Raw genomic sequence first — 144179 nt, forward strand, 5'->3', positions numbered from 1 at the left:
GGAGTTTCCATTTGCACCCCTTTGATTTGGTTCAAAATCTTATTCTCAAGAAGATCTCTGTTGGACTCTTTGGTTCTCTTTAGTCTTCACAGAAAAATGAACTAAAAAAATGTTACAGCTTTTAAGATGTAGCTGGTTGCTGAGCTGCTCTTTCACTCAAAAATAACTGAAAGCAATAGTCAGAAGAACTGACAAGTCCAAAGTTGTTAACAATGTACAGATTAAACACAGAAGACGAGTAAGATGACTTTAAAAAGGCTTGAGATAAAATTATCCGCTTACACGCTTCCGACATCTGACATCGGGGGATTGAGGTGTGGGGTGGGCTTTTAAGAGGCTGGACATGATGTAATGAGGAAGCAGGCGTTGGTCTGTATGGATATTTGTATGGTCTGTATGTCTACACCATATCCAAGATGGTGGACAAAGCCACAAGGTCTGACACTACGATGACATTTCTGTCCTTTACATCTATGCTTTGTGTAAGAAAAGAGTAGAAGCAGCTTCATTGTGTGCATTAGGATCTCATATTGGTCACACAGCTGTTACAGGATAAAAAGGTCGTTAACCCTTCCCACTAACCTGTGGTGCATTTTCCAGAATATTACAGGAATCACAGGAGTTGGCAGGAAAAAAGTCCAAATAAAGTCAGTGTGACAAATTCGGTAGTGAAACCAAAGGTCAACCTCAGCTGTTGAAAAATGAAGCCAATGCAGAAGCGTAAAAAAAACTGCAGTTCCTCAAGTGTCCACTTGAGGCTGGCTGCAAAGGCCCTGGAAGTCACATACACACCCATTTAAAAGTTACCATTTTTACAGCCTGGTTCAAAAAATGAAATTGGTTTGAACAGCTAATGTCTTTTTTGGCACATATTGTACGGGGGCGGAATTATTTTTATAAATCATCTGTTTTGATTTTATGAAGAACAAGACTTGTTCACAATGAGACGCGTGGTTGACCTTACTGATGGGCCTGTGTGGTGCATGAGGCTTCAAAAGTCCTGTCCAGCAACCAATGGGTATCATTACTGAGACTTTGTGAATGTGTGAAAAGGCTATTGGTTAGCTTTTAAGCTGAAAAAATAATTGCCTCATGCTACAGTGAAAAAGGATTAATGAGAATTATGACACTGAAGCAAACAATCATTTTATTGTGACCAAAAATGTATCAATACTGTGAAAGTCTTTTCATTAACCATAGTCATTTGGTTTCTTTCTCTCATTATAGCTTGAGCTTTAAGTAGGAAAAATCATCCCCAAAGACTGTTCAGGCTTTTCTCAGCATAGTTGCAGAACGTTATACTGTGTAACATCTGGTTTAGCGTGCTCTAACATGTGAACATGTGTATGTGTGTGACCGAAAGTGTAGGTTAGCATGTTAATGACGCACAGACCTGTGTTACCAGGCAGAATACAAGCTGATTCCATTATCATTGATTAGGTGACTGTGTGTGTGTCTGTGCCAAATGTATACGAGTGTGACACAGACTGTAAAAGGATTAGAAATATGGGAGCCAAGAAGTGTGTGTGTGTGTGTGTGTGTGTGTGTGTGTGTGTGTCTGACAGAACATTAGTCAGAGTGCTTGTCGTATCAGACCGTATTACTGTACTCAGTATGGAGGTCAATGGAACGATGAGTGTGTCTGTGTGTGAGACAGAATAAGTACCTGACTGTCATCTTTGACACTCATGTGATCATCTGCTTGCATTAAAGAGGCCTTGAAATGTGGCTCTTAAGTCACGTCTAGAGGCAGCCGTAAGTGAGCTACAACACTGACACACATTTCTCTCTGCCACGGGATACGACAAATGTTAGGGTCACCAATCAATGGGGACCAAATTCATTAATCACCTGTTTTCTTTTAAATCATATAATGGTTTTACAGCTACCCAAAAAAAAAAGCAAACACAACAAGTGATGGGAGTTACTTCCAGTTACGAGTTTTCTTTTAAGGAACTAAGTTTACCTGTGGATTAATCACAGTACAATGACGGGTTACCATTTGGGTCAAGGTGCATCCAAATAGGGCGCCAATAGCCTAGCGGGTTTTGAGGCACACCCCATGTACAGTACAGATGCAATAGTCCTCAGTGCACAGGCCATGGGTTAAAATCAGATCTCTATTCCCAACATTTCCTGTCTCACTTCAGCTGTCCCATCCAATCAAGGCAAAAAGACTAAAAAATAAGTAAAACTGCATCCAAAAGCTTCATCTTTCAGCTGGGTCTCCCCTTAGCTTGAAAAAAGATATTTCAATTTTCTTGTGTTGTTTGTTTGTCAAAACGTTGTAGAGGTGCACATTTTTCCTCGAGGCATGAGTTGAACCTTGGGAGTAGATAGGGGTTGGGAAATTTTAGCAGCTCTCAAGGCCATCCGGGGCTACCTTAGTTTGAACTTTTAAGAAGTACGCGATGGTTCACACGCATTACCAGCTTTACTCAGATGTTTTTTTTTTGTCACACATACACAAGGGCTGCGTGTGTGAACGCCAACAGCTGAATTTTTCACCCAACTTTCCTCTGACTTTTTCCCAGTAGCGCGTGAACGCAGCAGGTTACCGCGTGCAAGCAGGCCGGAGTCATGACTTTTCTATCACACGACTGCTGTGATCTTTGTCACGTATGAGATTCTTAATGAGCGTGAAGCTGCTTCACACTCTTTCTGCTAACCAGTATGTTTTTTTTCACTCGTTTGTTGATTATGGAATATGTCCAATAATACGCAGCAACACCATAAATGCTGCTGTTAATTCAATTCAATTCAATTCAATTCCAAAAACTTTATTTGTCCCCGGGGGGCAATTTAAAGGGTATGTGAGTAAGTAACTCAGGAAGATTTAAGAGGTAGGCTGTGCATGTGTGAACACAGTACAGTATATTTCCCTCATGTTTATTGTATTTTATATGTTGACTCCATTAACCTGCAATAACAGATTTTAAGGCCACGCAGCAAAGGGCCGAGGTCGGATTCGATTCCACAGCCACTGCCGTGAGGTCTATGGCCTCCATACACGGGGGGCGCATCATAACCGCTGGGCTATCGGCGCCCCACTTACGATGCTACTTTTTTCCAGAATTTTCTGGGTGAGCTGCATGTGTTAAACAGCCAAATTTTCACCCCAACTTTGTCCAGAATTTTCTCCCTGCCAGCATCCTAAAATGTAGTCAGGGCTAAGTGATGTGTGAATGCAGCAAATAATATTGAGGTAATTCATCGCAAGCAAGTAAGGTTGTTTTCATCCTGCATCCAGTACGATCTTCACACATGCAATAAAACTGCTTCATTATTTTTTTTCTGTCCACCAGGATGTTCCTCCTTTGAATGTTCTACTTTTTTTTTTGCGGCAAAGGCAATAACTGTCACCACAGTGTTGCTCGTTCGCCCTCCTTGCTCATCCTTTTTTTACGTCATGTCTTGCCTGCTGAGAGGATCTCTCCACCGACAGGGAAAACATCACGCTGGGAGGAACATGTGTGAACCATCATCTCTGGAAGATTTCAGGGGAAGCCTGGCTGAAAATACCAGACATTTTTAAGAGTGCATGTCTGAAAACATATTTTGATTTAAGTCTGAGTATTTTACAGCCTGTCAGTCATTCTTGCACTCTGGCTAACGGCCATCCTTTATGTTTTATGATTTTATAATGAGGTGATGTATAAATGCTTTTTAGAATGGATGGTTTGACAGTATTTTATTGACACACTTTATCCTGAATAGTATTATGAAACAATAAAAACTCACCACTGAGCCATACACAGACTCACACACGCACACATGCACACACACACAAACACACATCCAGTCCTCACACTAAGATTCACTGCTGATGGGCTCTGCAGTGGTCAGCTCAGCTGCTAACCAGCAACCAGCTCATGCTGAGAGGATTCAGACACACACACACACACACACACACACACACACACACACACACACACACACACACACACAGACGTGCACACACACTCTCACACACACATCACACCAGTGGGATACAGATAGATAGATACAGCAGCCGGTCCACTCTGAACATTAAGCTGAAGCCACATTGCCCCCTGCTGGTTGAGGGAAGAATACATTCTCGAGTGTCAGAGGTAATTGGATCCTTAACAAAACTAAAAGCAGCAAATTCCACTTAGAGCTCCACTCCAGTTACAGTAAACAACCATCCGCACTAAAATGTTGTCAAGTGTCAAAGTAATTCTGCCCATAATGAAGAACGGTTGCTTTTAGAGTTACATCATATGAGAACCCAGAAGTGGTGAGATGTTGTAGCTGATGCAGGTGGAGCTGACTCTAACTGTTTCTACCAACTGTTTTAAATTTTAAAAGTGTAGCATTATGAGCTGATTATTCACCTTTTTACTTGTTTTATGTGTGAAGTAAAGATAGGAAATAAATATGTTATTCTATTCTAAAAATAACTTGAAGTTGATTGAATATTAGATGCCATGATTTGTGCTACAGCATTTAGCTTGCCGTCTCTTAGAAAATAATAATAATATATATATATATATATAGACTGGACTGGTCAGCAGTAGATCTCAGTCTGTGCTTCTGGTGAAGCTTTACATCCTGCTGAGTGGGATGAATCATTAAAAAATACAGAACAAGCACACTGAGTGAAGCATTTTACATTGAACAATTCTGTGTTCATAATAACATTTAAGTGAAATGTGTGTAACACAAATAAGCTGAATCTAAACAGTCAAGAGATGTGTTTCCACATTTTGTAAAAAGTTGGTCACAAAAAAAGGCTTCTCTCCAAATAATGGTGGCAACCAGAGTACAGTGCGACACATCATGGCAAAAAAAGTATGCACATATTTTAACATTGCTTCCTGGCTTTCAGGCTTCCCACCTCTTTTCTGAACCTGGCTGCAGGATTTTGCTCCCTTTCATCCAAAAGAGCAGTGGAAATGTCTATCTCTGACTTTTTGCTTGAGCTCGAAATCCCTGGTCCAGTTCATCCTTAATATGTTGGATGATATAAGATCAGGCCTAACAGAATTTGTTGCTGCAAAGCTGGAAGCAAAAAAATATTGAGTATACCACTCGAGATGCTGCAGCATTAAGGTCTCCTTCATTTTCTTCCTCTGTGAGGCCCCAAGAGAAGAAATGAATCGATACAGAGAGTGAGGAGACAGATATACAGACGGAACGAAGAGGCCACATCCAGTCAGGATGGCTGAGTCATACCGGCTCCACAGGCTCCATCTGGACTGGTATTGATTATTCATTTCTCATTGACTGTGCACATGTGGGAGAGTGAAACTGCAGAACTTAGAGAGGAAGTAAGCCAGCGGTCCATTTGTGTCCAAAAACATCTGAACTTCATGTCATGAAAGCACAGATTGAACACAAATGTGAGTAAGGTATCCATACTGTACATAAAAAGATGAACAGTACGTTTTACCAATGTTACTTAGTTAGTTGTGTCCAATTGAAATCAAGGTACCCGAAGAATTAAACACGAGACAAAGGCATAAAATAAAAAGCTCCAGAGGGATTTAGCTGTTTTCCAAACAGGATTAAATGTATTCTGATGCTTCTATATGACCTACTAAAACAAACAAAACCATCAGCGACAAGATGAGTCTTTCTATATAGTAATAATTAACAAATGACATTCCTGTCAGGCGGTAAGCTAAACAACTCACTGCAGAGATGGATGTTTTTTGACATTTTCTAAGATTCTCGAGGAGTGATATGTTGTTAAAAAAAACACTACTTACACATGTACAGGACGATATGAGCAAAGAGAGGGTACCACTTTGTCTAAAGGAGGCGCTAAAATCTAAACAAACCTAGGACCCTTTTCGACCGCAGGAATTTTCCCCCCGGAACCAGGGACCTTTTGAGGAACTAGTTCTGGTGTAAAAGTTTTTGAGTTCCTCCCAGGAGCTTTAGGGGGTCAAGGAAGGTATAATGCATCCATGGGACATGAAGGTCTGTGACAAATCACGAGGATAAATACGATAGCTGTCGAAATGTTTCACTCATAAATTGTACATTTCAACTTCCTGATGGCTTATAAGGAAAAGTCAAGAGACTACCAAGATTCAAATATTTAATATTCTAGACATAATGATTATATGTAATGATTCTTATCACAATCCAAACAATCAATATTGAAATATTTATATCAGGACCAAAATGATGGACACCATCCAGCTCAACTACTGGTGTCACAGACCTGAATCTCTCCTCTCAGACACAGAGACTTCAGATTGTGAGCCTCGTTTTCACAGTGTTGGTGAAGCTCATTGTGTCCCCAGGCCTCAGCCCTGACGTTAAAGCTTGAATATAATTTCAGTTATCTTAAAGTTATCTGAGTGAAGATTCATCTGGGAGAAGGAGAGAGAGCGTGAGTTTAGTTTTAGAGACAGGAAGAAAAACGCCTCTGTGAGTCTGACTGGTGGAGATAGAGTGTGTATCGAGGGCCCCAGAGGGTGAAGTGGAAATGACTTTGTCTTTGACAGCAAAGTACTGTTGAGCAGCTCGAGGCTGCTTCCTCTTCCTGTCTGTCTCCGCTTTCTCTCTTTCATTCATCTTCTGTTTCTGCTCAGTTAAGTTACACATCAGAGGAGAAGGAGAAAACAATGTGATTAGGAAAATTGGCAGAACAATAAACAGGAAGATGAAAAAAATAAGAACCCTAAGAGAAATAGTTCAATGCTTTCAGATCAGAAATGTTGTTTAGTAATCATGTGTTTGAAATGAAGCAACATTAAGAGAACTAGTGCTTCATGATTTCAGTTAATCAAACTAATAGCAGAGTTCAACATGTGTTTCATCTATGCACATTGTCGGCATGCAAGTTTATCCCAAAGGTTTTGGCCACATCAATGACAATTAAAACTGTTAACTTTTGTATTCTTCTGTCAAACGTAACTCTCTATCTGCAGATAGCTTCATAATAATGTGTTTACAACGGACAAGTTTTGTGTGGTCTAAATTTGAGGGGGATTTGGTCAATTAAGAAAAATAGACCAAAAATAGGCAGAATATATCCATTGGAATGTAATTTCTAAGTGAGTGGACTGTTCAGTCCCAGTCTCCATCCTGAAGTCTATAAGCACCGAACCCTCTCAGACTTGGCGTCAGCTCTGCAGTAGGGGAGTGCATGATTAATGATTATGCCAGGGCTTAAGATGGTTTAAAAAAATCCTAAAACACCCGATACGAAAGTTCATCAGAAAACACTTAGACGTACAGGCAAAAATGGTAAGGTAAGGGGTACTGCTTTGTCCAAGAGGGGGCGAAAAACAGAAACGGGATATTCCTCACAGGAGCTTCGAGATTTGATTTAGCATTTAAAAAATATATTTCTCTGTTCACATGCAGGTATCTGTGTGTGGAGATTACCAGTAGGCCTATACGTTGGCATAAACATGACCACCATTAGGAAAAAGTTGCAAATAATTTCTTTTATGACTTCTCCAGATATTTAATGCCTACATAAGAAACCTTAAAATTCTGGCTTTTGCCCCAAGAGGTGAACTTTCCTGACGTGTTCTGGTTTAAAATATGAATGTATCCATTGGTGGCCCATTTTGCAAAACACAATTAATTGAGCTATTGTCCAAACACAAAAGAAAACATGATTGTTTAACTTCAAGAGAGTATCAGGAAACCAAAAATTTGTGTTCTAAGTTTAATCGATGAAATTAGTTTGAAATTTTTCTCCCATCAGCTTTAATATTTCCATTTGGTTTAGTGATAGTGTTGCAGCAGTTTTAATAAATAATCCTGTTTGAATTGGATTATAATATTTCTTAAAAGAAGCAGAGTAATATTATACAGTAATGACAAGATGTACAAGGTTTATTTTTTGTAGAGAGATGTTTCAAGGGTGTCTACTAACAGTCATGATCAATATCATTATCACAACCTTGGATTCAAAGACAGAGAGCCTCAGATTCTTTAAAAAAAAAAAAAAAAAGGATAAAAAAAACGTGTTTTTCAACGTAACATTACAAAAACTCATCCAAGAAAACGTTCTGCTACCACTACGACCAAACTCTGATCAGTGGGTCTCTTCTTCACACCCCAAACTCTCTCTCTCTCTCTCTCTCTGTCTGTCTCTCTCACTAACGACTACAGCCTGTCAGTCTCTATCAGTTGCTGTGGCGACCAAGCCGTCGTCATGGCAACCCCAGTGGTCTGTGTGTGTGGTGGTGGTGAGGGTGTTATCAGGCAGGAAGGTGAGATAAGAGAGTTAATTTCTTCTTTTGTAGATAAAAAGAGTTGCTGCTCTGTGTCAGTGAGACATTTAAACCTCGGGGAAAGAGACGTGACACGTGAAGGCGGACACTCTTCACGTCATACGGTATTAATGTGTGCCAAAGTCAATATTTCTATCCATAGGATGGTTGGCTTTTTGATATTTACTCAAACCTATACATCTTTTCAAAGCACTGAATATTAAATTGCAAAACTTAAAAAAGAAAAAACCCTCAATGGCAATTGCGCTGAGGATACTAAAGAATTACATTAAATTATTTAATTTACATAATACTCCTTATGATAACAGAAATGACCATCATGTATGAAATGTGATATTCAAGCATTCTTCTGTATTAGACTTTTCTCTGCGAGGCCGTAAGACCTCAAACTTTTGAGTCATTTTCTTAAAAATCTTAAAAGGAGATGTTTCTTTATCCTCTCTAGACTTCTACTTCACTTTCACTCACTTAAGCAGCATTTCTATGCTAAACGGGAAGAGCAGTTTCCTTCAGTAGGTACGAGGGACCACTAGAAAATACTGAAGTCTTTTTCCATCAAAAGTTTGAGGGGTCCTAAAGGGGAAGACAGCCTGTCCAGTGGCCCCTCAGGTCATTTAATTATCCGACCACCTGAATGAGCGACTCAGGAAAACTTGACTTTCAAATTCTGTCTCCTCCAAGTGTAGCTTTATTTTATTAACATCAGCTGTCAGATTAAAAAGACATAGTTTCATTTATTTGAGAAAAAAAAACATTTAAAATGATTTAAAATCTTTGATGTCCTTGTTAGCCTAATTACAGAATTATCTAACAGAATTCAAGGAAAATGTAAATGGGAAGAAATACTTTTTTTTAATGATCAAGGGCCAATGTCATCGACAGCCGCACTCGTCCACCACCATGTCCTGGTAATGTCTCAGCACCACGTTGTCGTTGTTGTCGTAGTAGAGCATGGAGATGGGGGATAGGCGGATGGGCACGCAGCAGGGCTGTGGCGTGCCATGTGGGTCTAGGGAGTGCACCAGGGTCTGCAGGATGGCGTGGTTGGTGCCGTTCAGACTCTCGCTTAGCGGGAACGGACACTCGCCGTTGCAGTAGTTGGCCATGTATCCCTGCGGAGCGATGATCCAGTCCTGCCAGCCGACGTCTTTGAAGTCGATGAAGAGGCGGCGGGCTTTGCACACATTGCTGGGCGTGACGGGGAGGTGGACTGCACTTCGTCTCTGTCGGGAGCGACACTGGTGGGGGTTGAGGGACACAGCGACCAATGACGCCTGGACCAGCGGGAGGTTGAAGGCTGCGTCCAGTGGCAGAGAGTTCCCAGGGTGAAAAGAGAGCAGTTGGTCTGGGTGCGCGCTGAGAGGAAGCAGCTCTAGCAACAAACCGTAGTTGCGTCCCGCTTTTCTCCAGCTCTCAGCCAGCGGGGTGAGGTCCAGAGTGATGGAGGCCGGGTGGGGCTGCAGCTGCACCGACTGGGACAGCAGGAGTCTGCGGTTGGCCTGAGGGTTGGCCCCCCTCAGCGTGGCTCGGATCACTTTGTACAGAGACACGCTGAGGGCCCGGGGCCCCTGCAGCAGCTCAGCAGGGCTGAAGGCTTTCCAGTGGAACTTGATCTCCAGCTGAGCCAGGGACAGCAGCTCCACAGGCTGCAGCACCGACATGTTGAAGAAGAGCTGCTTCTCCACACAGAGCTGACAGCTGCTCCAACCAGACACCAGCCTGCCTGCAACACACCAAGGGGGAGAGGAGCAATTTAACACAAACATGTAAGAGCTTTTTATTTAAGCAGACATGGGATGCATAATAACCCAAATCATGAAGAAGAATTATTTGTCCAATTATTTTTCCCAAGCACACACTGAGGTTGTACTCTGCATTTTAACATACAGCGGAGTTTTACTAAAGCATGTCTGCAGCTTACTTTGAGAGGGGTGTTTCTATAAAACAGAGGTTGTACATAAAACCTTTCATTTCAAGTATTCTGGACTTTTGGTTTGGCACAAAGTCATGGATAAATACATTGTTCCTATCCGTCTTTTTTTTGTTTTAGAAGTCGAAAAAAAATGTTCAGATAAGTAGAATAAAGACATCAGTTTTGTGTATGATGAGGCTGGTAACCATCTTCTTTTTAAATGATTAATTGAGTACATTTTGAGACCTGTATCTCAACAATCTGGGCCTCTACAATCCAATCAACATTCAATTCAATTAAAAAATTAAGTATTTTTCCCTGGGGTGCTGTTCAAAAGCACACAGAGCAGTAAAGTAACAACAGTGCAGGTAGACGAAACATTTTAACCTAAATATAAAGTGTCAATTTAAATACAACTTAAAGCTTAAACTTAACTTAAAATATAAAAAGAATAGATAGAAAGAGCAGATATAAGTGGAAAGACACTCAATTCAACGACCCTCTCTGTCTACCTTGGTCCTGCACGTATCGGATGATGTTGCCGCGGACTCCGTACTCAGACACCGTGCAGGGGTCGCTCTCCTGGGCCTGAGTGTTCTCTGACCTCCGGAACATCTTCCACAGCGCGGAGGGGACGTGACGCCGGGGCTGCAGGCCTCCCGCGGGCCGGGGTCGACCGGAGAGGCCGAGGGAGCTGAGGAAGAGCCGCTCCTGGCTCTTCAACTCCTCCACATGTGAGAGAGCACACACAGCGGGGAAACACACCGCTAACAGCAGCAGCAGCAGCAGCAGAGGAGCCAGGCTAGGCCTCATGTTTGGTTGTAGTACTCAGGTCTGTTGGTTTCTCACCTGAGACGTTTGTTTTTAACGTGAGAGACCTCCCGCTGAGCAGCTGCGTCATTAGTCTATGTTAATGAGAGATAAGGTGAGGGGGGGCGGGGATAGAAACTGATTCTAGACCATAGACTAAAAAGTTCTAGATCAGGTCCTCAACTCCAGCCATAAAAACATATTACATTATTTAATACTAAAAAAGCCTAGGCTACAGATGTAGGCCTATGTGAAGGCCTATTCTAAAGTTTAGACAGTAAGGTTTTCATCAAACCAGAGAGTTTTAGGCAAAATGCATTTGAAAAAATATAAAGGCTTTTACATATGTCCACTTTGTCATCCACGGGTTTGAGAATGACAATATACATTGACAATATATTTCAATCACTTTTTTTTTTTTTGCCACTCAAGACCATTACAAATAGCCTACATTTAAAATCACAAGAGGTCAAACGCAGCATCAGTAGCCTATCACTCCACTTTCACGTTGGCACCCCCCTGTGGTGATATCAGAAATGACACTGATGCTCATAAAATGCATTCAAGTATATCATAAGTAAGGGCCTCGTGTCCTTCCACAACAACAAATTATACGACACAAGTTTGTGGCTGAAGATACAAAAAAAAAAAAAAAACACAGAATGAAAATAATTATCTGGAAGTTTTGAGAGCAATATTTCAACCCAAAGCTGTTTACACACCAATACTTTTATCTGCTACAGCAGTGTGTTCATTACGCCATCTGGTGTCTATTTGAGATATACTTCTTCTTTCTTTGTCTTGTTTTGACCCTAAGTGGACTTTTCCTCTTACACTGTGTAGTTTAAGGGATTTTAAGAACAAAAAAATAACTATTACACACAAAAAAAGCATAAATTATGAAACAGAAGGCTTCCCTATCCTCTTGCATCCCTCGGATTATCCTGAGACCCCTCTGAGGACCCAGACCCCCTTCAGAAGATTGAAGGACCAACTTGACGAGACTCTTTCTCTCTGTAGATGTATAAAAAAAAAAACAGTCATTCTAAGACTACAAAAAAACATTACACACATACACAATCATGAACTATATATGGACATGCATTAAAGGAGAGATGTCAGAGTGTGGCTGCTTCACACTGATACATGAAGGAGCATGACAGAGCTTTTGGGGGTCAGGTGCCTCGATCACGGGTATCTCTGCAGTACTTGGACTTCTCCAGACAAACTTCCATACTTTAATCCAAAACAGGATTGAACCAGAAACCCTCCGGTTCCCAACTGTATTATTTTTACAGTCTATGTTCCCAACCCAAGTCCCTACAGACTGAGCTTCTGCCGCCCATTATGTTGGGTTTAGGGAAACGTTCATTGAAGTTTGAACCTATTTCTGACATGAAATAGTCCCAAACATGAATCTATTCTTTAAGACATTTACCCAAAAACAAAGAAAATTGTTGTCAGCTGCATTTCTACTCTTTATAAAGCATGTTAAGTCGAGCCTCACAACAGAAGAAATTAATCATACATGTCATGCTTTTGTGTTCAAGAGATTCACGCTCGTGGTTTTTGCAGATATATTTTTTCCCGTCAATTCTTCAACTATAAAAACAAAAAAACACACAGTGAACCAGTTCCAATGATTTTTTAATATAGTTGGCAATCAAAGATGATTTTGATTTGAATCATTATTTACAGATCAATATGTACAGTGGTCAAAGAGGAGCAGGGGAGGGGCTGTAGTGAGGGGGAGGGGCATAAGAAGCTGACAATCATCCCTCAAATAAATGAATGAATAAATCCAGTAATGACTTATTTCATTCATTTATTCAACTCTTAACTAACAGTGTGTGCATAGCTCAGACACAGATTTGGCAACGCACACACACACACCCCCACACACAAAAAGAATAAATACACACACACACACTGTATATGAACAATCCACTGAAGGGTCAGACAATAGATAGACAATAATGTGCATCGGTTGATCCTTGTTTAAAAGTCACACACACTCGTACAGACGCATACACACACTCATACACACCTGGACCCTCACACATTCACAGAACTACAGCAGAAGAGATACACACACGACACACACAGCTACACTCTGAGCCTCAGGACGTCACTGGGTTGCATTTGAGAAATTTGTGCTTTTTTTTTTTTTTTTTTTTGCATTTAAGTCAAAATAAGTCACTGCTTTTGTTAAAAATAAAAAGTCGATCACTGCTTCTTTTTTTTTTACCCCTCCAAGATATATCTACCATCAGGAGACTTCTCCATCCTGCAAGTACAAAAACGAGCCTTTCTGTTGGACTGATACGAGTGCTTTATGTTCATCAGTTTAGCTTAATAAGTTACATAAAAAGCTGTTCTGTGCAAAGATGGTAACATTGTTATCTTAATTTAACCTGATTAGCTGTGACAGTTGATAAACTTTGAACAGTTCCTTTGAATGATCCTTAAAACAGTAACTGGTGATCGTCCTTTTCAAGACACAAACTGCAGTTTTCGCAACAGATTTCTACTAGGTTTCTCAAGAAGTTCAAATAGTTGCCAGAGGTAACTGAACCTCACATTGCAACTTTAAAATGCTCTGCATGCACAATTTGTTATGACAATAGGACCAGTGAATGAGATGAATGTCCATGGGCGAACACAAAAGACCAAATATAAGTAGCAAACATATTTCCTCTAGTCTGGAGTAAAGAAAAGTCAAATTTCTTCCCAAATGACTCAAAACAAAGAAAGCAACCCCAACAAAAGGCTCTTCAACTGACTGGCAAAATGTCTGGGATGAGACTACACTATGTTTTTAACTTACAGACGCTGGAGCCCCAACAATCACAGCTCAACGTGTCATTTCTACACGACTGATCAACGAGCCAATCATCAGGCAGCAGTGTGCTAGTTATCAAACTTAGCAGGAGAAGTCAACAAATGTCATCTCCAGTTTGTGAAAAGTCCTAACCTTAATTTTTGAACACCAAGAAGTCTCTCAGCTCATTTTCCCGCTCTAACACATGAAGTCCAAAATGTCTCTGTGCATCAGAACTATCACAGCGATCTTAACATGATACAAAAGTGATGGGCTGCGAGGTGAGGTGGCTCCTTTCAGCATCCAAATCTTGTAGCTTCTATTTCAACATAATACACATGTGCCTGGCGTGACATGGTTTGGTAACAACGCTCAGCATTTACCGTATTCCTTACACGTATGACCATCTATCCAGCAGACTCAGCATATTAAACATAAGCAGCAGCTATTTTTATTACAAGCCACATATTGTTTAAAAGCTGGCCCGACCTGTTTCGGTTTCGACGGAAACTTGTCTGAGCAGGACGAGCGAAAGAAAACATGAGCTTGCAGATTTGTTTACTTTTTCATGCCAGAGGTGCGCAGGTGTTATCTACATCACCAGTGTTGGTTCTCACCACAACCACATCAGGCTTAAACTTGAACTGAATGGACAGAAGAGTCTCTAAGGATTATGGATACGTCTACAACTGTGTATTGACATTTTTTTAACCTGCATGGACTTATATTTTTTTTCTTTTATGAAAGCAGCATCTTATTTTGGGTACTAAAATGTAAGCACTGAAGCAAAAGTCTCAAATCTAGAAGTGCTGAGGACACGAGAGGCTCAGGGACAGCACACACAGCAGGACTCACTCAGTCATCATGGTTACAGTACTTGAGTATCTGATCGAGGCGCACACACACACACACACACACACACACACACACACACACACACACACACACACACACACACACACACACACACACACACACACACACACACACACACACACACACACACACACACACACACACACACACACACACACACACACACACACACACACACACACACACACACACACACACACACACACACACACACACACACACACACACACACACACACACACACACACACACACACACACACACACACACACACACACACACACACACACAGGGCTTTGGTGCATCATGGGACAATCAGGACTGTGATTCTTCAGCTCAGAGGAGCACGACTGATTCAACAGTCCATATTTATATATATTTATTTATGTATTTATAACTATAAATCCATCCAATGAGCTATGTACAACATATGGCAAATAAAACTCTTTATGTCAATCTTATCTGCGGATGTCATTGGCTCTTCACTGTGCTAGTCCGTAATGTCTCCAGTGATGTGAACGTTTCATGCTTAGGGAGGAGTCCGGTCCTCAACATGGACTCATGGACCCGATTCGCCCCCGGAGTAAAAGCTCAGCAGAGTCCGTCCAGGGCCTGGTTTCAGTTCTATAAGAAGGGGGCGTTTGGTTTCCCCACCAGGGTCATGTAGCGTTGACCTCCATGATGTGGTCGTCGGTGGCGGGCAGCACGAGGACCTGCTGCGTGTTGCTGTGGTTGAACACCTGCCCGGGGCTGAAGGGCTCCAGGCGCGGCATGGCCACGCCCCTCTGCTGCTGGTCGCCGCTGCCCACTGAATGCACGCTGCCCCGGCTGCGGATGCTCGCCGTGTCTGCCTGGTCGTCCAGCGTCTTGTCCAGCAGGGACAGACTGTCGTTTTCTACACAGCTGTCTGAGGACGGCAGGTGAGAAAGAGATTACAGAGAGCACAAGTTTCTTTGCATAATGTGGTTGAAGTCTTCACATTCATGTCTCTATACATTCTTTACTGTTTTAAAATAAATAAACAAATATATGAACTTACCAGGGTCTTGTTGGGTGGGCACAGCTGCAGTGTGAGGCAGATACTTCAACACTTTGATCTTGGGGAAGGGCAGGTGTCCTGCAAACAGAGGCATCACCTCGATCTGCACCTTGTGGGTGGCGCTCGCTGTCATGGGCATCGACACCATCCCTGAACTCTTCCCACACACGGCCCAGTTACTGCTGCTGTCAGCCACTGTGGACACACAAACACACACACACACTTACACACCTATACTTTCAATTTTGTAATAGCCAAATGATTGTTTACATTAATAATTAGCCGAATAATCCTTCATATTATATAACTATAAAACTTTTTTTTTTTTTTTAATTGTTAGATATGATCAAAGACTGAAATAAAGAAAACAAGACTAAAAGAGGTGAAGCTTGAAAATAAATATTTACACTTCTCTTTGAAATGTTGTTTCATCAGGAAAGTGAAAATTTAAGTATTTGCTAATTCATTTTATGATGATTAACTAAGAAATGAAGGAGAAAAAAAACATTCAACGCCGACGTCTTCTTTGTTTTGACTCATGTTAGTGAAGCTTATAGCGTATGTGGTTCTACAGAATGTGGCATTTTATTTCTCCTACATGAAAGTTGTAGATTTTGCATTGTCTATTCTGTTAGTGTTTAATACACAGTATGTTTTTTTATTTTTTTTATTGTGTATATAGAATAAAAGATAATAATGAAAACATTCTCCAGACTTACCTTCATACATGAGTTTGGTGGTTTTGAGGCCGTCAGTGTCGGTCTTGCTGTCCTCGGCGATCTCTCCCTCTCCGGGTTCAGTCAGTCGTGTTATGCACACCTCCAGCCCACAGAGGAGACCGGAGCGACACTGCTGCTCCCCAGGAGGAGGAAAGATCTCCGCTTTCACACTGTACAGAGTCTGACCGAATCAAAGAGGCAGTTATTCATGGTGGGGGGGGAAACTCTTATTGTTGTAGGTTTGCTAAGACAGACAACAATGACGATAATAGTGAGCTGTCTCCTGCTGAAGACCAGTTCAATATTCCTGTCAGGATGTTTCAGAGAGTTTTAAGTCTGAGCGGCTAGACACACATCTACACCCTAACTCCTCACACTTTAAGGGCAAAGGAATGTTGAAACAATTATAAAAACAATCATCGTTGAATGAGACTTACGGTGACTCTCTCGAGCTGGAACTGGTAGTGGAAAGGTTTGAAGGTGGAGACGTCTTGGTTGAGCGGAGAGAAGTTCGCAGAGAAAACACACTGAAGGCATGAGGGCAGGTCGTCCTTCCACCTCACCTCCCACAAGCAGAACACACTGTGCTTACTGCACAAGAGCTACACACACACAAACACACACACATATATAGACACCAGATTAATTAAAGGTTATGTTTTGCTTTGAAACAAGACCAACATATTTGAGATTTACCCTCACAGCGAGCATACAGATTGATTTGTCGATACTGCTGTGACAGTCCTCATGACCTTTAACCCTGTTAAGTTTACTCAAAGCAATAAGTCAGATGATGAACTTCATTTCTGAGTATGTCCAGGAAACTCACATAACTTATTTCTAATTATGAAACAATTACCCATCAAAATCAGAACATTTTCATACTAAGATACCGTTTTCCGCACACTTGAAGCTGTTGATTGATTCCTATGGTATTCTCTAACTTTTATAAGTGTTAATGTTTGAGGGTTGACATGTTTCTGCTCACCTGTTGTGTTTTAGTGTTGAGAGACTGCAGCTCCAGGGACTCCTGCTGCTTCTCTGTCAGTTTCACTTCAGCCAGCGAGAAGCTCACATCAGACACATTCTGCACACACACCTGGATGTACTTCCTGTGGAGTCAGGTCAGAGGTTTTATGGCATCATGTCTTCAGTTCCTCTTTAATGATTCCAGTTTTTAAATTGAGTAACTTTCAAACTTCAGGTGAAGGACAAGATAAGAAAAATTGACCTTGTGAGTTGTTATTCTTTACTTTTGTGATATCAAGATGTGGTAATGGTATTTTTCTAAGAATGGAAGCTTACCTGTTCCCAGCAGAAAGCAGCGAGTGTTTGGTCTTGAAGGGGATGTAGAAGGTGAGGGCGAGCAGCGTGGAGTAGATCGACCATGGACAGTCGATTGACATCTGCAAAGAGACACCAGAAAAAAAAACTATTTCAGGATGGGCTGCATGTGTGAACACGAACGACAGAACTTTAAACGTTTCAGTAGGAAGTCGGGGTGAGCTTGGGTGCTGGACTGCCTAGCGGTTTTGTAGTGCGCCCCATTGTACAGAGGCTGTACTCCTCCTTGCAGCGGCCGTGGGTTCAAATCAGACCTCGGCCCTTTGCTACATGTCATCCCCTGCTCTCTCCTCCAAACATTTCCTGTCTCTCTACGGTTGTCCGATCAATGAAGGCAAAAAAAAATATCCCAAAAACTATCTTAAAAAAAAAGAAGTTGGATGTGTGAACACAGAAAGAAATATTCAGGACAACATCAACAAACTGCACCAACAGATATGTACTCTTTCTCCATCACGTTTCCCCCAAGTCAATAACTCTTAAAAAAGGTGTATTTCCATGAGAATCTCACCCTCTGGTCGATGGCGGTCATGGGAGTATCAGGATGACTGTAGCTGCGAGGTCGGTGGCGGACCTCCCCATTTGTCAGCCTCTCATTGGGCGGCCGGTCTGACCCGGACGGGATGACACACAAAACCTCTAGCTGGAACTCCAGAGTGTGGTACGGCTGACAGGCGGGGAGACTGATGCTGGTCACTTTTTCAGAGGACTGAATGGACAGGACGCTTTCGCCCACCAACTCTGAACACAACAAAAGGGACGGAGCGAGAAATCAATGAGAACCGAACACTTCAATCCTCCGCATTACATTGAATTGGTGGATTGAGATAAAGGTTTTAAAGAAGTGTGCTGACCAGCGGCGGGGTTGCTGATGCGGGCGGTGCAGCTGGTTGAGGGCAGGATGGGCATGGTATCTGTGTTGCTGAGCTGCAGAGCGTCTCCTTTCTTCACAGCGTAGTGACCCGTCAGCAGGGTGAACTTCACCATCTGAGGCAGACCGGCCAACAGCGGCTCTGAAAACACAAACACAACTACATTGAAAACAGCAGCTCACTAATGCTGTACAGGGGTTTCTACATATACATTTTATCACTAAAAATGTATTGTACGTAATTTAGACAATGTGAAGGCCTTTCCCTGAAGTTTTCTGAAATTTAAAACAATAAATTACCCAATTTTGAGTGCAGTTGAACTTGTGCATTTGTTGCCGTGGTATCAAAATCAGGTTTCAAACTTTTTGATTTTTACTTGAATTGGATCAAAGTTTAGAATTCTGGTCCCGTGACAATCCTGCTATGTAATACAGTTTTGATTTGAGATCAACTTAAAAAAAGCAATATGTAACTCTGACACCTGGTGTTTAAAATGGGTACTGCAGTCAACATTTAAAACAAAGTGCTGTCTCCCCCTGCCCTGTCTTCCCTAGAGCTGATGTGCATGCAGGTTGCTACGTTGAGGACATTGAAGCTTCAGTGTTTAGCCAGCTCTGCATCGGTCTTGAAACCTTTCTGCGTTTTAACCTCTTTCCATTTTTCCAAAGAATCTCCATGTATCATAGTTTGAGCACGTTTCTGCTCGTGGAGCTTAATAGAAAAATGCAGAGGCTTTTTAGGTCGGGTAGAATCAGTTGCTTTCATCACTGCAACACCTGTTAGTTTTTCTGGCAAAACGTCTGTGTTTGGGGGCCGCCTACTACTCTGGTCAAAACAAACCTTTCTGCACCGAAATGGAAACTTAGAATGAGGACATACTGGCTGCTGCATTGTTGACAGAGAAGCTAGCACTTCAACAAAGCATGATTCTGATGATAAAGTAAGTTCATTTTATGATTTAAATCAGTAGATATCATTCAAATTGGACCTTTAAAAAGGATTTTTTTTTTTTTTCAAAGGGAAAAAGAAATGAACTTCATGATGTTGGCGCAATCAAACTTAGAAAAACTACAACGAATCCTACAACCTCAGATTTTCAGCATTCATGTCATTAACCATGTAAAACATTCTGACCTGAGAGAGGCTCCACAGTGAGTTGGGGCTCCTGAGAATAAACTTCATACTGGACTGATGGGTAGATATGAGGCAGCACAAACTGCAAATGACCCACTGTGGCAAACAGCTGACGTAGTGTGTAAGTGCCCGGCTGTCCACTCTGCAGAGGGAGGCAGAAAAAGAGAGAATGTGAGAAACTAAAACTCAAACACAAAAAGCCAGCTAGCTTCTTTTTTTAATTTTTTTTTTTTACTTAAGGCAGCAGCAGAGTGTCTCTTACTGGTGCTGTGAAAACGATGCTGTTGTTTCCAGGCTCTAATGTCACATCCTGCACTTTCAACATCTGTGCTCCTTCTTTCACGGACACAGCTGGAGGGCTGACACAGTTGGGCGTGTCCGGCGGCGAGTTGCTGTCATGAATACGCATGAGCAGATGAGTGTTTTTACAAACCACTCCTGTGGAGTTTAGGCAATTGTCCGAGGGACTCCTGTCTTGAATCTCATCCATCTCTAAAGAGGGACAAGCTGAAGAGGAGGGGGGACCTGCTGATGGGTTAGCCTCGATAAACTCCACAGTGCCTGGGTTTGTTTGCCTCTGAGCTGACTTCGACCTCCCATTCGTTCCTCCGCGCTCCAGGTCAAAGTGAATGCTGGCGGCTAGCTGCTGTATGCTCACTGACACGGGCATCAAACACCGCAGAGTGAGCTCCACCTGCAGCACGGCTCCTGAGTGCACTGAAGCGGTGGCCGGACGGAACTGGAGCCGTGTAAGTTGAGCAAAAACGCCCAGACTGAGAGTCACTTTGTGGGCTGTGGAACAGGAAAACAAAATACGTTTATGAATTTAACAACATGATAATAAAATAAAAAAGAAGAAATGAACCTGCTATGAAATAAATTAGGTCTGATACGATGTTTGAAATAATAATTTAGCCATGTGCCCATTCAGATATCAATGTTTATTTCATTACAGCTTCGTAATTCTTTCTGTCTGTTTTTCAAATGAACTTTGAGATTTGATTTGTAAGAATTCTTGTTCGCAGTCCGTCCTCTTTAAATTGCTTACAAACTGCATGATCTTTCCCAGAGACATTTTCTTTCACATTTGATCATGAAAACAAATCAGAGTTTGTCCAACAGGGGACTTCTTCTTCTTCTTTTGTCCAAAAAAAAAAAAAAAATCTTCTCTGAAACAGCAGTTAAGCATACTAGCTTACCAGCATTAAACAAATACATATTAGCTACAGACACTGATGTCTGTCAGAACGGCTGATACTGATGTTCAACAAATGCATTGGTGTATTAATAGTAGACTGTAGCACAATAACCCCTGGAAAAGTCTGTCATGTGACGTCACAGATATAAAATATGTTTATGAACTCTCAATTGTATGTAGTAGAGCTCCGAAGCTTTAACTCGTAATAAACAGAACGACTTACCCTGATCTCCAGATTTGCCAGCAAAGCTCAGGATCTCTTGACAAAAGTGCTTCCTCTCCTCTGTAGTCAGATTCACATCACCAGCTAACAAGGCACTGGTCTGCAGGTAGCTGTGAGGAATCGTTAAGGAAAACAAACACTACGGCGCATTGATGCAAAACTTCATCAGAGGAACCCATTAACAGCGTTCAGATTTACAAATATTATGGACAAAAGATCGAGTGCCAGCATACTTTAACCAGCATAGCTTAACAAGCCCCAAAAATCAAATTGAAAAAAAGGATTCAACTCTTCTGGATCTTAATCTGAGTCCTTGTGTTTAATTCACTCACTATAAAGGCTCCCAGGCTCATTTTGCACTGTAAGAGTTGACTTTGCTGTAAGGCTGACTCGTGTTTATGACTTGAAGGATACTCTTCAGTTCTGCCCAGCAGTTTCTGACACTCAGCGATCTGTTTCCTGGTGTGAGTGACGGGGAGGCTCCATCCCTCCGACACGTACGACTTCAGAGCTTCCTGTAAGAAGGTCTCTGCTCGCTCAGGGTCCCCCTTCCTCCTAACAAACACAGAGGATCAAATCATATTCTTTTTGGAACATATCTTAAGCAGAAGAGAAGGAGATTACTGGCAGTGCGTGAGGAGTAGTTCCTCTAAATCACAGTCTGAATTTTGACTGTCAGCAGCCCTTGAATGGCTTCTCATTCATTTTAGAATCCCCTCCCGCCCACTGAACTGTTTTCATGTATTTCGCCTGATTAAACCTCTCCCTCTCCTCAGGAATGTGTGGGTGTTTACAAGCAGTATGTCACTGACAGTTCAGCAGAAGAGTCATGTTCAACCACATTAGCTGAAAATAGCAGCGTGTTTGTGCATTCTGCCGGTGCTTCAGTGGAACTAGAGGAGCTTCCTTACATATAGAACTCGGCCAGACTCTTCCCCACCAGTCTGGCAGACCTCAGCCGGCCGATGGCTCTGTACATCTCCATCGCCGCGTGAGATAGCTCCTGATGCAAGAAGTTGCCAATGAGGTGGTGTTGGTGGTGGAGGAGGAGGAAAAAGAGGGGAAGGTCAGAGGGGAGGCAGGGAGAAGATAATCAACTTCACAGTTCTCACAGAGCTTGCCAAGGGGTTACATCAGAAAAAAAAATAGATTCAAAAAAAAATCAGGACAGGAATTCAGAGAATGTTTTAGCTTCCCGTTTTGTCGACTTCTGAAGAAGACAACAAACTGCTGCAAGAAATCGACTTACAAGATAGTGCCTCTCGAAAGCTTCCACCGACGACAGGGCTTCTTTGAGCTTTTTGTAAGGGCTCTGCAAGCTGTTGACTGTTGGGGAAAAACACAGGACAGTTCAAAACAAGGAACAGTTTCTTTTATCAGCCTTCAACAGAGCTCTGCTGTCACCACGCCTTTGAACTTCTATACTGAGTACACAACGGCGTAACATCAGTGTCAAAGTGTGCTTAATATTTACATCGTGTCAAGTCTTTGCAGAAGCCTGAGACACAAAACATGTAACCACACAGCGGGAGCTTCTCTTGCCATCTCTGCTGTCTCCCAGTGATCCCGCCTTGTGCCTGTAACGCCTGTAACGCCTGTGTTATTAAACTACAGCATATCAGAGGGGGTGACTTGGTCCCACATTTACACCTCTGTAATGTCTCACTTTCTTTGTAAATGTAACAGAGGTGTAAATATACTTTTGCTCTTTTGATTCTTATGCTTGTACGTCAAAGCACTATGTAAACACTTGTTTTTAAAGGTGCTATATATATAAAAGTTATGAATATAAAAATCACTACTGCTCAACAGGGGACTGATAATGAGTGAGGTCAGCAGCTGAGGACAAACTGCTATGGACATAAAACAAGACAGAGCCTAGAGATAGCTGACTGTGAGCTTGCTGTGTCAGGGCCTTAAAACACCCTCCATATGTTGATGTTGGTGATGTTATCAGTGGGTTGGGATCTTAGGTATGTTTAGACTTGCAATGTGGGTCCCAAATGCAACCGTGCAAGGCTCCCTAGTTTCAGTTCCCAGCTGAATGTGAAAACTCACCGGTTTCAGGCCTCTCATCCCCGAGTCCGGCCAGCAGATCCACAGTCCTGTTCAGGTCGTCTGACGTGGGCTCTTTCTCTGACACCAGGCCACAGAGTTCACCCAGAGACTTCAGCTGGGGAATAAATTAAAATGTGAGTATTGGGAGAAAGGAAAATGAATGAGTAGTATGTATTATCTGTCAACATTGTAGTCTGGATGAACTGGTTCTCCATGTAAGAGCGTTTGAGTTAGATAAGTGAATAGAGCTAAAGATTCACGAGGAAGTATTTCTGTTACCTTGTCAGTGGCGTACGCCCACAACCCAACCGTATGAGAGCAGTTAGCAGCCAACTGGGCCGGATCACAGCAGCCCTCGATCCTGTGCAGAACCTCTAAACAGCTCAGAAACACCCAGCAGTCGAGCGCCCCCTCCAGTACTGACACCTGAACAATACATGAAATACATTATCATCATGAGTGACACTTTAGGGCGGTCAGTTTAAGGATTCATCGCACATTTGTTCTTTATCCTTCACAGTTGAATTGCCCCCCGGGGACAAATAACGTTTTTTTGAATTTGAATTTTGAATTTGAACAGTATGGAGGATGATGATTCTTAATTATTAGGTAAATCCCTGAGCTTATGTCTTATGAGGTCAAGACTTTACTTTCTTCATGTTATCAAAGAGATTCACCTGTCTAGTCAAAAGTACCATTCTATGTATCTTCTAAATTATGCAGCAGAGGAAAGATCGTTCGGGGGAAAAAAACAGCAATGTCGGTGTCATTTTACCTCCAGGAGGCGCAATTCCTGGACACAGTTGTGCAGCAGCTCCAGGGCTCTCTGAGTGACCTCCCAGGGCCTCTGGAGGAAGATGAGTAGTGTGCACTGTCGGGAGAACAGGTAGCTCCTCAGGTCCAACAGACTGGCCTCCCCACGCTGGATTCCGTCCCTCTTCTCCATGTCGATGGGCCGCCGAAGCAGCAAGCCGCTCCAGCTCTTCACCGGGGCGCAGAATGACCCGAGCCAGTTAGCCGTATCTGTGGATAAAAAAACATAAACTCAATTAGTTCGGAAGATTTGTGCAGAAACGTTCATGCTCAACTTATTTAAGAAGACGGCAGTTATTTAACCAACTGTATTATTTTATGTTTTTTCACTTACCTCCAGCCCCAAAGTTCAGGACATATTGGGTAAAAAGAGCATCTAGTTCATCATACTGGACCAGGGCATCTTCAAACTGCTGCAGCATCTCAAACACAAAGGCCAGCTCCTCCTGCACATCACATGCACACAAAGTATGTAATCAAAAACTGGAAGCTAGGCAGAGTAATCTAAATTTAAGTGACGGGTTTTTATTAACAGAGGCACCACAGAGTACTCTGAGGTTGTTAAAAGTAATTATCTTAATAAAGAAAGCTTCCTGTGCTCTCTCAGTCGAGTCAGAATCAGTCACAACAACCTAATCTTCTCTTCCTGCACTCACGATCCAAAATCCACGTGCCTCTTCTCTTCCCTGTTTCTAATTAAATATACCTGGACCATGAAGTATTCGCAGAAGCTCCAGCCCGGCTGGGTGCGCTTCTCTCGGAGCGTCCGCATGTCGTCTTCGAAGCGGCCCAGGTTCTTCGTGAAGGACATGAGGAGGAGCGTCCGCAGCTTCAGCAGCAAGGAGTTCCAGGATTCCTGAGACCGAGACGAGTCCTTGAGAGGATCTGACAGCACCACACACCTGCAACCGAGGGAAAATTCATGAGAATGTCAAAATAGTCGCATAAATGTCTTCAAACTAGTTTCTTCTAAGACACTAAAGTTTTATTTATTTGAGGAAAGTTCTCGTTTTGTCGGACCAAAATCCAAATTATATCATTCTGTTGGACATTGGTAGCTCACACTTCAGAAACAGATATCAGGGATTTTTTCCTTTCCTTGTTTAATAAAGAAATTATTATGAGGCAATGTATATTTTCAATCTCTTCAAGGCTTCAAATGATCAAAATCTCATCATTCTTTAAAGAAACTAAATAATCCCAGAATGATGACGTAAGGAAGAAAGACGTTCTAATCGTCTTTTGATAATTTGATCCAGATTTCATATAGAGCGTCCTCACCTGTCGTTCTGCTTGTTGCAGAAGTCGCTGCGGATCTTGTCCACGATCGACGCCCTGGGCAGGATGTTGGTCTTGTTCTTCTTTTTCGTGTCGTTGGTCTCCACGACGATGATGACCCAGTCTGCCGAGCCGTGCGTCCGCAAACTGTTCTGCCAGCGCGTCATGTCCTCTTTCACCGAGGTCTTATACATCTCTGTGTCCTACAAAGAGAGTAACAGGGATTTATTAATTTATAAAAAAAAAAGTTACATTCAGTCCTGACGGAGAGTGCAGAAAATTAAACTCACTGAACGCTACGGGGTGGGACAAAATATCGATAAGGCAATATACTGTTGTCCTGACTCGTGTGATACAATTATTGAAATGCTCATAACTTAAATTATATCTTCTTTTTTTCAAACAACACACAGTGTCTTTTTTTTTGTTAAGCATTTTGTGCCTTTAATGGAGAAATAGGACAGCAGATAGAGTCAGAAATCAGAGAGAGAGAGTGGGGAATGACATGACTGTGGAAAGGAGCCACAGGTGTGACCCGCACCTGGGCCGCCCGCCTGGAGGACCACAGCCCCCACACATGGCACCAACCACTGCGCCACCAGCGCCCCAACAAACAATGCTCTTAACAGATTATACCCTTCTACATTTGTCACTGCGTCACCACTTCATGATCCTCATGACTGAGGGTAACATGAACAGAAGTTACCTGGACAAAGAAGTAAGGTGACAGCGGGATAAAAGACGGAGCAGGATAATGTCTGACAGCGGTGAAAAGAAGTTAAAAGATGAAGCGTGATAAGAGGAGAAACTGACAGCAGATTGCACCAAAAAAATTCATTAACCCTGCACTTCATCTTCTGAGGGTCATTTTGTATTCTTTAGTTGATCAGAGATCATGATGCATCATTATAGAATTTACCTAAAACATATGAATTATTGCAGAAATATTGTAATATTACTGTTATAGTGGGTGATGTATCACACATTGTATTGTATTGTAAGTTACCTTATGATTTCCTCTCTAATAAGTGACTTGCATTAAAAACGAATATTGACCTTGACCTTAATCAGGAAATGAATGAATATCAATGCAGATAGAAGTCATATAAAGACTTTAAAAATCATAATTAAGCGGCGCCGGATAGCCTAGTGGTTATGTCGCCCGCCCCATGTACGGAGGCTGAAGCCCTCGGCACAGCTGTCTGATAAAAGAATAGTGAAGAAAATGAATTATTTTAAAATGATCTACATGCTGAGGAGCATTTCCACATCAGAAGATATCAGACGATGGAAACTATTGAAGAATGCTGAGCAGCAGGTTTCTTCATTCTCTGATAACAGAACGAATGAAGTGAACCTTTTCTGCTACAGTAGATGTAGTGGTGACATATGGATGCAGTGACCGTATATAACAGAGTGAATGACAGCTTCTAGAGAGTACAGATTGTTTCAAAGTGTTTGGATCTGAAGGGGTGGTTATGTTATATAACAGAGTCCACTGGCTGGAAGAGGAACTGAAGCATTTGTGTTGTGCAATGTTTTGGAAGTTGATGACACTGCACGTGCAACCCTTGTCCATGGAAAGTATTGAAGTGAATTCTGTAGAGCTGAACGTTTGTTGAAGGCTGTACACATTTACAGGTTGTTCAAATCTCTCAAACTTTCCGAACAGACAGCCAAAAACCCAACAAGACAAAGGTGCCAGTGCCTCCCACAGTCAGCTGACTTGTGTGTGGATCCTTCGTCTTTACTGCTCACAATCTTGATGGTGCAGTTTGCTTTCACAAGTTTTACTGGAGCAGTCACAGTACTGGCTCCACTTTACAATATCTCTTAACAATTACACATGTGACTACTAGGGGTTTGAACTTTGTTTAGCAGCCTGTTCAAGTCACGGCTTTAGTGTTTCAGCCCGGTAATCAACCTGTCCTCTCCATCTGTTATGCCGTGTCTACAGGATCTGCTCCTTGAAGTAAACAACAGGGAAAGCTGCAGCCACATTCAGTCCACTTATATAATCAAGACAGTGTGGGCATGTTCACACCAGGGTTGTCACTGTATCAGGATTTTAAACTTAGAAACACTACTGGTCAAAATCTAAGAATTATGATTCCAGGTTTGATACCACAGCAACAAAAATAGAAGTTATCGTCTACAAATATTGGGTAATTTCATGTTTGTTTTTTTATTACCAGACAATGCAAGCAAACTCCTGCACACTGTACAGTACATAATGTTGCCAATGTATTTGTTGGCAGGTTGACCGGTTCTCCTGTCAGACTACGAGTATTTTTTCCACAGAAAGTCCAAGTGAGCTGATGTGAGAACACTGCAGGATATTCTCTGGAGAATTCAGCTCGAGCCAATCGGAGGGGGAGTGACGTTTATATCCTGTGACTGCTGCACTGTGCATAGAGTGTATAGACGTGACCACTACAATCTCTGTGTTAAATGGCAGCATTATGAATTATCTAGATATTTTCAGACAATGCATATGGGAAAGCTGCTCGTGTTTAGCTGACATCTTCTTAAATCTCCATTTAGTTACTAACTAACGTCCCCTCTTTCAGCAGGGCAACATGATTATCCTTTTTTTAACCAAAAAATTGAGCAATTCACAAAAGTAGTCTCTTTATTGCTGGAAATCTTACTTTCTACTGTTAACACTGCTGTATCCATACTGCATGCACATACAGGCTCTGTGCTCCGACACCAGAGGCAGAGTCTGTAGGAAATGTCATGACTCACAAGCTGATGACAGCACTTCCTCAAACTAAACAGCTGCTCAGTCAGCAGCAGCAGGTTCCTGCTACCCCTTCATGTTTTTCTCCAGCCTGCCCACCCTAAGCAGCCTCGCAAAGTAGATGTCGAGTTCACTTTAGGCTGCTGGCCATCGCAGTTTACTTGAAGAGCAGCAAGTACAGCTATGTGCTAATGCAGAGCCGTTGAAAACTTTTCTCCTTTCTTGCACACCGAGTTGATCTTTTATCCTCCTCAAAACTTTGTTGTATTTTCAAAAAATATATACATCTCGGTGTTGTGTGTACAGGGTAAACAGAGCTTTTCAAACACACTGCCTGTAAACATTCACAGACATGGAGTTACTCCAAAACATCTTAACTCAGTGAACTCTCAGATCGGATGTATCTGATCGTATGAGTTTGCATTTCTTGCATACAGAGCTGTCTGTGACCTAGTTTTCTCCAGATGGGATGCTCATACGTCCTCATCTATTCTTAGAGGACAGACAAGCAGACATCGCCTCTTCTCCAGAACACAAGCAGCATATAAACTTTATCAAGAGTCTGCCGTTGTCACTCCCTGGACCGAAAAAGTTGGTAAGCAGCAACTGGCAGATTGTGCAATAAAATACGTCTTTGTTATTGGTGAGTCTTTGTATTTATGATGCGGCACAACTTGGTGACAGAGGCCATAGAACACTTCTTTAATCCAAGGCCTCACAGCAGCAGCACATCCTCATCGGCCTCAACTCTCTGACACAAACACAGAAAATATCAGAGTAATATCATCCATATAACACAAGCTTTCATCTCTCTCAAACAAAACGTTAATGTTGAGTCTTTGCACTTAACTCTCCCAGCAGGAAAGAGCAGAATGAAAGAGACTTCAACAGAACAGTCCTTTATTGTCCCGCTGCTGGAACAGGGAGTTTTTTTTTCCCACAATGTCATAATTAATGTTTCCTAGTACTGTTAATTAAATTACCCAGTGATTGAAAGAATGGGGTTGTTGTGTAACGAGTGTGTGTTAGTGTGTTGGTGCTACTCACACAGCAGTCAGTCCAGTAGATGTGGAGGAAGGGGAAGGTGAGGAGAGCCTTGTTGCCCTCCTTTGGGAGCAGCTCCTCTTTAAACTGGACAAAATTAGCTTCAAGGTGGATCATTTTCGGTGCACGGCCGTACGTCCTGCACAGAGGAGAAAGCAGAGTTTGATAGGATCCAGTATAAGCTCTTAACGATGACTACATATGGTTATATTAGATCTATGAAATGTCAAAGAACAGAAAAGGCAAGGAAAACTGTGCTCATTGTCAGCAGAGCAGGTCTTACCTCCTCCACTCCATTGGCTCTCTGGGAAGTTGTTGGGCCAACGAGGTATAGAGAGAAGTAAACAAGCTCTGGTCTCCACCACCTGCCGTGAGAAAGCAGGACAACAAGCATTTAGAGAAGAGGTCAATATGAAGATTCCACACAGCTCGATGTGCGCTTATAAAATACCTGTAGAGGAAGAGGGACACATTCTCTGACTTTTGTAACCAATCGAGTGTTTATTGTAAAGAAACATGGAGGACATTCTGGGGCACAGATGCCCTAGCCGTTATGCTGCGCCCCGTTTGGGAGGCTGTAGTCCTCCAAGCCGGGAGCCCATGTTCAATATGATATTAATATATACAAAAATGCTATAATTTGAAAAGTCCCGACAATCCGACAAAATCAAAAGCAGATATGACGCAAACGTCACATGTCTCATTTTTTTTTTGCTCTCCTCGCTCTCAAATTTTTTTACTGATGTTTTCGAGCACAGCCTACTTCAAAACAGTGTACCCGGGGTGCATTTCATCCCCCACTCTCTTCCTCCACATTATCTGTCTATCTTCAGCTATCCTATCAAACAAAGGCTGAATAAATAGTGTGTCTGAGAGAAATTATGAAATTTTGTTGAAATACTGGAGACAGACTGAGTTGAGAAGAGAATCCCAAGCAAGCTTCCCAAGATCAAACTAAAGTAAGAATCTACACTCAAATGAAATCACGCAAACATGATCGTTCAGCTAATTTATCTTTTTTAAATCTGAGGTAAGGCGTGACGTAAAAAAAATTAGACGCAGAAGTAGTGGACGCAGCAACGGTGTCTGGAGAAAACTCTGGGTTAAGTCGGGGTGAAAAATGTGGCTGTTTGAGTTCACACATACAGTTTTTCAGGAGTTTTCTGCAAGTGTGGAAGCCCTAATTGTAATTTAATAATGTTAAGACAAACAAACACTGTAGTAAGTGCTTTTAGTTTCAGAGTTGTAACAGCTCATCTAATGTTGCTATATTTACATGCCAGAATCTTGAGTGTCACCATTATCTTACAGCATGTACACCAAAGAGCACAGAATCTGAGATATTGTGAGACACACAAAACAAAAGATATAAAAGACTGAATTAAAAAGTGTACAGTCTCTACCAGAGGGATTTAACAGAGATATACCCAAAAGGTCAGGACTTTCAAGAAGATATTGTCTCTCCTCATTGGGTGAACAACTCTAAATTGTTATTTAGAATGTGATTAAAAAAACATTAAGGGAGAAAAGCACTGCAAAGAAACTGCAGACCAGTATCTGCTATCACAGTGGAGTTTTCAATACTAAAAAAAAGTCCTGAAACCACATTAACTGTAGCATCGATTCGTGTTGGAAAGATAAAGATGTGGTCTTTTTACCAAAGCTGCTTAAAATCAAAGATCCCTTATGTTGACGTATACTGCTTGATTTAGAGTACTAAGACACACAGCATTTAAAAATGGACATTTTACAACTTTTTTTTAATCATGACCTGCCTGTAAAGCTGGCTTCACACTGACACCTATGACTGGAAGAACCCCTGGTGCTGCTCAATGGTAAAAAGACTCAGCTTTCTCAGCCGATGCCCCGTTTTAGAAACACTTAAACTGTCATTCATCGTGGCTCACTGTGTGCATTTTGAGTTACTTGTAAAACTGAATTTCTTGCTCAGGCTACACTGTAACTGGGCCATATCAAAAGACGTGCAAAAAAGTATTTTTTATGAAAAGAGGACTAATAGATCCTGCACTGTTCAGTCAGTGTTAATGTCTACAACAACAAACATCCTGCAAGACAAACGTCAGCACTTTAACCTCATAGTGAGTTCTGTTTGAATCTGTTTGAGTGCTGGAGACCGGCCAAATCACTTGTGCCGACAGATTGCCTCCTTTAAAATCTGTTAGTCTTTCTGTCACCTCTTTAACACCTGGACAGGCACAAGACATTTCTGGTTATGGAGGTGGTGTGCAGTATATGATAACACTATTGCAAAAAAATATGCTACAAGTCAAAAGATCTCCATGTACATCCAACAAGAAAGCAAAATGTAGTAAGATTGATATGACTCTGAAAGCCAATTTCCATAGTTAAAATGCAGCAGTATAAATATTAAGTTATTATTCCAATTCTGGTACCTATGTTTTTTTCTTTACTTCTTTGTAATTCTTCATGTCTATCTGTCATATGTATCTAACGTTTTTGAATTGTTTCTAGTAATTCCTCCTCCTGATATACTGGAACATGACTTACAAACTGCATGTCACTGATCTTTCCCTGATACCGACCATTGCAAGACCCCAACACTGCAAAACATTCTCTTTCACATTTGACCATGAAAACCAATCACCGTTTGTCCAACAAACAATCAATCAATCTATGTTTGTTTAGCGCCAATTGAAAACAGGTAAAAGTCCTTACTCTATGATTTACAACAACAGGCAACTTCCTCAGACTCACCAATAAAAGAATAATTTATCTGAATCTAATTTATCTTACCGTTCCAATTGATGTGAGAAAACAGATACACATCAGCTACTGACATGAGTGCAAGGCACAATTTTTGCTACTGGGATGATGTCTGTCAAGTGTCAACAGGGCATCCCTAAATAAAACCGTGCAAAACAACCAACAGTACGTATGTTCGAGATATCAGAGACCGTATAGTTGTTCTTGCAACTCCACAAAGCACCTGTAAACGCAGAAAGAGCCTGCACACTTCCACCTCCATATTTTACTAAATCAATATTTTAAGACGTGCTAACTTTCTCATAAAATCTAAACTTCATCCGGTCTAAAAACAATGAGCACACAGCACAGTCGTTATAAACAAAGACAGAAAGTAAAGAGATGTTGTTAGCTAAGAAAGGCCCACAACATGTATGACATCACAAGTTTTTAATACATATTTGACTCTCTTAATATTTAAGCCAGTGTTGGAAAATCCTGGCATTCCTCCCACCCAACAACTATACATTTCCCTCCATAATATTACAAATCATAATTCAGCCTAGTACTTACCTAGAATATACAAAACTGGCAATCACTGTACACCAAGTTTACAGAAATGGGTCTGTAACCTCATGGGTTATCATGTTTGATATAATAATAATAACAATAATATTGTTTTTTTTATAGCGCTTTTCTAGGAACCCAAAATATATTGACAAAATATAAAACCATAAAACAAAACAAAAAAACGACGAGGACAGTACAATGAAGAAGTAATGTAAGGGGAGGAGGGGGGGAGTTAGTGGTTGTAGGCAGTGTTGAAGAGGTGAGTTTTGAGGGATTTCTTGAAGGAGGTGAGTGTGTGTGGGAGTCTCTGATGTTTTCTGGGAGTGAGTTCCCAACCTATATCTTTTTATTTATTTATTTCAGCTCTTTTAGTTTCTTACATTTTTTTCAAAATCTTTGGTCCTCTTGGTCTCAGCTCTTGTTGTTGGGTTCTTGTGTTTCCTGGGTTCTTATAATGGTTCTTGTGATGGTCGGGTTATATATATGTCTGGTTGTGTATCGTGCACTTTGGGTCCTTTTCTGTTGAATTGTATTTAATTATTTTTAGTATTTTGCATCTGTTATATTCTTACTGTTGTTAATGTTCTTCTGTGTTTGGTTTAGTTTGCTTTGTTCTTGTTTTTGCTGTTTGTCAAAGCACTTTGTAAACCTGTGTTTTTAAAAGGTGTTATATAAATAAAGTTATTATTATTATTATTAATATATGATCTCAGGGGATGACAGAAAGCGAGGACACCTGACACCTTCCTGGATCACACTGTTGGAATTCATTAGACCACCAATAAAAAAGGTCACCACGTCACCTATTAATGTCTATGAATTGGAGTCATATTCACAGTAGGTCACCTGTGTACTGGGGTACCTTTGCACCACCCAGTCCTAAGAGAAATGGAGCAGCCGGCGGTGTGAGGTGAAGCTGTCACTACAGCCGGCTCCTAAAATAACTCCTCCAAGAAGATTTAGTAAGACTCCGAGGGATTTATGAATGGCAAACTGACTCTGTAACCCTACTGCCATATGGTGACTATAGTGTAAGGACACAGAGGCTGCACAGCAGGGAACAAAGTGATATCCTGAACCAAACTGCAGCAACTAGCCGTGACGTTTTATCGCCACCTAGGCCTGTTAATCAATGTAGCTGCCGGCTAGCTCAGTGACACACGGCTCTTTCTGTGGACATTCAGCACGTACACTGTTGCAGAAGAGGTGCACAGAAAGGTGTAAGCATTGACACGTACAAGTTAGGCCACCGGTCGTCACACACACACACACGTCCCCAACCTGGCTAATATGAGGGTGCCAGTTAGCTTAGCGAGCTAATGAGTTCGGCTAGCTGGCTAACTGTCAAACCAGAAAAAAATAAAAGAAGTACGTCTCCTTTTATTGAACACTCACATGTCACAATCGGCTTGTTTTCCATTGTGTAGATGATCGGCTTTTCCTCTTGACACTCCATATGTGTTAGCGATAGTACTCCATGAAAATGACATACAAACAGGGGCTTTATTATTAGTAAATGCTTATGTGTGCAGTTGTGTTGAATCGATGGGGCCTGTGTCCCCGCTGCACTTCCGGGAAGTACGTATCCCGTGCGTCATTAAAGGGCCAACCTGTACTTTTTCTTCTTTTTTTTTAAACACAAATTTACAATAAAATAACTGGCTTTATAGTCGTGTTTCTACGGAAGAGGATTAGGGCCACACATACAAAAAAAATAGAGTTCTGACTTTATTCTCATAATTCTGACTTTAAACTCAGAATTCTGAGTTTAAAGTCGGAATTATGAGAATAAACTCAGAATTCTGAGAATAAACTCAGAATTCTGAGAATAAAGTCAACATTATGAGAATAAAGTCAGAATTATGAGTTTAAAGTCAGAATTGTGAGAATAAAGTCAAAATTCTGAGAATAAAGTCAGAATTCTGAGAATAAAGTCAGAATTGTGAGAATAAACTCAGAATTATGAGAATAAACTCAGAATTCTGAGAATAAACCTCAGAATTCTGAGAATAAAGTCATAATTCTGAGTTTAAAGTCAGAATTATGAGTTTAAAGTCAGAATTGTGAGAATAAAGTCAAAAGTATGAGAATAAAGTCAGAATTCTGAGTTTAAAGTCAAAAGTATGAGAATAAAGTCAGAATTCTGAGTTTAAAGTCAGAATTGTGAGAATAAAGTCAGAATTCTGAGAATAAAGTCAGAATTTTGAGTTTAAAGTCAGAATTATGAGAATAAAGTCAGAATTATGAGAATAAACCTCAGAATTCTGAGAATAAAGTCAGAATTCTGAGTTTAAAGTCAGAATTGTGAGAATAAAGTCAGAATTGTGAGAATAAACTCAGAATTCTGAGAATAAACTCAGAATTATGAGAATAAAGTCAGAATTATGAGTTTAAAGTCAGAATTCTGAGAATAAACTCAGAATTATGAGAATAAAATCAGAATTATGAGTTTAAAGTCAGAATTCTGACTTTAAACTCAGAATTATGAGAATAAAGTCAGAATTATGAGAATAAACTCAGAACTCTATTTTTTTTTAAATGTGTGGCCCTAATCCTCTTCCGTATGTTTCACGTGGATTGGAAAGTAAATATAATCCCATTAATGGAAGACGTGTGTAGTTAGGCTACTTTGAAGAAGTAAGAACATACAACCCGAAAAGTGCTCAGGTGATCCAGCATTCAAAACTGTACCACTTAAAGCTACTATCAGAGGTTAAAGCATGGCTCCTGGCAGTGTTGTATCATAAGATATTAAAATATTTAATTATTATCATGACTATACGTTCTTTAAATTTGTTTATTTACAATATAGATGGTCCTTGTACCTTTGTGAAATTCTTTTGTTTTTAAACTAAATGTCATTTTAAAAAGTTTTTTGAAATGTTCTTTTATGAAGACAAAGGTCTCACAATGAAAGAACCAGTGGTGCATAAAGATTACAACAGTATATCATGAAAATCTCCCTTTTTTGTATATGTGCATTGTTCTACATGCTAGCCAATCTTACCACCATGGATTAGTGAAACAACTGGGGGGGAGCAGCACTATTTACCACATAGCAAAAATGAACACGAGTTAGACTATATTAATATATGACATTTTATTAGATGCCTTCAAAAAAGTATTTCCGTCTGCTAGGAGCCTACTGTACTAACTACTGAATATTTCTTCATATTTTTTAATCCCAAAAGAGAAAAAGTTTTAAAATGAAAACACAAATGACAAAACCAGATACAGGTTGGAAGTTTTGATAATTTAATTCATATAAAAAGAGATAAATAAACATTTATCTGCCTCCAAAACCTATTTTATATATTATCAAAATGAAAAGACAACCTTTAGAATATGAAATAACAATTTAAGACACCATCTATTATATATAAAGCATATTGTTCTTCTTTGGATTGAACTTTTATTTGAAGTTGGTGCAAAATGCCACCACCTAGTGGTACTGTATAGTATTGCAGAAGCATAGCAAAAGATATTTCTCAATATTTAAATTGATGTAAAACAGACAGACAGCCTTCCTGCTGTGTTTTCCCTTTTTCCATTCATTTTTTCTGTTCATCAGGTTTCGACTCTTTCTGTCTGTTGTCTGAATGTTCTTTGGTATTTTCTCCCCCCTCTTCAGATTCTCTTCCCCCACTTTTCTCTTCTTTCTCATCTTCAGGCTCAATCTCAGCACCATCTCCTTTCCCTGGTCTGTCATCTCCTTTCTCTCTGCTCTTTGCTCCATCATCTTCTATTTTCTGATTGCCTGGGTCCTTCACATCTGATTTATCTCCCTCCATCGTCCTTTCTACGTCCTCTTTTGTACTTTTTGTGCTTTCTCCATCTCCCTCTTTGGTCACATCCTTACCGTCTTCTCCCCGTCCCTGTTTTTTTACTTTTGCATCTGAACTCTCCTCTTCTTCTCCCTCTGCTTCTTCTCGCACTAAATTTACCTCCCCACCCACCCCTTCTTCTCTTCCCCCCGCTATTTCTCCTTCGTCTCCATCTTCTGACACCTTAGTCCCCAGTGCAGCCACCTCCCACTCAAGCTGCACCACCCTGGCCTGCATCTTGCGGTTGCTTGACTCGAGCTCCATCATCAGTCGAGCTAGTTTGGTTTGCAGGATTTCCAAGTTTTTCTCCAGTCTTTGTATCTTGATTTCCACATTCTCCACCTCCACCTCCACTCCATCCCCACTTTCCTCCAACATGCCCATCTTGACGAGGATCTGTCTGCCTTTCTCCTCAAGATGACATTTAGCAGCAGGGAACTCAGACAGCACGTCTGTCAGGTCTTCTTTTGACAGGCTGAACAGGTCGGCGTAGCCAATGCTGCGGATGTTGGCAGTGCGACGATTGCCTGACTTGTTGCCTACAAGAATACATGTTGTGAGTTATTGACATTTTTTTAAAGTGTTGAAAAAGCAAAATATATTATGCTGTCCCAATTCAGAGTTTAAAGGCACCATAAATACCTATATTTCATGTCTTAAGGTCAATAATTTTAATATGCAACTATTTCTATTTTAAAGTTGAGGTGTGTTCACTCTGTGCTGCGTAATTTCTAAGTTCAGAATTTGATGTTATTTTTTCACAATCTATTAAATAATTTCTATCAACATGTTATGAAGAAAAAACTGAATTAATGCTGGAATACTGTATGTTTATTTTTATTTTTTTTACCAAACCTACATGTGTATCAGTAATGTGGTCAAAATCTAATATTGCTTGTTTTTTTCTGTTAAGTCTTTCACTCTTGGCTTACCTTTGATGTTGAGGATACTTATTTCCCCAAAGAAGTTCCCTTCACTCAGCACAGCAAACTCTGTGACCCCGTCATCAGCTACAACTGCAAGTTTTCCCTCTTTGATGATGTACATTTCATGGCCTACATCTCCTTTCCTGCAGACATACTCTCCTGGACTGAACACCTACCAAACAAAAAGCATGAAATTAAGCAACTCTTTTCTCAAAGCGTTGCTGATTTATTGGATTGTAGACTAGGCACAGCAACAAGGATTAATTCAAATCTACACAATTAAGGCATAACTTTGGACATATCCATCCCCTGTTGTTCTAGTGACTAGTGACCACCACATTGTATTTTCACCTGAGGGTTTAGCTTTAGCACCAGCTCCTCCAGCAGACTCTTCTCACAGCTCTGGAAGATGGTGACTTTGGATAGTGTTGGAAGATGAACACTGACAGCGATCTCTGTCCTCAGATGTACGGGCAGCTGCTGCAGGATTTCATTCTCTCTCATGATCTTCTTGTTTATGTAAAGATGCTGGTACCAGTTATCGATACGTTGTCGCAGCTCCTTGCTAATGTGATGGCTACGCAGGTATGCCTTCACCTGAAGGAGGAGAAGAAGAACAGTGTTTCCTTTATATGAAATTAAATTAACACCAAGCCAAAAAATTACAAAGTATGTATGTATAAAGTAATCTCACAGGCCTTTCTTTCAGTTATGTTTTATAGCATGTTTTTCAGAGAAAATTACATAAACTGTCAGGAATAAGACTAATTTCTAAAAAGTGTTTAAAAATTTAGTTTTTTTGTTCCTGCAAACACTGTGTCCACAGATAGTCAGAACTGTTTGTAGTCCATTTTTAAGGGGTCACAAATTAAAAGGAAGTGGTAACAAACTGTGTTTTATACTTATCAAGCAATCAGTGTTCATATAACTTTTATACAACTTTACTGCTGTTGATTTGCTGAATAGAGGAAGACAGAGTTGGTGAGACTTTTGACCTTCAAGAGGCGTTTAAGTTGAAATTTCCAACGGGGAACTCTGCAAAACTGTTGAATGGAACTACAGTAAAAGTCGTCAAAGTCTACATTAACTGTCTTCCAACTTACCAGCTCATGGTTTGGGAAGAAGACATTATCACGATCTCTTAGACTGGTGATAACATTCCCAACATTGCCAACAATCGATGCAAACACCAGCACTGCAATGAGCAGATCTGCAATCATAAACAAGAACTCCTCCTCCCTTTCTGGCAGCAGGTTGTCTCCTACTGTGGTGAAAATCTGGGCAGAGAACCAGAAGCAGTAAAAGTACTGACGACGCATGGAGGCAAACTCTGGGTTGGTGGTGTTGGGGTAGACCCAACGATCACTCCCAAAGCCAATGTAGCTGGAGAGTGCAAAGTAGAGACAGGCATTCCAGTGGATCAACACAAAGATGTAGATCATAAGTTTGGAGATGCGGAAAGTGTTTGGGTAGGAGGTTCTGGTCTCCATGCGGTCCAGGGCCTCGTTGAGTCGTGGAATTCGCAGAAGGCGATTGATCCGAACCATTGGAGTTTGGATGCCAAAGACAAAGTAGAGGAGGTCGGTGGGCAGCAGTGAAGCCACGTCCCTTAAGAACCGTTTAGAGTGGAGGTAATGCTTCTTCAGCTGGTTTACGTCCCTGATCATGATGCCCTGATCCAGGTAACCTGGAGACAGGAGAACAAGGTTTAAAAATCTAAAAGCACACCTCATACACTGATGCAAAAATCAAGTCAAGGTACATTCACATTAACTATTTAAGGGTTAACAAATCCATCTTCCTTCAACAAAGTTAAAACTGATTTCATATCATGCAAGAATCTAAGGCAGAAAGATGTCTATGATCATTTGTCAACATCCAAGAACTCAACATTATTGCTCCTGTGTGGGAGTTAAAATTACAACTAGCCCTATACAACTAGCATTACTGTGGTCTCTCTTCCCCCACTGTGGTAGTAGGGCTGACAGTTGGACAGGTCGTGGTTCACACAGGGACATAAAACATGTATGAAACATTTTTGAGCCTCTGAATGAAACATAAACAAACTGATGAAAGCACTGTCCCAACAGTTTGAACAAAGAGCTAAGAACAACAAATACAGAGGGAGTTTGACTTCACAACTTTTCTTAAAAGTCATTACTCAACGATATATATACTATATATATGTATATATATAGTATATAGAGACTCACTATATATATATATATATATATATATATATATATATATATATATATATATATATATATATATATATATAGCGAGGATGTATTTGATATCTGCTATATTAATATTTAAAATGTGACATATTATACCTCTGATGTCAGGCAGTCAATATGGATTTGACTTGAGGACTCGGTTTGGTTTTTTTTTTTTACAAAACATCATCATGCCATGTTTGTATCCCCAGAGAGTAATTATTTCTTAATCTATGTATGACAGAAAATGGTCCTTTCATGTCAAATAGTTATTTTAAGAAAAATTGATATGGTATGAGGCTTTAATTAGTATATCTGAAGAAGGTCTAGTCTCCAAACATAATTGTCCAGAGAGGTGTATAACAAAAATTTCAGTCAGATTTGGAGAGTTTTGTTCTGTTCTAAATCCCTGTAAAAACAACAACAAAAATAAAGAGCATTTACCTGTGTGGACAGTGATGATCATGTCTATGGTGTACATGAGGTCTGACAGATAATCCAGAGTGAGCCACACGGGCAGGTAGCTCAGTGCGATGGTAGTGAAGCATGTTCTGAGGAAACATAACCAATAAGACTTCACAGGTCATGTTTTTAGATATATACTAATTATACTTTACATTCATCATAGCTGATGTTTGTACCTCAGAATGATGATCACAGAGTTGTAGACGATGGGAAAGATCATGACCTGTAGCCACACATAATAAAAGTGTTCTGCTGGATCAACCAGCCAGTCATTCCAGCTGAGGGGGAAAGATGAAGAAGAGATTAGCCACGATGGTTGTGGTGTGACATGATGACAACTGTCACAAAGATAATGTGGTTCATGGTAGTATTTCTGAAGTTATGGGGACTTTTCTTGTAAAATAAGTAGACTTTGAAACCTTTACATATCAGTTAGATTACTCTATGGTAATCTAAACATGTAAGTTTTTTCAACAGTGGCTTCGCTTTCTGGTTTGTAAGGACTTTATCGTCCGCCTGTCATGTTTAGATCTGGCTTGGTCTACTGGTAATGTTAAAATCTTCCAAGAAATTAAAATGCAAAACATGAACACAGAACAGCATACACTCATTTAAACGTCCTTATATTAACTTCATGATCAAAAAATATCAGACAGCATTATATATTTTTTTGTAAAAACGCCTAGATCAGCCGTTAATGACTCACTTGACATTTAGCTTCAGATCCAGAAAGTTGTTACGTTTCCCTTCTTCCTTGACTCCATCTTCTCCCTCCTCGTTTATTTTCTGCCCTCGATGCCACCTGAGCAGCCTCTGCCATTTGTCCCCTCCGATACTGCCATCATCTGTTTTATCCATCCTCCAAAGGTAACCCTTTAACTAACACATTTTTCAGTGAGACTCTCTAGAAGTCCATCTTTCAGGGACGAGTAATCAGACACCCCCTTTAGACACCTTGGCATATAGTCCACCTAACAACCGAGTAGGTCCACCTGAGCTCTGCTTGGCGATGCTGGTCTCTATGGAAGGGAACCACAACAGATGTCATGAGTCCTCTGAGAATTCTTCCATCGCCTAGAAAACCAAAGAGGTCTCCTTCCACTGTGGTTCACAGAGTGACTGATGGCGACAACATACAATAACTGGAGTAAAGAGCCCACTGTGACACAGAGCCTCACTGTCAATAAACATACAGAGTGCAGGGTTAATGTAGAAATCATAAACTGTATAGGCTACTACTTTAGTGTGTTTTTTTAATAGTTATTTTCAGGGTAAATCTAGTCCAAATGGAAAAAAGAAGATTCCACTGAAAATGAGTCTAATGGGTATATTATAATCCTAAGAATATACTTATATTTATAGCATTTATTTATATTTATAGCATCCCATTAATCCAGCCATATATACCCAATAATTCACTCTTTTTTTTTTAGTCTACATCTGTAAATTTTGTTATTACTGTACATAGCACAGATTCTTGCACTTTCTGCTTATTGCACTTCTGGTGTGGGGGGGGGATCAGCAAAAAGATTGGGGTTTGGGAACCTCTGATTAGGGCGTCCATTTCCATGACAGGCCTACTAACCAGTCCATCTCGCTATGTAGGCTAAGTGCATGAAAAGCTGTTTTGACTTGGATTTGAGAATTTTGTCAAATTGGTACATTCAAGGTCAAATGTGATGCTCAGACTGAGCTTGATTAAGATTTATTGGCCTATTAATGTATTACTTTATTGCAGGTTTTTATACTTGACCTACTACATGTTGCCAAATTTATTCACTTATTTTGTTAGTCTTGGCACATTCTACATTTTTTTTGACAAACATCTAAGGATACATCCATAAAAGAAATAAAGGACAGAGAAAGGGGAGGAAAGGAAAGAAGAGAAAAGATAAAACATGTTAAGGCTACTATCGGCCCGAACACATTAAGCAGAAATTTAACATATGACATTTCATTTCATATTTCATATTTGATTTATTTGCTCAATTCAGTGTATGGTTTCAACACCATAATACACAACAAAAAATATTTTCTCATAATGCTGAAACACTGTTCATGAGCAAACAGGAGCAGGAAGAAGACAGCTTATAATACCTGACCCCTTTCCTAATAACACAAGATACTGTTTAACAGAATAAGATGGTTATAACCTGTTCTTTTCTCTTTCTTTCACAAAACAAAAAATAGATCAAAAATATAGAAACAATCAAATACAATCAGTTAGATTAACTCAATACATTCATCATTTCCCACAACCTTTTCTTTACACATTCTTTTAAATTGAATGATACTTGAGCAGCATTTTAAATGATTATCGAGAGAATTCCCTAATTTAACTCCATTTACTGAGATACACATTTGTTTTAATGTAGTGCGTGCAAATGGACTTTTAAAATTAAATCTCCGTCTATGATCCTCCTCATTAGATGTAAATACAAAAAACTTCTGTACATTTTCGGATAATGATGTATTTCTTAGTATTACAGCTATTCACTGTTCCTAAACTAAGTGAAAGTCTATATTCTTATTTTTTGGGATATTTTGGGGATACATTTGAATATTAGATTATGTTCGGGGTATTTTGATGATTATTGTTTACATTTATATGAGTTATTTCCATTTGTTTATTTTTGCTACTTGGGGCATAAGGGTGGAGTCTGTACATGGGTGTGTCTTTATAGCCAGGTAGCCAGGTGAGACTCAGGTAGGCACCTAATGGGTTAATGGGTTTTTTTTTTACCAGGAAGCCAGAATGTAATGGCAGGATGACAGGGCAAGAGAGACAGCAGCGTTTTTTTGTTGTTTGTTGCCTGCTTGATGTCTCTAGATAAAATAAACCACCCTAAAACCTTCAAGCATCATCTGGACCAGTGGTTCCCAAAGTGGGGGTCGGGACCCCAAGGTGGGTCGCCAGCCACCAAGAGGGTGGTCGTGAGATGCCTTCCATTAAAAAAATGTAAAGTGCATAAGTATATCTTTTTACCATTTTTGTAAATATACAAAAAGTAGTCCAATGTCATAAAAGACGGTATCATTAAGTGACATTTTTTAAATTCTTTTAGGCTGTTGTATTATTTTGTGTTACTAGTTTTTGGATAGGTTTATTAGTGTGTGTGCGTGGCTGTCGCTACGTCTTATACCTAACTAACCACCTTAAAGATCAGTGGGGGGTCCACAGTTTCTGTCACCCTTGAAACATGAAAAGTTTGGGAACCCCTGATCTGGACAATGGACTTATTAATATATCCTGCGTAAGATTCGCCCTCTAGGTGCCTCAGTGGCTTTATTATGAGTTTGTGTTAAGTTTATAATTTGTTTGGAATTTTTGTTTTATTTATACACTATAGATATCGCCACTACACTTAGCTTTAAACATGACTAATAATGTTTTCAAGTGTAATTTCAACACACATGAGCTTATAAACAGTCTGTTAGTATGTTCTCTAACATTTTCTGTAGGCTATTGTATGAAAATCAATCAAAAATGTTTTTTTTCTCTTATTTTGGGTACCTTACTTGGAAGCCTTCAGCTTCATACAGCATAGAGAGGAGAGAGAGAGAGGAGGAGAGCAGCGTCGCGGTGGGTGTGAGTCAGAGCAGTCATGTGGGCGGAGTCAAAGTAAGATGGCTGCGGGTGAGAGGAGAGTGTTTGAGAAATCATCAAATGGGATGTTTATCTGTCTCTAACAGGATGCCCGGCAGTCAGAATGAAGGAGTGCTTGACGTGTTAGCTTCCCCGGCTCAGTTTGGTCCAGCCTGCCACTTGTCTCCAGGTTACTTGCGAGCTTTTCGTGCGTTCACTGCTCTGACATTGTGGAATTCATTAGCGGCTAGCCGTTAGCAACCGACCAGCGCTAACTCACTAGCAACCCCCGCTAGCAGGCGTCCGTGGAAAACCAACACCTCGAAATAACTGTTGAGACTGCAAAAGAAAAACAAACAAAGGTGAGTAACCCCGGCTTTATTGTATGTGAAGGTGCGCTTTAACTTCATTAAAAAAAACACTAAATACGCGGCTGACATTTCCAAGTCAGCTAATTATCTTCTGCAGTATCAACTAGCTTTGCTTCATCATCTCGCTGTTGATGTTGTAGTTTTTTTTCTCCCCCCGTAAGCCTCTTCGGTTCGCTTATGTGAGATCTGACGCAGGGCGATGACTTAAAGATCAGGCGTAAAGACCAGATGCTATTAATATAATGTTCTTAATTAATCAATCGGACTAAAAGGCAAGTAGATTTGATGGTTTTACTCTGGAGCTGTCTGAGCTGCACACTGACCCAAAACACTGCAGTGACTTTAACCTGTGAGTTATATGAGTGCATGTACCTGAGAAAAGTGCTTTTGTAGATAACACATGGAGGGGAAAAACTTAATTATGCCATGAAATGAAGTAATGTCTTGATTAGAGTTAGATGGAGTTGCAGCTTTATTTACATTGTCACTGATTTTATTATGGTGGAAGTAATGCACTCAAGTGATGGGTGTTGGATGTCAGTACTTGTGATTGCATGAGTGTGTCTGCAGCACTGAGTGTTGAATACTTTGCCTTGCATTTTAGTCTTCACCTTAAAGCTGCTTTGCACTTTTAGTTGGATCAGGGGTGGGCAACTGGTGCCCCCCCCCCCATCAACCCTCAATGTGGCCCTCAGTTCAATTTTGACATATCAAATAATAGGATAGGATAATACTTTATTGATTCCCAGAAGGGGAAATTCGGGCGTTACAGCAGCACAGACAAGAAAGCTCCAAAATACACTTTAAACAGAATAGGTAAGATAAATAAAATAAAAATAAAAACAAAAACAGGGGGTATATACAGTACAAAATGAATGATGAAGTTAACTGGGGGGAATTGAGGCAGTATTTGCAGAGAATGACAAGATAAAGTCACAAGTGATGATTAAAGTGACTCAGTATGATAAAATAGCAGCAAGTGATGTAAACAGCAGAGAAGAGAGGCAGTGTTGTAATTGGAATCATGAAGAAAACATGACAAAATCTTCCGTGAAATCATGAAAACCAGAAGTATGTCCATAATGATAATTGATCACTGGGATATGTTGAGTTAAATTTGAGACATAATTGATTTCAGTCGTTTTTGGAAACTACAATTTGGCCCCCCTGGCAGTGAGAGTTCAATGAATGTGGCCCTTGCTGTGACCAAAGTGAGCCAATCCTTGAGTTACATGCTAAACTGCAAGGTGTTGATCAGTGCTTGTGCTGTGCAATGACAACAAAATATCAAAATCATGGATAGTTAGCAACAATTGTCTGGTGGGACATTCAGGTCTCAAGTTCTGCAAATAATGGTTGTGTTAATTTGGGTTCATCTGTTATTTTCTCGATTACTTGGTTTGTTAGCTTGTTGACTTGTTCTATTAAATGTTCAAATGTTGATAACTAATTCCCCAAAGCCCAGATGTGCAACCTCAGATGTATTATTTCCCACAACCATTCATTTTTTCACATCATTTATTTTATTAATAACCAATTAATTAAGTAGTCCCAACTAAATGATCAACAATTGAAGCTTCACTTTTTTACATTTCCTTGCCTTTTTGATATTTAGAGGTTGTGGTTTCAGCCCGGAAGTATTTATTAGTACAAAAATACTCTACAGGAAATTATTTGAGCATACCAGTCGATGAAGGCGGTGGGGGTCCGTATGTGCTTTTATCTGTCACAGAACTCGGTAACAGAGGTGATCAGTAACAGTCATTAGAAGGGGACAGAAATGTGAGGAATGTAAAGGGCAGTAAAGTTTTCAGAGTCATTGGACCTCTGCCCCTTTCTACACCTGTGTACACCTGGACTGTTCCTGCGGGGATCAGGCATGGCTGTGAGTTAGTCCTGGAATCTTTGGAAGCTTTTTCTGTACTTTTAGTCTGTCTGAACTTAAAGAGAGAATACATTTGCCTTTAGATTTCTCAGTTTTTGTGTGTTTAACCTTTGACAAACTCCCTTGTCTTTAAGAGTTTTCTCCCATTGGTGGAATCTGTAGTTGAACTTTGTACTTTATGGGAGTTTTTTTATGATGCGGTGTGTGCGACATGGAAACACCTTTTTAAACTTACATGGTTGTGCACTTTGTATCAGCTGATCAAAAAGCTTTGTCCTGAATGCTGAAGCCGAATAGCTGACCTGCATTTAAGATAATTGCATTTACGGTAAATGACTGACTATATTTCCAACCATCTTATTTTCAGTGTGATTTTGCTTTAAATATCTGTTCCGAACTCCGTAGGTTGAGTTTCTTTTTCTGTGAACATGTCATTTAGTGAGTGTCATTAACTTTGACTCACCTCCTGGTGGCTGGTGATTCATTTAAAAGTGTGAATCGTACATTTGAACGGCCTTTTCAGTGCTGTTTGTGTGCAGAAACGGATCCAGCTTTTGTATGAGAAATTCAATAAATAAAAGCATGGAGCCTTATTGATTTAGTGAAGTCGTGCTAGGAGTAATCAAATCTCTTACTCGAGTCTGACCCCAGTCCAAGTCATGTGAACTCAGTCCACATCATGTGGCCACAAATAATATCAAAAACACTTGTAAGCTGCTTGTAAAATCTACTTTATAACAGTGTGGCAGTCAACTCATTAGCACTTTGAGCTCTGCTGTTATGAAAGGTTCTTTTTTTTAAACACTCAGGAGACAAAAGTAAGCAATTAAGATCCATTAATGAATCATTTTGACTTTAAAAGGTTGTCATCATGGTGAATTTCTTTATCAGAAAGCTAATCTTGAGGTATGGGGTTGATCTTAAAAGGAATGCGCACATACAAATCAATCTTTTAAGTATCAAATAGGCCTGTTGGCTTGAAAGGTACATCTTAAAAAGTTGGAGTTCGCTCCCTGACAGGAAACAGCGGCGCCTGTCAGCTTGATTCACAAACAGATTTTTGTTTTGATTCTAAGGGGAGCACAAAGTCACAGCTAAAAAAAAGGCATCAAACATCAAAACCACTCATCCAACATAATCCACTTCTCAACAGATGGTCCATCTGTTCACTACTTTGCACATAATCCTCATTGTAGAGCATCTGCACTATATAACCTCTGGCAGATATTTTTGGAAATATCAAGATGTAATAGCCCAACACAGAAGAAGTGCATCATTGAGTTATATTTAGTATAGTGTGTTTCACACTCATCTTCGACAGCACATCCTATGTTTCTTACCTTAGTACAAGAAACAAGTTTCTTTCTTACAAAGTGGAAAACATGCAGTTCCTCAAGTGTCCACTTGAGGCTGGCTGCAAAAGCCACAGAAGTGCCCACCCATTGAAAGTCCACCCATTTTTTTAAGTAGAAATAAACATCTTAACAGAACTGGTTCAGATAAAGGACTTTTTTTCGAAACAGCTAATCTCTTTATTGGCACACATTGTACAAGGGGGGATTTTTTTAATACAACTGATGTTTTGATTTGATATGAAACATTGAAGTAAGAGTTCTTCATAATCAGAGGCGTGGGTACGTTGTAGCTCTTTGTCAGGAGGAATAAACCAGTGAGTGACGTCACTGAGACTATATCCATGTTTATTTACAGTCTATGTTCATTACACACTTTTAAGAATATCCAGCTATTGCAAAAAAGAGACAGTAATCTATTACTGAAATTAATTTAATCAAACACTTGAGATGTTTTCTGTTACATAAATTATTAGAGCACTTAGATGAGGTCATGTAGAAGAAAGTGGATCAAGAGAACAACACAGGCACTTTTTGATATGAACAATAATTCCATGATGCAGAGAACATAAGCCATATCAGATGTTCAGTTAAAGGTTTCATTGAAGGAAGTGAGTAACTAACATGGCTGACGATAAAAGCAGAACGTTGCCTCCATATGACAGGACACACAGCTCCTCTCATGGTAAGCAGAAGGCGGATGGCTGTAGTCTTTACAGAAAAGAACAGATCGGTTTCCCTGGTAACAATATACTGTGGGCGTTGAGTGACTTTTGTTTGTTTGGGAAAACACTGAAAGAAACACGCTTCATCACAAATTATATATTTCTGAATGAATGGGGGTCTTTGGAGGATATAGGGTGGGCGAGTTACTGGAAGATTAAACAGAACAGACAAAAATAACTGTCTTATTGTCTGTATATACGGGTCCATTAAAGGGGATTTGGTTGTAATTGATAGAGCTGGCATGTCCATGGGAATAGCGTTCTTTCTGTCTTTCATTTTTTGCTTCAAAGTACTTCAAAATTAACTTAATTTTTTGGACACGTTTTCAGTTCAGTGAGGAAATCTCATGTGGTTATTTAAACTACTGAATTAGTGGCTGATAAGTTTGGAGACTTGAAGGAAAGTGTGATACAATGCACGAGCTGGGACTAATCCAGATTCAGATCAGTTTAATATTTGGTGTTAAAAGGCCTAGTGTGTGACCGGCTGAAGACAAAAGCTTATTCGTTACTCTTTCAGAGCAATACTAAAGGACTTACAGATGTATATTATACATAAAATAAATGTGTTTTAATAGATGTGCAAAAATTATTTTAATGAAGGCCTGCAAAATGAGCAAAAATGCAAAAATATGCAACGTGTGTTAACATTGCAATAACTATATGAAATGTGATATAAAACAGGGATCAAAGTTTGCATATAAGCTATAACACAGTTTCTATGTCTATCTGCTTTTCTTCATGTTTTATACACAACACCTGTGGTTACAACATGTTGCCTCTTAATTTCTACCTCTAAATTGGCACCAGTTAATCTTAAATTAGCAGATAACCAGCCTTAGCTTCATCTGACTTCATCATAATATAGTAAAGGCTTCCATCAAATGAGTAAAAGGTACGCACGCTGAAGTAATTCATTGTCATGAATTCAGACTTTTTTGCTATGCAGCCTTAATTGGGATGTTGTAAAAAGGTGCTTTACTGTAAACATACATTTAGGCTTACATGGTGATTGTTGTGTTTCTTGTGCTTCTTTGCAGCACAAAGGGCCTCTCCTGACTGGCTATGGAGTGGTGTTGGCTTCAGACTGGATGACAGGGTTTGAAGGGAGGACCGGGTTGCACGGATTCTGAAGCAGCAGTGCACTTTTCCTAGATGTGCCCTGATTGGAAGTGACAGCCCGACTACAGCAAACCTCCATCCCTCCTCCTCTCTCTTTGGACTCACTCCCCCCCCCCCCCTCTCTCCCCTGTTTCCTCCCCATCCTCTCCCTCCTACTTTAGCTTTTCCTTTTCTTACCTTTTTTTACCTTCTCTTGCTCTTATTCTCTGACTTTATTTTTTACTGGACCTCTCTCTGAGCTCTTGTTACCTGCCTGCCTCTCACCGGGTCCAGTATGAGCTGGCTGAGCAGGTTAAACCCCCGGGGACCTGGGAGTCGGTCCGGCCTGAGCGCCGCCCCCTCCAGCCCCTGCACTGCTGACCCGGAGACCTGCCTCATGGTGTTTGAGAACCACTGGAGACAGGTGAGCTGGAGATGTAATGAAACCTTTCTGTACACCAGTTCGCTCTTGTGTTGTTGTAGATGTTTCCAACCACAGATAGCATTGATAAGAACACAACATTTCTCATAATAGAATCGTATAGCGGACTCAGTTGCTTCGTCCGCCACTTCCATGTCATTCGTTAAAGGTAATGTCTTGCCTCCAGAGACTCCCAACTCTCCCGTCTCACAGGGATAGTCTCCTGCTGTGAGGTGCATGTGTGAACAACCAACTCAGGAGGATTTCAGGAGCAGTCTACCTTAAATTCTCTAGACATTTCCAGGAGTGCATACATGAAAATGGCTTTGGATTAACAACATCTCTGTTTTATCTTCTTTACCATGAGTTGCACATGGCAAAACACCGGTCGTTACAACAGTTTTTTTTATCAAGGCCTTAGCCCTACCGTACTATCTAAACTGCTTATTTGAAAGTTCTGACTGTAATCTAGTGTTAACTCAGTACAGCACAGTGTGTTCACCTGTCACTATAAATGATAATGTTTCACTGCTTGCATTACTCTACTGCTTTGCTCCAAATCTGTGGCCACCGATACTTTGAAAGTGTTCAAAAAATATATCACGAAAAGAACAAAACTATGACTCAGTTTACAACAAAACAGACAGCCTGTTCAACAGGATTGCAAACTGTCAGGCTCAACTCTTCAGGGAGAGTTGTCCACTTCCCAGTCCTTCTTCTCTGAGTCATAACTCAGTCATGTTTGAACAAAGAGATATGAGGATTTCACAAAGATAGCATTAGCTCCTGATGGTATGGAAAATAAATGTCCAGAAACTGTACGAGAAATGATATAAACCCACATCTACCAGCCTCACTTGGATACTTCTTTTTTAGTGATGTCTTGTTTTTTGTTTGTTTGTCAGTGCAAGAAGCACCTGCTTACTGCTAGTTCAGGAGACTTTTTTTTTTAAGATTTTCTTTTTTGGGCTTTTTTTTGGCCTTTATTTGAGGGATAAGACAGTGAATAGAGTCAGAAATTGGGGAGAGAGAGAGTGGAGAATGACATGCAGGAAAGGAGCCACATGTCGGACTTGAATCCAGGCTGGAGGACTACAGCTTCTGTACATGGGGCGTGCGCTCCAACCACTACCACTACGACACCGACACCCCAGATCAGCAGACTTTAAACAGTGCATTTTTGCTTAACAAAATTAAGGCTAAATAACTTAATTTCACCTGGTTAGACATGTACATAAAAAAATATTCTATTGCTCTGAAGAGCCACTGACATTATTTATTCCCAGAGAACTGTCACAAAAAAAAGGTGATAATTCACAGATCTCCTTGAAAATCTTTGTTTGGGGCGCCAGTAGCCTATTAATTAGTGCGTGTCCCCCATGTGGGCAGCTGACGTTCAAGTCCGTCCTGTGGCTCCTTTCCCGCATGCCATTCCTCTCTCTCTCTCCTCTCTCCTCTCTCTCTCTCTCTCTCTCTCTCTCTCTCTCTCTCTCTCTCTCTCTCTCTCTCTCTCTCCGATGTCTGACTGTAGCCTGTCTCTGAAATAAAGACATACAAAGCCCAAAAAGAAACCTTTAAAAATCCTTGTTTAATACAACCTCCTGTCCAAATGTACTGTTTTTAAAATCATATAATATAAGTGATTCTATTAGATGATTATTTAAATACAATCAGACCCATTAACTATCAGTATGATTTGTAAGGGATGTTATTTTAAATATCTCTTATTATGTTGAACAGCACAGAGGCACTAGATGTTCAACAATTAATGATTGTGAGACCAGTTAGACTTTTAAGGCTCTTTCTCTGTTTCAGTGAATGATTATCTATCCTGACACCAAGTGTGAATGTTCACACATTCACTTGGCAGTACCAGTATTGATAAGTGTATTCAGTTAGTGTAGTGTATCATGGTGACTGGCTTATGTCCAATCACTGGCTGAAAAGTTGAAAGGTAACAGATCCGTGCCAAATACTGACTGCTGAATATCCTCAGAGGCAGCAGAAGAGGTCTGAGTGCTGCTTAATGATCAGGCTCTCAGGGTGTGTAGGTCGTGAAAGTGTACTCTGTCTTATGGACGTTTATCATCGAGGTCCATTAGCTTCTCTCTGTAGTCGTATACGCAGAGGGAGAACAGAAACGCAACACATCAACAAGCAGTGTGTTGGCAAGCATCTAATAATACAATACGCATCATGACACAGGACTTACGATTCAGTGTATTTCAATCCAGACAGTAAGAAATTTGAATATGCAGATTTCACCATTTCTTAAAGTAAATTCATGGCAATGTCATAATATGAAAACATTTATGACAGGAAAAGTGAGGTTGGTTGTATTTATTACAGTCCCCGTTACAAAGCAGTTCGAGCAATCAGGACATAGGAAGTAAGAAGAACTTTATTAATCCCGAGGGGAAATTACGGGTCTGTTATTGAGAGATACGCTTCTCACACACAGGCCTGAACTACACACATGCACAATCAGGACCTGTGGACATGCATTAGTGGAGATATGTCAGAGTGGGGCTGCTACACACTGCTCCACAGGGGAGCCCTCCAGAGCTGTTGGGGTTTCTGTGCCTTGCTCAAGGGAACCCCCCGTCTGGGCAGCACTACTTACATATTTTCCCAAAGCAAGCCCCTACGGACTGAGCTACTGCCGCCACAATAATTTGCTTTTAAAATGTTCTTTTTAAATACAGTTGAAATGTTGTTTTTTTTTGTTTTTTTAAGAATCTAGCGCCACAAAACATAATAATAACATAAAATACTTAACTGTATCAGTATTTTCTTACACCTGTAAACATTACTCTTCCATGCAGAGACGTGCCTTTTACCTCACATGCTTGTGTTTTGGTCACGGGAAACTAGAACATGATTTTCTTACTTTATGAATCCACTGTTTTCATAGTGTGAAAGTGGAGGACATGTCAACTGCCTCAAGTGGTTGTGGTCAAACTAGTGTGAAAAGGAAAAACAAAATCCAAATTGTGCAACAATCACCAAATGTGTTTCCTGGCAACTTTTTTCATTTTTCTTGACTGGGCTCTGATCTTCAGCTCAAACATTTATCTCACACTTCATGAACCACATCTCTTATCAGCACAAGCTGCTCACAGATCTGCAAATCATCGCTGACTGGTAGACCACTCGATAAGCGTTGAGAAATCTTTCTCCGTTTCATTTCCTTATTCGGTTATCTGTCAATGCAGACAGACCCACAGACAGACATTTTCATCATCATTTTTTTAAGTCAAGCCTCACAGCTGCAGCGTTGAATGGCTGCAACTTAGATGTCTCTAAATCCCCCCCTTATTAAAAATATTTTGTCAAAATGTTAAAAGAGAAAGTACTGGGAACTGTTTTAGGGGGTGAGGGAGAAAATTTCACCATCACATTTTGAACACCTAAATCAAATGGCTTAATGTAAAAATAGAGCTGGGCACAAAACAATGTTGCTAATGTGAACGCAGACCTTGGGGGAGAGGGGAGGGGGCAGCAATCGTGCTTGGGTACGATACAAAACCATCGTGCATAATGTGAAAATGCCCTAAAAGACCTGATTAATGAAGCATGAAGTCTAATGCCCCTGATTTTGCAAACTGATTTCAGAACAGGACTGAAACTGACTGACTGTGTTAGAGTTCACACTTCTGTTTCTGTAAATCTCCTAACAGAAGGCAGAAGTATTAGTACTAAAGAATGGCTTCTTATTCAGGTGTCTTGGGTGTTGGAGCAGCCCGAGCCTTCGTCCTCCAGCGACGACCTGACGGCGGTGAGGAATCACACGGACCAGATGTTGTGTCTGCTGGCCGAGGAACGGCCCGCTGAAAGCTCAGACAGCAGCGCCAGCGTGTCACCCATGGGCCCAATCCTGGAGCTGGTGGTCACCGAGAACATTCTTGAGTGCCTGGTTCAGTGGCACCTCCGCCGCGGCCTGGACCCAGACAGCCAGGGGGCGCTGCTCAAGCTGTTTGAGATGCTCATCGGCCAGTCCCAGCAGCCTTTGCTACAGCACACGGCGGTCCTCCACCCCCTGCTGAGGCTGCTGGGAGCTTGTGCTGATCCAGAACTTGGTTGTCCCTCCGGCCTGGAGAACAGCCTGGTGCTGCTGCTCAATCAGGTACGTCTACCTTCTATCGATAAGCTTCTTTCATGTGCAGAGGAACACCTCCAGTCTACAGAAAACTTTTGAGCTTAATTTGCTGAATTTATTTTCAATCCGAGAACAAGACGAAACCTTATTTTCTTTTTTCAGTATTGACCATCAGACAGGAACACATGTTGCCTGGAGTACACTGTGATTTGAGCCTTGTTGCTAGGCAACTCCAGAACACTTTTACAGCAAGTTTGCTCTGAAGGAAGGTTATCTTGTTTATTTAGTCGTAATGTGCATGAAGGCAACAGGAAAGTAAAATGCTATATTTGAACAAGATGTTGGATTGGCTTTGAATTTTCCATGAGCACTAAACATCTGTTGAACTGAGTTATAAAACACGTCTCATTTTACTGTTTGCATGTCAGTTAGGAAAGATAAAGCGTGTCTCTGAAATGATATTTTGAGAATATAAACAAGCCACTTCATGATCAGAAGGCAAACTGTTTTTTATTTCACTTCCAAACCAACCAACTCCTTTAACAGCCAGACGGGAATGGCTTTAACTTCAAATGAGCAGATGTGACAGCCAAATTACTTTAATTGGGCTCAACTGTCATATGTCTGTACAACTTACCATATGGTTTTCTTTAATAATAAATGTCAATCATGAGACTTGAGATGAGGCTAAATTTAGGAGAAAGTATTACTAAAAAAATCATAACGAGCTTGTATCTCTAACCAATTAGAAAAGTTGCCATGGAAGGTTTTTCCTCTTGATTCCTTCTCAGCTCTCTGTCATAATTAAGAAAATTGGACACCTCAAACATCGTCCCTCTAAAGCTGAATACTGTGCATTTGCACACATGAGATGACCCAACGGGCATGAATGATAACAGTTGTTTTTACAGCTGTACGTGCCAACAGTTTGCCAAATCTCACTTGTGAAACTGGCATGATCCTGATTAAAATCACCGCCTACACACTTTAAAATGTGTGATGATTTGAGTGCAGTCTTCTTTATTTATCAAGTGATCTTGATATGACTTCTTAGATTTTGTCTTACCCTAAATCTTGTTTGAAAATACATTTTAAAAACTGGATATATTGCCCAGCCCTATGTGGAGCCCCAGTTTTCCGTGCTACTTAGGACACCTATGACCTACAAAGGAATGCCAACTGGTATATGTTTTGCTGTAAACCCCACCAGGTCTGTGTGTCCATGGCCCGGCAGCCTGTGGTTCTGGAGATGTTGTTCCGTGCGGCACCGGCTCAGCAGGGCTCCACCAACCTGCTGATCTTCTCCCTCCTCGTGCCGTTCATCCACCGGGACGGAGCCATCGGACAGCAAGCCCGAGATGCACTTCTGCTGGTCATGGCCACGTCAGCTAGCAACGAGGCCGTGGCCCGTTACATCGCTGAGAACTCCTACTTCTGCCCGGTGAGAAATGGTGCTCATGAGTGAGTCTATGTTGTCATGAAAAGTAGTATAAGCATCTCTAGTGATACTTTTCGCTACATTTAGACATGTATTATATTTTTTAATCTAAACTAAACAAGCTTTAATCCAACAATAAACCACCAACGTTTGATTTCAAGACAATTTAAGCCGTTTGATAAGCCGTTGAAGATTCATAATGGTTTCCTTCAGGGCTGTTCTTTTATTTGAGAACATTTTGAAAGAAATGCCCGTCCACTTAATTTCAACACTTTTAGATATTATCACTACATTATTTTCAGCCTTGGTCCTATTTGCTTTTGTTTTTTTTGCGTGTGTGTTGCTTTCTCTCTCACATGCACATCGACGGTCTCACAGCATGTTGCTGATAGCCAAACCCTTCACGACTAAATCTGGCTCTAATCAAAGCCAGTGAGGCAGAACATCAGAACTCCGATCAAGTATGAATTTATTCAGCTGTTTTTAAGTCACGACAACAAAGAAGGGCAGAGATCACTTCCAGCTCAGCATCCTGAGCTCTTATTGATATGTCCATTCAAACTGAAGTGTAATACATCTAACTACACTACTTGAGGGAATGTAATCTCTCACAGAAAAGCCGTCAGCATTGTATTCACATTAATATGACTTTTCTATTCAATGATGTGACAGACACTGCTTTAAAGAAGTAGAGGTGTTTATGTCTCATTCTGATGAAGGGGAAGGACATGACAATGCACTCTGACAGAACATGCATTCTTATCTACATCCATTCAGCTGTGACTCAACTTAAGAGAATTTCCTGTAAACATGTTAAAAAATAACCTCCTCAGCCCAGTAAATGTCGGAAAGTACCAGGATGACAAATCAACAAATGTAACTGAAACTTACCCACGTGATGAACCAGAGTGCTAGGTGCCTCAAAGATACTATGTGCATTTAAACCAATCACATTTCTTAAAAATGATCATTTCAATAACGAAAAAGCTCATTTTCAATTAATGGTAAATGATTCAAATATTTCAGAGAAAAACTGTGAGGTAGAAAGGCTTTCTTGTTTTGAGGTTAGCAGGGGAGCTCAGCTACTGGTACACCGATTGATAGTTGTCCTCTGGGACCCGCCTAGTCAGCAAGATCAGTTGAATAAACCCAAACTCCCAATATCCTCATACACCGCGCTACGCCGCCGTTTGCTGCCACTCTAGTCAATGATTGCGTTTCCACAGCGAGCATGGCAGTCCGTCCCTGGAGTGTGCTACGCTCTGCTCCATTTAAAATACGCTGCTAGTCTATTTTCGACAGAGTACGCTGCAGGCACGTGTCAAACTGGACAGAATAGAATGACCCGGACAGGAAGTCAAACAAGGTAACGCACAGAGCGTCCGGTCAATTTCAAAATAAAACACTATATACGGACTCACGATCGTATTTTCAATCACTGTCAAAACAGGCACCAAACGAACAACGCATCTGCCTCATAAAGACAAAACAACATGCTGCACGTTTTTCTCATTATCCCCGCGTTATCTTGTAGTTTTCCTGTGATGTGTGCACAGCTACTCACGTTCCAGAAAAGAACCCAGTGGGGCAGACGGAGCAAAACCTTGGCGCTGACGGAAATGAGGAGTTATGGGGTGACGGATGTTTCAGGCAGATCGCCCTCACATCCAGAAAGGCTCTCTTGTCCTACAATGTCAAATGAAATGACAATATGCATCAACTTGCACATTTGACATTCAACCATCCACACAAAGCAAAACATACATTCAGGACATCGTTTATATTGCGCAGTAAAAAAGGATATTGCACCAGAAAAACCACGTTACACCGGTAGAAATGAGTTGTTGCTGCCTGTGTTGTTTCTATCAGCAGCCACAGGGTGTTATTAAAGAACAGTTCTGCTAACTACCAATGTTTTCACCAACTGTATTTTATTTGAATAGTGACTCAGTGTGAGGCGAAGGTGTGAGTACATTCTCGCACGCTCGGATCATTGTTCTTAATCTGGTCACGATTTACAACTACCGTGCAGCACTTCACCTTTCTAACGTTCGGACCGTTACCTCTCCGCACTGCCGCTTCACTTCGGTGTTAAAGAGCCGGCTCAGCTATTTTCTGCTCGTCCTCCTTCCAGCAGCCTCAGTCTGACCTACTTACAGGCGAGAGGGACCAGGGGAGGTGGCATCAAGGACCAAATGCTCTTCTCTGTCTGAGACTATATATTTTCTTGCATATTATTATCATCATCAGTGCCTGTATGAATGTAGCATTAGATTGTAACGCCTTTTTACTGCCATCTTCAATTTTTCAGTGCTTGGAGCATTTTGATAAATAAGGTTTTTGCATACATGTGGGTCACTTACTCCTGATTTCTGCAGCACATATTCTCAGTTAAATATGATGTCATATATACAAGCTGCTGTTGTCAAAATCCTGAGTGGCATGAGGGCTTTTACCTCCTCTCAAAATGAGCACTTTTCATCCATTTGTCTCCACATACTCTGTTTTTTTTAGATAATCCCTTTTTTTTCTGTAGACTGCAACAGTTAAGTGAGCGTTTGTACATATCTGTTAAGTCCCTTGATTGTGTAATGAAAACACAATGTGTTACAGTCATGGTACAAGTCTACACTACCAAGAATTATTTACAGAAATAAACATGCTACCTCCGGGACCGAAAAGGGAAAGGTTAGGCTGAGAGTTGTTATCTGTATCTTTACACAGTAGAATCTGTCAAGTTATTATACAGATACAACTTTTGCACCTGCCTGTCGAACAGAAAGCAGACCAATTCTGCATTGCGGGTAAAAGCCAACACAAGGTTCATCCTTGTTTTGGAACGAGCTTCATCCACTTGGCGTTTCGCCTCACTATGAGTATATTTTCTCTTTTTTGCTGCTACATCTTCGTCTGGCATATTTGCTGGTTTAAATCGCGTCCAATTGCTGAATTGTATCCACACCCAAACTAACCTGTCATTGGCTAGGGGACTCCACCAGCCCCACCGCCCAGAAACACCCTGAGTCAACCAAAACAAACCAAAACATCAAATACAGTCAGAGGTCTCTGCAGACAGCCTCCACCACACATGTATGAAGGCCATATCGGTCTATCAAGTCGGCAACAAATCATTTATTGTATCAACTCTCTTTTTTTATTCAAACATTAAAAAAAAGTGCTTTATCTCTGAAAATTTAGAAAACTCGTTCACTAAAATACACCTGACCTCTCCAGCCTGTCAGTCAACTTTTTATCTGCAGGTTGTTGTTGAATCAGCCGTCTCACCTGAAGCCTTTCTCTCCTCCTCAGGTGCTGGCAACGGGCCTCAGCGCTCTCTACTCCTCTCTGCCGAGGAAGATTGAGGTTCGGGGGGACGACTGGCACGCCCTGCGGCGGGAGGACTGGATGGGTGTGTCGTCACTCGTGTTGTTTATGAACTCTCTGGAGTTCTGCAACGCTGTGGTGCAGGTGGCTCATCCTCTGGTGCGCTCGCAGCTACTGGACTACCTCCACAACGGCTTCCTTGTCCCGGTCATGGGCCCGGCACTGCACAAGGTAGGAAGAGGATTTGCGACCGACACAACACCACAGTTACACCTCCTTTTTCCAGTATACATTGGAACATTTGTTTTTGTTAGAAAACAACTCAGAAGGACTTATTTTGCAAACTATGAGCAACACAAACTCTTGATGATGATCAGACCCAATGGGTAGTATGTGGTGAAGTATCCATCATTTCAGAATCAGAATCAGAAATACTTTATTAATCCCAGAGGGAAATTTGATCAATAATTTCCTCCTATTATAATTATTAGATTCCATGGCAGATTACAATTTTGAGGGCAAAGGTAGAAGGGTCATTGACATCTCTTAAAATATGTTTTTGGCCAAATCTCCAGATTTTAGCACAATATCCTCAAAAACGCCTCTCTGGCCAATATTCCCTTTCCATTCATTTGAATATGATATCAACCCATACCTGAGATACGGAGGGATTTTTTTTTTCTTTTCAAGAAAAATGGATGTTGTACCTGTTTGTTTTGCCGTCACAGAGAAGGTCAAATGACATGCTTTGCAGAAAAACAGGGATGTTCTCTGGAAGTATGAAATGAGGGTGAAGTATAAATGTGGTGCGACGTTTCCAATTTATTGTTGGTGTCATGTTTTTTTTAAATTAGTAATTCAGAAATACAGAAATAAATCCCACATTCTGGCCAAAGCTAGCTGCCATTCTGCAGGAGACTCACGGTGCAGGTAAACTGCTCCTCCCTGGTTGGCCGGCGAATACGACAGCGAGGCAGATTTCCAAAACAGGATCAGGCAGACCATAATTTGTGTCTCAGATGGAAATTTAGTTCTGACTTACTGGAAGGCATTTTTTAGCATGTTTGAATTTAAATTAGCAAGAGACTTTAAACATTTAAGTGGACTCATTTGTTGAACTTCTTCCCAAGATGACTCAGTGGGTGTGGGTGAAACAAAAGTGGTTTCACAATATTAAACAAATTATCTCATTGTCTGTTTTTTTTTTTTACCATACATATTACTCACAGGACAACTGTCTCACTGTTCTGTTCTTCTAATACAAATTGTTTTTGTTTGTGTGTGTGCATGTAGTCCTCAGTGGACGAAATGATCGCCAGCACCGCCTATCTGGATCTCTTCCTGCGCAGCGTGTCAGACACTTCCCTCCTCAAAACCTTCCTGCGCTTCATCCTGCTGCATCGCCACGACAACGACACCATCCTGGACACACTGCTGACGCGCATCAGCAGCAACTCAAGGGTATATAAAAAAAACTATATGTTTATGTGTCTATGTGATCGAGGCCTCAAGGCCTTATATGAACTCTGCAGTGTGGGCGGTGCGTGGGCGGAGAGCAAGAACTGATTGCATATGTCTGTTTTTATTAGAACAAACATGCAAAGTGAATGTCAACATCGCTGCATCTATGTGTAATTTAATACACAGAAAAATGTTTGCACATATTCTTAAATCTCCTCAAATGAATACATTTCAGTCTTTAAGTCTTTTCACAAATAAAAACTTAAAACAGTAAAGATTTCAGCTGGAAAAGAAAACAGTTTTTCTTTCACTCAGTACAACCACTTAACACACATTTTCACACATCTACGAAAAAACTTAGTAGAGCAGTTTTTCCACAACTTGTGTTCTCAAATATAAATCCAAAAATGACATCTATTTTTAATCGATCACATTTGTATGTCTTATTCCTTATCTTGGTGCATAATGGCTTCCTTTCCTTTGTGGGTGTTGCAGCTCTGTATGGTATCACTGAGCCTCTTCAGGACTCTTCTCTCCCTGAATTGTGAAGACATCATGCTGCAGCTCGTTCTCAGGTATGTCTGCACATCTCAGCTTGTCCTCCAAAGTGCTGATGGACTCATTTAATATGCAAATCAAACATATTTCTCTAGACATGGTCATTCAACTGAAGGTTAATCTTTGAGTCACAAGAGTAACTACACCTTGATACTTCCAAATTAATACTCTGTCTTACAGTTTCATCTTCTTTTAAGAATGTTTGAAAGTTAAACCACCTACCATTTCACTGCAAACTTGAAAAGTTTATATAATAAAGGTATATATAACCCCAAACACAATCACTGAAAAGTTGGGATCAATGTGTAAAATGTGAATAAAAAAAGATAACAATAATGTGATGGTTTTCCAATCATTGAAGCCCTGTATTTAGTTGAAAATAACACAAAGACAAATTTTAAACTGAGAAAAATCAGTCATGTCTATGGAAAATTATATGACTGATTTTGAATTTGATGCCAGCAACACATTTCCACTGTTACTGTTATTTATAGCGTCCCAGCTATTTAGGGAATGGGGTTATACCTTCCCACTTAAACCCAGATAAAACAAAGTGTGCATTTGGCTGTGCTTTAATCCCAGGTATCTACTGCCCTGCACCCATGTAATGCTGAGTCAGCGTCGAGCTATCAGGGAGTCTGACATATACGGAAAGTCAGCAGATAAGTTCCTGTCGCTGATCCCAGAGTGCTGCCGGTTCAATGCAGCACCCTCTGCGGAGCGGGATGAGGATAATCCATTCTGGGGCAAAGGTGAGCAACAATCAGACACCTGTAGGAAAAAAAAAACAGTTTATAAGAAGGACCATAAGACATAATAACAATTGTTTTTGTATTTCTTCATCCAATAGTACTAAACAGTCCCAGCACAGAGGCTCCAGCCCCACCCAGACCCAGCACCCCGTCCCGCTTGTCCTTCTTCATCCGCCAACAGAGCATTGGAAGTGGAATAGGAGGAGGGGGTTCCTCTAGCCCCACCAGCATGGAGGCACTGCAGTCAGGGCCTTCAGGCTCCCGCCCTCTCTCCCCTGACAGTCCAATGCACCATCAGCCTCCTCATATAGAGGGTCTGGACTGGGATTCAGGCTACTTGGAGTACCTCAGAGACGCCCGGCGGGGCATCGAGCTTTGCTCCTGGGCATGTCGTAATTGGTCGGCACCTTATGATGGAGAAAACCCCTCCCCAAACACAGTCCCTACACCCCCACCACCCCCTACCTCCAACCCTTCCATGGCCGTGTTCCCTGAGCATTTCTCCTTCCAGCAGGGAGGGAGCAGTAACACCCCTCCAGGCCAGCAGAGGGCAGCCATCGTTGCTGCGGCGCGATCTGAGTGGAGTAGCTCGGAGCGGGACAGCGGAGAGTGGGACGTCACGATCTGTAAAAACAACTGCATCAGCCTCACACCTCGCTCTAAGAAACGCAGCCTGCAGAGAGAGGAGCTGCTGCCAAAGCCTGTACCTCACCTCGTCCCCTCCACGTCTTCAGGTGCATCTTTATCGACCTCCCATCCCTCCTCGTCCCCAGCTACTCACATTCCGACGTCTGCCATTACTGTTAGCTACCAGGCCATGCATAACGGGACAATTGGGTCGGTTGACGGCTGCTCAGACAATCAGGACAGAGGTCTGGAGGTAAAGAAAGTGAAAAGAGATTTAGGGGAGCAGCAGTATTTGGATGAAAATGCAAATCAAAATGGATCCCTCGTCACCTGTCCCTCCCAAAGCTGCACGGCTCTCACTCAGTCCATGTTTAGCAACAACGACATCAGTGATGCTAAATCTCTTTGCTCTAACCAGATCGCCTCTCAGATCTCCGTCACTCAGCAACCGTCTGACACCAAACTGCCGACCAGCGACACCTCAAACCCACACAGTGCATCCTCAGATCTTCCAGAAGCCAACCAGACACAACAGTCTGTAGAGAGTTTAATCAAGGAGCTGCTGGAGCAGGCACCAGGGGGGCCACACCTGCAAGGAGACTCCAACGGTCAGGGCATCAGCATCGAGGCCTTCACACAGGAGCTGAGCGAGCTGGAGGACCGCGTGAAGGAGCGCAGCAGAGGGGTCCGCCAGAAGGAGGAAACTGCCAGAGAGACGCTGTCTGCTGAGCGGCAGGAAGAGGAGCAGCAGCTGTCCACAGCGCTGGAGGTGAAGCTCACAGGAGACGTAAAGGGAGAAGTTTCTATGGTGGGCCTGTGTAGTCCTGCAAGACCTCTGAATCAGCCTGCACCTCAGCCGTACACAGGTGAGACTCACATCGTTAATGTCACCCTGTGCATCAGTCTAACTGATTGCTGGAATAAAATTTAAAAAGGGAAGGATTCAGTTTTTTTTTTTTTTTATAAGGTTTCTAAACCAGTTCTATAAAATTAGATTAGAATTCTTGTTTTTCCCTTCAGGCGACCAATTTAAGATTTTTGAGGACAAATTTCTCAGGTGAAATAAAATCAGTGTTTTCACATGTGCACAAACATTTTCAGTGAGAGATACATGTGTGAACGCAAACAGCTGAGTTTTTGACCACGGCTCTCTTGATTCTGTGCTCCGTCTTGTCGAAACAGGAGATCTGTTGTTACTTCTTAAAACAGTTGCTATTGGTTAAGAACCATTTATTATATTCAGGCCACATCTGTCTGTCCATGATGTGAGGAAAAAAAAAAAAAAAAAACGTTTTGAAAAGAGCGTAGGTGACGTCAACAGCGCCTTTCTGAAAGGATGAAAGATTTTTCAATTCAAAGTGCTCAGAAAAAACATTCAAAAAGGCGGCGTCACAGGCTTTGCGCTGTTTCTCCACACGGCCGTCCACTGCTGCTCTTTGAAACAGTTGAAAAAAGACGCTGGTGCTCTGCTAGGTGGACACTAACCTTTTACAGACATCAGAAACAAAAGCTTTTTCAGATCAAATAAAATCAGTAACTTCAAATTGTAAATTATAAGATATATATATTCGGAGCGAAAACTACATACACACTATTACATATACATATACTACAGACAAAGGAAGATGAAAACATGCAGTAACTCAAGCTACTAAAATGCTTGTCTGAACAGAGGAATTATTAGTCGTCTTTTTAAGGATCAGTAATAGCTGCTAATGCCTTAAGTTCACACTTCTTCCCTCTCTAAGCTCACATTACCCTGTAATTGAGGTGCATAGTGTGCTGGCTCCAGCAGATTCTATCACACTGCCGCATGTTTGAATGATTAAGCAGCATTTAACACAGATGTCCGAGTAGCGGCTTCATGCTTCGACTGCACTTGAATAAGATTTCTTGCAGCAGAAAATTAACACTCTTTCTTCTTATAGAGCAGGCAAAACTTTTTTATACAACGTTTCTCTGCAAGTCAAAGTACCGAAGTTATTGAGGATAATAAGAGCTTGTCACTCCACAGTGGCAGCACTGAAAGAGGTGGTGAAATGCATTGTCCCCATTTCACCTTTTCTAGCTGTTAAAGCTCCATGCCGCTGCCTTCCTTTTAGTCCGACAGCCTTAACGACACATCAGTCATTTTTATCAAAGGCTGTCAGAGACTCCTCTCAGTTTTCTCCCTGTCTGTTCACATGCAGCTGAGCTATAATTGTGCGTTATATGTTTCCACTCAGTGATTCATCAGTCTTTCTCTGTACAGGTCCTTTCATGGTGGTTCTGTTTGCCAAGCTGGAGAATATGCTCCAAAACTCTCTGTACGTCAACATCCTGCTGACGGGCATCGTGGCTCAGCTGGCCTGCTATCCTCAGCCGCTCCTCCGATCCTTCCTGCTCAACACCAACATGGTCTTCCAGCCCAGTGTCAAGTCACTGATCCAGGTACACACCACAATAAGAAACATGTTACATGTGTAAGCCAAAATTTAAGGTTCCTCCACAGTCCATTTCTGTCCATATTCTGGACAGGAAATAGAAACCACCTCAGTTTCATTAGTGACACAAACACTGAACACATTTGTGATAGAAAGGAAGTAAAGGTCCTAAATGTTCATGACCCCATGGCCTCTCCAAGGAAGTACCTGATACTTTCAAAATAAAAAAGGGTTCTTCTTTGGAGAGTCAGGCCTGTTTACCCTCCATGTCTGATGAACTGGAGTCATCAGATTAAAAAAAAAAAGGTCTGACCCAGTATTTTTTTAAGGTCAATCCCTCCTCAAACGTTTCCCCCGCTCACCCCTCTAGGTTCTAGGTTCTGTGAAGAACCGTATCGAGGCATTTGCAGCCTCCCACGAGGACTTCCCCGCCATGCTGAAGAAAGCCCAGCAGTACCTGGTGGCCAGAGGCAAAGTGGACTGGTCCGACACGCTTGCAGGAGTTCCGACCCTGCGGCGCTCTGATTCACTCGGTGAGCACGGAAACACAACCTGCACTGACACAGAGTTTGTTTGTGTTTGTGTCTGAGTTTCAAATCAGACATACTTGGAAAAGTCAGAGGGGAGTTTTTCCTTCAAGCTGGCTTGTGTAACTGAGAGATAATCTGATTTTGTGTTCCTTAAATCTAACTGAATTATTCAAACACAAAGAAAGCAGTTAAATATGTTATTGTAAAATCAGACAGTCTAGGGCCGGCTTCAGTCCATCTGTCAGCCGGATCTTTCCTCTCCTTTTTTATCTCAATAAAAGCCATGATCTATGTATCTTTTCATATTTCTTGATTTGTTTTGAGTGTCTTTCTACAAATTAAGGGGGGTGGACTTATCAGGAAACAATCTTTTTTACATAAAAAAATGTACAAGCAGGCTACAGTGAAAAAACAACTACAAGCTGAGGGAGGGAGAGAGGGAGGGAGAGGGAGGGAGGGAGAGAGGGAGAGAGAGAGGGAGAGAGAGAGAGCGAGAGAGAGAGATCACACAGTGATGTATTTGTTTTTTTTCCCTTTTTGCCAAATCCAGGGAATAATCCTTCAAAAAAAAGGAGTGCTATTTCAAAAACAACTCACCAATCAACGGGAGAGTCTAAGATGTAGAATTTATTGCACCTCATGATTTAAAAAATGTGTTTAAAATATTAAAATCAAGACTTTTTAGTAATAGATGTGTGAAGTGTGGTTCTAAATGTCTTACACACTGAGATGGAAAGTAAGTAGAAAGGATCAAAGTTTTTACTTTTTAAGGTCCACCTCCTCAGGGGTTTTTCAAGGTCTTTATTGATGAATGTTTAGTCACATGTCCTTGTTAATGGTATTTTCCTGTAAACTTTATGTATTCTTCCAGTGAAAAGTCGTAAGCCATCCCTCGGAGACCTGATACTCCGTCACACAAACAGCCCGACACGGGCTCGACACGCAGCTCAGCTGGCCCTCGCACACGTCCGAGACGGTGGCCAGTCGCTGCACAGCGCTCTGTTCCGGGGCGGTGGAGGCGGCGGGACGTCACTGGAGAAGCAGGCCGAGGCTCTGCGAGTGAAGAACGCCGTCTACTGTGCCGTCATCTTCTGTGAGTTCCTGAAGGAGCTCGCCGCCCTGGCTCAAGAGCACGCCGTCAGTCTGCCTTTCCCTCACAGCCAGGAGGCGGAGGAATAGACGGTAAACTCCGTACATAGAGCTCTCAGCAGACTTTATTTTCAAACGAGTCCTGCAGGAGTGTCTCATCACTAGATGAAAGACTGGAGCACTCTGTCACTGTAACGACAAACAGCAAGAGGAAAACATTTTTCTACCAAAATCATTATAGGATACCTATAAGACTGGACTCATTTTCCTCCCCTGTAAACGTACACGATATTGTGCATATCATGTATTATATTTCCATTCTATACACAGAAAATCTCAGTTAATGTTTGAGATGTTGGAGCTTGTATATACACATACCATGCCATGGTATTCTGTGACGCAGTGAAGCCACAGGTAATAGAAATAGGTGCACATACTGGTGCTAGTTGACACTCTCTCATCTTTTCATTTGAAAGGCAGCACAGAGGAAAAGAACGTTCTGTCTTCAAAGAAAATGATGACACCAAAAAAAAAAAAAATGTTTAGCAGGAAAACATTGAAAGCTTCATCATAGTTTTCATCACGGAGCTTTTTCTCCTCGGACCAGCCAAAATAAGTGCTCACAGAAAAACCATAAAATGTAACCTCTAAAAGGCTGCACTGCTGCAAAAAAAAAAGAGAAGGAAAACTGGAAACAAAAGTGAGTCAGTGCCACTTTCTTTTTTCTGAAAATTAGCAAGGCCAACACAAAATACTGGAAATCTTCAGATCATTAATGCCATTAACCCTTTAATGTGTTTTTCTTTTGCATTTGCACCATTTTCGAGACATATCAGCAACATGTGGGAGCCTGTGTGTGTGTTTGTGTTTGAGATTATTTGAGTGAATGACATCGAGGTGACGTTAACTTTCCGGGCCATCAGGAAGCCACTTGTAGCTTCAAAAGAGGCAGCAGGGTTTGAAAAGGCAGCAATGCTTTTACATTTCATACCTTCCTTGTGTCATTCAGTCTTTTCTTAAAAGACCCCAGAGTGTGCTTGGGAAAAAAAGCAAGAAGGGAAGCGTAGGAACAATTTCCATTTTCTGAACTGACAGTTTTTTTTTTAAAGACCTCATGAGGCATTCACTGACTTCTTTAAAAGGTGTTTTTGTTTGTGAGCTAAAAGTAAAGCTCTTAAGAGCGAACTCCATTTCAACTTTTGCCGTTTTTATTTGTGTTCGCTGCAGGATGTCTCTTCTGAGTGAGACGAGCCAAACTGAACACACAACAGTTCATCTTGGAACTAAACAAGCTGCTATTTTTAACACTAACTCCCCTTTTTTTTTTTAAATATAAATTTCAAGTTGTGTAACTGCTACCAACTCTTCATTTCATCGTTAGGTACCAAGTGTAAATGTGTATGTGAGGAGGTCAGTGCCAGTGTTGTGTGATCAACATTTAATTTATTTTCTTGTGTCTGAGGTTGAGTGAAGTCGCAGCCACACAGTGTTAAAAGCTTTTAGCCAAGCGAGGATTCCCCTTAGACCTTGAAAGAGTTTGAATTGATGCTTGTTAGTTTTCTTTTGTTTGATAAGACGGTTATTCCTAAATTTACCTGCAGTCATTTCTTTATCTTACATCTATTCTTACATTGTTTCTTTTAAATCCTCCAGGAAATGATGAGATGAACTTGGTAACAATCTTTCAGAATTTAGAAAACTGTAAAATAAAAAATTAACTGTAAGACTGTAATGTAAAACCCACCTCGGTTTTCTGCACATACTCGCCATTCTCTCTCTCGACTTTTGGCAGGAGATGAACTGCTAAAAGCGACTACCATCCTGCAAAGTCTTAATCTTTGAAAGATTCATCTTTTTTGGACATTTTTCTTAAAAAGTTGAGGCTGCCCTCAGCCAGTCAAAGCCATAGGCGCAGTCATTGTGTTTGTAAATGTAGAACTTCATTACACCTGTAAATCCCTTTTCTATTGAATTTATAGACACAGTATGTGACACCCAAATAGTTTTTTAAAGCTATGTAAGAGTCTCTGCATGCACATTAAGGACAGGTTTATAAGAAATGAATAATAAATATTGTAGGATAAGCTTTCTTGGGTTTTAGGGTGACCTTGAAATCCCTCCCATGCAGTAGGTTTTTAGTGAGTTATCCCTACGCCTGCAGACACGCTCCATGCTGAATGTTTTCTCCAAGCGAATCAAATTGGTGGAGAAATGTGTCAAGAGTTTTTACCGACTGCCGTCAGTCCGTCCATCTCTTCGCCTCAGCCTGCTGTACATCAGTGTGTTACAAGATGAATGTCTCCTGTGCACAGAGAAAGAAAGGCCAAGAGAGGGTTTTCACTCCACTGCAGGTTCTTCAACGTTTACACTCAAGATTGTGTTTTTTGTTTTTTTAAATACGCTATTTTTATAAACCGTTGTGGTTGAGATTTTTCAGCATGATGGTTAATGTTCAGCCTCTAAGTTCTGTAAGTTTGTAAGTTAGAGTATCAAAGCGGTTTCAGCCAGTTATGTTGTTTTTTGAATTCTTCAACACCAAAGACAATCTCTCTCTCTCTCGATGATGATACCTGACACATCGATTGTCTCTGTTTAAGACACAGTCACAGTTCACAGTCTGAACGCTGTCTGACTGTATTCATGGGGCACTTTCACACACTGAAGTGCTTTCAAATAACCCCCCCCCCCCAAAAAAAAAAAATGTGCCAATGCCGAATGTTACACAAATGCAGTAAGAGTCACATGGCCAAATATAAGAAGAAAGCCATTTCTAAAACAATCTCCGGATTAATCACAATGCATTTGTAAGCCAGAGCAATCCTTTAAACGATGTCATTGGACAGAGCAGAGTGTGTTACTCAGATTCAGCACCAAGCAAAAAAAAAAAAAAAGGGAATTGCAAATCTTAAATTGTTGGCATTTGTCTGAGACTGAAAATGTTTCTGATGTGAGCCCGTTTACACCTGCTTACACATCCCACAGTCATTGTTCACTGCTTTCTTTGTCATTTGTATTTTTACACATTTCATTTCTTAGAATTAAGAGACATCGATAAAGTTAGGGATAGGGGTGTCTTTCCAACCAGGTAACGTCCATGTGTTATCAGATATTTAGCAGAGCTTCTTTTATTTGTTATTTTAAAACACACAAAGAAATAAAGCAGGGAGTTTTGACAGCTTTTATCTAGCCTGCTTCTTACCGAGCTGTTTGAAGTTGTTTTCATACTTCATAACACAAATAAAAGGCAGCAAACGTCTTCCTCTGCTGGTAGACGAGTCAGCCCTCCAACTGTTACTACATCAGTAGAGGTTGTGAGATTGTGGATGGGGGGGGGGGGTACAACGTCTTTAAACAAACATCAACACTGATGTCAATTCTTCACATTCACATCAGTGTTTTGTTGCAGCAACTAACATGACTCAGACTTATCTTTACTGCTGTTTCTTCTAGAGCCCAACCGATTAATCAGCCAGCCGATAATATCAGCCGATATCAGCATATCAAGTGACTATCGGTATCGGCTTATTTTATTGCACATGTGCGCCGAGATTACTAGATTTATTCACCGGTCAAAAAGCATTTCATTTGAGTTTCATTGTGTTACACTAGCATTTCTCCTTCGCCAGCAGAGGGCGCTGTATGGATTACAACAAGCATCATCACGCTCCAGAGTGTCAAGTAGCGATGCACGTACAGTACATGCGCAGTTAGTTACTGTCCTGTCTACGTTAAACTGTATATCTTTTTCATAAGTGTTTGATGACTGCATTTTAAGGAATAAACGTGTATATCTATATCTATGTATCTCTGAAGATCGAACATAGATCAAAGAAAGATATTGGCCGATTTATCGCTATGTGATTTATTGACATCAACCCAAAAAATCCCAAATCGGTCAGGCCCTAGTTTCTTCATCAGTGGAAATCTGAAAAACGGTCATCCAAAAACCTTTTTACTGCAAAGAAACAAAGAAACCAAAACAATTTTGTCTTTCAGAAACAAAATCGTTTAATGTATATCTATGAAGAGTTAACTCCTCAAAATGTCAGCCATGGCTGTCTCTGCTTCCTTGTGTCACCTCAGCTAAACTCAGAACTTGACAAAATCTTGATTTAACTGACAAAGATGTTTTGTATACCCAAAGCTTAAAAAAAGTTTCTATTCCTTATGTCACAGATTTCTTTTTTTCTTTTTTTTTTTCAACGTTCTTGAACACTACAGCTCATGTGTCAAATTGTGAAACAGATTCTTTGACGTCTTTTGAATCTCACCGTTGTTTATGTCGGTCTAAATCCAGAGCGTGTTATCTTTTCAGTTTCTGTGTTTGTGCTTGTTAGTGTTGAACAGAAAGAAAGTGCAAACAGCATGCCAAAGTGTTCACCTGTCACTTCATTTCAACCGGGATGATTTTGGGTTTTGATTGGCTCCTCCACTGCCAGCCAGCGTAAATGTTGGTCAAATAAATAGATCTCTTAAATCAGAACACGATGTGTGCCAAACGAGGCTTCCACTTTATTTTTTTTCCTCAAGTTTTAGTTGCCATTTCTATTATTCTAATCAGTTCATGCTATGTAGTTTTTAAGAATGCTTTCAGCTGTTTTGCAGGGAGTTTGTTTTCACGTGTGGATCTGTAACACGTGTCGTAGTGCCATGAGTGAAATTGATTTACAACATGTGTTGATTTCTATTTCTTTGTCACAGGATGTAAAAAAAAAAAAAAAGATTTCACTTTTTAAGCTTTGACTCCCCCCCCCCCCCCCCCCCCCCCGACTGATTTCTCCCCTGTGATCTATGCAAATCATGCTCTGGTGTCGCCCCCCCCCCCCCCCCTGTTAGAGGCTGAAAGGTGATGTTGACTGCATTCACGTGTAAATACTGTAAAAAGCGGCGGGTTGAAGACAAATGCAGAGGTGTGTGATATAACCAACGAGAGACCGAATGAAAAATCATGCTAGAAGTTATGGAATGATGAATGTCGTCAGAAATATTTTTCTATATTTTGAAATCATTAGAAAAATGGGCAGAAATACAAAGTGGGAAAAGCTGTCAGAAGAACACTACAAAGGGAATGTTTTTATTAATTTATAAATTCTTTGCCTAGCAATATCTCACGTGTCCTGGTGTCATTTCTTTGTTACCTGTATTGATCTGAATCCTGCACAAACATCATTTATTCAGGGGGATTTTTAAGGTCTGGAATTCACTACAACAGCTGTTCCCAAGGACCCTACAGCTTTAAGGTCCTCAGAGATCCTAGAAATACATTTGAATATTTTAATCCCAGCGCTATGGCTATGTTGTTATTGTGAGCTGCACCATAGGTCAAATGTTTTTGACACCGTCGTCACAGCTTTGCAGGAGCACATGATGAGATATTTCCATATCACATTTTTTAGCCCTAGTAGTATCTGTATTTGAAACTTTCAGAACATCATGTTTAAATGTTTTCACGTCCTGGAAAAAAAAAAACAATAGACCCGTTAGAGAAAGAGGATTGTCTTTGCCAAGGTCAAGAAGCTCCAGAAATTAACTTTATTAGACCGGCGCGTTTCAGCTCGTGGCCTTCATCGGGGTTAATTAAATTTATCTTCATACTTCAAGTGTTGCTGGAGCTCTTTGACCTCTTCAGGCCTTTCGCTCTCCATATGCAGTGATAGTTGGTGAAGCTGTGCCAGAAAACCTCTACTCTCATTATCTTTGTGAAAACACACGACCCAGGTTTTAATCACATTCACCTGCCTTAGTGTGCAGGTGAATATGTAACTCTGTTGTGATGTAGTCGATTGGTTCCATCACAGCCCTCTCAGATAGATTCATGTTCCATCCTATAGTGGCAACAGCTTGGTTATAATACTGACACCATCTTCTAGGGACTGGCATGGAGACAGACCTGTGGAGTGCAACTCTATAGGGGATTGGGCTCCGTTAAATATAGCCGAACATGAACTACGCAGTGTGATGATGATGGCAATGAGAGTGTGGTGGTAAATTAATCATTTGTTTCCCTCTTGTCCTCATCTTGCATTAATGCTGAAGAAGTAGGCAGAGTGACAATTGCAGCTGTGTCTAGGCAACCACAAACCGAATTTGATAGAGCAGCATCCTCTAAAGTCGTGATTTATACAGTTAGAAACCTGTGTAAAAAATGAATGAAACACAAAAGAAAGTGCTGAATATTCCAACCTGTAGCAAAAGGATTTGGTTCTTTTTTGCAATTCTATCCTCCTGAATTGATTTATATTTGGGGTTTGCACAAATCGACATATCTTAAAAAGATTTAGCAAAACTGTGATGGCACTTTTTTTTTATTAAAAACTATTTTCTTACATTGTGAGAAGTGAAATGATTAAGAAAATTCTAAGATTGATTGGTAATATTTATCAACAGTTGGAGCTTTTCAGGCACTTTATTTGTTTTTATAGGTTTATTCTCAATAAAACATATTCTTACACAAAAAAATGCCGACGGCCCTAAATCAGTCCCACCAGTGGTTCCTTGCCCCCATGTTGTTCCCCACTCTCACTCTTCCCAATTTCCAACTCCATCCACTGTCCTGACTCTTCAAAAAAGGCACAAACAAACACACACACACACAACAACAAAAAAAAGTGTAACAGAAAGCTGAACAACAATTTTAAACACAACTTCTTATGTTGCAGGCACTAAAACCTGAACATTAGCTGGCTGACTTTGAGCTTAAAAAAGTCAGATGGTTCAACGTTATTTTAACTTTATCATAATACTGTATAATTAAACAGTAATTTCAGCCATAGCCACCAAAAGCTCACATAAATAGGCTGCATAAAGCACGTGTAAAACAAAAAGACAACATGCTAAATGACCCTAGAAACGTAGATTGCAAAGTAACTCTTAACAGAATTTCATATCACACACAGCACATCTGTGTAAAAAGCTCATAGGTTTATTACACAACATTAACAAGTGTGTGTTTTTCCTCAGGCATTAGCCTGTGTAGTGTGTGTTATTAATGAATGAGCTCTCCACTCTGACTGTTTATTATTTAAAGTAGTCTTGAACAGCAGTAACATGTCAATCCTGGATGCACTCTGAGTTTGCATACAGAGGAAACTGGAGTCGGCTTGGCGGTCTCCGAGCAACAGCCAACGAGAGAGGGGGCCCAGCACAAAAACAGAGGTAGGAGGTAAAAGTGAGGGAGCGGGTAGATGTGGTAAATTAGAGCTGAGCATAGGGCTGTAGCAGCGCTGGTACCTGACAACAGGTAAGACCGAGTGATTGGTTTGTGTTTTCTCATCCGGAAAAATCTGACTTTAAAGTTCTTATGAGGAGTTTTTCAAACAGACTGAAATGAATATTGATGCTGCTGTGAAAACGAGCTACAAAATCAAAAGAGCCCATCAGTGACAACATTGATTATTTTTTATTGTTCATTTCAACGCCAGTAACTGCTGCCACGGGGTTGGTGTTAGCACGCTGAAGAAACAGTCTTAAATTTTCCACAACCGTTTTTCCAAAGTGAGTGACACACTTGAGATGTGAGTGTCTTTATCAGAAAAGACTACAGTACTTACACATGTACAGGAAGTGATCAGCTAAAAGATAAGAAGTTTGTCAGGATGCTTCAATCAATAAAGACCAAACGTTCCTCACAGGAGCTTTAATGTTTTTTCTCAGGTAAATTTAAATTGTGTGCTTCTGTTTTGTGTGAAAATGTGAGCATGAGTGTTCTTTAGATTTCTGATATATTTTGAGGCAGACCTGCAGTTTCAATGTACTGTTTACTAAACATGACCCAACTATCCAAGAGAAGCACTCACATGATGAGAAACTTGACGCTCCTCATCTATAATGTAGTTTTTGTAATAAGAGTCTGGGACAGGTAGAGGTGAGACCGGCATCAAACCTTTAATACACTTGTCACTAATCTCCGATATAAATAATTTAAGTGTCACTATATAGATGGGAGACTATTCATTATCCATTTTCATAAACAACTAGATACATTATAAGTTCCTCTTTTATTATTTTATAGGAATACAGGTAGATAAAAATGTTCTTAAGTATCAACACGAACAAAAGAATGTCCTAATACATTTTTTGGTGTGGATTTTTTCAAATAAAAGATGTTTCAGCGTGTTGTTATTCGCCTCATCTGGCTCCTAGCCTGTGGCAGGGATGACATGCTGAATAACAACTAAATAGAAAAAAAACAATCCTCTCTCTAATGGTCCATTTTTCTTTTTAGGTCATGAAAAAACCTCAGCCTTATTTCCATTCTGTTTAATTAACAGCCAAACACTTATCACAGGAGGTTTGTAACACATCTCTGACAGCTTTGTTAAAAGGGTATTTGGCATAAGAGTTTAATTAGTTGGTTTATTTGGGTTTAGAAATTGTTGTCAAAGTAATTCAAAAACATTAGATAGTTTTCAAACATAACCCTTGCAACTGCACTAAATCTTCAAGATATGGAAAATGTTTGGGGCCATAAACTGCCTAATGTACTCCCGGTAAGAATGCTTCTCCCTGTTTATGATATGAAGACTCCCTGAGGTTCCTGTACTATCCCAGTACATCACACAGAGGACAGACGTCTTTCACTGCCATTTCCCAACATCACTTTGTACTTCTCATGAATAAAATATCAAAGCTGGGACTATTTGCTGTACTGGGGATCTGAGAAGTATTGTTGTGTTGACACACAGGCTGTCTCTTTACCTCCCACTCTCGCCCTCACTATGGATGCTTCGGGCTGTCTGCCGCCATTTAAAATGCTAATCAACTTCTCAGCGCAAAGCTCAAAACTTTCTTCCTCCTCTTTGCGTGTTTGTTCGGCCCACAGCCCTGTCTCTCGTATGGCCTTCCTTTATAGTCGTATCACCTCAACATTTTTAGCCATTTACTCCGTTTCTCATATTTAAAATATGTCTAGTTGAAGTAGTTGATACTACCTTGCTTAAATAAGAAAATCACATCTCACTAAAGTAATGTAAGTGTACTTTAGGTAGTGAAATGTTCAATATTTGGAAGTCACTTATAAATGAGTAGGCAGATGTACGCTGTTCAATGTTTTTGGCATACTATAACACTACAATACCACTGTTTTGTTGTTTATGTGAATAGTTTTGTCTACCTTCTCTTTTTTGTCTTTCAGTAGATGCTCATTTACTTGTACATGTACATTACAAGTAAATTTCCATCCATCATTATGTTCGTGGGATCTCCTTTGGATAGTAACCCTACCTCCCCTATACCAGGCCATAGTCCTAGTTGTGATCATAGGTCTGATGGTACATCTGCCACTCTCCTGCCTCAGTCCCCTCCATGCTGGATAACGCAGGCACGTTGCGACCTTGCCCAGGCAGAGGCAGAGCTGCAACGCTTACAAGAGCGCCATGCCACTGAGACAGAATCTGTGAAGCTTGGTGTAGAGCGGGCCATCTTGGGAGCACGCAGAGAAGAGCGACGCCTGCTTGAGAGGGTGGAGCAGGACCATCGGGACACTCAGCAGCGTCTGGAGCAGATCCAGAGGGAGAACATGGCAGCGGCCCGGGTCAGCCAGTCCCTGTTGGACCAAAGGCTTCGTAAACTGGATCAACTTCAGCAGCAGGTTCAAGACGCTGCTCAACGATCAGGTCTGGATGAAAAAGGACCAAACCAGAACATGCTGCTAAAAGAGGTTGCAGATTTTCTTCAACCATGGGAAATATCAGTTTCTCTAAAGAAAGTGAACTTCAAGCCCAGTTCCCAACCAAATGCTGTTGCATTCGGAGATATTCGAGTGCAAGAACAAAGCCTGTGCCTGCATGTCGGAGGTTGTGGGCAACATGGGCAGCTGTGTGCCCTCCATTCACGGGACATGCAATGCGAAGAAACGAAACATCAAGGTTCTGGGGCACAGAAAAGCACTCTCCAACAGGGGTGGACCTCACCAACAGGTAGAGTTGTCAGAAAGATAAGCCTCTCTAACCGGAGTGATCTGGAATCAAAGGAGGAACAAAAGCTCACCCCAACAAAGATAAGTCCATGGTTTCAGAAAGGTGATCACTCTGACCTGGAGTCATCCCAGGATGATGAAATAGATTCAGCCTCTTTTCAGCCACAGACGGAGGATGTATTTCTGGCTGTCCCCAATGTACATAAAAACATGGATACCGATTGCAGAGAGTCGAGGAACAAGATGAAAAGTAATGGGAGACACTACTCTCCCAGGAATCAGAGGAAATCAATGACTCAGGTCTCAGGTAGGAGGCCAGCCCCCTCACCTGAAAGAAGACGGGAGCATACTAAGATTAGTCAGTGCTTAAGTTTAGACAGCCAGGTAGGAGATAAAAGAAAACATAGTCTAGAGTCCAATAGACACTCACGTTACAACAACAGTGGCCTATGTTATCCAAGAATTACTCCTAGAGAGCCTCTGACCAGCCAAAGCTGCCTGGACCTCACCCCTAGGGGCAGACCTCACTCATGCCTCAGCCAGTCTTCTGATGAACACTCTCTAGGGACCCATGGTGATTCTGGCCGAGCACCATCCCCCACAGACAGCCTTGATTCCAGCTATACCTTCATTGTTAGCCCGTCTCATGACTACAGCATGAACAGAGGGTCTCTGAACTACAATTGTCGTCTATCAAAGTCGGCAGTGGACTTGACCCACAAGACACGTCCGTTGATCAGCGGTGGAACAAGTGAGCATGTAGAAGTGTGGAACGTGAAGTGTGGCAACTTCAACTCCATGTCAAGTTCCCCCTCAAATTCACCAACTCTGAGTAGAGGACCAAGGGCCTCTGAGATGGGACGGGCACTAGCATACCCTACATACAGGAGTTATAATATGCTGCAGCAGCCACACACACAAAATACAGCAATTGGCTCAGAACAACCACTGGTAGCTAGGTCTTTATCCATGCCTTACATAGACAGTACCTCTCAAGAACCAAAGAGGGGCAGAGGGGAGAGAGGAGAGCCAGCCCTGGAGGAACTTGAGGAGGAGGGTGACGACCCATCCTTGACAGCATTCAACCCCAGAGGAATCCATCTGACCAGGCGGTTTGGAAAGCAGGGTTCAGGTCGGTCTGACCTCACCCTTCCAAGTGGAATCCATGCCACACCACAGGGCCAACTCTTTATAGTGGACTGTGGGAATGCACGTGTTCAGGTATGTTTTATGTAAAGTAACTTTCAGACATGTACCAAATAAAGTATGTGTATCATGCCAAATTAAGTTGCAACCAGCCATGAACTAACTTTACATCTTGAAACAGGTTACTGATCCTCGGGGTAATGTCCTCCAGCAAGTGACCTCCCCAACTTCTGAAGCCTCTTCAAGACGATGTCGGAATTACTTTGATATTGCTGTCAATGCAAAAGGCTTGATTGCCATAAGCTGTGCAGCAGAGAGAGCCCTGCTCGTGTTTAGCCGGCATGGTCGCCTGCTCCAGACTTTTGGAGGGTCAGGGTTGAGCTCTGCAAAAGATGAGCTTGAGGCTCCAAGGGGCGTGACCGTAACCAGACTGGATGAGTTCTTGATAGCTGATATCAGGAAAGGTACCTTAATTGCCCTAAAGCTTGAACCTAAGACAGGCTGTCGTCTTGAGCGCACAGTGGTAACTGGATTCCATAGGCCCTATTTAGTGGCAGCCTGCTTAAGCTCAGGCATGATAGCTGTGTCTGAAAGGGGCAATGAAACAGGTCGTGTTCCTTGCATCAAAGTCCTGGAACCAGGTTGGAACACAGTGAGAGTTCTGGGTGTATGTGCTGGAATGGGACCAGTGCTGGCCTGCCCCTGGGGAATCTGTATAGATACAGATGGTAATGTGCTGGTTGCAGACTGGGGACAGCAGCACAGGGTCCTGTTATACCCAGCACAGGGAGTGGGATGGCCCATAATAAGCCATGGATTGAGTAGTCCACGTGGCCTGACTTTGCTGCCTGAGAGCCAACTAGCAGTGTCAGACAGCATGCACCATTGCATAAAAATATATCAGTACAAGGTGAACCAAGACTAGAGAGATTAATTCAATGATTCAAGATGCATGTGGAGAGAAATTTGTGGGGAGGTCACCCATTACACCTGTGACCAATTTGAACATATTGGTTATAAAAATGGTTTGGGTAATTTTACAACAAAACTGCAAGTACGATCAAAAGCATTGCAAGCACTGATACTGAAAATACCTAAATGAATGTATTGGGGTTTGGTTTCTACTATAATGTAAGAGCAGTCAAATGTCAACAAGGACTTGTAAGCCAAAGGCTTTGCATCATAAAGGTAAAAATGTATGGAGCTAAGCCTTAGAGACCAAATCTGTATCATTATTACTATTACACTATTAGTTTAGTTTGGTTGTTTTTTGTTGTTCACTGTCTGCGTGTTAACCTTAATTATCTACAGGACATTTAATCTGCAGTTAGTTGTCACTCACAACTGTGTAGCTTGCAGAGACTCAACATGATGCCAGTCAAATACAGATGCAATATCAAAAACTGTCATCAATTATTTGAGTAATTTGAAGATTTTAGTTGGCAATGCAGATACTTCTAGCTCTTGCAGTGTGACATTTTATGTTGAAGTGTAAAATGAGGTTTTAACATTTTAATGGAATCTTGTCACGATTCGCTTCAGTAATTTCAACAATTTTCTGCATTGTCACTGATCTTTACTGACAAGTGAAGCTTTGGGTTTTTTTTTTTTGTCTTCCCACTCCCTTCTTTTACCAGCTGTGTCTGCCATGTATATTCCCATCTCTTTGATGGATTCTGTATTTAAAATGTGGATTTACTGCTGCCAGTTTATACTGGGTGGGCGGATGATCATCATTGATTCTACTCTGTGAAATGTGTCTGTTTTTTAGCAGATGTTTCATTCAGAGGAATGCTCATTTAGGATTAGGCAAAAGCTTAAAAGTTATTCAAGAGCTGTGCTTGCCATTAAGTGATTAACATCAATGTAGTTTATTTTGGTACACTTTCAATTCTAACTCCCTCACCACCTCGAGAAAATGTGTGATTACCCATCACTTTTTACAAATTCTAGATTCAGGTTTTAGATTGGGTCAGATTTCTGTTTTCAGGTAAATGCTTCCACTTCAAAAGGTCAGCATCATATGAATCTACAAGTGTATTAACAGACTGGATACAATGAAAATGATATGCATTTGAAGAAACTGATTTTCCAATAGATAGTCTACTATTAACATTTTATTTCATGTTAGCAATGTTTCAAATTTCCTGATGTTTCATGTTAGTGCCAGTGTTTTTGCTCTAAATGGAACACATCAGTTTAATTCAGCTTCAACCATAATAATGTGAGTGCTGAATGAAATTAATATCCACAAATCAAAGTTGCACACAGAGAAAGAACAGAAGGAGGAATCTCTTGGGTATTACACCCACTCTCTCATATCTGTTGCCAAGTGAAGAGTAACATAAGAGCTTTGTTTGCATTTGAAGTCAATGTCCTCCTCAACTGAGGGATTCATCATCATAATACAAACCCTTTCACTGATCAAACAGTATGCGCAGACTCATTCACGCTGGTGCCTTTAAGGTCTGAGCTTGTGCAGCAGTATAAAAGCAAGATGTTTATAGAAGAATTATCCTAAAATACCATACAGCCTCATGTAAATCAAGCACAGCCAAATACAATTTATAACATTATAAAATACCAGTTGTTTTACCCTCTCTAAAACACAACACATAGTCTAATCTAAAGAGAATATTTAACAAGCCGTGTTATGTAACAAACAACCCAGTTTGGATGTAAGCATAATGGAAACAGTGCGCTTTAGGGCTTCAATGTAAAGCATAAAAACATTACATAGCCTAATTAATTTCAGGGTGATTAAATATTTTCTTACCTTGTTATTACAAGCAATGGTGACCCCAAACTGAAACAGTTTCATTTCAATCATCAAACAAAAAACAATCAAAATCAAGACAAAAGCCTATTTAAATTCATGACAGCCTTCCTCCTTCTGTAACTTCAAATTCACTGCTTAACATATTTCTAAACTATAGTTAATATTTTAACGTATTTTAACATTAATGACTTTAAGTCAGCACCCCCTCTGAACATTTTGGAAATCAGAGGCTTGGTTTTCACTGTACTATCAAACTTACACTCTCGGTTTTCTTGCTAGCTCCCCAAAACGTTTTGCATCATACTTTATTAGAGTTAAGGTTTACTTTCAGCCCTATATTCCTGGTTCAGTTATTTTTGAAATATGCAAGAGGGGGTATTTTTTGGTTTTCCTTTTCCCCCACAAAGTAGCTGCAATTACTGCTGAAATTACAAACTGTCAAACTCTCCTGGCCATGGATACTACCTGAGAACTCTCCACATGCTCTTGTCCCCCCAACAAAGTAGATTTGGCTGTGTGTATTTGCTGGTATTACTGTACATCCTACTGTAGGCCTTCATGTACTTGGTAGAAAATGGCGGACATTTATCCAGTAGACCTATGAAGAAACATAACGTATTTAAGCGAAGTAAGCTGGCAAGCTAATTTTATGTTATTGATTTAACTAAATATTGTATAATCCACAGAATATTATACGGGCAGCCGATAGTCCTCGATATAAAGGATATAGACTTAAACCATAGAAAAACTTGATATATTCAGCATGTGAGGGTCAGCTTTTTACTTTAGCCTAGAGCTAATGTTAGCTTAAACTATCCCTCCTGAATCAGTTTGAGCAGGAAGAGTCAGGGATACTAACGGGGCAAGAGGTAGGTCGTCTATGTTGTTGTACATTACATTATAGACAGTCTTGCATTTCCCTCCTCTTATAATTAAAAGCTAACAGAATTAATCCATTGTTTTGGGGAGTGATGTATTTTCCTGCCCCTGCCACTAGGTGCTACTAAAGAAACATTTCCTACTCAAGCCTGGCTCTCTTGGACTTAAAATGATCCCAGTCCCTGTTTTTCATCTTAGATCATTCATCTGCTCCTTTTTCTCTGCAGAGCAAATCTTCCTGTTTCCCATCAGCTGTTTCCTGGCCGCTGAACTATCCTGTTTCTCCATTGTTCTCCACGTAAGCAAGCCTTCTTGTTTCCCAGCCAGCTGTTCATCCTGTCATCCAGCTTTCCTGTTCTGCAGTCTGATGACCTCTTCCTCCAGTTCACTTGCACTCTGCAACCCCCTATGATCAGATTATGTGTTTCATTAACATGCTTATAGATAATTTAGCTCTGTATCCAAAATAGTCCTTGCCCACTCTTTTAATAAAACGATTACTTGCATAATTGAAGCTACCGGAAATCATTCTCAAGAAGGATTTTAACACTCTCACAAGCTGCCAAAAAATGAGTTGTAAGCTTTTTTTGCAGTTGATTTCCAAATTGCTTGTTTAAAATTTTGTAACCAAACCAATCCTTCAAGCAAAGAAATAACACAGAAATCATAAAATTCTTGTTAATTTTGTCTGGAGGAGCTATTTGTTTCAATTGCAGTCTTATTGTATAATAGAACACCATAAACCCCTGCTCACTGAATTCACCCAGGCTGTTGCCTCCTCTCATTTATTCATGCTTAGGCTGTAGAGGAAGAATTATGGAAATGACTAGGCTCCTACGCACAAGACACCAACATATAATTGCCAGAAAGTTAGAGAGTACAGCACATTTAAACAGTACAAGAGCCTTCATCTCTTATTCTTACTGTGTCCTTTGTTGAGGAAATTTATAAGAACTTGACTTCAAACAAAAAAGATTCAGGAGACTCATAGAATACTCACGAGGAGAAATGAATTAACAGCACACGTGTGATACAGTGTCTTGCCAAGCCAGTTCTGTCAGACCGTACCATAGGCTTTGCATATATCCTAAAGATGATACTAAAGTCAGGGCCATGTTACCCTACCTAAACTTAAATGTGATGTCTAAGACAATTGGGAGCAGGCACTAAGTCCACCACTAAGTCCTTGCTTGGCCTAGTCACAGCTCAACCTATCAGCTCTGACTGTTGTCAGGAGCAGGGAATAAGCTAAATAACATCTGTACATCTAAAGAGATACATAAATTCCATCACATCCTTCATATAAAGTGTTATTCTCCCAGAACAAGTGTAATTTAATGTTCCTGAGGTCTGTTCATGTGTGTGCACCTGATGTTTACCTTTGGAACCTGTCTACCAAGCAGGGCAGGCGATTCTTTTCACAAATGTTACGCAAACCCTTCTCCAAAACATGTCTGCTGTTTTAACTCACCTTACATTAAAAGGAATGAGTAGGGTGACATTTCTAATTGAGGGAATACAGAGCAGCAGCATGGTTTCAGCAGCAGTAGACCTTTACAGCTGGTCTTTAACAAGGCAGCAACACACCTGTCAGCAACAATATAAGTAGTGTGACTTTCCTGCTGTGAATACAATTAGCATGGAAACAGCACTGATATTTCTTGGTCTGTAACTTGGTTGTGATGGTGACAATGGCATTTAAACATAGAAAGGTACATTCTTCTAGATGCAGATGCCTGTCTTAACTAATGTGTATAATTTGTAATAATAATGTGTACAAGCTGTCATTTTCTTCATAGAAAACTAAGCTTTAAAAAAAACAAAAAACATTTTTTTAGAGAAACAGAGCTTTAAAAAACCCAGATTGACGGCTGTCAATCTTCACAGACACGGTTGAGAATTCAATGAATCACAACAAAAGTGCTCTGACAAAAAAAACTGTAAACGCTCATTTGTGTTGAAGTATTCGACAGCACGAACAGAAAGATGTCAGTGACAATATCTGTATAGTGTTCTTCTTAATGGAAACCTCTGTCTTCTTGGAAAATAAGTTGTTTGCGGGGGTTTCTATCCTAAAATTCAAACTCCTTATCAGAAAAAAATAGAGAATTTTCCAACAACAGCTTCTTAGATCTTCTTACAATGTCAATGAATATTACAATAAAAACTCGATTAGCCATTGTGTTTCTCTGCAAGCATGTGGAAGGTTGTTTCTATTGCGTTTATCCATTTTACTGTAGAAGACAGTTTTTTCTTGTCTTGTATCGCCTTGTCTCGTCTCACACCACATCGCCTATCACTTCACCGTGTATTGTATCTTGAGAGGCTGGGGACTTTTTAAACTAAATACCAAAATAAGTCATCACAGGGTTGAAGGTAAGCAAAAAAAAAAACATAACCTGCTAAAAAAAATAAAAATATTTGGCCATGTCATAAGTCCAATACACTATGGATTGTGCTGTGTACTCAAAATAAATCATTAAATAAAGAACAGCAATTACACTGCAAAACTGGATTGAGAATGTAATTACATTCACAGCACAATAGGGAGAAAAACCGGCTCTATGTACTTCGACGCAAGCATCACATAACAAAGCCTATAAGGCAATAGATGTTTGTCAGTGTAAATATAGACTGAAGAGCTCTAAATGACATACAGCACCCTGGTACCTGTTAAATGCACCTCAGGAGTCTAATTCCCTTTCTACAAGAATAGGAAATGTTTAACAGATAAGGCACATCAGAAAGATTTAGATAATTTTAGTAGGATCTGGCTGCTGAGTCGTCCTTTCTTTCCTTCAGTTTTAAAAATATCTGTAAGCACTTGTTTTGTAATCCCATTTGGCCACCATCAGCCTGCTGCCAGCCTTTTTATCTCTGTGTGATGCTTCAGATCAAAAGATATCCATGACATTTTTTGGTAGAGAGCAGCACATGAATCATTTAAACACTTTCACAAATAAGAAGACACAGCAGAGGCAGATAGTTGTATGGCATTGTTTGCCATTTTAATGAATGAACATATTTAAATATTAATTCAATGAAAAATAACTAGAAATGCATTTTGATCACATACACATCAACAACCCTCCTACATCAACCCTCAGTTTTTCATGGTCCAACTTTTCCTTTCCTTCCTGTTTGCTCACAGGCATGCTGCAGGGAGCCAACTTGATTCAGTTAACTTGGCTGTCTTTTGTAGTTTGTATCATAAAAACTGCTCTGGGTTAGGCTTTGGAAGGCTTGCATTTCTGCAAAAATGATTTTGGTTTTCAGCAACAGGCCTCTGGAGGATGTAGGTCAGTTTATGGTAAATACAAGGCTTCAATAAAGGCCAAGGACACAAGCTTTGAGCTCCTAAACAAAGGATGTTTGGGGATCTTTACCAGCAGAAAACAACATATCTAAACCTAGAAACTGGTGTTCTATCATAGGCAGTGTTTTCAATGTAGAGCTAATAAAGACCTCAACAGAGGGGAAAATACAATCTGAGTTCACAGTTATTTATACTTTAAATGAAAAAGCACACATTTGTCAGAGCGCTACATACAGTAACAAACAAAACGGAAAGGCAGGAATGTAAGCTTTGATGTCATTCAGTTCCTACTTCCTCTGCAAGTTTCTGACGCTTGTGGTTAAGAAACAGATGACTTTGTCTCACATCTGCATCCAGAAAGCCACTGAAACCTTGTGAGAACTCCTAGAACTGCAAACATTTCCTATTTTACATATACTCCTATTTTAATGAAACATTTCTGTGAATGCTATAAATGAATTCCTTCAGAGACTACGATTGTTTTTTTTGATACCAGAAATTACCTTTAACTAAGCCTGCGTAAATGGAATATTTCCATCCACAATTTATCTGTCAATTTTCAATCCTGAGTGATTAATGTCAATTTCCAACAATATTAATTTAAAATACTACAAAAGTCCTTACATTGAAAGTGGAACTAGAAAGTATTCAGAATATTGCTGAAATATTTAAATTGATATCTCTTAGTGACTGTGTATGAATTGTAAAACCAAATTGTATCAGCACTAACCCAAAAACTCATACAAAGTAAAACAGGCAGTCACAGAGGAGTCTCTCTCTTGTATAAGGCTGCACTGGTGGGACCCTCAAACTGCAGTTTAATGGCCTGTTTCAGATTAAGCTGTGGATCAGCAGTTGTCATTGCGACCATAACATCTTCTGGCAAGGCACTACAGGGTGAGACTGGGGTAAAACTGTAGCAATTAGGTGACAAAATGTTCTTTTGGGGTACAGAATCCCAAGCTTTCCCTTGAAATGGGCTCTGAAGCCTATATGGGTAGCCCAGAGGAGGACTCTCTCGGCCTTTAGCACCTACTCCAGGGTTGTCTTGCCCTGGCATTATCCCGAGGGAGGTCATGACTGATTGCCATTTACCACCAGTGTACGTAGTCCTTTCACCTTTCATAAGGTGTGAGTTTTGTTTGTACATTTTTTCGTGATATTCAAGTCCAGATGACAAACCTTTCTGAGGCAGTTCGTAGTTATGCACCATGGCAGTGACTGTGCAAACAGTGGGAGAGCTGCCTTTAGGATGCCTCTGGCTGCTTCCATGGAGGCTGCCAATGCTTGAGCTCCCAGGTGGGGGGAGGGTTGAGGGACGGCTACGACTGCGAGGAAGTGAGTGCTGTTGGATCTGTTGAATAAAGCTGAGACTGTCAGCTGGTACTGTCTGAACTGTGGCCAGTGAGTGGCAAGTAGATGAGGTTTGTGAGCTCTGCATGGAGTGGAATCGTTCAGCAGTGGAGCCGGGAGAAGATATTGAAGAAGAGGAGGTAGTGGTGGTGACTTCACCACCTGTACTATTTGAGATGCCTGAGGAGTAGTTCCTGTTCGGTTTTATAGGCGAAAAAGTGCTTGTGGTAAACAGGCCCACATAATGCTTGGCTCCATAGCTCTCAAGAAGCCTGACAATGTTAAAGTGACCATGTTTCCCAGCCACTTTGATTGGACTACGGGCATATTTATCCATGTGATCAGGGTTTGCTCCTCTTTCCAGAAGCATTGCAACAATGTTAGCATGTCCCTCCTGGGCAGCGATGCTCAAAGCTGTTGCTTTCTGGTGGCAAGAAAGGTCTATAATGACACCATTGGCTTCCAGGAGACGGCGCCCTACTTCTACATGTCCTGTCCAAGCCACTGAGTGAATTGGTGGCCTTCCCTCTGTATCCTGTGCATTAGGGTTTGCCCCATGCCTTAAAAGTAAGTCTACCATCTCCACAGATCCCTGCCATGAAGCCACATGGAGTGCTGTACGACCTTCAGGGTCTTTGGACTCCAGGGGCACCCCACCTTTCTCTATGAGGAGTGTAGCCATTTCAAGGCGACCCTCTAACACCAGGAGGTAAAGCAGAGGCCTTCCCTCTGCGTCCCGGACATCAGTATCAGCCCCTCGCCTCATAAGCAGGTCTGCAACTTCAGAATGGCCCTCCAAGAGGGCAGCACTCAAGGCAGAATGTCCATCATACGCCCTGTGGTCAATGGGAGAACGTCTATCCAACAACAGCCTAACAGTGCTCCAGTGACCTTCCTGAGCAGCAAGTATAAGAGGGGTGCGTCCTTCAATGTCCATCTCTCCAACCCGTGCCATGCTTCCTCGTTCAGTCAACGCAGCACACACAGTTCGATGGCCTTCACAGGCAGCAGCATGAAGTGGAGTCCAACCAAGGTCATCTTTGTGGTTCTCATCCAGTCCTCGGTCCAGCAAGGAGCGAACAACCTCAACGCTGCCTCTTGCTGCTGCCAGGCAGAGTGCTGTCCTGCCTTCACAATCAATGGCATCAACAGCTGCTCCCCAGAAAAGCAGCCTTGATACTGTCTTCATGTGCCCCATTGCTGCAGCTGCCAACAGGGGAGTAACAGCAGCCGCAGCGGGGACATTGCCATCAGGTCCAGCTGTCTCATCTACATCAGCTCCAGCTTCTAGCAGAAGCTCAACTACGTCGTCATTGCCCTCATAAGCTGCAAGAAGCAACGGTGTCATTCCATCATGGTCTCTGTGGCCAGGGTCTGCTCCACGCTCCAGCAACAAACTTGCCACCTCGCCATAACCTTTAACCCCTGCTGCTGTAGGGACACAGAGGGCAGTGACTGACAGAGCAGTTCGTCCATCTCCATCAGCTAAATCAACATCTGCATTGTGGTCCAGCAAAATCTCCACAGCTTCATGATGTCCCATATAGGCAGCAGCAATGAGAGGTGTCCGGCCTTTGCTGTCAACTCTGTCAACCTTTGCCCCAAAGTCCAGCAGGGTAAGAACAATTTGTTCATGACCACCCCATGCAGCAGCTCTAAGAGCAGTCCTGCCCTCGTTATCACATCCATCCACTACTGCTCCAGCATCCAGAAGAAGTCGGACAGCCTCGCTGTGTCCTCCCCAAGCAGCAGAACGCAGTGCTGTCCAGCCTTCATTGTCCACATGTTCCATCATCTGCATTGCTGTTTCATGTTCCTGGCTCTTTGCCCACTCGAGTAGCACAGACAAAACTTTGACGTGACCCTGCCTGGAAGCCAATGTCAGTGCCGTTTGACCATGAACATCACTGTCCATTGGATTAGATCCGTGTGCGATGAGAAGTTCAGTTATGTTTTCAGAACCCTCATGGGCTGCACTGGCAAGTAAGGTTCGTCCATCAGTGGTACCAGCATGGTTTACAGACAACCAACTGTCTAACAGCTTCTTTACAGATACCTCCTTTTCAAAGTCCTGTTGTGACTTAGTTTCCTTTTCATCAATATGATGCTCTTCTACGTTTGGGTCCACATCTACAAGAAAGGCTGCCGAGACCAGCCCACTCCTCTTTAACAGCTGAAGGACTTCTTGGCTGACAAGAACAGGAGGGTGGATTGAGGATGTGGTGAGTGTAGTACTGCTGCTAGGAGTAAGAACTGGCACACCTGCCCAAATCATCCATAGTGCTAATAATGAGGGGTTTTCTTTGTGGTGACCTGAGCAAACTAAATGTGTGGCAAGCTGGCAAGTATCCTCAATGTCAAGGTAGGGTCCCTGCAAAGTAAGAGCCATGGCAAGCATACTGTGACCTTCAGTTTTGCTACACAGGTACTTCTGTGTGCAATACTTAACATCTGTCAGCCACTCAGCAAAACTAGCATGAAAAAGTATTTTGGTGCCCCCAGGGCCATCGATCAGGAGAGGAGAGAGGGTTCGGAGCTTGTTCTGGAAATCCTGAAGGCTGAGCAAGTTGTCATGTGTCCAGGCCGCTGAGAATAATTGTTGGGGTGTGAGGGGCCTTGGGGCAGCCAGGAGGATATTGAAGAGAGGCCGGACATAGACGAATAGCCCCCGGGGGAAGAGTCTCTGGCACAACCAAAGATAGAGGCCATTGAGAGTCCCAGGTATGTCCCGGATCTCCCGGAGACCCACCAGTGCACCTGCAACGCCATCAAGCACACGCTCAAGGAAGAGCATGCAGCCACTGCTCTTAATGTGAAGTAGATTCAGCATGTCAGCTGTGTCAGGGGTGAGCTGGCGGCGAAGTGCCGCTTCTTCATCAAGCCGGCAGAGGATGTACTGCTGCACGTCATGGACTGGTGGTGGCTTCCTCAGATCATCCAGACAGAGTTTACGAAAACCTGCAACACAGAAAAAAGTAGCACATTTTTTAACCCCAATACGGTTTTTACAATTTTGTGTTTTTGGGTTAATCTCTCTCTGTCTCTTCCAGTGATTATCACCATATGATACATACTCTAACAACATTAAAAACAGAAAAGAAAAACAGATGGCCTTATGAACACCTTAATCCCTGGGATGTACTGATGTGTGAGCTTAAAAGATTTCTAGAATTTATAGAGTACTTTTTTACCCTTGGAATATATTGTTTTGTAAAAGTGCTAATGGTGGAGAAGACCTTGGTTAAAGAACTGCAATTGTGATCTTGGAAGAGGAAATAAATTCAGTGCTGTATAATTTGGTCATTAGTTTCCATTACACAACACATCTCTCCTTCATTTATAATTCATTGCTAAAGTAAAGCTGGGGCGTATAACCAGAGCACTCAACCTCGCACCAGCTTTTAACAATACAACAGTCAAAGATCCTTTTCGCTAAAACTGTAGAAAAACTTGTATGTCTATTTTATGAAGACCATTATTTTATATATTTAATTTACATTCACTCATTACACAAGTCAGACCAGATAGGTTTCAGTAACTCAGTCATTGGGTGCCTGTTTAATAAAACGGATGGGGACATAGCCAGCAATAATACTGTTAACAAAGGTTAAGAATGAATGATATTATCCCAAAATGCAGACAGCATTATTAGGGGAATAATGTAAAACAGACTGCTAGATTACATGTGAAATCCTGAACTTGGGTGTTGAATGTATATGTATGTCGGTCAATACTTATCTCAATAACATAAGAAAACAAATGTTTTAAATGAGCTGACACAAATACTGGTCAGTCAATTTATTCCCTGATCACGACAGCCCAATATCAACCTCACACAGCTTATTCCTGTCTGGTACAACACATTCTCATACAGAATAACATTAAAATGAGCTATCTTTTCTCACCTGAAAACATCTTGCACACAGCCTTGTTGTGACGACGGACAGAGCAGACCAGCAGGAGCCACTCAGGCAGCAGGTGTTGATTTGCAGCCAGGAGCTCTGCGATGGAGCCGCTCTTCCCACCTCCAATGCCTGCCTCAAATGCTACATCAATGGAGTCCACCACCATCATTAGAGTCTGGGCAGGAGGAGAAAGATCCAGCAGGGGTCCCAACACTGCTCTAAGGGTGAAAAAAGGCAGACATGAAAAGATAAAGATCAAATTCCAGACATCTATAAAATGCAGTTGAGGGCAGATGAGAAAGCTCAAAGTAACACAAACTGTGTGAGCTTTTTTTTCTTTTAAATTGCCCGCAGTGCATTTCCACAGCAGATACAGAACAAAGCCAGTCAACCGTTTCAAATCAAGTCAATGACTCTGAAAGTAATCACTCCATCACTATGCAGAAAGCTATTTTCCCATGACTTGAGGCAATTACACTTACAACACGGAAATGTTTTGTGTTTTCCACAACATTAACTTTATAAACAGTTCTACCATACCTCTCATGTTGTAAAAAAAAAAAAACACGATTCAAAAATGTTATGAAATAAACAACTTTATATATCGACTCTAAAGGAATTCCAACCAGACTGAGATTTAAATTTCTCATTGTAAAACGTTTTCAAAACAGTTAATCAGGCTTAAAGAGAGACCACACAAGAATATCCATGTCCCAGACTCCTGTTCCAGATTCAAGAAAACACATCCAAAAACAACACTGATATTTGTAACTTTTCATGTAGTCTTTGGGATGATAAGTATTTTTTTGAAAAACTTCAATATTTGTGTTTTTGACAATATTTAGGTTGCAGTTTCCTCCGGCAGTAGAAGGTAATATCCCTTAATTATGAAAGGTTACCCCGAGGAATATTCTTGTGAAAGAAATGCAGAATGAGTTACAGGGGCTAGTTTAGCTAAGCGTGTTTCCATAACTTTGGATCTCTCTGCAGTCAAACCAACATGGCTCAGTATTTCTGAAATCTGACACTTTTTACTCAGGAAACTGTCATATTAATGCTTACCTCAAATCTTTACCATTTGTAATAAAGACATGCTTATGAATTATTGTACACAAATGGCAAATCTTGTACCCTTTAGTGTGTTTGGCACAACAGTGCTAAGCCAGGTAAAACTCTAAAGTTGAACTGTCCTTCACAGAGCACAGTCAGCAGCCTCCCTGCTGTGATCTGAAGGTGACTCACTTTAATGGAACTTCTGACATTTCCTGCTCCACCCTGGGGCACGCTCACACACACGCACGCACAGGTAGGTGTGTGTACACAGAAGATAAACACACACACACACAATCCTTACTTACCCAAGCACACTTGCACATCCCTCCTTTGAAGTCCTTCCTGAGCTTTACAACCCCTCACGGTAACATGCCTGAGCTTTGATTCTCTAAAACCCTTTACCCTCTCTGACCAAAACATCAAGGATACATATAGTATCACATTAAACCTCAGCTTAATTCCTCAATTCAAATTTAACCTAAAAAGGTTCACAAAATATTAATCATTAAAAACAATACAACTAGAAGAGAAAAGTGCGAATATCATGCATAATAAAGAAAAGAGTAACGACTGAATATTCACCTGAACTCATCTTAGCCGCACAGAGTGAAATGGTTTCAGAACCCAGCTGTAGCTGCATGCTCTTATTCCTGAATCTTGACCTAAGACCTGAGGCAAGTTTATCCATGGGGAAAACATTCTGCACTCAAATGGAGTAAAGATTTTTGCTGCAGTAAAAATATGTCAAAAAAAAAATACCTCTGTTTTCAAACACATAACACATAATAGTTATACAGAAGCTGTGTAGTTATAGTTATTATAGACACCCATGTACTCCCTGTGTTAACAGAGCTAAGCAGCGGGAGATGTGTTTAACCAAGGTGATAATATGTTTCACAACTGATGACAACTTTAAATGTCATATAGTCAATTTTAAGTATTCGATATTTAAGTATTAGTTAACTGTTAAAGTAATTACAAGTACTGCTATTCAAATGTATTTCATTTTAGAGGGTTGCTGTAACATTTCACAAACAACGGTTTTATGGTTACCAGTGTATTTTGGCCGTGCTTGCAGCAGTGCTACAGTACAGCGGTGGTCTAGCAGTGGGCTCAACAATTAAACATCTCAAAACTTATAAGATTGATTTCTTATAAGTGCCCCAAAGTCATTCATGTTCCCCAGAGGATGACTCCTCGTGTCTTTTCTATTCAACCTTAACCATTGGGCCAAAAATTGGTTTTCCACCTTTCTTACAAGGTCCAGTGTTTTCCCCTACCATTATAGAAGTACCCCCCCCCCCCCCCCCCGCCCCCCTTGAAGGTCAAGTAGATCTATTTTTGGGCTTTTTGTGCCTTTATTGTAGAGATGGGATAGTGGATACCTTTCCAATAGAACAGGACAGCTGTCATTAAAAGTAACGCATGAACACCAAGATTCCTTCAAGTGTTTCTGTTTGTGTCAGTGTGTCGGCGTGTGCCCCCCCCCCCCCCTCCCCCCCCCAAAGCTGTAAACCTGAGGAGAAACACTGAGGTCTGTTTTGATTTTTGAAGTCTACTGAAGTAGGGATTGTAGAAACTTGTTCTGAAGGTGACAAACAGTGGTTAACCTGTGACAGCAGAGTGCAATGAATGGGTCACACAGTCGCTGAACCTAACTCAATTACCCTCCAATAAACACAGGGTGTGTGTTTGTGTGTGTGCTGTTATTACTTGTAATGTGTATGTTTAAGAGTGATCAGAAGCACCAGTCACCTTTAGTCACCAAGCAGGTGTCCTTTGAACCCATAAGAAGAAGAAGACCTTAAAACCTTAACTCTCTGTAAAAAAAATAAATACAGAATGAAGAGGAAATACAGCTTTTCATTCTCAAATCACCAACAGTCTATCAGCTACTCTGAATAATGTTCCTGATGCCAAAGAATAGCAAAACAAGCAACATTTCCAATCCTTTAAAAGCAAAATCAGTTGCTGCCAGGAAGGAAGCAGCTACACAAGTGTTGATCAAACATTGAGGAGAGGTCATCCAACCTGTAAACAGAGCCGCCAAGGAACATTTCATTTCAGACTGGCTGATACAGAAGCTTGGCAAGTCAAAACAAGTGAACGTGTTAGCTTCAATAATGTGATATCACAATCTGGATTCACATACGCATTTTGTCAGTGAATATTTTTACATTACAAAAATAAGTCATCTGTGATGCGTCCAACAGATCTGCCTTGTTTGAGCTTCTGCCGGGAAACCGCGAATATTAACATCATGAAAAACAACTTCAATTAACAAATAATATATGATTTCTTACAACTCTCACCAGTTAGCAGTAGCTGCATCATTGATTGGTTAAAATATGCAAATGAGTTGAAGGTGGTAAGTCAGGAACACATCTCACCTCATGATTCATTTATAGACAGCAGTCTGAACAGGGAAGAGGCATCATGGCGTGTTTCCCTCTATTACCATCAAGGTTTCATGTCATTAATTAAAAAACAGCTTGAACTCTAATGATGTTAGTGGAGGCAGCCTTTCACGCATATGACGATAAAAAACGGCTGTGGCATCAATTAGTGGGTGCATTACTTAACCATATAATTTTTTACCATTTAATCAATACAATGTTTAAAAATGTTGTGATAGGGAGGGTTCCCGAATCTCAAGCAGACAGCCAGTGATTGCTGATCAATTCATAATTACAAACATAACAAACCTTTGGGATTTTAGTTTTTTTTTATGGCTTTATATTATTAATTCTCTTAGATTTGTTTTGATTACTAAAAGCTGTGTAAATATATGACAATACAGGAAAGCACAGAAGTCCTGAAAATTAGCGAGAAGTTTTGTGGTGAGCTGTGTGACAATTTCACTCCCACTATTCCGGCTTTTGTTGGAAGAATTTCCCACTCCACTACAGTAGGTGGCGATATGCCCAATTTCAGCTAGTAACTATTGGACCCCCTTCCAGTTGACCTTTTAAGGAGTTGGCAAACAGCAAATTGGTTGCCCGTCGAACCGTAGAAGCATGGATAACTCTACATCTCTGTGCATTTTGTACATACTCAATGCTTTGCTTTTGGTACAAACGCAATGCACGCTATCTCTCTAGCTTATATGGTGAAATCTGAAGGCACACAACACACATATTTAGGCTGTTTGACTCCTGGGACAAAGGCCGACATGGGAACTTGGAGCATGCATAGAAAGTCTAGGCATGTTTAGGTCTGATTGAGGCGTATACATGCAAGAGTAAATCAATCACAATTATCTTTGAGTGTTAGTCCGGCTTTGAGAAATTTCAGTCGGACTAACATGTTTACATGCATTATAATAGTCCAGTTTTAGTCAGAACACAATTAATCAATGTTGTCTAATTGCATGTAAACATACTGACGGTAAGCGCCATGTAGGGGAGCAACTTGGGAAGATTTCAGGGGCTGTCCTGAAAGTTTCTAGAAATGTCCTGTCCTGAAATGTTCCACAATTTTCAAGAAATTTCAGGATTGTGTGGAAGGGCTTTTAAAATGTTCTTTGGTCAGACATGTCCCAATCAATTTTAGTTTCTTTTTCACAAGGGGAACATTTACAGACCAATCCTTAATGAGTGTGAATCAGCTTATAAAACGTTATCTCCCAGCTGACTTTTATCACCAAGCACATCCTGTAATTAAAGGTAGATCTAAACCCTGCCGCGGGTGACTGCTTCATCTCAAGTTACAATAAGCTTATCAGACCTCTGTGTGCTTTAGTCATCTGATTAAAGTGACACTCCCTCACTGGCATACTTTCAGTTCTGCGGAGGAGGAGGAAGTGTAATGAATTCAGGTTTTCCGCTTCGTTCAGCCCACACAGTGCTGGACACAGATCTGAAGGGGACCTCTGAACCTGAGCTTTAAATGGACTTGTAGAGGGGAGAATGTCACATTCAAACCTCTGATAATTAGGATGTTCCCTCAGAGACAAACTTCATGCTGAAATTACTTGACTGACTTTCAGACCTGCTCAGAGACTGAAGTGAAATCCAATCTGACCCTCAGGTGATAGATTTCTAACTGAACCTAGATTCAGACCCTTCCCTCTGGTAAAAGCTATCTGAAGGCTTTTAACAGATAGTGTACCATACTTTTCTCTTTTCACCTGTATTCATGTCTGTAGTGTATGCGTGTGTGGTTCTTTACAGTAATTCAGTTTGGTGTTTTTCACTTAAGTTATTTTTGCCTTTCCATGCATCTTTATTAAAATATTCTTATTTTTATGTCTCCTCTTTCTGCATGCATTTTAGTAAAAAACATGCTCAGTTAATTTTTAATGACATGCTTTATTACTGTTTGTCCTTAAGAAGCAAAGTTCAGTTAGAAAACTTGTGTTTGTAAGTGTTCAAAGTCAGGCAGACAACTTGACAAGGAAACCCTTTTCCAAAATGCCCAGTCCAAAAAAGATAGCAACTTATGCATGAGCTCTATCCACCTGATATTAAAAGGCAGCAGCAAGATACTTCAATATCAGAATCAAACATAACTGAATCACTTTGAATAAAACATGGAGCGGTCAGCCTAAAGTCCAATGCCTGCCAGATCAACGTCCTCTTTATATGACCTATCACGGAGACCTTTCAAAGGTTTCCATGTCCTCAGCAATGTTTTACTAATGCCAAGTGATCAATGTATGTGTCCCTGGGTCAGTATGCTAAAATCACCCACCCACCTACAGCTTAAAGTTTACTCATGTTTAACTCATTGGCATCTACGCCCACATTTTGTTTTGTGAGCAAAACCGTTTTCTTGACTTAACATGTTGATATTTCTGCAGTGGCAGAATGGATTTTTACCATTCTACATGCAACAGGAAAACTTCCTCTATGTTATGGAGGAAGCCCTAACTAGGGTTTGGACACTTGACAAATGCTTGTGACCATTGCTGGTGGCTAACAGTCATTGACCATGCCATTAAACCATGCCTGTGGTCTAAACGAGGTTTTGCCGACTTCACTGACAGTCATTACTGGAGTAAACAGCCAACAGACTTCATGGAGGCTGCTTTGTCTCACACTATCCTCCTCTGCTTCCACACAGTCAGTTTACGGTCGATTCTAGACTTGGTTTTCAAAGTTTTAAGCCTGTCATGCTCCTGTTGCATTGCTTTTTGTACAAATATTCCGCTAAGAATCAGCTAAAATGTATTTGCACTGCTGACATCACCACCATCCCATGCCCAACAACATTGGCCAAACTTAACACCAACCAATCAGTAATGATGTTTTAGAAGAAATTCTGGTTTATCTCCATCGTTAGAGCAGGCCCACCATATACAGAGGCAGAGTCCTGCAACCATTTGATGCATGTCATACACCTTTCCTATCCATTCTAATCTAAAATATAAAGATTAGATAAAATACTACTCCAAAATATTCATAATGTTTGAGAACATTGGACTTAGAAATGACCCAATGGAGTGAAAGTATCTAGTATCAGCCTCTGGTACCCTCTAAAATAGTGTATCTGCAAATTTGCCAGTCAAGGCATTGAAACGGATGCATAACCAATTTTCCCACAAAAATTAAACTGGTTTCATGCAGTTTATGGTAGGGTATGACGATACAAAAAACCATACTAGCCAAGAGTGTAAGGATAGTCAAAGCTGGGATTGGCAGCAATCAGTGTTTTTTTCCACAAATAATAAGTATATTTTTAAACTGTACTAGTATCAAAAAAGGTTGATCCGGATGTCTTTGGCATTCTTGTCGTGTCCGCTTTCAGATGAGCCATGAGATATGATATGCATTTAAACTGTTGTTCTCGTCCCTCCTCTTGAAATGTCACTGTCTTACAAACTGCATGCTGCTGATCTTTCTTAGAGGCAGACTGCCACACAGATGACATTTTCTTTCTTTGACCATAAAAACATATCAGTTTGTCCAACAGGTGACTTCTGCTCAATGAAACCCTCTTGTCTGAAGTCTTATGACTGCTATGATTGGCTTGGTACTTTTGGCATGTTGAAATCAGCTAGTTTGAACATGAAAGGTAAAGGTAGTCAGAACACACAGGCAACAACGGATAATTTTCCTTGTGGTAAGGACAAGTGAGCTGAACTTGATTGGTGAACCCAGCCTACAAGTTAAACAATGACGCATCAAGTTGTTTCTGCTTCTTTGATTGAAATCCACCAGCACTACCCAACTTTTTGAACCCTACATCTAACCTTTGGGAGGTTTCAGGCAGTGGGAGCCACTCCACATAAAAAGTTCAAGAACAGTTAATGATGTGCTGACTACAGACAGCTACCAGCCTGTGTAGGGCATACGTCTCATGTGTTCCCTTTCACTGCCAGTTGAAGCCTGTGTTTCATCAGTTTGGTTAAGGCTGACGTAGTCCGCCCGCAGCCACTTTCTCTCACAAGAGCTCCAAACACAAACAGCGGCTGGATGAGAGCCAGCCAGAGGGGAATGTGGAATCCAGCTCGGTACTTCACACCAGAGGAGAGCAAACACAAGAGGAGTGTAAAAGAGCTCTGGCTCATCGAAGAGTAAACACACCAGGAGAGAGTGCATACGATTGTAGAGAGGAGTACGACCTCGCTGACTGGTGCAGAAATGGTCACTGGGGTACTGGAGGCATTTTTCACCTCTTTGTTCTTTTTTTTTCTCCCCCTGGTCTGAAAGGATGTTGTGTCGTAAATAACACTGTAGCATTCATTCGCACTGGAGGCCCATTGTGTGCGCTGTGAATGGCCGGCATTACGAGAGGAGAAATAAATATAAGACGAGGAAGAATAGCTGATGTCGGCGTTTTCCTGTGACTGCTGTGGCCTCTCTTCGCTTCAGACATGGTCTTACATTTTACAAGCTTCGAGACTCTCTTTGTGAGTTGACAGTACAAACACCTGCAGAGAATGGCCTCTATTTAGTGAAAAATATGTGCGGGCAAAAAGCTTTTATGGATCTTTTTCCCAGCACATAAGTGACAGCGGCTGGCTGTTTGACACTCCATCATTTCTTTTTGAGGCAAACTTGGGTGCTTTAGATGTTATTTAAACATCTAAAGCACCCAAGTGTTGCAGACATTATACAAATGAGAAAACCTGCCTGCTTATTATCCCATATGCTCTTTGGTAAAGCGTCTCGAGATAACACTTGTTATGAATCGGCGCGATAGAAATAATGATTGATTGATTGACATTGCAGCTGATGATGCAAACAAGCAGTTATCTCTGAATGTGTGGAGGCAGCTTGGCCCCGTCTTAAGGGGATTTATCCATGAAATATCACGCGACTGAAGATTCCATGAATGTTACATTTTATCATGAGGTGCTTTTAACATTTCAGCAAACTAACGTGTAGTACTTGAAATCGGTCTTGGTCTCAAGACCACTTTTTGAAGGTCTCGTCTCGAACTGGGCGGACTCTGCAGACCAACACTGATAGGCCTTTTCTACACGTCATTGCTTTGATTCGAAGGAAAACTGCCCTTTCTAAAAGATCAATTAACTTTAATTCATTCATAATTAGATTTTTACCCCACGGTTACGTCTGCAACCTTCTCAGTGTTACGTTTTAAGTGAGTGATATGACTGCTGCACACAAGATGATGATTTTTCATTGATATTTGTGGTCTTTCCTCGGTCTCGCCCTGCCTTGATACTGGTCTTGAATCGGTCTCGATCCCCGAATGTCTCGGTCTTGTCTCTGCCTCTGAGCACTCCGGTCTCGGGTATGTCTCGGCCTCGGACCTTGAAACAATTTTTCTTGATTGTTTCTTAACTTTCTTAACTTAAATCTAGAGCTGAAAAACGTGCCAATAAAAAGAGTCTGTAAAGACCACTTTTGATCTTTGATAGGTTAGATAATTCCTCATCGTGTGGGGTTAAGCAGTTTGTCTCTATAGCCTATATTCATGTTGTGAAGCATGAGGAGCAATGGGCAATATCTTTTGAATTCATTTTTCAAAAGATAACATGGGTCAGTAATGCCTCCTTGAGTTTTCATGGTAATTTGTCAGCTTAACAATGAACAATGGGGGATTTTGTCTAAAATGTAAACAGTCAGCAGAACTCTCCTGTTTAAACTGAATACTTCCAAAACCGTGAAGACGAACTTGTTTCACAGGTTTCACCTATTTATACTTCCTGCTGATTGTGTCAAACACTCGCTGACACATGCTGAGTGGACCTGAGTTTATCTGTTCTCGCTTGTATTAACAGTATCGCCATCTGACTGTGTTGAGCTGTGAACGAGCCCCACTGTTGAACATGCAGACACATGCAGAGCTCCTGGATGGGTTTCATGCTTGTTACATTACTTTCCTTTCACCTCGACTTTGGCAACCTTAGAATCTCCCTCGACATCAGCCCACAGCGGATCAAGTATGAATGCCAGAATGTCAAAACAAAAAGCAGATGGACGCTAGCTTTAAGAATTTTTAAAGTAAACTTTAATAAAATGTTACACCAACCTCTTGAAGGTGTTGTCTGGGTCCTTCTGACAGGTGAGTGGCTCCAGAGTAGAGGATACAGACGGGCTGTTCAGGATCTCTTTATACCCAGGAGGAAGGACAGACGAGGCCCTCAGCTGCTCCACCAGGCCCAAGACAAACCTCCACAGCACCATGCTCCTCTGGTCCTCCCTCTGGCAGAAGTGGGAGGCCAGGCAGCGCGATGCCAGTCCGACTTCCACTCCTGCTTTCGAGGTGGGCCACACCACCTCGGTGCACAGGGCAGTCTTCCCTGCACCTGGACCCCCTGTCACCAACAGCCCTGCCGGTTGTCCCGGCACAGAGCGGTTTTCCAGGCAGCGCCACAGCTTGTCCAGGGCCCATTCCCGGCAGTAGAAACGCCGGCCCTGGAGCAAGCTGCAGCTGCTGCCAAATCCACCGCTGCTCATTTGTTCCTGGATGTCAACTCACTGCTCTGAACTTCATGTCCCATGCTCCTCCTGTAATTTTTTTCTACCCCCGACTTTTAATTTTAGCTGCAGCTTGTGACAACCTCTGCTCGTGACAGCTGTTTCCTCGCGTTTTCAGTTTCTGGAAGTGTTGCATCAGGCAATCATTATCAGTGGCTTCCCTTCCCCTGCAGGTCTTCTTTTTTTTTTTTTTTGCAGGAAGAGGAGTCAAAAAAAGGTTAATAAGCTAATAGATCCCCTCTTCATTTCCTAATTTGGGCTTGTCTTCATCTTTTAGTTTCTCTGGTTTGTAGCAGCAAAGCAAACAAGAGGATCCATGGTTACCACCGCCTGTCATTCTTCCCCTTCAGATCGAGGAGCTGCTCAGTCAGAAATCTGAAGAGGGAAAAGAAAGAGTCAAGAGAGGAACTGACAGCATGCTTCTCACAGATTTAATGTCACTATCTCACCTTTCCCCTGACTCAGTCATCCTCTGTCTCCCAATTACAGCTAGCGTCTTCTCTCCTCTCAGTTTCTGTTTCTCTTCAGATTTTAAAAGCATGGATCCCAAACTGGAGCTCTGTCATAAAAATTCCCCATTCCTTTCTCACGCTCTTTCTTGCCTCACACTTCCTTCTCTCTCGCTCTCTCTTTCTCTCTCGCCCTCTGGCTCTCTCTCAGTCTCGCATGCTCTCAGGTTTTTCTTGTTTTGTTTTTTTGTCTCCTCCCCCTTCTCCGTGTTTGTCTGCATGTCGGGACATGCACAGGAGAGCAGCGAGAGATAAGACCAAGAGAGGGGAAGAACCGATGGCCGGGAGCGTTTTCTACCGCTGACAGGGGGGAGGGATTACCTGGGGTCAAGGTTCAGTCACAGGGCAGTGCTACACCTGAAGCAGTTTCAGGACTGGGACTCACACTGACTACCTTTACCTTTTGATGAACCCCCCCTGGACAGCTTTGTGTTTGCACACCTGTGATGTCTACACAGACAGCCTCTCTGCTGCTCAGGTGCTTCTGCTGGCCGTATCTTTCTACTCGGAGTTTCCCTTTGAAAATGGCCATTAATAATCTATCACGTTCCGCATCGTCTTTATTTAATTTAGATAGAATTAGAAAATGATATATGGTATATGGGGAGGCGATCAAAGTCTGCAGAATGAAACACAGCAGCATTAACACCACTCAGCTCTGTAAGAACAAAAATGAATAGATGTAACAGGATTTTCTGAACTCTCATGAAAAACCTTTAAGGAATCCAGACGAGGAATGTCAAAGGCTCCTGTGACAAAGTGAGCACGGTGGTGAGAGAGCACCATCGCGCTGCATTTCAAGTCAGTGACTCATTCAACACCAGCTACATCTGTCAGATTATCACTGCAAAAAAGCCTCATTGCTATGCTTACCAGTTACAACACGATGGACTGGTGACGGTATGATTCTGGGAGCTAATGTTAATCGTGAAATCTAAGAACAGCCAAGTGGTACATTTTAGGATTCAGCTTAATACGGCTTCATCACACCAAGAAAACGATCACCCCGTCTAAAAGGGGGGGTGACACATGTTCTGCACACTCAGCTAACAAGTGCCAGAAAATGAGCTGTAGACATTTGCTCTTTTAGCAGGCAACTGAAGACAGAGATGAGGATTACTGACACACAGTAGTGAAGTTGTCAACATTCTTGTCATTACTTGTGGTATTTACAAAGCCCTACTAAACCTGGCATGCAGCGTGTAGGGACGCTGCTGCAGCAACTGAAGCCAAGAGCAGCATCTTTATAGGGCTTCCCAAACAAACTGTTTATGCAGAAGCCAAGTCAAGTCAAGCCAGTTAAATTTTATACAGCCGAAAGAAGAGCCGAGCTCAGTGGTTTCATTCTACCCTGTACTAGACCCCTTCATTTGAAGAAGTGATCATTTGAACTGTCTTCTGTAGTCCCAGTTCTTAAAGCACAAACAGAACAAACAGTAGAATATTACTTTTTCAGTAGTGGCTAATTTAAGTCACACTTAAGTCTGAAATCAGTTGGACTAAAAGAAAGCACTCTTCAAATATGTGATCTGTAGTGGAGAAGGACTCTGAACAGAAGCTGCTATTGACTGGGGAGGAAGCAGTCAATAAAATATGTTTCCAAATTGAATCTCAGCAACTTTAGATGTCTCCCAGCGAGCACGGAAACAGAGTTCTCGACATTCTTAAAATAAATGAATAATCAGCAAACACTGAAATCCACACTTGCCAATGAGTTGCCTGACAATCTAACATCAGTAGATTTATTTTCTTAAACTAGTAGTTAGGCTTTTATAAAGAAAAATACCTTTCTACCAAGAGTAAAATGAGCAAATGAAATGCAAGGTCATGGCTGAACACCTAATACTACGCTAAAAGCAGCAGCTACTATATGCTTAGCTAGGCAAATCGCTTTTCAAGCTTTATTAATTTACACATTATATGCTGTTCTAATGGGCTATGCTAGATTAATAAAACCATTTGACTATTAGCTACACTACGCCAGTCTACCAGGACCACAGAATTCCTAGAGTCTCTGCTAAGTGCTTGTGAACTAGTTCCCAGCCGACCAGTTCAGCCCTCCTTCCAGGCCTCATGGCATTTAGTTGAAAATTTTGGAATCCCTTTTGATAAAACATGTTGTGCCAGTCCGATGCAAGAATCAGAAAGCAATTAGCCTACAGCTTAATGTTACGACCATGGGAGAAAACACACACATGGACCTACTCTACCCTTTTGCTACTATTGACATCAAAAAAAAAAAAAAGCCAACAAAAATGACCTCAAAATCTGTTTGTTTTGTTACAAAAAATAAATAATATGTGGTGACCTTGAAGACTCTACTGATGTTACCTGGTAATCAGCAGTGAGGCTACAGCACAAAACTCCACCTAAGAAACATTTCATTTTTCATTAATCAAAGATGTGTAATGTGTGGATTCCTGCTTTAGATGACAACTTTTTTTTAATCTAAGATAAGATAACATAAGATAATCCTTTATTTATCCCACAATGGGGACATTTACAAAAGGTTAGGTTAGGTTACATTTGTTTAAAAAAAAACGATAAAAAATAAGTAATTGGGCAGATTTGTGATAATTAATTTAGGTGATAACCTCAAGCAACATTCATGAGGCTACTCCTGTGGAATAAATGTGGCATAAGCCTACTGTAGCCTAACACTATGCCGAATCAGTCCCTTCACACACACACACACACACACACATATTTCTCTCCGTCTGTACCTACAAGTAATCCCCTGCAGGCTGTTTGCTCTCTACCTGTCAGCTTGGACTGCAACTAATGATATTTTCTAGCAGGAAAGGTGTATAATAGCCTGATTCTGACCTCGTTAATCAGTCGCCATTGTAAACAAAAAAAAAAAATCTCTGCACAAAGACTTTAAGACACTTTGTTTCCCAAAAAGACCGCCTAAGACGGAAACGCTATTTAGTTTCCCCCCTGGAGATACCGCGACTGAGTTTAAAATCGAGCAGTGATGATCTTACCTGACAAGAAACGCTCTCCATCTCCGACTCCCTCCTTCACTCTTCCTTCCGAAAAAACAACCGCACTTCACCGGATTTAATCACACAATCCTCCATACCATACCATCACATCAAAGATAAAGTTATTATATTTGGTGAAGATGCCCTCCACATTTTAAAGACTGTCTCTCAGTGGGTCCGCTCTCTCTCTCTCTCTCTCTCTCTCTCTCTCTCTGCTGCCTTCCTTGCACACTCTCAAAAAGGATGTAAGAGAGGTGGGGAAAAAACTGTGTTACAAGGACATCCTCTGGAGGCTTGATTTTCACACAGATATGTTAAGACTGGATTTAAGAGGTTTTTCTAGATTTACTGTGACAAATTTATGCCAGAAAAAAAAGAGTTGATGTAAGAATATACACAAACTAAGTATTTGCATGTAACGTGAAGCCTAGTTTACATCAATTGCTGCTATTTATCATACCAAGTCACTTTAATCACTTGTCACTTTATCTTGTCATTCTCTGCAAATACTGCCTCAATTCTCAATTCCCCCCAGTTAACGTCATCATTAATGTTGTAATGTATATACCGCCTGTTTTTATTTGTATTTGTATTTGTATTTATCTTATCTATTCTGTTCAATGTGTATTTTTGAGCTTTCCTGTCTGTGCTGCTGTAACGCCCGAATTTCTCCTCTGGGGATCAATAAAGTATTATCCTTATCGTGTTTTAGGCTACATATAAATACTTCTTTATTCGAAATTTGTTCCTGACTAAGTTAATTTTATGACTTTTTAACACACTATTAAATATGTCTTAATTTTGCCTTTTTTTCTTTTTTTTTTTACACATTTGAACTAGATTGTTCGGTTTCACATTTTTAAGTTTAAGTTTGATAAAAATTTCCTTTTTGAACTTTTTCTTATTCTTTTTTTTAATTCGTTAGGGTCAGAGTTTGGAGTATTTATATTTTTTAAATATATTTTATGATATCAGCTTGATAAATATATAAGTATATATAAAATGTACAAAATCTTAAAATGACGTCACAGTGAGACGAGTACCTGTGATGACATTTGACCTTTGCTCGTTGTTTGTCGAACTCGTCCTAAACTAGAAGAGTTTCTAACGAAGCAGTAAACGTTATAGCACCGGTTACACTTGGACGAGCTCCAATAATAGTAAGTAACTCTGACATTAGCATAGAGTAGGCTAACATTAGCTGTCGTTAGTTAAAGCTGTCAAGAAGTGCTGCTAGTTAAGTGAGCACGTCGGTGTAAATTGATAGTTCTGCTTTATCATAACCAACTACCGGTCAGTGTTTCGATGGGTAGCACTTTTCGACAGAACACCCCTTTGGTTGAACTAGCGCGACAGTCGCCTCCGCTTACAGCCATGCTTTTTGTGGTAACTTTTATCTATATAGAAATTGGTTTTATTTTGTTCAGTGCATTTATAGTATGTACCTCGCCTAACTGAAAAGATATTTTCTGTGGTTGTGTTGTCATTTTCATCTGCTGTTGCTTACCTGCTTTCAACAATGCAGACACCTATAACTCTCAATATAACATTTCTTCTAGTGCTGGGCGATATGACCTACATTTTATATCACGATATTTTTTTTGCCTAATGTCGATATTCGATATGACTCGATATTAATCGTATTAAAGTTTATAAATGTAGCCTGTAAAACTGAATCTCCACTGTGTAAAAAAATATATCACTGGCCCAGGAACATTACTTTAGATTCTAAAAATAACAGTCACCAATTTACTCTTGAACCATTCTGATGCAAAAGTCAATTACAACTTCTATTTAGTTAATTGAGCTCTAATTATAAAAATATTGTGTATTTTTCTTATATTTATATGCTCATGTTTATTCACCATGCTGGTGACTGGAAGAGTCTACTTAATCTGACTGATATTAATATGAGGCTGTGATAGAGCTGGAATTGTTATGATCACCTTTCTCTCCTTTCTTTCTTCTCTGTTTGAAACTCTTTATCCTTAGATCTTTACTTTAGGAGCTCTCTTAAGGGCTCAGATGCTTTGTGAATAACTTTTATCTTTACCATGATCTAGTCTTTAACTAAATATAATCGATGTTCGCTTTTCCATATCACGCATTAATTAAATATCGATCGATTTGAGCTTCACGATATATCGCCCAGCACTAATTTCTTCCCTCCGTCTTTACTGAACTTTTCCAGAAAGATGCCCATAAGTCTTTCTTGCAATCATATTATATTGATTCTGACCAGAGACTCGATGTATTTTGTCCAACATAAACAGAAAACACTGACTTTAGGTTACACAGGGGCCCTAACTGTCCCAAGATGACAACTGAGCTCTCAGTGAAATGAGAAATGACCTTTTAACCCTGATAGCCAATTCTCTACATTCTAGCATTAAACTCTATAGACTCATAAAATGCCACTAAAATCTCCTCTCTGAAACACTGACATTAGAACATCACACAAAAGCCCTCTGTGGTTAATGTAGCCTACATGACATCCTGAGGTGCTAAATTACATTAATGTAGCCCATCAAAATAGAGACATCAAAAATTCATAAAACTAGCCTGCTTAAATTTCTGACTTTCTGTATGCTAGTGCTTCACTTCACAATTGCCGTGACAACCCCCATAATAATGAGGAACTTTTTTGGTATACTGTTTTATCCATGATATTTCCCTTAATGTGAATGCCAGTCAGTCTTTTATGTGTTTGCAAGGGAGACCTCTGCTGGATTTATGTAGTCATGACAGATGTCCTTTGAAACCCTTTTTTCATACATCTGACAGAATTTAAATTACAGTAAATATTTTAAAGAGTTGATCAAAGCTTACTTTTTTCACAGTGGTCTCTACATTGCACACTTTCTCTCATTAAAATAATAAATGTTTTTTTAAAATAAGTTGTAATCACTGGATCACCTCAAACTGCACCGTATGAATATTAATAAAACCTTAAAAAAAGAATCATAGGGGGCGCCGGTAGCCTAGTGGTTAGTGCACGCATAACCCTCCAAGTGTGTGGCCCGGGTTCAAATCCGACCTGTGCCTCCTTTCCCACGTCATTCCCCGCTCTCTCTCTCTCTCTCACTCTCTCTCTCTCTATTTCTCTCTCTCCCCAATTTCCAACACTATCCACTGTCCTATCACTAAAATAAAGGCATAAAAAAGCCCAAAAATAAACCTTAAAAAAAGAGAGAATCATAGCCATCAGTCTGTTGAATACCAGCCAAAAATAAGATGACAAAGTAAACAGTGTAACAGACACAAATTTAAAATAATACAACTTTAAGAATAAATTCAGGAATTTAAGTTAAAATCAAATGGATCTGTTAAAAAATCTGGAAGTGAAATAAGAAAAAATATGAATCAAATTAAGCAGAAAAAAAAGGTTATTCCAGACCCTTGACCTTTCACCAGACATGTAAAGTGGACCCACCATTACAAGGAATGAACATGCTCTTTAGATATACACTTTGCTCCACATCTTTCCCTCTATTTGTCGTTGCTGCTTCCTCTTCTGTTTGCTGATGTCTCTCCAAGTGATTCACTGCATACCCTCATAATGTTTGATCATTTATTACTGTCAAAAAAGCTCTTTCCCCATCATTCACGATGCACCTCAGGGGGTTGAGGAAAAAAGCACAACACTGAGTGACGACTGACGAGTTAAATTCAGTTTCCAGTAACAGTGATGCGTTCCTGATGTCGTACAATATGCAGGAAAGGCTTTACATTTTGACAAATATGCAACAGACTTTAAAACAATTGTCTTTTGAGATGACAGAGGTAAATGACAAATAGTTTTCTAACATTAGAGACACAACATGTCATTTGTCAGTGCCTTCGATAATACAATACAAAAATGACAGTTATATGAAACTCCATTGCTGTTTTATGTTTGCTAAGGTTTAAGCACAACAACTGTTTAGACATGTATCAATACAATAGTTTCTAACAAAAACACACATAACCTGAGTCATTATACATGATTTAACACACAACCATTGTTTCTGTTTTTTAATGTTAACATTAATATTCACAGATCTGCTTCTTTTAGTTTAAACTACGGCCTGACAGATATCGATATTGGGGAGAAAAAAAAATCCAATATGATATAGTAATTGTCTCACATCTTTCTTGGATCTATCTTCGATTTGTAGACATAGATAGCTAAATATAGATGTACACATTCATTGTGTTGATCCCTCAATGCAGTTATCAAACACGTGTAGAAAAGATATGTAATGAAGACAAGATGATCACTCGACTGCAAACTAACAGCACATTTAAGTTCAGAGTGATAATATTTGTTGTAATCCATACAGCGCCCTCTGCTGGTGAAAGAGAAATGTTAGTGTAAAATAATGAAATTCAAATGAAATGCTTTTTGACTGGTGAATAAGTCTAGTAATCTCTGTGCATTTCTGCCATAATATTAGCTGATACCGACAGTCACTTGATATGCTAATATTGGCCGATATTATCAGCTGGCGGATTAATAGGTCAGGCTTCAAACTAAAGAATACTGCATTATAAGAGCCAAGTTAATGACTGTGTGAATGTTGGAGAGCAACAGGGAATTCATTATGCAGTATTTTGCTTGCCGAAGATTTTCTGTAGCACAGGGGCAGCCACACAAGCCCTGGACCAAAAATCTCTGAAATATATATTTTATATTCTATATTGTCTTACTTTTCATATTGTATTTATTTTACTGTAATTAATCAAATAGACTTTACCAGCTTGGAGGTTTAATATGATTTTACATCTTTCTGCCCTCAACTGACATGACCTTACCTTTTTTTCTGAACATTCCTTCAGAAATACTCAATAAAATCCAACCTTGTTAATGATGAAATCATGCCCACCACACAAAAATTGAACCAACAAAAACAGCCGATGAAGAGGAGATTGACCTCCGAACACAGAGTCACTATCTGGTCACGAATGAGCCGTATTTCGTAGTATTTGATAACTTTGTGCAGCAAAAAAAAAGGCAGAAGTCCATTTTTGAGCAGGATTAATTGCCTGCTCTGTCAACTTAATTAAAGCCATGAGATTGAAAAGCAAATGATTAGACACACTGTCAGTAGTGAACTAATTGGTAGCTCGTTTTTAGACTTTCTCTCAACCTGCCGGATATGAAGCTGTTTTTCAGCCTTTTGAGCAACACCAAACTGCTTTCCATCTGCTTGAGTTCTGCTTCATTCTTTGTCCTTGTAGTTTAAAAAAAAAGTCAAAGTCATCTTTATTGTCAATTTTTCATACGTGCTGGACATACAGAAAAATTGAAAAAACGTTTCTCTCCGAACCACAGTGCAAGCTAAGAATAAAAAAATACAAAATAACAAATATTAGGGAAAAAAAGTTATTATATTTTTTCTTTTCAATTAGTTCATTTTAGACTTTATTGAACTAGTATTGTCTCTTGATTTTGAAATATCTTGTCTAGTCATAATCGCAGTGTAACTATTTACACTATTGATTCCTGAACAGAAGAGAACCTCAATTGCCCATTTTTGGCAGAGGTAACCTTTGCTATTTAGACTTTTGTTTGTTCATGAATGTCAACAGTAATGAAGGCCAATTATCTGGGCTCAGCTGAGCTCAGAGATCAGACAGAAAAAAAAAAAACCCTTGTCACCAAGGTTGAGCTCATTATTAAAAAACATTTAAAGTCTCAAAACCTGAGTTTAATGAGAGCTGCTGACATGCTTTTGTCTGTGCTTGCTCTCCACATGTCCTGCTGTTATAAATCTGTCCCCGGCAGCTTTCGGAGCAGATTTAGTTTCTCTGACTCAACCGTTTCATCGCCATAAATTACCAGCTATCTCATAATCCTTGTGCGTATGTATGTGTGTGTGTGTGTGTGTGTGTGTGTGTGTGTGTGTGTGTGTGTGTGTGTGTGAGCAGGAGAGTTTTCTTTGCCTGCGGGGTAAATTCAGTGAATCATTTTTTAAAATGTATATTTTTGTTATTAAAAATCTTTGCCATTGGTTTTTAATGGCTCAAGCCTTGTAGGCTTTAATATTTGAACTATACTGCAGAATATCAACCTTTTTTAGAGCAAGGTTATTCAGTCATCCTGGTAGGAAGGGCTGGCAAAGTTGCCTACCTTAACAAGTCTCCAACAGGTGGAGTGAAAAGGTAGATTGAGGAAAGTCAAACTTTTATCTTCAGGCTCTACACCACCTCTGCACCACCAATTTCAACCACACTGGAGATTGAACCGGATGCCTTTAAGGGATGTGAACTGTTATACCTAAGTTTATGTGAAAATAAAACAAAAAGATCTGCACAAGAAAGACGTGTGGAATCACAACTTGTTAAGGAACAGACTGAAATAAATACTGAGCTTCCTTTATAGCCTATAAGAGTAAACCAGATCATCCACAAGAAGGTTAATCTTTTTCTATTATCTATTCTTTATTGTATTTTTCAATGACTGTTACCACCAGCAGCAATGTCTTGCTTTGTCCAAAGGGAGCGCCAAGATGTACACGATATGAAAGTTCCTTACAGGAGCTTTAAATACTTGAAGATGAATCCACTTCAGGCAAAAAAGAGATAGCGATGTTAAATCTGGTTATTTACTCTTCTGTTTGCTTCGGGTTTATTTTGGTCGACCCTGGTTTCTGCCTTAATTTGTTGCTCTCATCACCAAAAGTGTTTTAGGTTGTTCAGTGCATGCTGTTTGATGGATCCTTTCCTCGTTGGAAATACACCAAGGTTTGTCAGAGATTTGTTGGCAGGATGTGAAATGGGAACATCATCCTCCTATGCCACAGGCAGAAACAGAGACGGAGTTGAATGGGTGTGGGAAACACATTTCCCCTGACTTCATCAAAACAAATACTTTTTTTTTTTTAACAGTCAGTTACTTTAATGTTAGATGTAGATATGATTCATGGGGACAGGGAGGGTAAATATATCATGATGTTTTATCATCAAACTTAATGCCACCACTGCATAAAGTTGGGCCCCAGTCAGAAAAGTCTGAACGAGTTTGTTTTACTTTGGCCAGCATCAGGACAGATGGTTCTGTTTGTGGGACAGATGGTTCTGTTTGTGGGACAGAGGGTTCTTTTGATCGGACAGAGGGGGCAACTAGTGAAGGACAGAGACTAAACTCTGACCAGTGTTTCTCCTACCATTATATTAGGGAAGGTCAAGTAATTTTTTTTATTTTTTTAAATTTTTAGATTTATTTATTTATTTTAAGATTTATTTTTGGGCTTTTTGTGCCTTTATTGTAGAGATATGATAGTGGATAGAGTCGGAAATCAGGGAAAGAAGTCATTTAAAGATACCTTTCCGATAGAAAAGGACGGCTGTCATTAAAAGCAACACATGAACACCAAGATTCCTTCAAGTGTTTGTGACGTCGTGTCGCCGTGTCGACATGTGAGCTTGTTGGCTTGTCGGCTTGTCGGCTTGTCCCCACCCCCCCAAGCGCTGTAAACCTAGTGGAAACACTGCTGACCCAGGTAAAAGACAGACAATTTATCAAGGATACATCATCTTTCCTACTTTGAGATAGTGCTGAAAGCTCCCACCTACTCCGATTGTCTGCATATTATCTTAAAAGCACCAACAGACTGTTCACTGTTGGACTCAACATCACTGGACAAGAGTGATGAATGTAATCACTCCTGACCAATCAGAAAATAACTTCAAGACACAAAATAAAACGTCTAACTCTATGATTGGAAGTTTAATTGATGTACATAAAAACCCACTGCATTTATCTGCTTTAATTTCTTTTAAAAGAAATCGTGATATATGTTATAAACGGCAGAAAGTAAAATTAGCACAATGTCAGTTTTTCCAATATTTTTAGCACTGTTTTCAACAATTCCAAAGACTTCTATTGTTGATATTTTATATATGTTTGCCCATATAGATCAAACACAGAAAAATGTTAATAAATGTACATTGATGTACATGGGCCTCTTCACAGTTGAGCACGTATTGTTACGAAGCATTACATTGAATGTTGAAATCTCACTCCTCTCTGTTAATGTTCCACTTCCAAACATTATGCAACTCAGCACTTTTAGGCCTACAAAGTGCAGTGGTCAGCAGTTTTTGTTTATTTTTGTTTGTGCACCGGGTTAGTTACCTCTCAGAGTTGGACCAGCTCTGAGATGCTGAGCCAACTTTGGTCAGCTCGGCAGATGTCGAGAATGTTCCAGAGATAAGAATTACATAAAAGGCAGAACTTTGAAAGATATAGCAAAAAAAATGCTTTTTACTATCTTTTTTCAACATTAAAACAGAGAAAGATGTACATATTGTATTTAAATGGGTCCTAAACTTCATTAAATGGGAGAGTTGTCTTTAAACCCCCCTCATTTGACTGTAACCAACATTATCTCCCAGCCACCAGCTATTTGTTTGACCTCATTGAAGAACGAAATGAAACCAGGCAACTTCTTACAGCATACATTTGCCACAGATATATTTGATGCTATAATGAATCACATCCATCAAAGATTAATAATGTGTCACCAGATGTTAACATTAGCCAACTGCAAAGTCCACAATTAAAATCAATATTGCTTTAATAGCTGCTGCCTTCAAAACAAAGTGCTTTTGCATGACAACTACATGAAGAATGCATTGATGTGGACCTGTCCGAGGCGCATGAGGAACACGTCTATTGATTTGATTTCTTTGGTGAAATGCGAGCGCTCTGAATTCTCTGAAACTCTGCTGTAAAAGGACTCACTCTCCTGGTAGCTGGGCCGAGCAGTGGGATGATAGGGGAGAGCTCTCTGGTGCACATTACACATCGTGGGAGTCCTTGATAATAAGTACGCCCACACATTGTCCCCTCCTCCTCCTCCTCCTCCTCTGGTACCCAACGTGTCTTTTGTGCACGTAAACCGGACTACAATATAAAATGCTTGAGCAGCAGCTGCCAGGTTACCTTTTTGCCCAGCACTGCTGTCTGCACAGGCCTCTCCTGGCCCAGAAGACTGTTCACCATGAAGCTGCTTGCACACATCCTTTGCCTCAGCCTCGGCCTCGCTCTAGCATTGGCTGATGCGTAAGTAGTCTTAAGCAGCTGTTGGTTTGACTTTTTTCAGTAAAAACATGGATACGATGTGCTAATTTTTTTGTCAACTCAAATAATGATTGTTTTGATAACACTTTTTGAACATTACTAAGATTTTTAATGTTTTTTTTTTCATGAATTCCATCTGAAATCCTTAATGTGAAGCATCTTTCACTTTGCAAAAGGAGCAGAAGATCTTAAATAAGAATTCTTTTTCTTTTTCTGTCCTTTTTATCAGGCCTGAAGAACTTGTACTTGAACATGCAATACGTGAGTTAAAGAAAAGCTTCCACAGCAAAATTGACACCATAAGTTTGACATCTTTTCATTGCTACATTTTTCATTTTTAATGTTCAAACTTTGTTCACATTTTGAAGCTGTCCTTGACCGTTGTCAAGGCCTGGAGATGGATGCTGTTGCAGTCAATGAGGAAGGAATCCCATACTTTTTCAAAGGTAGGAGGAGGATGTTGCTTCCTGTGTGTTACTTTCTGTAAAACCTCAACCTTTACATTACTTTTAACTCTGAAATTGTAGAAGAAAACTGCATTACTCAGTCTAAAGGATGTCTCCTGTGTTTCTGTCCAGGTGACCATCTGTTCAAAGGCTTCCATGGCAAAGCAGAGCTCTCCAATGAGTCCTTCACTGAGCTGGATGACCATCACCACCTGGGCCATGTCGACGCCGCTTTCCGCATGCACTATGAGGACAACCTCGCCGACCACGACCACATGTTCTTCTTCTTGGTACGGTCCAGTTCTTTAGCTTTTATAGTGGGACTTAATTGATTTTTTCAAACTACTCTTTGGTCAATCACTTTTTCTGCAATTTGGTAAATCAGTTTGAACTGCAATTGAATTTGTCTGAAAGGTGTTATATAAATAAAGTTTGATTGATTTATGGATTGATTTATCTTAACACAGGACCACAAGGTGTTCAGCTATTACCAACACAAGCTGGAGGAAGGATACCCCAAGAACATCTCTGAGGTGTTCCCTGGTATTCCCGATCACCTGGACGCTGCCGTGGAGTGTCCCAAACCAGAGTGTGATGAAGATTCTGTCATCTTCTTCAAGGGTTAGTGTCCACTTATAACCTGCATGTTTTCATTCAAATACCAAAATCACTTGAAGCACATATAAACCGATTTCTTACCATTTTTGGCTCTTAAAATAAATCAGATCAGTTTCAAGGTTCGGCAGGAATCTTAAAGATCCTCTTCTTCATGTTGACTCTAACACTTTATCCTGTGATCAGAATCATCATTTTAATTGTATTTCTCATCCCCTCACAGTTCTATTTTAGCTTCTTAAGCCATCCCAGAATGACTTCAAATGACATCTTCTGTGGCTTTTTTCTGCAGGAGACGACATCTACCACTACAACGTCAGCACTAAAGGTGTAGATATGAAAGAGTTCAAGACCATGCCCAAATGCACATCTGCCTTCCGCTTCATGGAGCACTATTACTGCTTCCACGGACACATGTTCTCCAAGTTTGACCCAAAGACCGGAGACGTGCACGGAAAATACCCCAAAGATGCCCGTGACTACTTCATGAGATGCTCCGAGTTCGGTAAGTGAAGAATATATTCTTTATTAAAGACTGTAATAGTTGTTTTAAATCATTACAAAAATCCCAATCAACTTGATGTCAGATAAGGAGATTAGAAAAACTGATGAGACTAAGTTTTCTCTTTATTGGGTCCTTTCCTTTCTCCAATAAATATAAGAATCCTTTTGTTTGTCAAAGCTTAACCTTACATCCTCCTGATCTTAACAAAATAAAAGTCTTTATTTACTGTGTAGAGAATTGAGAAAGTGTTCAAAAAGAGATTTCAGTGTACCTCTCAATCCTCCCATTATCTGCCATTTCTAAAAACTCTGAAAGCTTCCAGTGATTATCTTTAAAGAGAATCTGTCTTTGGCTGTAGAGCGATCTGCAGATTTCACTGCAGATATTTCCCCAGCACATTCAAATGGAGTTAAAAGTAAACTCAGAACCCTCTGTGTTTCCAGGAACAGTCTGTTTTGTTTTAGAAGCATATTTGAAGTGTTTTTGTCTAAATAAACTATAAAAGAAAGAAAAAATACTCATGTTTGGACGCATTGACCAAGCTGATAATGTATGTTTTAAATGAACACTACGCTTGCTTGTTTAGGTGACGAGAGCGACCACGTTGAGAGGGAGCGCTGCAGCCGTGTTCACCTGGATGCAATAACCGCTGACGACGCTGGAAACATGTATGCCTTCAGAGGTAAGATCTAACATGAGGCAACAAGTTTGAACAACTTCTCAGTGAACAGTGAGTTGAACAAGTCGTTGATCCAAAACCTCTCCACTTGTGAAGGGACAAACCAATGACATTTACTTAATTATTGCTTTAGACGTGCAAGTAGTCACATTTATTGAGCTTTTTGACAGTGCTTTGATTAACATTTTCTTGGGTCCATTTTGAGGCCTTACTGTCTCAGGTTGTTTAATTAGTGTGTAAAAAAAGGTTTCAAATCCTCAGGTCTTCTGCCGTTGTCCTAACTACATAGCCAGACAAAAAAAAAAGATTAATTTTTTGTCAAACCCTTGACCTCACTGTGTTAATTTTACTATCACAGTGTTTCAACCTGCATTAAGTGATTTTTTTTGTCTTAAAGGCCATCACTTCCTCCGTCAAGATGAGGGCAATGACACACTGAAGGCTGACACCATCGAGAACGCTTTCAAGGAGCTGCACAGCGAGGTGGACGCTGTTTTCTCTTATGAGAATCACTTATACATGATCAAGGTAAAACTACACAGTTAAACACACATGCATGATATTGCTCAATATCATCACTTTTTATCAAGGTTTAAACACATAGTTCTTTTCTTCCCCCTTCAAGGATGAACACGTTTTTGTTTACAAAGTGGGTGAGCCCCACACTCACCTGGACGGTTACCCCAAGCCTGTGAAGGAGGAGCTGGGCATCGAAGGTCCCGTTGATGCCGCCTTTATCTGCGAGGGTGACACTGCTTACATCATCAAAGGTGAAGACACAGACATCATCTGTAATGATACACAAGGCTTAGTGTCCCACAGCACTAGCCTCATGCATTATAGACACTTAATTGGAAATGATGTCATATTTGTATTAATTCGCATGTGACATTGTTTTTCATAATTTGATCACTACTTGTGAACAGATTACCATGAACTTGTGCACAAGCCTTCAAGGTCCTCTACCCTACAAACTTTCATACTCTTCTGGCTCTTTATTTAATTCTACAGTGAGGTCAAGTTTTTTTTACTATAGACACGAGTGCAAAGGTTGGATGTAGCCTCTGGGTCTGACAAGTGAAGCCAAGTGCCTTGAACCTACATTCTTTATAATAGCCAGCAGGGGGCGACAACTTCAAGACTACTTTAATAAAGCATGAAGTTTATTTTGAGAAATTTTAGAAAGATGATGAAGTACGGTGTACCTCTCACTGAGTTGTGGCTACCACAGAGAAGCTTACACACATTATTTTGGACATTTTTTTGATTTAAAGATTGATCAGGTTATTGTCATCTTATCTTAAGATTAATCAATAACAATGTCAAGCATTTGTTGCCTCCCTGCATGTAACCATTGGTTCTAAAATGTGTCACTTTTCAACCTGACCTAAATTTCTTATGATATGCAAATCATCTAATTACCACTTGCCAGTAAACTACTTCAGTTTATTCACAAAAGACAAGGTCAAAGAGTAACTGATAGATGTTTTACATTTCTCTGCAACAAAGAAATACACATATATAGTACAGGACTCTCTCTCATCTCTTTCTTGCTCTCATCCAGGTCAGACTATATTTGATGTGGATATGAAAGCAACCCCTCATGCTGTAACCCATGAGCGTCCCATTTCTACCTTTAAGAGGGTCGATGCTGCCATGTGCCACCGCGGAGGAATTAAGGTTGTTGTTGGCAACCACTTCTACCACTTTGAAAGCCCCATGATGTTGAGCACTGGCAGATTAATTCCTGAGCAGCACAAGGTCTCCATGGAGCTGTTTGGCTGTGATCACTAAATGGCTTGCTCTTCAGGACTCAGTCGATTGTGCAGAATGCCACATACAATGCTGTGAAACATCAAAAAAACAAAATCACCAACAACATCATGCAGGATGCCCCAAAAACAAGTCCCTAAGCTTTTGTTTCCTTTCATACCACATCTATTTTCTTACTTTCATAATGTTTCATAAAGCTCCTCTTTGGAATGGGTATAACGTGTTTTTCTGTGATTCGTTTTGTACTGTGCTGTTGTGAATAAAGAGGAGAGGCAACACACAACAGAGAGTCTGTTTTGACCGGCTTGGTCTTAGCAGAACTCTCTCATTTGCCTTGAATAATACAGAAAATGATAGTTTGTCACAGTTAGAGTTAGGATGAGATAAGAGGTTAAACTAATTTGCTCCCCCATTAACAGCAGTTAGCAAAATGACAAAACAAAAGAGGCAATACAAAAAACCGAGATGGCTATTAGCAATATATTCATCAAAATACAATTGATCAAATAAAGTTAAAACAATGTGACTTAGTGAAAGAGGACTGTTATTTTCAGATCTGTTGTGTTTACAGAACTATGCAAGTTTAGGCTCAAATATGTGAAAAAGTATGTTGAATAATATATTGGAATAACTGCAAATGTTAATTTTCAGACATATGTCCCCTTAATACAGAAAAAGCTTTGTTCAAATCATTTGTGGAACGTTAATGATTCATTCATCACTGAAAATGTTGTGATTCATACACTCCCTGTCTACTCTTTAACTGGTCTTGTAGGTTATATTCGCAATTAAGTGGCATAGCTTACAGATCCATCAATCTTTATCATCCAGTTCCTTTAAGGATTAATGGCACCCCTTTCATCATGCCAGTACAAGCACAGGTTCTAGCCTCTGACCAGCAGAGGGCACAAGAGTTCCACTTCATGAACCAGGCTTCGATGACGGCTTTACAGCCAAACGTTCGGATAAGCCAGTGTGCAGGTGTGAAATCATGTTGCACCACTGAGACAGATATTTGAGTTAACCACAGGGAGCTTTTGGTTTCAGACTGAAACCTGGAAGATGTCAATACTTCCTCATTTGACCCTCCACACATCCACTGTAGCTGACAGAAACCTGCAGTTTCCCTCCAGTGATTTGACTCTGCAATTGAAACAATGACTTTCTAAGTAAACTCCCATACATGCCAGTTGTTGAGTTTTTAGACCATTTTCTAGGATAAGATTTGCTCTTCATTGATTTCCATTTTTATATCCAGATGATAAAAATGTACAAAGATGCAGACGTTTCTAGATAAAAGAATAATGGGGTTGCCGATTTTTTAAAATTACTGCTCTTAATAGTTTTTCTTTTCTTTTAGTACACAGGCCTAAACAAAAATCGACCTACTGCTGTTCCATAGGGGCAAAGTAGAATTAAAAAACCTGGACAACTTAAATTGGACGTGTTTTGAGGTCTAAAGGACTAAAAGATTCCAGTTATGTTGCAACTAATCGAGTACACCGCCTTTGCTAGCATCTGCTTAACAGGCTGTAAATGCTTGCAATGTCATTGTTGTCACAGTAAATCAAAGTATATCAACTGTAACAGATTGTTACTCTGAATGTCAGGTACAGTTTTTTTTCCATTTCATGTCAAATATAAAGTTTGATATCAATGAAACATCAGAGAATCACATGAGGTCTAGTCTGAAGTCCTTGTTTTTGTGATTGAAGTCTGACTTCGTGCTCGAGTATGCTCTGTTGCTCTGCTTTTATAGTTACAGATTTAAGACCCCCCCAATGTATTTATTCTTCATTTGTTACACAGAAGAAATTTTAATTTAAAATAAATCTTACAATAACAGAAGGGTTCTTTGATTTTAAATAACCCAGGCTCTGCATAGATTTTTGGGTCGTCCCCCCCCCCGTCCTCAGTGACCTGCTGTTCATCATCATGCAGCTCTAAACTGAGGCAATGTGGTGATGTCAGCTTCATGAGCAAGGCTGAAGTCTCTGGTAAAACAGCACGCTTCATCGGATCACACAATCACTGACTTCACCCCACTGCCTGCCGGGATGACAAAAGAGGCCGAAACACTGAGGTCCTTCAGCAGAACTGATATGATGCCACAGTCCCCCACAGAGGCTGCCAGCCCAACGACACACACATCAAAGCTGGGTAATGTTGCTAATGAGACAAACATGTGTCCAGACAGAGAGTGTATCATAAGAACTCTTATTTCTTATCCTTCAGTTTGCATCTGGATTGCATTTTCTTAAATAAGCAGGCAGTGGTGCCACTTTCATTTTCATAAAACACCAGATGAGGTCAGAATGTGGTTCACTTGGTCTAAAAGTTGCACCATTGCCCGCTTATGATTGAGTGCACAATAAACAGATGTCTAAATGACAGAGATGAAAATACAGACAGTTGCCATGTTTTTAGGAACATACAGCTAAAATGAATGTAGTTTGTTTATTCTAATACATGTTCAGCAGCACAGCAAACATCAATTTAACAAAATGGCATTTGAGGATTCACAAAGAACATCACAACACAAAATCTAGACTTGATCACAATAAATGAAAAAAAAAAGAAGCAATACCTTACCACTCAACATGTGTACATGTGACCTTGTTAAATGGATGCCTGAACGTTATATTCATACTTTACCCTTACATTAATCGGTGCCAATTCAGTGTAATGTGTTGGTATTTATTTGGATTCAGGAGTGACGTGTGGCAAACAGGTATTGTGAACAGCAGATAGACTTGGAAACGTTGAGATATTGTTTTTACGAGTTTTGCATTTTTATATATCACACTTCACAACATAAGTGCAATATTGAACTATGCCAAAGCATGTTTAATATTTTTCTCCTATCGTTCAGGACTCCAAACTTAAGAGTTGGTTCAATACAGCACTACAACAGATTTTGTAGTGCTGTATAGATTTAAACCTTCATGAAGGCTGGATTTACTGCAGGACAGTTTTATGAGACTTCATTTAATCTCAGTTTGGGGAAACCAATGAACAGGAAATCAGGCATACTTTATAGCAATATCTTTAATTTACATCAGTATCTAAGAACACATGAAATTCTGTTCATTTAAAACAAATAGCATTTATTTATTTTCTCTCGGACTACAATCCTTTTTTATATTTCATTTATGTATCAATATATCGTGATACTCATGGACCTTTTAGTGTTTTTATCCACAGCTGTTATCTTGATTTGTTTTATTGCATATCGTATGATTTTGTTGTTTGCTACCAAACAGATTCTAATTTTGTTGTATGCTGAGCTTACAATGACAATGAAAATATTCAGACTGATAAAAATCAAAACTTGCTGCCACCTACATCATTCAGGTGATGGAAACACTCCTATGTGGAAACTGACCAGTGAATTTCTAAATTAAAACCTAAACGTGTTCGGCCAGCTGGTGTTTGATAAAAAGCAGACAGTAGCTCAGTATAAAAAATAAAGCACAATCTTTTGAAGTTTTAACCATTGAATCTGAACACTTCTGGGGCGGCGGTGGCGTAGTGGTTAGAGCGCGTGCCCCATGTACGGAGGCTGTAGTCCTCCAGGAGGCGGACCAGGTTTGAATCTGACCCGTGGCTTCTGACCCGTGGCTTCTGTCCCGCGTGTCATTGCCCACTCTCTCCCTCCCTGGTTTCTGACTCTATCCACTGTCCCATCTCACTAAGAAAGGCATACAAAATTAAACCCAAATAAAACCTTCAAAAAATAAAAAAAATAATATGTCTGAATTGCGGCTATCGGAGTATTCAGAGCAGCTGTCTCTTGTCATACAACAAGTTAATATAAGATAGGCCACCTATAATAACACTAAGATATACTGAGCTCAGTACACATGCACATAACCACACTTTCTCCCTTTTTGGCAATCCTAGTCTTCTTTTTTAGTTTGAATTTTAGAAAAAAATTTACAGTACAGTATGCTTATGAGTGTCTGTGTGTGTGTGTGTGTGTGTGTGTGTGTGTGTGTGTGTGTGTGTGTGTGTGTGTGTGTGTGTGTGTGTGTGTGTGTTGTCTCTTTGCTGTTTGTTATGCTGCTTAATTAACTGGACTGGGAGGGTTGACGGACATCTGCTCTCAGCCTGTCGTTTAGGGTAGCTTGACCCCCAGAAAGTGTGTGTGTGTGTGTGTGTGTGTGTGTGTGTGTGTGTGTGTGTGTGTGTGTGTACTGTGTGTGGAACAAGCAGGTATGGACATTGGCCAAGACTGTGCCAGATAAACGTTGGATCTCATGACCAGATGGTGCCAGCTAGCGTCCCCTCTGTAGACTGGTGACCGCTAAAAACACTCCCTCAGATGTAACCCTGGTGCCCTGCATCAAACTGTCAGGGAGAGCAGAGAAGCAGGCTGGTGAAGAAAAACACTCAAAGGACCAAAACACACACACACACACACACACACACACACACACACACACACAAACACACACACAAACACATGCCTACACAACAAAATCATACAGATGAAGTTTAGGGGAAAGGCGTTAGGTTAGTGTTCTTAAGTTTGTTTACCCATCAGTAGTTTGGGTGTGTACGTTTATCGTGGTACAGACGTGGCTTGTTAATCAAAAAATGATGATAACGGAAAATTTAAGTTTGTTGAAGTTGAAGTTGGCATACACACCAGGCATGATCAGTCAATTTACTAGAACTTAATAACAGCCTTTAAAATCCGTCCAATAAAAAAAGGAAAATTTCTTTCCTCAGCTTCGTTCTTTCTCTTTCTCCAAACCTCTCCTCTTCACTCCCTCTCTATCTCTTGTGTTTCTGTTACCTCATTCTCTCCCATTTCCTCTTCACCTTCCTTTCTCTCTCTCCTCCCTCCTTCATCAGTCCAAGTTAAAACTTTTCTCTGCCTCTCTGTCTCTTAATCTGCTTCTCTCTGCAGTTGGCAGTGTGCCTGGGTTTTGCTCTGCTGCTGTTTAGCTGCCTTGCTGTGAGCAGTCTCTCTCTCTCTCCCTCCTTAAAGTTGCCACCACATCCACTTCCTCTCCTACCTCCTCCTCCTCCTCCTCCTCCTCCTCCTCCTCCGCAGCGGTGTCTTGTGGGTTGGGTTGTGCTGTCATCCCTGGCTGGTCCTGCCAAGCTGCCCGTCCTGGTCAGAGGGGAGACTGGGGCAAACGGTCGGGCCGTCGTTGAGGGTCCGGCCGACCTCCCACCACTGAGCAGCGGACCCCCTCAACAGATTGAGCCTCCAGCTGGCCGGCACGGGGCCCACCACGGCCCCATGCTGAGGGCACACATGCCACAAAGCACGAATTCCCACTTGCACACAAACACACAGACACACTTAACATGTGCATGTATGGATGCACACGACTGCCTGCATATAGACACAAACACCAAACTGCAGTGCGCTCACTCATTCACTGAAGTTTAAAGAAATCTCAAATGTTCACCTGTCAAACCTGACACAAACTAAGAGAATATTTAAGCTGTATTAACATTTGTTTTTGAGTCAACTAGTTTAGCCCCTTCAAGGACACACACAATATTTTATGATCTTAGTATTTCAGTGAAAAATAACTAAAATAAGACGTTTGTTATCTTACTGATGATCATTATGCTTTTTTAAAAAAATAAAATAAAGTGAAACTATTCAATGCAGATGTTGTAAAATCTTTGAGTAATCTTGTTAAATAATCATGATCTCAAAATCAATCAACAATAATCATGATAAGTTTTTTTGCAATAATCGAGCAGCCCTCTTTTGAGTGTTCACATTTCACTAAACTTCTCTTTGAATTGAATTGAATTGATTAAATTTATTTCAGACATATCAAATAAAATAAAATCAAACATATCAAAAATACAAAACAAACAGATAATGCATATAATACATGTTGTTTAACTGTGGCACCGTGTTTTTCCATACAGTATGTGAAAAACAAAGTAAGATAAAAATCAAATTCCAAAAGTGTAAAAGCAAAAACAGTGAAGAGAAACAAACAGACAGAAGTTTTGAACTATATGTTGATTAATTGGTTGAAGATTGAGTTGTAAAAACTTCCTCCAAACTTTAGTTATTATTGATTTTTGCTGTTCTGAAGCTACATGATTTAAGTTCACAAATGTGCAGAAAAACAATGGGAAAAGAGAATGACTGAAGGACAGTGACGCAGTGTCGACAGTCTGAGTGACGAAAGCCTCAGCAGCGGGAGTTATTGTGTGTTTATTCTCTTGTTACTGTACTACTCTGTTGTTATTCATATAAGTTAGGAGCCTATCGTACCAACCCCTCCACCCGTTTACATTTGATTCTCAGTTTGCTTTTGTGGAGCCAGGTAAAATCTTCATTAGCTACACTTGCACAGTGAGGTTTCCTGCCTGCCAAGGTCCTCAGGCCCCCAGGCACCAGAGCAGAGGCCTCCAGGGGCCACAGGAGCCAGGCTGCACACTGTCGGTCTGCAGTCTGTTCTCCAGTTGTGACAGCGAACGCATCCTTATGATGACAATTAGTGGCTGTTAGAGAGCACAGATGAGCAGGGGAGGTGGGAGAGAGGGAGAGGGTGAGAGAGAGGGGAGCAAGAAGAGAAGGGAAAGAAAATGTGGGGGGGGGGGGAGGGGCAGGTGGTACAAAAAGCAGGACACAATTAACAAACATGGGAAAAATATCCGCTAATGAGGACAGGCGAAGCTCAGGGGACAAGGTGAGACGGAGGGGTGAGGGAGGGGAGGAGGGATTATGACTTTAACTCTACAACAGCAGAGCAGGAGGGAGGAAGAGGGGGAGGCAGAGCAGGAGATACTTTGTGACAACAAAAGTGTGAGGTTGACAGAATAAGAAAGGGCATTCATTCTTCTTTAAGGGTGGTCTGCTCAGTGTCAGGTAACTGAGACCTGATCCAGGATCTGAGCTGGGCTAGGTCCAAATTTATATTTAGTCTCACTGTTTGTTTGATGGAGTGTAGTGGGGCAGGTGTTAGGTGTAGGTGTGAATATGAATTTTTGACCAGACTTTGTGAGTGTGTCCTCATCACCAAAAAAATAATGTGTTGCCTTTTGTATTCTGGGACGTAGGATTTATGAAGGACACTTGAGATTGTCCTCCAAAAAGAATGTCCGTCCGTTGACACAAACCACATAGTTTAATTTTGAAGAACTGTAAGAAGAATAACAGAGCTTCAAATATGTGGGTTTAGTTTCTACACTTCTGTTTTAGTTCAGGTCCAAAGTTTTGCATTTGAAGATCGATTTGAAGATTTGATTCTAAGACTTATAAATACTTTATTGATCCTTATTCAAATTAGCGATGTGCATTTCAAAGATAATTACTCTTCGATAGTTACTGGCAATTATTCGTTTTTAATTTGAATAACCCCCCAACACACACACGCACACCCACACACACACGCATACCTAGCCAGATCAAACTTGGTGCTCACTTTGGTCTTATCAAACACATCAAGGGCGATTGTCATCGGATTTGGTGTCTTTGCGTCAGACAGACGACTTCATGGCTGTAATTTTATTCTGAAGGCTGAAACCCCGCTCTGCTGACACCTCAGCCAGAGTTTTGTAGTCAGGAAACATTTCTCCCAGATGTCAGCATGACTCTGAATGTGGGATTTCTGGACCCTGCCAGCACCGACTTCAGCGGGAGGAAATCCTGCAGCATGTCGTCCCTGCTGCACCAGATGGGTGGCTTCAGTGTGTGACCAACCCATAGTGTTCACAGACGCGCCCCAAGACCTCCAGCCCATAGCTCGTCAGCGCACTGTCAGCACCTGGATAGCAAAAGGCGTTGAGTAACCTATGGTGTCCAAGTCAGTGATATCGGCCACATGCTTTTTTTGATGGATTTAATCACCTCACTTTGGGGCGCAAAATGAAAAAGGTTTTGTGCGTTTGACTGCGAGAGTGTCATGAAACACAACTGCCCTCCTATCCGTAATCGGTCCAAATGACAGACAACTTTTGGATGTTTCCATCATTGTTCAAAAACTTTTGCCAGACATAAAATATTTGGTTAACCTCTGGCTGTGAGTAACTTATGTGAATATGTGACTCAACGTTTCCGGGGGAAGGCTTTCCTGAAATTTCTAGAAATGATCAGGAGTGCATGTGTGGAAACAGCTTTAGTTTCTCTTAACATCTGCTGTTGTCTCCGATTCTCCTGCTGACTTTACCTCCAATCTCAGTGGGCGTCTGGCCTGTGAAGAACTTTTTACATCCTGGGGAATCATAATGTTAATTTCTGAGACCAATGCTCCGGATCAATTAAAGAATGAGTGAAGAAGCATCAACCTTGTATCATTACCTGGTAGACCAGGTGTAATGGAGATGTTAGTCCCTGCTGTGCTGAGCATTCAAGTCAAACCAGTCAATGCCCGCACATAACCTATCGCTGAACACATCAAACTGTTCTGACAAGAGGAGGAGGTGGTACCCTGTGGTCAGAGAATGGACTCTGGAGCTGCTTAGGGCAGAACAAACAGAACACCAGGATTCAATCTAGGTTGTTTTATGTCTCAAATTACTCTGTAACTCCACCTTTATTGACCCACTCTGTGGCTGGTAGGATCCGCAAATTCCCCTGACACTGCACCAAAATAGCCGCATTTGGCTGGTAGCAGGTGGCTAATTTCTAACCCTGAATTCTCTACACAGAATGGTACATCTTCTTCCCATTTATGCAAGTTGGTTTAGCAATGTGTAACATTAGTCTATTACTGATTATTATGAAAGCATAGCTAGAAAACCAAACTGCAGACAGTTGTGTTGTAACTTCTAGTTATCTGCTATCGAGCTTAAAAAAAAACACAAAGATGCAATAGCGCTCATTGCGTTAATATCTTTGTAGCATTAGGGGGCCAGATTATGATAAGGAACCTCTGAGTTACATTGAGCCCTACACTTGGCCCCGCCTCCAATAAACTGAATGTAAAAGCGATGAAAAACTTTCTAATGGTCTTAATCCATAATTCAGTGAAATATAGTTCTCAGTATTTTCATATGTTTACTGCACCTTTTTCAACACAATCTATATTGTGTTTGGAGACCAAGTTGTGATTTTGCTTTAACCCCTGAAGAGTTCAAATCCACTCTCCTGGGACCATTTCTCTCAAGTTTTAATGAATCATTTAGGAGAAAAGACTGTAAACATTTTGGCCTGAGGCATCACTGGTGTCATTAAGAGACACTTGTTTATGGAGGAAAGATGGTTGTTACTTAGATTGTTAGAGGGACAATTAGCACAACCTTAAAAACACAAGTAACAATTATATAAGCCACAACCCATCAAACTTTCTTTGTTCCTTCCACGAAGAAGCTCTTGCTGGTAGGGATGGGTATTGAGAACCAGTATTTTTTGGTAATTTGTCTGAAGTACCGATAAGCTAACGGACAAACGATGCTCCAATCAGCATTTTCATGGACAGTCTGAATTATTTAAGGCTGGGCTTTCCATCTCTGTGTTGAATTGAGCAAGGCTTTGTTTTTAAGCCCTCGTTTCATTTCTTCTCTGAGACCATGATTGCGTCATTTCAAATGTTTTGTTGTCTTGCTTTAAGGTCGCTCTGGTTAAGTGAACTGTCTTTCAATCTACTGACCCGGTTTGGCATAAAAATCCTTAAACCTATAAAGTGCAAATTCTCTACAATCCCACGGCACCATCAGATCCTGTCGTCTTCCCATGACCCACATCCAGCCTGTATGAGCCGTGCACCATAACGCACCGCATCCATTGTCTCCTGAGCAACAATGCAAGGGTTAACAACAGGCTAACCTAGCTAGACATGTAGCTAAAACAACATAACAAAAACAACAACTCACAAAGCCTCCCCTCCTAAAAACAGAAAAAGAAAAAAAACTGTGACAATGATGCCATCCAGGGAGCACAAGTCATCCATTGTTGGGGGCTGACACGCCGTATTGTGCCTGGCAGACTACATTGCCTCATAGCAGCTGGGATGTGCTGGCAGGGGAAACAGGCCTGACTGTCATCAGCTGGGGGAGATACAGTGTGATGCAAGCAGCATTACATCACATATGATCCTGCAGGCTGTAGCTTCTGCGCCGCTCAGAGTTGTTTGGAGGCCTTTGACGGGCTGTAAGAGACTCTATGGGTTCATCTGAGGACTGAAAAAACAAACCACTGGCTGTTTTAAATACTCAAAAGTAAATGTAATAACCCGTGACACTGAACACACATTTTAGTGAAGTAAACATTTTTCGGATTTAGGGGAGGAAGGTGAGTATGCACAAAAGAGTCACTTTGAGTGGAAAATTACTTAAATAAGTATGTTATCCTCAGTTTACCTGCTAAAGATTTGATTAACTTACAGACACACTTTTTTTTATATCTTTTAATATGTTCCCAGGACTTAATGTTCTTTTGAACATGAGTTTTATGTTCTAAGCAATGTTTTCGTCTTTTTTTGCATGTTCATTGCAGTTAAGTTTCAAGTTATAGCCTACAGATGTTCAACTTCTTGAAACCTTCTGCAGTTTACTTGTCTTTCAACATTGACCTTTCCACAGGGGGCTGAATGTTGTTTTTTTACCATTCTCACTTCATTTCAAAGATCCATGCTGTTTGAACTGTTTAACCTGCCACAGCTAACTGTTTACTAATGAATAGAGATGTAACAATACCTGTCAATACAATGAAAACTATATACAAATATGGACAATTTAAATCTATGAGAAAAAAATATATATTCAAGACACTCTTTTTTTTTAACCAGCAGTGCTATCTGCTTTGACGTCTCCTGTTCGACAAAAGTAGCAAGAGCACATTTTGTGGTGACAAAAGCACTGACTTGTTTCAAGTGACAAAAGCAGTGTGAAGATATTGCAAGAAACTTGTGAATTCAGCAAAAAGCACAACCAACATGATGCAGCACGTAAAACTGTTCATCAAGAAGCTTGAGACACCAACAACATAGCAATGTATGCTGGAGAGACGATTTAAAGCCCTCCTTTCACTAACTTTTGTAAGAGCCAAATACATTACTTAGCGCATTGGTGTTTTGAGGATTAGGGGCTGAGTTCACATTAATGTCAGTTCGTAAATAAACGTAAATAAAAAAGTAGATTAAATGATACAAAGTCTGCTGTTAAGAGAAATGTCAATGTCTTTTAAAAGCTTTAATTTTCAATGCTTCAATACTAGAAACACAGACTGCACCTCTGTTTCATTTATTCTTTTAATTCCCGACTTGTGTTAAACATATATCTATTTAAGTTTAGATTAGTTTTAATTCGTTTTTTTATAAAGTAAGTAAAGTAAATATTAAACCTTAAAATGACAGATTATTACTGATATATGTAAAGAAACATTTTTTTTATCATTATCGTCAGAAAATCTAAATAAAAGAAACATAATTATTCTTAAATTGACTTCAATTTTATTTCTATATAAAAAATCTGAAAACCTTGTCAAATGTTACAACTTGAACCTAGTATCATGTCATGGATTGTATCATGATTTAAGTTTATTTTTACATCCCTGTCAGTGCACACTGCAATAACTCCATAATGCATACGTCATTTCTTCAAACAAATGCAATTGTGTTGAATTGACTTTGGGTAACTGTTCTGTAACTGACTTGTTGACTTCACAAGAATGAACCAAAAATAATAAACTTACAACTTAAACTCAGCATGTTGCATATTGTAATCCAAGTAATGAAACACAAACTTACCAAAAGATTGTAAAGAAAACTAACTTCCCTGTACACCTTTACAAACCTACTCTATGTATCTGTTTGTGTTGCTTTAACTGGTTACAAATCTCGTAAAATCCACAGATTTGAATGTCTACAAGTCACAATGCAATTAAAATAATGTTTCCACATTATCTGTATGCAAACAAAATTATCTGCAGGGCTGCTCTGTGAGATTTAAACGGATAGAAATGTTGACCTAATCACTTCCCTAACCCACACACACACACACACACACACACACACACACACACACACAGACACAAACATGCACAGATGCACACAGACACACACTTTTCTCAGGCAGGTCCTAATTGCCTATAAATGTCAGTTTGAGTCAGTGTGCGATTGTCTTGTGCTAAATTAACTGGTGGGACTGGCACCTCCTCATTAGACGGGAGATACACGACACACAGTGGTCAACACTGCTGGCTCACACCCTGAACTCCCCCGAGATTTTATCAAAGACAATAAAAGGGCTGTGTGTATGTCTGTGTGTGTGTGTGTGTGTGTGTGTGTGTGTGTGTGTGTGTGTGTGTGTGTGTGTGTGTGTGTGTGCATATGTCTGTGTGTGCGTATACATTCTGTATTCATGCGTCCGTGCTCATGTGTGCATCTGAGTCCTCCTGAGGGAAATTAGTCGTCTCTACCCGGCTCTGTCTCCAGGTCCATCCCCAGTGTTTCTCCCTCTGCCAGGACCCTCCCTCTCCCATTGGGACTCACTGCGGCTAATTGCTAAATACACTAGCTGTTGTTTCAGATGTTGGCAACAGTCTCTGTAGAAATGACTGCCGTTCTGCTTAATTGGGAAACAATATCAAGACATGGCTTTCTATAGTTTTTATGTGCTGTCTTTTACAGAACAAGAGCGGATCTGTCAGATACAATTTAAGATGATCATAGAAACTGAACTTTGTCTCAATTACAAAGCTCCAGGTCTCGGACAGTAGGTTGTTTTTTTTTGTCCCAGCTGTCGGACTGATGTTTTTTGGTATTTGATGAAAAATATCGTAACATTTTTTTCAAAATAATCTTGTGGTATTTGGTAAAAAGTTCAGCCATGACCTCAAGAGCAAGTGATACATTGATCTGTATCCAAGTATGGAAACCATTTTTTTTTTTTTTTTTTTAATGAACAATTTTGCTAAGTTTAAAGGTTCAGTCCACGTCACAGCTGAAAGCACAAACACAGGGGCTGACAAAACAATAAAAACAGTCTTGAAATTGCTCTCTCCAAATCCAACAGGACTTTTAAACATGGTGCGTTTTTTGTTAGTCCCATTTTTACCGCTGTCGAACAGGTAGGGAAGTAAAGATTCTGTTGACCAATCAGTGGACTGCAGTGTGTCTAGCTCCAACCTTTGGGGTCAGATCGGTACACTTTGCACCCCAATAGAAGGGTACCAAAAATGTAGGACGGTATGGATCAGTTAATTTGGTACCATTCCCAACTTTTGACAGTGGAAACGCCAATAAATGTGTACCGAAGTGAACCGAACTGCTTGGTGGAAACTGTGCTTAACACTACACCAAGTAATCAAGATTTTGACACATTTGTGTGTTGGGTCTGTCAATAATAATGAATAATTACTGTGCATGCACAAATGCACATTTAGATAATAATTAAAATACCTTCAAATACCTAGTTTTAAACAAGAATTGTGTTTATTATAAGGAAGCATTTTGTGTTCCAACATGAGGCCAGCAAAAATACAGTATGTCTTCTACACATTATCTGGAGCTGTTGGAGTGAACTTCACGTCTGAAAATGTGTTTTCTGTCAGCTCTGTGTAAAAACAAACAGGCATTGAAACAGTCGCAGCTCCTCAAGGAGTCTGAGTGTGAGGAATAGATGGTTTTCAGACTCTGCAGCGTGTATGAGCCATCTGCTAGACAGTGAATGTGTCTCTGCTTCCTTCACTGTGACAGCACTCTCTGTGAATTACACTGTGACCACCAACTGTCTCTCATACTGCAAACAGGGACAGCTCTGTGTACAGTATGCTGATGGTACACAGATTATATAGAGGTCAGCCTGTCACCCCTAGACCAATAAAGAAAAAAGAAAAGAAAGAAAAGAAAGGGACAGAAAGAAAGCAGTGACACCATTCAGACGGTCACATGAGTGTCTCCTCTGTGAGTTTGGATGCAGGTGTGTGTTTTGCTTAGCAGGCTGCGTTGTCTTTGACTTTGTATGACACACTGAATAAAGACAAAACACGTGCATTCACAAAAAAGGTTGCATGTGTAACCAGTTAAAACCAGCCTGACGACAGTTTCTCTGAATCCTACCTAAAGACACAATGATCTTGTTTAAATTTAGAGGTTAGTGAATGTCTGTAGAAGCCTCATGTTTATTTTAAGAGTGAAGGAAATTCTTGCAACATCCCTCTACCTCTAATCCTAAACTTTAGGCATCTGTTGCAAGAGTACCCTTCCATTAGACCCATTTAAATTAAATTAAAAGGGAGTGATTTTTAATTTTATTTTTTTATTTCTTTCTCGCTGGTTGCTGCTCAGAAGGTTTGAGGTAAAGATTTCACTGAACTTTTTATTGTTTACACACAGATTGTAGAAATGTGATATGATGACTGTGACAATTGTTGACACAGCAAGTAAGAGTATTGTGACATCACTGAAAACAGCATTCAAAAGACTGCAGACTGAACAATCTGACACACACACACACACAATGCAAAGTCTCAGACAGAGAAGGAGGATGTGTCTGAAGGCTGCAGACTTTATTTATTTATACTTATTCTCTTTTTGTATTCTCTCTCTCTCAACCCCCTTCCAAACACACACACAAACACACACACAGAGGAATCTCTCTTCTGCAGGAGCCTTTCAATACTCATCTGTCAAAGAGACTGTATGGTGACCCGATCCTATTCTGCTGGCACTCACACGCGTTACAATACAAACACACACACCCCTTGTTCCAACTCTCTATATAAAGTCTCTTTTGACTTGAATCTGCGTGTGTGTGTGTGTTTGTGTGTGTGGTTGTGGTTGTGTGTGAGTGTGTAAAGCCGTTTTCACATATGCGCTTCTGAAAATGTCACGAGAATTTCAGACTGCCCCTGAAGTCCTCCTGATCTGGTTGTTCACACATGCGCCTCAGAGCTGTTGCATGGGGTGGGGTGGTGGGGGTCTCCTGAGTAAAGACATGACGTAAAAAGAAAGAAGCGGAAGTTGCAAATGAAGCAACAGAAAGCCTATAAGATGCTATAATAAGAATATTTGCCTTTATATCCATGCTGTGTGTTGTTCAACCGAATCACAATATCAAGAGGGGAGAAGAACATGATGAGAGAGAAAACATTAATCAGCAGTTTCATTTCCTGCAAGGAGATCATACCTGTCGCATGCATATAATCTATGGTTGTGGACCAATCACAGGGCTTGCTTGAGGGGACATCTCCTAAATATGTCATGCTCGGACTTCATGCAATAAAAATACTAGGGCACTGACAGGAGAAACTCTGGATAAAGTCAGAGTGAAAAATTCAGCTGTTTGTGTTCACACATGCAGCTCACTCTGAAAACTTCAGAAATTTTTCAGGAGTTTTGTTTGAGTATAAAAGCCCTAGTTGTAGTTCTGTGTTTTAGCACAAGACAATAGATGTTTTCACTGTATTTGGTTTTAGCTGATCCTCTTCATGTCATTGCTGGCAGAGGAATCACTTTTACTTGGTCATCATTCTATTTTTAGTCTGAGTTGAGTTGACTCAATGTTAACTTGTGAAATATGCAGGCCATATTCAGCAAATTATATTAACACCAGATAGTAAACCGCTCAAAAGTTTCAGCTCACTAAGTAGGATGATATGAGTTTGCACATGTATGACAGTGGGGAGTGTGTGTGTGTTTTGGGGGGGGGGGGGGGTGGCAGTAGTCTGTGTGTATGTAGCACAATGTTTGTACTGTGGGGGTATGCAGACAGATGGCCAGGACACTTGTACGTCTGTGGTTGAACAGTCCATCCATTGTCTGTGTCACAGAGAGAGAGAATTGTTGTGGCGGCCGTCACACTGTAGTGTCTGTAAATCTCACATGTTCAACACATTAAAACTCCCTCTGACTCCCACACTGATGCTGCAGAATCACCAACAATCATGTTACCATATAGGATGTAATATCGACAGAAAATGTATCACCGAACATGATGTTTTTTTCCAATTTATGTGCCCATTTTTTAACCCAACCCTTTGTTTAACATTAGTTAATACTAACCCTGTTTGAGACAAGTGAGAGACAAGATCCGGTCAAGGCTCCATTCCTCTACATTAACATCCTCATGATAAATAATCCATATCGTATTTACTTTATTCTCACAGCAGCCATTTTCTCTAATGGCCTATTCAGTGTAGGAACCCTAAATATTGTTATAATGTTATATATATGAGAAGCACCTATAATGGGGAAATCCCAAGGTACATTATGCCATATTTAAATTCCAAACTAATTTGATACGAAGAACCACGTCAGTACGGCCAACAAAAGTATCCAACCAAGTCTTATAACTTTACTGTTAGCAGACAAATGTAACCGAGAATTTAGTGTTAACCCAGCTAAAAATATTGTTATATGCTCTGCCAATGAAAGGCGTCTGATCCAACCTTCACAACAGGGTCCTAAGTCTCTGACTAGACTCTTCTCCTCTGTCGCCCCTCGGTGGTGGAATGAACTTCCAAACTCCATTCGATCTGCAGAGTCCCTCTGCACCTTTAAGAAAAAGCTAAAGACCCAGCTCTTTCATGAATACCTACTAACTTAATGATGATGGTCTCCATATCATTGATGATGATGATGGTTGTCACGATTGTTTTAGTTTGATAACGATGACTTATAAGATGGTTTCTATACTGATTAGAGCTCTCAAGAACTGCCGTCAATGTTGTGCTTTGCCTCTGGTCACTTCCTGTCAGCACCTGTGTGTCCAATCGGACTCAAAGCTGGTCGTTTACTCTCACTGACATTGTTCCCTTTTTTCTAGATCCTTGCTTGTGTTGTACTTACTCTCTGATGTATGTCGCTTTGGATAAAAACGTCTGCTAAGTGAATTGTAGAATTATCCAGCTAGCATTACAATTCCTTTCCTACAATATCATGTGCTACAAATAAACTGTAACATTTGCAAAAAAAGTGATTGAATGCTAAGGTTATCTGTTGTCTTATCATGTTCGGCTAAAAATACCCTAGTTACCAGTAACATAAGCCAGGAATATGTCTATCCTTTTGCATTGTGTTCTACTAGCTTACTATAGGGTAGCTAGGAATTGGTTCAATATTAATAATAGCTGCTGTGTAACCATATCTAGCTAACAATATTGTGAGCTAGCTAGCATTACCATAAGCAAGGAATTAACACCTTTCCTATCTTATTGTGTGCCATTGTCGTACTACACTGTCGTGTTAGTTTGCATGGAAGCTGTTAAAGGGGAAGATTATCTGTTTTCTAACCATAGCTAGCTTAGTACTTCCATTTCTTACAAATGAATGTGAGGTAGTAAGTGATTAAACGCTAAGTGTAGCTTGTTGTCTAACCATATTTAGTTATCAAAACTGTGAGATAGCCAGGATTACATTTAGCCTTAAATTCTGACACGTTTCTATCGTGTGCTACAAGCTTACTATTGTGTTAGCAGGGAGGTGGTTGAGGCTAACGTTAGCATTGAAATGAATGCTGTTTTTACTTTAAACATTGTCCATCCAGATTTTTACAAGCCATTGTCTTTTTAGTGTCTTAGTAGTGGAGGAGATTAGACTTATTTGATCCTGAAACACAACAGTATGACATTTTAAATGCATTTTAGCGTCCCAGACTGAGCATGACATCATGACGCCATGGAAGTGTGGTCAATCATTCATTTCATGTAAGATTAAGTTAAAACGTATTATAGGAAATATTATTTTTCAGAGCCAAAAACATCATACTAAAGCCTTTTGCAGGTTTATTTGTGCAATGTAAAGAGACAGACAACTGACACCTCACTCTAAAAGTGTACAGATGGGATCCAAAACAAAACAAAAAAACTTTGAAGCAATTATCATAATCTCTCTCTCCCTCACTTGTTCTTTCTCTCTCTTCGTCTCCCCTCATGATTAAACATGGGAGAGTTAAATCAGACGATTAGCATGCTGTCAGGGAGAAGTCTAACTGCTGTTGTGTTTCACAGTGTGAGAGACAAAGCGCCGGCCTGCACGCCGACAAGCCTCCCCGGCCAGCTACAGTAAACTAGTAAACACACGTCTGTTTGGCTCGGCGGGGGATGACAAACACCCGCCGAGGAGGCAGAGATGAGAGGGCAGGAGGAGCAGAAGTGAGAGAGACGGAGAGAGTCCGTTTTGACTCTTTGGCTTCTGTGTCTCTTGGCGCCCAGTGTCCAGAAATCTGGGGCCAAAAAAGTCATTGTGAACGTTCCCGGCATGACTGCCAAGAGCAGAATGGATGGAGACAGAAGGTAGAAGGGAGGTGGGGGGTAAAGGGCAGTTTATTTTAGAAAGGGAGATCAGGCTGTACACTCACCTTTAAGTTGATCTTTTTTATTCTAAAGATTGGGGTGGGGAAGGGAGGAGAAAGGAAGTTCTCCTGTCCCTCCTCCAATACACATCTTTATAAAGATCTATTTTTTTGCAGTTTTGAATATGTTCAAACAGGAAAATTATCACGCATTCAGTATTGTCTTGATACATCAGTAAGTAAAGATTTGATTAGATATAAGCTTCATATGTGAACCATATATTCAGGAACAATATTGAGGAAAATTCATCGCAAGCAAGCGGGAGGAGGTGATGATATTTATATCCTGTGACCGGTGCTCACACATGTATGTTTTCTGTTTGCCAGTATGTTCTACTCTGCTCTTTTGTTGATTCTGTGAATATGTTGAACTACAAAGTAGGACTGAGTTACATAGAGGAAAAATTGTCTTCAAAGCGACGGACTCTGTTGCTTCGTCCGTCACTGCTGTGAGGTCGGTGTGTAAACAAGCAATTCAGGAAGAATTGGGGGTAGTCTGCCTGAAATTGTCAATTAATTTTTAGTTCATGTCATGAGGTGGAAAATCAAATAGGGAAAGCTCTGTAGTTATTGGTTAAGGTTCCAGTTGTATTCAGGAGGTCTTAACTGCATTTGCGTTGCTGTGTGCCAACATTCATGTACTCCTGTTTTCTGTTCCCTCACTCAGTGACATTTGGAGGTCATTGGTGCGAGTTGATATCTGTCCGCTGAAAGATCTCTCCCCGAAGCTCTGATCGTCCTGGCCGCGAGCCCGCAGCGCTGTGTTTCAACGTGCTGTGTAACCATGCCGACAGGATTGGGCCGGGGTCCAGGAAGACAGTCGGCTCTGGAAGCTGTCAGCAGCGGCTCCGTTTGACAGCATGCTAATGTATGCAAATGAAGAGGTCCAGCCATGACACCTGCACACAGGAGGACTGGACCATAACCTTCCCAGCAGAGGACTCGGGATGGTGGGTGCACTGCCCAACACACACACACACACACGCACACACACACACACACACACACACACACACACACACACACACACACACACACACACACACACAGCAGTTCTTTAGCATCAGTTAGTTGTAGAGTTTTTTTTATTTCTCACTCCCATGCAAAACTACACTGAAAAAAAATCATTCCAACAGCTCAAATCTAACAATAACTTTAAAACTTTCAAGCGTTACACCTTTTTTTTTTAAACGGATAGAAACATTCTGTCAAAATAATCCCATTATCCATGAACATACCATCAGTGTTTTCAAATAGAAAAACTTTTACTCATGGTTAACACGTCCCTAAACTTTTAAAAGCATCATGTTTATAGTCTATGTTTAAGTGATTGAGCTGCATTTGTCTCCTGGCTGCTTCCACTCTGTCCTTTTTTGGCAGTATTACTCTACACTGACGACACAGTTAAAGGAATGAATCACAGGCATCTGTTCCGTTATTTTGGGTAAATATCTACTCCGGTCATGCAGCCAAAACATGAAATTAACATGAAATGACAGCTTGTTTCGCCAAGATTTATTTGATCAGTATAATGAATGTGATCTGGCCCAGAAAAAGCTGCTTTTTTTGGGGTGTTGATTATTTGAATTTTAATTCAGAATTTCTAGAATATATATAGGGTTGGCTGAAGTTCTGTCGTGAAGTTCTGCTTGTATGTTTGTTGATTTCACTCAGCTGTAAGACAGCATCGCTGTTTATCAGTGTGTAAGAGCATCATGGTGAGTTTACCCTCATTATTGACCTCTAAGGCAGCACAGCCAACACACGTTCTCCACCTTTAACTCACAGCGGAGCTTTTTCCAGCCTTCAAAGTAAAAGTCATTCCAGTTTATTGTTCTTTGGGTCAGAATCTTGTACCTGTGTGATCAAAATGCACGACGCTGCTCGGCCTCGCCGCGTTCCTCTGAAGTGTTTTGACTCCCGCACTGACCCTGCCGGCTGGTTTTGGCATTCCAGCAGGCTGGAGAAGAGGACTGTGGCCCCCAGCAGCACACACACACACACACACACACACACACACACACACACACACACACACACACACACACACACACACACACACACACACACACACACAGTCTGTCCTTGGGTTGAGGCGTTCAGGTTTCTGCTGGTCAGCAGAAAGTGAGCGGCTGTGTGATGGCACGAGTGTGTCTGTGTGTGCGTGTTTAAGGGATGTAGCTGTCAGAGATGCCCTGAGTGTGTATTTGTGTGTCAGTATGTGTGTCTGTGTGTATGTATAATTTAAAGTTAAAAAAAAAAAAAAGGTGGGGCCACCTGAGGGAGGGAGCTGAAGTCTCGTGGCTTTGGTCCAGACCTTGTATCATGTAAACTGACTACACACCCTACCCATCAAAAAAACTCATATTTATAGCACACACACACACACACACACACATACACACACACATGCACACACACACACACACACACACACACACACACACACACACACACACACAAACAAAGACTCCCCTCTGCCCTTGGCTGTCTGTTTTGGTGTGTGTGTGAGCAGATGGACAGGTCTGTCGACCCTGAGGGGAGAGAGTTGGCTTCTTAAAAAGACAACAAAAAAATAACACATATAAAACCGAACACACACCAGGATGTTAAAAAAATAACACAATTAAACAACAGAGGCAATATTGTTACTTTGGCTTGAGATGACACTTTTCAGAGAATAATTTCAGAGTCTTATTCAAAGTCGCAATCTTAGCCGTGTGATGAACGACATCATGTTTACATCGTTGATTTACATAAAAGTTGACAACAATTTGTTGAAATAGAAGAATTGACTTCATAGAAAATCACAGCTTTAAAGATGAGCAATCAACTGGATTCATACTCTTCTTATCTAGAAATGTGTTTAAACATTTTATCACTTGCTTTTGAGTTATTCATTTTCATGACTTCATGGATCAAACTGTTCCTAGTTGAATATGAAATATATAATTCTGCTCACTGATGACTAATTCAGTCAAAAGTAGACAGAGTTTCCAGTTCTAATAGTTAAAACTGTTTGTCATTGATCATAATTTATAGTATTTGATGGAGACAGATACAGATGCAGCAAATACAGATTCCCAAAAGTGTTCTACAGTTGTTCAATCAATTGTCATTTTTCTTTCAGATGACATTTTCTCCATAAAAAGCTTCTGTTAACTTTCAGTCTATGAGATGACCTTCCCTTTATTTGGGACAGACGAGACGGGCCTTTAATCATTTTCAATCAAAACTCATGCACAGCAAAGACGTGAAGAATATTTAACTGGAATTGGGATATTGATCAACAAATGAAGTTGCAATATATTAAGTTAAATTTTGCTTTGTAAGACAGCCCATCTCTGCCAACCTGCTGCACTGTGTGAGAGAGAGAGAGCCCTGTATATATAATCACTGAGTGCTGTGCTGGCATATGGGGCTTTGTAAATATATCAGAACTGTGGTTTAAATTTGATGTTATGGTATTAAAAATGTCACATGATTGATGAGGGAAAACAAAGTGTCTCTCTAAAACCAGCCAAAGCAGCAGAGTTGTCCCCGTCCCTCCTGTCACTCACTGACGTTTACCTTTCTGTAGTCTTTATCAGATCATCATACAGGAGACATTCTGTAGACGTCGCATGTGAATCTGCAGCTGGTCTTTAACGTGCAGCAAACACAGGCTGGTAATCGGCCAGTGGCCACAGCTAGTTATAAAGTGCATATTGAGTAGGCATTGAAAGAACAGGACTTTTACAGTAAACTGGTGTGTTTATAATCGGGCTGTCAAACGATTCAATATTTTAAAATGCCATGAATCACCATCCTTTTTTATAATTTATCACGATTAATCACGTCTGGAATAGAAATAAAGAGTTCCATTATTTTTAATTTAGATTTTTTTTTTAATGCTTTTATTTAATTTTTTTTTACTTCCTTAAGCTGCGAGTGATTTACGAGCTGTTTGAATTCAACCCTGCTTTTATTTTGAAATATGCTAAGGACCTTCTGTTAGGTCGAAAGTTAAGACGTTAAATTAACCACGGAAAAAGAAACTCGTTAAGGATCAAAACCTAAACAAAAACAGCTCAAAGGACGGCAACTAAGTGAAATATATGATGTCATGAGGTGTATAATACATTTGACTCGTCAGCTGACTTGTTTCTTAAAGTGAAATGAGTCGGCGCCCCTCAAGGGACAAAATAGCATGCGATTAATATCGTTTAAAAAAAGTACTAATGAACTATGATTATCTAGTTAATGCTGGCAGCCCTAACATACACACATGTTGCTGAATTTAAAGCTGAAATGTTTGGTCACTTTGTTCAATTGTTTGATTATAAAATCCAATATAAATGTAAAAAATGTAAGAACCAGGAGGAGTTTAAATGTTCAGGTTTCACACACCTCAGATATATCTGCATTTTAAATGTTCGTCCTTTTAGCCTTCATCAGGTTTAACACGACCAGTCAACTAAAATGCTCGTCATCGTAAAGAGGAAAGAAAGAAAACGAATCCCGCACTGCATCTCTCTCTCTCATCTGTCCTGATGATTGATGAGTGCACACACAGTCACTGTTTGCCTTCTTCACACCACTCTACGACCTCGTATGGAGGAGATATTTATGGGTTTGCAGAGCACTTTAAACTGAGGAGACTCTCATGTCCAAACATAATCATTTAGTCAGTCTTATTAGGTAGAACGTTTTCAAATAAATGTCTTTTAAACTCAAAATCACAGCACATTTTTATGAATCTTTTTTGAAATCCTGTGTTTTACTAGTGAGAAAATAGAATAATTTAAAATCTTCAGGGTCAAAAAGGAAAATTAAATTTTAACAAAATAGTTTTGACAATCCACTACAAAATGTGCAGCAACATGAGACTAAGCAGGATGTAGATATTCCAACAAGTAATAAAATATGAGGGGAAAAGGGCGTTTGTGATATTACCTACATTTTACTGTGACTCCCCCCATCTGAATCTGGGCCATGCCCACTCATGCAGCAGTAACGGTGAAAAACTAACCCGTCTCTAGGAGCACAATGGCCGTGCCCCCCTGCCCCTCAGACTCCCCACATAGACGGGTCTGTCTGACAAGCCCGCCTGCCAAACAACTCAATTAAGCAGAAAAGGAGGCAAGAAAGAGGAGCCCAAACAGAGGAGCGAGAGAAAGGAAGGGAAGAAAGCGGACAGGAAAACAGAGGAGGGCGAGGGCTGGTGGCTGTCAGGCCGCGTCCACAGCCGGCACAAACGTTTGGTGAGAAGCGACAGAATCACAAAACGAGAAGAAAAGAGGAGCGATCTGTGATGTGTTAACTGGAATTCCTGCGTCCAAGGCCACCGAGGGTTCAGAGGGCAAACGGAGGGCCAGGGGTTCATTACCACAGCGACACACACACTCACACACATTTAAGAGAAACACCCGCGATTTTGCAAATTTCGGCCAGTTGTAAAAAGACGTGCGACTCTACACAACTTTCACTTCACTTACAGCTCAGTTTCAGACTTGCAAGTCGGTTTGGTGACTTATAGCACAGAGAGCTACTAGCTAACTTATGTCATCAGATAACCTGTTGATTGTGTGCACATCATAATGTTAGGCTGCTTGGTCTATAAAATGTCCTTAAAAAGTCCAAGCTAATGTTTTGTCTCCAAAGATGGGACTTAATGTTTGTGGCCAAAGAGAAGTAAAAGAAACCAGAAACCATTCACATTTTGGAAGCTGAATCTGTTATATTAAACTTTTTTTTCTTTAAAAATCAAGCGGGAGCATCAGGAGCTGCATGTCATCCCCCCGCTCTCCTCTCCCAACATTACTGTCTCTCTTCAGCTGTCCTATCCAATAAAGAAAGAAATGACCCCAAAATTAATTAATTAATAATTATGAATAATTTCTGTAGCTCCACAAAAAAAGAGAAAACAAAACCAATACGTCCAGCGCTTCCAAACTTTTAATAATGCACCTCATTCTGTTAAGTGACACATCAGATATTGTAAAGAGGATCAATGGTTTTCCAAACTAAGTTTATTATCCACACTGGGAAAAGTTTAGAAATGAAATCAGATTCAGGGTTGCATACTCGCACCTGACACTCTCAGCATGTTATGTCTCACACTCCGTGCGTACTATCACATAGTTGGACACAGTTTGTAATGTAAGAAGCATCTGATCAATATCACAAAGATAATAAAGCACATCTATGTGAACAGATAGTGGTACAATCTGCATAAGCCAAATCCTCCATTTGAAAGGAATGGACTGTAATCAAACAACACCTGAACTGGTTTAGAGAAAATCTGGTTTGTATGGTACAAGAAACGTTTAATAGTGGAAGCCTGTATTAACAGGGGTGCATTTAATATAGACTCTTTTTATTGGATCTCTTTCTTTATATTATTTGATAAAACATGTTGGATCAAAAGTAATATCTTGAGTAAATGACATGCAGGAAAAGTCTTCATTCCTCTGAACAAAACTTTGATGGTGATGTGCAAAGACTTCTGCATTAGCAATGAATCAGTGAATGTATAATAATTTAATATCTGAAAAAAAAAACAGGAACTAACATGTTTTTAGTAGCTTATGGGATCAAATGATGTCAAATCTTTAACAAGCGACACATTCACTTTGGACTCCTGATATTATATCGGCTGCTAATGGTTGGTCATAACCATGATTTCTTCTCTTTTCATCTGGTTGATCAACAACGCTCATTAAGAACAACTTGGGTCGATTGTGACAAAAGAAAAACGAGAGCTGGCTTTTTATTGTTTTCACCGTAGTGTCTAAGTATAAGTTGCTCCACCGTGTTATTGCAATATCAACACATTCAAACTAACTCTTCAATTCAAAATCAACTTTATATCACCCGTAATCCAAATAATTAGCACACCCTCAGGGATTCCTTCAGATTATGAAAGACAACACTTCTCCTGTGACCACACACCCTCTCGGCTGTCTTTTAGCCGGCACATTCGGGGTAATGAGGTTTGATGGTGGCCTGTAAACTTGTAATGAGGGCGGCGGTGTGAATAGGGCGGAGGGCTGGGATGGGTGGGAGAGAACACGATGCTTAATGAGCGGGCCGGCGGGCTCAGCGGTAACCCCGTTGTATTGGCCTGGTCTAAGAAAGCCGGGGTGACGGAGGGGATCGGGAGTTTCAGGGTGGGACAGCACAGGAGGGCACGATGTTATTTAGGGAGGGGAGGAATAAAAGCTGGGTTAGAAAGTAAATGGGGGTCCTGACCAGCCCCTGTGCTCGGCTCATTGTGGAGATGAAATTTATGGCTCAGGACTTCCTCAGCCAAGGACTCCCCACGTTGACTGGTTAAGTGCCGTGAAACAGTCGACAAAGAACGGAGGCAAACAACACTCTGAGATGAGAGGCTGCAGGACAGTGGAAGACAATGTGGACGCTCAACATTGGAGACACATGGAGTACAAACATGAGATTCACTGATATCCAAATAGATGAAGATGATAACGTTGGGCAGACTGAGTCGGTCTGTCTTATACGTTATTATAAAATGTCAGCAGGGAGACATACAGGTGAAAAACAAATCTCAAAATGATTCAGGAGTTATGCAATAAATCATTTCATAAATAACTACGAGAGTAAAGAAGTTACCAGTTCAGCATTTAAACATATTTTAGGGGCACGTTTGCACATCCCATTTGAGGCTACAGTCCTCAAAGCGGGCAGTCCGGGTTCAAATCCCACCTGTGTCTTCTTTGCCACATAGAAATAAAAATAGAAAGCCTTTATTGTCATTATAAAGCGCACAAACATACAGGCACCCACAGCTACAAACAACTTGCACTCAAGAAAATGTACAACGTAAATGTTTTACAGCAGATTATGGATATTGCACAGTCGAAAAGTAGCTTGCCTCAAGTAAAGAATATAAATATATATTACACAGTCTATATGTAAATATGGCAAAGGTTAGAAAAAATGTCCTCTGCAGTAAAAAAAAAAAAAAGAAATATTGATTTGTAAAAGAGAAAAATATATGTATGTTCAGGTGGGAGTGTTTAAGTAGTACAGGTAAGAAGGAGAAGGGAAATATCTATGTATACTGCACAGGGGAATTATATTGCTCAAGGAGTCGAGGGAGTGAGGGTTCCCCACTCTCTCTCTCTCTCTCTCTTCCACTGTCCTGTCTCTTTAATAAAGGCATCAAATTCCCCAAATAAATCTTTAAAAAACAAACTTATTTTATATCCCTTTTTTACTCAGTCAATCGAACCTCTTTGTACTCCCCAGTGTCTCATATAAAGATTCAGAAAGGGGATTTTTTTACATTTCGACAATCTAATTAGTACTTTAAGTTAACCTGTTAAAAAGGAACTGGAGATGAGTGTTCTTCACCATTTCTTCTCATGTAATTAAACTTAATAGTCTACTTAATTTTATTGAAAGTATTTTTTGGAAACTCATAGCGTTTAGTTTGCAAATCTAAAGTAGGTATTATTTACACAGATTTGAACCGTTTAACACTTGTTTCAGCCCTTTTTAGCGATCTTAGATGTTTTGGCTGTAACAATAATCTTGTTCTGCACTGTTTGCCAACTCTCAAAGGTTTTATCTGGTTAAAGAGGAAACATTCCTGCAAGACAATGACACAGATTTTGTATATGCTGTCTTTAACGAGTAGCATTCAGGGCTAAGTCTCTGCATGTGTGTGTGTGTGTGTGTGTGTGCGCGTGCGTGCGTGCGTGAGCATTGTCTTATGAGCTCTCCTCGGCCCATTGAACAACAGTGATGAAATGGAGATGAGTTAAAGTGCTAACACAAAGCCTGAGCAGACCCCTGCGTCGACGCAACAATGAAACCACCAAACAGGAGAAAGTGAGAGCCTCTTGGAGGGGCCGAGAGAAAGAGCGGAGAACGAGAGGGGGGAGAAATTAAGGAGGGAGAAGAGAAAAGAAGAAGGGCTTCACCATCCTGAGAGCAGGAGGAAATGGACGGTGGGCAAAAGGTGGCGGAATAGAGAGCAACCCGGAGAAAATAGCAAGGTAGCTAATCCCTGCGAAGATAAAGCAGCTATATGTAAATGAAAGACGTGAAGTTTGGCCGTCTTACTTTGATCTGTGAATCAAGCCCTCCCTCCTTTTCCTCCCCCACCTCCTTCACCCTCACCCTCTTCTCCTTCCCCCTTTTTCCTTGTAAGAAAATCAAGCCTTATCTAGCTTAATCTCACTTAATGGCATCGAGCTCCTCTTTTGTGCTCCCTGATGCTAATAGATTCTCGGCCTTTCTTTTGCCACCATTCACATATCTCCCTCCATAATCCTCTTATTCCAGGGTGGCAATTATTTTGAGTATTTTATCAGCATTATGATTATGACTATTTGCATTATTTTTATTCACGCAGGCCGTGCTAAGGGTCCAGCTTTGCAGCGAAGAATATCCTCCCTCCCACCAGCACCCTCTTATTCTCGCTGCCTGCTTTCTTCCAGCGGGGTGGCGAGTTTGCGGGAGTGAAGCCCCTTTCAGAGTGACACATTTTCAGGGCGTTTGAACATATTGTGGAGTGAGTGTAATGAGTAGCACCAAATCACCCGTCCTGGCTCCTTAACACAGAAACATCAAGAATTGAGAGAGGGGGCTAATAATCAAAAGGCCTTCTTTTCTGCGGAGCTGTAATTAGATGGGTGGGTTTTGATCTTTTGCTTGTTGGGGTGATGAATGGGGGAAGACAGGAGGACTGTTTCAGTGTTTTTGGGGTGGTGCGGCGGGCAGAAGAAGCGTTTCAGCTCCGTGTTTCATCAGCATCATCAGTGACGACCCAATAAATGTGAAACAGCTAAAAAAAAACTACTGTCTTTGAGAGTATCACTTCTCAAAGTCAGTAGATCTGACTACTGGCGTAAGAGGGGTCAAGAGTTGAAGTTTTTAACTTAAGTTATTTGTTCCTTACAAGGTGGGAAACAGTAGTTTCGGACTCTTTCTCCTTGAAATTATGTCTTTATGCAACTAAATTGTAACAGAAAATACATTTCATGGGAGCAGGGATGCATCCTGGAACACCACTTTTATCAACAGAAGGGGTAAATTTCTATATATGCGACAAGTTGAAAATGTTCACATTTGTGCTTTCCTATTTCAACGAAAAGATTTTTACCTTGACAATGCTCTCTTCATTTCTCCAATAAAGATTTATTTCATTGGATAAAACAAAAACCTGCTAATCTAAACTTTAGACCCTCTATTCAGTGTCAACTTTTCTCCTGCACACACACACACACATACGCATGCACTCACTCACAAATGGAAACACTAGGGGAAGGGTAATAAATACAGGTAGACTGACTTTAACCTTCAAACAAAGGGGTAAAAATGCTGCATTTGCAGATGATGAACAACTTCAATGAGCAATAATCAAAGTGAAGAGAGAAGAAAACAAACAAACAAATTCTCAGTGTTTGGAGTGTATTGCTTAATTGATTTTAGTGCATGAAAATAACTTCTAGAACACAAAACCGGAGAGTAAAGCACAGGCAAAAGGACACATAGAGAAACAATCAAGATTATATCGGCAGCTTATATTGACTTTCACAATCATAGGA

At 40.6% G+C, this 144179-nt stretch overlaps 7 protein-coding genes across 9 annotated transcripts in view; 2 read left to right on the top strand and 5 right to left on the bottom strand.

The window, feature by feature from the left end:
* Nucleotides 1–8890: 8890 nt before the first annotated feature.
* Nucleotides 8891–11010, bottom strand: gdf3 (growth differentiation factor 3). The gene is made up of 2 exons (XM_020633966.3): nt 10650–11010; nt 8891–9948 (listed from the first exon to the last, which is right to left on the bottom strand). Exons 1-2 carry the CDS (start codon nt 10948–10950, stop codon nt 9098–9100), a joined length of 1152 nt encoding a protein of 383 aa, XP_020489622.2. The 5' UTR covers nt 10951–11010; the 3' UTR covers nt 8891–9097.
* Nucleotides 11011–12577: 1567 nt separating this feature from the next.
* Nucleotides 12578–33968, bottom strand: trappc10 (trafficking protein particle complex subunit 10). Its single transcript, XM_020633909.3, has 23 exons — nt 33799–33968; nt 29393–29474; nt 29113–29248; nt 25326–25525; nt 24751–24946; nt 24379–24490; nt 24007–24254; nt 23511–23657; nt 23232–23346; nt 22423–22499; nt 22085–22176; nt 21588–21728; nt 21174–21283; nt 20015–20544; nt 19753–19894; nt 18601–18759; nt 18258–18487; nt 17708–17808; nt 17391–17514; nt 16840–17004; nt 16403–16583; nt 15684–15878; nt 12578–15551 (listed from the first exon to the last, which is right to left on the bottom strand). The coding sequence occupies exons 1-23, from the start codon at nt 33857–33859 to the stop codon at nt 15304–15306; spliced, it is 3792 nt and encodes a 1263-aa protein (XP_020489565.1). The 5' UTR covers nt 33860–33968; the 3' UTR covers nt 12578–15303.
* Nucleotides 33969–35621: 1653 nt separating this feature from the next.
* Nucleotides 35622–40814, bottom strand: cnga4 (cyclic nucleotide gated channel subunit alpha 4). Its single transcript, XM_020633935.3, has 7 exons — nt 40544–40814; nt 40014–40115; nt 39817–39923; nt 38257–38840; nt 37505–37750; nt 37160–37325; nt 35622–36766 (listed from the first exon to the last, which is right to left on the bottom strand). Exons 1-7 carry the CDS (start codon nt 40693–40695, stop codon nt 35955–35957), a joined length of 2169 nt encoding a protein of 722 aa, XP_020489591.3. The 5' UTR covers nt 40696–40814; the 3' UTR covers nt 35622–35954.
* Nucleotides 40815–43459: 2645 nt separating this feature from the next.
* Nucleotides 43460–70685, top strand: fhip1b (FHF complex subunit HOOK interacting protein 1B). Of its 2 annotated transcripts, none has more exons than XM_020633932.3 (12): nt 43460–43785; nt 48797–49281; nt 53000–53404; nt 54588–54818; nt 58125–58370; nt 59433–59600; nt 60096–60175; nt 60741–60910; nt 61009–62403; nt 63789–63967; nt 64331–64493; nt 65362–70685. In XM_020633932.3, the coding sequence occupies exons 2-12, from the start codon at nt 49153–49155 to the stop codon at nt 65667–65669; spliced, it is 3474 nt and encodes a 1157-aa protein (XP_020489588.2). In that variant the 5' UTR covers nt 43460–43785; nt 48797–49152; the 3' UTR covers nt 65670–70685. The 2 variants fall into 2 exon arrangements, with proteins under 2 accessions (XP_020489588.2, XP_029133176.2); XM_029277343.2 differs by lacking the exon at nt 43460–43785 and adding an exon at nt 45893–46007.
* A 12597-nt stretch (nt 70686–83282) lies between these two features.
* Nucleotides 83283–102514, bottom strand: ankrd50l (ankyrin repeat domain 50-like). Of its 2 annotated transcripts, none has more exons than XM_065962403.1 (4): nt 102314–102514; nt 98369–99192; nt 88874–89091; nt 83283–87926 (listed from the first exon to the last, which is right to left on the bottom strand). In XM_065962403.1, the coding sequence occupies exons 2-4, from the start codon at nt 98794–98796 to the stop codon at nt 84376–84378; spliced, it is 4197 nt and encodes a 1398-aa protein (XP_065818475.1). In that variant the 5' UTR covers nt 98797–99192; nt 102314–102514; the 3' UTR covers nt 83283–84375. The 2 variants fall into 2 exon arrangements, with proteins under 2 accessions (XP_065818475.1, XP_065818474.1); XM_065962402.1 differs by lacking the exon at nt 102314–102514 and adding an exon at nt 99267–99506.
* An 8695-nt stretch (nt 102515–111209) lies between these two features.
* hpxa (hemopexin a) lies at nt 111210–117236 on the top strand. The gene is made up of 10 exons (XM_029282856.2): nt 111210–111362; nt 111610–111641; nt 111749–111826; nt 111959–112116; nt 112294–112447; nt 112734–112946; nt 113533–113628; nt 114023–114153; nt 114251–114395; nt 115190–117236. Exons 1-10 carry the CDS (start codon nt 111301–111303, stop codon nt 115417–115419), a joined length of 1299 nt encoding a protein of 432 aa, XP_029138689.2. The 5' UTR covers nt 111210–111300; the 3' UTR covers nt 115420–117236.
* Nucleotides 117237–142075: 24839 nt separating this feature from the next.
* olig1 (oligodendrocyte transcription factor 1) overlaps nt 142076–144179 on the bottom strand; it is a 3457-nt gene continuing 1353 nt past the window's right edge. The window contains exon 1 of the mRNA XM_020633963.2: nt 142076–144179. This exon is cut by the window's right edge and continues 1353 nt beyond it. The gene's annotated coding sequence lies outside the window, so the exon portion shown is untranslated.

The sequence above is a fragment of the Labrus bergylta genome, chromosome 13 (assembly GCF_963930695.1).
Source record: "Labrus bergylta chromosome 13, fLabBer1.1, whole genome shotgun sequence".
In the NCBI taxonomy this organism is placed as follows: domain Eukaryota; kingdom Metazoa; phylum Chordata; class Actinopteri; order Labriformes; family Labridae; genus Labrus; species Labrus bergylta.

Bases quoted from the DNA above. Each gene is read 5' to 3' on its own strand.
- gdf3 (XM_020633966.3), bottom strand. From the start codon at position 10,950: ATGAGGCCTAGCCTGGCTCCTCTGCTGCTGCTGCTGCTGCTGTTAGCG. The intron at 9,949-10,649 runs GTAGACAGAGAG...GGTGTGTTGCAG, and splicing joins CCGATACGTGCAGGACCAAG to GCAGGCTGGTGTCTGGTTGG.
- trappc10 (XM_020633909.3), bottom strand. From the start codon at position 33,859: ATGGAGTGTCAAGAGGAAAAGCCGATCATCTACACAATGGAAAACAAG. The intron at 24,255-24,378 runs GTAAGTGAAAAA...TTTTATCCACAG, and splicing joins CCTGAACTTTGGGGCTGGAG to ATACGGCTAACTGGCTCGGG. The intron at 21,729-22,084 runs GTAAGGAAGCTC...TGTGTTTGTTAG, and splicing joins AGTCTGGCCGAGTTCTATAT to GAGGAAGGGGGACCCTGAGC.
- cnga4 (XM_020633935.3), bottom strand. From the start codon at position 40,695: ATGGATAAAACAGATGATGGCAGTATCGGAGGGGACAAATGGCAGAGG. The intron at 37,751-38,256 runs GTAAGTTGGAAG...CTCCTCCTTCAG, and splicing joins TCTTCCCAAACCATGAGCTG to GTGAAGGCATACCTGCGTAG. The intron at 36,767-37,159 runs GTAAGCCAAGAG...GTATTCTTGTAG, and splicing joins AAGTATCCTCAACATCAAAG to GCAACAAGTCAGGCAATCGT.
- fhip1b (XM_020633932.3), top strand. From the start codon at position 49,153: ATGAGCTGGCTGAGCAGGTTAAACCCCCGGGGACCTGGGAGTCGGTCC. The intron at 53,405-54,587 runs GTACGTCTACCT...AAACCCCACCAG, and splicing joins TGGTGCTGCTGCTCAATCAG to GTCTGTGTGTCCATGGCCCG. The intron at 54,819-58,124 runs GTGAGAAATGGT...TCTCCTCCTCAG, and splicing joins AGAACTCCTACTTCTGCCCG to GTGCTGGCAACGGGCCTCAG.
- ankrd50l (XM_065962403.1), bottom strand. From the start codon at position 98,796: ATGAGCAGCGGTGGATTTGGCAGCAGCTGCAGCTTGCTCCAGGGCCGG. The intron at 89,092-98,368 runs GTTGGTGTAACA...TTTCACCCTTAG, and splicing joins CCAGACAACACCTTCAAGAG to AGCAGTGTTGGGACCCCTGC. The intron at 87,927-88,873 runs GTGAGAAAAGAT...TCTGTGTTGCAG, and splicing joins TGTGTGCAAGATGTTTTCAG to GTTTTCGTAAACTCTGTCTG.
- hpxa (XM_029282856.2), top strand. From the start codon at position 111,301: ATGAAGCTGCTTGCACACATCCTTTGCCTCAGCCTCGGCCTCGCTCTA. The intron at 111,363-111,609 runs GTAAGTAGTCTT...CCTTTTTATCAG, and splicing joins GCTCTAGCATTGGCTGATGC to GCCTGAAGAACTTGTACTTG. The intron at 111,827-111,958 runs GTAGGAGGAGGA...GTTTCTGTCCAG, and splicing joins AATCCCATACTTTTTCAAAG to GTGACCATCTGTTCAAAGGC.